The sequence below is a fragment of the Canis lupus genome, chromosome 15 (assembly GCF_048164855.1).
Source record: "Canis lupus baileyi chromosome 15, mCanLup2.hap1, whole genome shotgun sequence".
NCBI lineage: Eukaryota > Metazoa > Chordata > Mammalia > Carnivora > Canidae > Canis > Canis lupus.
In genome coordinates, this window is record NC_132852.1 from 45,145,955 (window position 1) to 45,290,133 (window position 144,179).

Consider the following 144,179-nt stretch of genomic DNA (forward strand, 5'->3'; position numbering starts at 1 on the left):
CAGGAATAACCCAACCAGAAAAATTTTTTATTGATGAAGGTTGGACAGAGAGATATCAAGTTCACTTATCACTTCTCACAGGGGAACGAGACAATGAAATCTTTATTGGAAAATTCTGTGTGTCAGGAATGCACTTCATCTTGTCAGGGGCAGCACGGCCAGGAAAATATACAGCCTGACGTGAGTAATCACCGAGGGAAGAAGCCGTCACCAAATGCCATCTCAGCAGTTTCCAGGGCCTTTGTGTCAAATGGCTTCTCCTCAGGGGAAAGTCTCTGATCCCAGCCCCTGTGGAAGCCCTAGGGCCCTCGGAGCGCTCCCCAGTCACAGGCCAGCTCCCTGGTCACAGAGGCTGCAGGGGTGGCGGAGCCGGTGGGGGGGACCTATGAGGCATGAACACCTGCACAGCTGAGTACTAGAAGGTTCAGCAGAACTTGTGGCTCTCTGCACAGGCCGCGCCCAACCCACAGGGCCCTGAATGCCCGCCATCCTGCAGGGTTGGCCCACAGTGGACCTAAAGCTCAGCCTCCATGTCCTGGTCATTGGAGATGGGCCATCCGGGAAGAGGGTGAGCCCTTGCAGCTGAGGCTACTCTGCCACAGGACGAGTCCTGACAGGCCTCCCAGCATCTGGGGCAGCCTGTCCCCTCCCTGAAGGGGACCAGGGTGGCCATCTCCACACCCCCTACAAGGTACACAGAACACACACCACCAGTGCCTCCAAGGAGGCTCTCTCTAGAAAGTTCTCCAGCAATCCCACTTCCTTGACCTTCACAATCTACATAGAACGCTGTGAATACTCTCCTGAGAGGGGGAGCAGATTTAGGTCAAGGTCAAGCAAACTCCTGGTGAGTGAGGCAGGTGTCAGCATCCCTAACCCCCTTCCTGAGCATTTTCCCATGATGCTATGTAGTTTTAGAATTATAATGTAGAATAGCTGAGCCATGGTAAGCCAGATGAGCTAGATTTTGCTGGAATTACAAACAATTCCAAACAATCTCAATGAGGTTTACCTTGTACTCAGTCAAATTCCACTGCAGGTCTGGAGTCTGTGCAGGCAGCTGTCCCCTATGGACAGCTCATTCATGCGCAGTAGGTCCCCCCCACAGCATGTGATGCCAGGGTCACTGCAGAGCAGGAAAAGCACATGGAGAGCCACACAGTGGCTTTTTCCTGCCCCTCCCCCAAGTGACACATGCCCCTTCTGCTCCCAGGCCAGCGGCAGGAGTCGGTTACTGCTGTGGGGCTGATAAACATTCTCCATGTATCCAGGAAGGGAAGAAGTGTAGGAAGCATCATGAGCCCCAACGGTAGGCAAACTACATTGAGTTTACCAAGTGAACTGTTCACTCTCATTGCTGACCTTTATCCTCAAGAGCCAGACTTCCATGAACCAAACCCCCCCAGTCCCTATAGGAGCTCTCAGTGACTTAAATCATTGGTCTCAAACACGGATGATCATCAGAGGCAGTGGGGGTGAAATTCAACAGGTATTGGGTGGAACCTAGGAATCAGCATCTGTGAAAGGTCCAGGTGATTCTGTTAACCAGCCAGGTTGGAATCTGTGACTTAAGTCACAGGTAATTTTCAAGGCAATGGTGGCTGAATTCCAATGATCTGTGACGGGTTCCCAGCTCAGGGCTGTGGGGAATAATTACAAGGGGCCCATAAATCTGTACGAACCAAGCACTGGTTAAACACCGAATCAACAGTACTGATGGTGCACCCAGTCTGGGGTAAATGCGATGATGTTGTGATTGATAAAATAGAGATGCGCTAACTACATTCCCAAAGACTGTTTATTTCTGGTTATGAGTTGCCTCAAGATAGACTGTGTCAGTCAGGGTCCCAGAAGGAAATGAACAGCACGCTCAGAGGGCGTGACTGAAGAGTTTCATGAAAAGACCATTCATTCAGGGAAATCAAGAGTGTAGATTGGAGTTATTTCTTCACTAAACATTTCATAGAATTCAATAGTGGTGCCACCTGGGTCTGCGGCTGTGCTGGAAAGTGCTAACATTAACTTTCACTGCTTTAATAGTAGGTGATGCATTGTTTTCTGTGACTCCTTTGGTCAGTTTTGGTGCATTGTCCTTCATTCCAGGAACTCATATGTGTCACACATCTATCCTCAAGCATGTTGGCATGAAGTTTCTTTCGCTGTTAAGTAGGACATTGGCTGCAGATAGTTTGGACATTCTCTTGGTCAGGTTGTAGAAGTACTTCTATTAATACTCACTGGGAGTTCCTGTCAGAAATAGAAGCTGGATTTTGCCAGATGCTCTTTCTGCACCTATTGAGATCATCATATGGTTTTGTTTTTGTAATGTGTCAATATGGTGAATTATGGCAATTTTTGAACATCAGGTCACCTCCCATTCCTGGGATAAATCCCTTTTGATCATTATGCATTATATACTTATACATACATACACATATATGTATGTATAAGTATTTTTTTAAGATTTATTTGAGAAAGAGAGAGTGGAGGAAGGGGCAGAGGGAGAAAATCTTCAAGTAGACTCCCTATTGGACACAGAGCCTGACACGGGGCTCAGTTTCAAGACTCATGAAATTATGACCCAAGCAGAAACTGAGAGTTGGACACTCAACCAACTGAGCCACCCAGGCACCCCAATTTGTATGTATTTTTTTAAGTAGGCTCCACACCCAGTGTAGAGTCCAGCTTGGGGCCTAAACTCAAAACCCCGGGATCAAGACCTGAGCTCAGATCAAGAGTTGAACACCTAACCCATTGAGCCACTCAGGCCCTTCTCTATTTATGGATTTCTAGATGCGAATCGCTAAGATTTTGTTAAGAGTATGTGCATCTAGGCTCATGGTGGATATTGGTCTGTAGTTTCATTTTCTTGTATTCTTTTTCTCTGGCCCAGGTATCAATGTAAGGCTGGCTTTAGAGAATGAACTGGAAAGTATTCTCTCCTCTTTAGTTTTCTGGAAGTTTGTGTAGAACTGGTATTATGTCTTTCTTAGATTTTGGTAGAATTCACCAGTAAAGCTCTAGTTTTCCTTATGAGAAGTTTTTTCATTACAAATTCGTGTTTGTCACTTAGGTGGTACACAAAGCCGATCTGCTCCTCCCTGCATGGGTTTGATTGCTTGTCCTTAAGGAATTTGCTCATTTTATCTAAGTTGTAGAATTTCTTGGCATAAGTTGTTCATAATATTCTCTTATCCCTTTAATGTGTGCTGAGCCTGTTGGATATTTCTGACTCATTCCTGATGTTGGTGTTCAGGGCCTCAGCTCCTCAAATCCTACCCAGTCTTTTATTTTTTTTTTAATTTTTAATTTTATTTATTTGTGATAGTCACAGAGAGAGAGAGAGAGAATGAGGCAGAGACACAGGCAGAGGGGGAAGCAGGCTCCATGCACCAGGAGCCTGACGTGGGATTCGATCCCGGGTCTCCAGGATCGCGCCCTGGGCCAAAGGCAGGCGCCAAACCGCTGCGCCACCCAGGGATCCCAATCCTACCCAGTCTTAAAGAGATTTATCAGTTTGGTTGATCTCCAAGAACCAACTTTTGGTGTCATTGATTTTTTTTTTTCTGTTGTTTATCTGCCATCCATTTCATTGATTTCTGTTCTTATTTTTATTGTCCTCTTTCTTCTGTTTAATTTGAGTTTCATTTGCTCCTTGTTTACTAGTTCTCATGCTAGGGAAAATCACTGATGAAAACGTGATTCTGCATTTTGCTGAAAACATTGCCCTGTTTGCCACTTGCACAGGTCTCCTTCATGTCACCCAATGAGCACTGCAGCAGAACAGAATCAACTCCCCCCAAGGGAACAAAGTCTCCTATGATCAAATGGAACATGCTGTGTGTGTCTGGTCACTACTATTGCATATTCTACCCCAAAAAGCCTACATCTTTAGGGAACTAGTCTTCATTACCCACCTGTAACCTTAAATCTAGATTAACTCCAGATTCCCTTAAATGCCTTCTATAAGAAATAATATGTTAGAATATGTTTGTTACAGAAAACCGTGCTTATTCTCTTAAAGTCATGAACAATGTTTGCCATAGATAGTTGAATTCACTTAGCAACTTGTTAGTAACTTTGGCCTGAGCAATCTCCTATGAGTAAAATTGCCTCTATACAAACTGAATAAATTATCTTGCTAGCTTATAAAATATCTCATAGATCTAGATCTTTCTTCTTGCCAACCAAATCTAACTAAAGTTAAAAATGGAAATTTGAGGGGGCACCTGGGTGGCTCAGTCCCACATCAGACTCCACATCACCATGGAGTCTGCTTGATATTTTCTCTCCTTCTCCCTCTGCCCCTCTTCTCATTCTCGAGTGCTCTCTCTCTCTCTCAAATAAATAAATAAATCTTTAAAAAAAAAAAAAAAAGAAGGAGGAGGAGGAGGAGGAGGGATGTCTGGGTGGCTCAGCAGTTGAGTGTCTGCCTTCGGCTCAGGTCGTGATTCCAGGGTCCAAGGATCGAGTCCCACATCAGGCTTCCTGCAAGAAACCTGCTTCCCTCTCTACCTATGTCTCTGCCTCTGTCTCTGTGTCTCTCATGAATAAATAAAATCTTTTTAAATAAATAAATAAACAAAAAAGAAAGAAGAAAAAGAAACTACATAGGGTATCCTCTTTGCCATTAAATCTAATGTTATCAAGAGCTGTGAGCAGGGGAATTCAGGCAGGCTTTGCAAACCCTAAGAGGGCAAGGGAGTCGCAGGAGGGGGAGACATGCCATCATCTTTGCTCTGGGGGCACATTTGAGCTTCAAGAAGGCACAACACCTCCTCCTTCTTCAACACCATTGTCTCGATGATGTCATTTTGATGTGTCCATGATGTCATGGTGGGCTTTCCCTCCTCTCTCTCCTTCCTTTCTCTGGGCCTTTGTCTTCCCACCCACCCACCACCAGTCACCACCCCATCTTCTCTATCAGGGTCACCTATGTCTTTCCAGCAAAGCTGACAGACCTAGAAAACTAAAGGAAGCTGCACATGTATTTCTTAGTGCCTTTCATTTCATAGGGAACATCTTAAACTAAAAGTCATTGGGCATTTACAATGAGCCAGGCATGTACAACAGGCAAACTCATTTAATTCTCAAACAACATTATGAAGTAGATACTATTCTTATCTGACTTGACAAGCAAAGGAAGAAAGGAATAGAGGAGGTGAAGTAAGTTGCCAAAAATCTCTTGACTAGTAAGAAAAGACCTGGAATCAGATCCTAGTCCTGTTCTGGAATCTGAACTCTTGGCCCCTACCCTGTGGATTCAGTCACTTAGTACATGTGATAATTATACATACTTGTGGAAAATACTATATTGAGGACCATCTTCTTTTACCAAATACAAAAATAAATTCAAAATGCATTGAGGACCTAAATGTGAGATCTGAAACCATAAAAATTCTACAAGAGAGCACAGGCAGTAATTTCTGACATTGGCTATAGCAACATTTTTCTAGATATGTCTCGGGAGGCAAAGGGAACAAAAGTGAAAATAAACTTTTGGGATTACATCAAAACAAAAAACTTCTGTATAATGAAGAAAACAATCAACAAAACTAAAAGGCAATCTACAGAATGGGAGAAGATATTTGCAAAAGATATATCTGGTAAAGGGTTAGTATCCAAAATGTATAAAGAACTTACACCACTCAACACCCAAAAATCAAATGATCCAATTAAAAAATGGGCAGAAGGTATGAACAAACACTTCTCCAAATAAGACATCCAGATGGCCAACAGACACATGAAAAGATGCTCAACATCACTCATCAGGGAAATGTGAATTGAAACCACAATGAGATATCCCCTCACACCTGTGAGAATGGCTAAAAGCAACACACAAGAAACAACAGGTGTCAGTGAGGATGTGGAGAAAAAGGACCCCTCATGCACTATTGTTGGGAATGCAAACTGGTGCAGCCACTGTGGAAAACAGTATGGAGTTTCCTCAAAAAATTAAAATTAGAACCACCCTACAAGCCATCAATCACACTACTGGGTATTTACCCAAAGAATACAAAAATACTAATTCAAAGGGATACTTGCACCCCTATGTTTATAGTAGCCCAAGTCTTCATCAGTTTATGAACAGATAAAGAAGATGTGGAATATTATATATTTTTTATATTTATATATTTCTATAAATATAAATATATTCATATCCTACTATATATATGATGGAATATATCCATATGTATAGTGGAATATTATTTAGCAATAAAAAATGAGACCTTGCCATTAGCAATAATGTGACTGGAGCTGGAGAGTGTAATGCTAAGTGAAATAAGTCAGTCAGAGAAAGGTAAATACCATATGATTTCACCCACACGTGGAATTTAAGAAACAAAACAAATGAACAAAGGGAAAAAGAGAGAAACCAAGAAACAGACTCTTACCTACAGAGAACACCCTGTTGATCACCAGAGGGGAGGAGGGGTGGAGGGATGGAGGAAACAGGTGGTGGGCATTAAGGAGTGCACCTGTCATGTCGAGCACCAAGTGATGAACGGACGTGCTGAATCACTACATGGTGCACCTGAGCTAATATGATAGATACTGTATGTTAACTATCCTGGAATTAAAACAGAAACTTATAAAAAAAGAAAATACTGTAGTAATAAAAAGATATAGGAAGACACAGCCACACAAGCTGCCTCATCCACCTAGACGGTTCAGGGGAACATCGGATGAAATGTGTGGGTCTCCAGGGCCACATCTGTCACATGAAGCAGGAACTGTCTACGCATTTCAATCCTACCGCCAACCTGCAGGACAGGACCAGCCAGAGGTGGCAGCAACCTCTGGTTTCTTGTTACAGGCCAGGTCGCAGCCACACGGGACCCTCAGAGGAGCCACGCGTTGGCTGGCGTAGCCCACGGTAATTGAAATAAAGGCAGGCTCCCACTCACGCTGATTTACAAAGGTCACCTGCCCTGTTTGTCACAATACCAACCTCCTAAGGTCAGCGCTGTTCACAGCTGTCGGACTGGCTAACTACCTACCTTGTGATGTCCTGGGGTGTCAGGTGACAGGCAGGTGTTGAAGAAAGAGCGGTGGAAAGGAACAGGAGACGGGCAGCCCTGGAGGTGGCGAGCCAGCGTGGGGCCTGAGGCGGGGAAGTCAAAGTTGCCAAGAGGCTCCTCAGCACGTTTTATGTCATTAGTGATGAGCCAGAAACTCACTTTTTGGGGTGTGATTGCTCCCCATCAGCATCCATGAGTTATATTATTGGATGGGGGTCCACTACTCACTTGAGCCAGACCCCCTGGATCATCTGAAGGCAGGCCTCGGAGGGAGGCCCCTGAGGAACCAGCCTGGCTGATGCCCTGACCCCTCGGACTATAGCCTGCAGACCGGTGAGACGATAAATCTCTGCTGCCACCCAGTCTGGCAGATTTTTATGGCAACCCTAGCAAACTAACACCCTGGCATATAGTAGGTCCTCGATAATATCTGAAGACTAAATAAATGACAGTAGCCACTTAGAAGTCCCCCTCCACGAGCAGAAGCCCGCAGACGTCTCTGCCATCCTTTGTCCCTCTCCCAGGAACAAGTCAGAGGTGATCAGTGTTCCTAAGCAAGGTGCCCCCAAAGGCCAAGCACAGGCCTGGAAGACGGGCCCTGCATCCCCCAACGAAGAACACATAACACCAGCTCATCTCCTGATTGCGGCACCTTTGGTAGGAAGCCCCATGCATTCTCTGTGATACCCAGAGATTATAGAGAAAGGATTTCTCCAAAATGGACAATTTCTGCCCTGAGAAAAGTAGCAGACAGAGCAGAAAGGCACATCGTGTCCCGAATGAGCAAAGGGGAGTCGGTCATTGGTTTTCACCTCAAGTGTCTGACTGCGTGAAACAACACAGAAACGGAGGGAAGCCCCATTTGCAATTGCTAGAAGGTGGCTGGGCTGTGAGACAGCCCCCCGCTCCTCCCCCTGTGTCTCTGTGTGCACCCCTGGGGCTCAGCACTGCTTCGGGAACTGTGGGGCCCCCTGCCTGGAGGCAGGCCCAAGAAGCAGACTCAGCCAGGGGCATCCAGGGTGCCCCAAACACCTTAACAAGTTTCTCCAGTCTCATCCTCACCACAATGAAAAGAACCAAAGTGTGATCTTGTTCAGAGAGCAGAGGTGTCCCAGTACAGCACACCCTGTGGCCAGGGGCACCCACATAACCAGTGGGTTTACAGGCCTGCACAAGAGTCCACGGGTCCCCGCAGAGTCATATGACACACACCAAGGGGCCCAGGGGCATGAAGGTATATCTCCGAATTGGCAGAGGGGATGATCTGGGATGCCCAGGGGTCAGTGAATACCTCGTTTTCCTGCCCCCCCACCCCACCCCCTGCCGGTTTCATGCACTGTGCTCACGATAATGGTCTTTCTTATATAAAAACACACTCGTGTTCCTCTGCTGCTGCAGATGCTCCCGCAGCCCCTCCACTGGCTACAGAGTAAAATCCCAACACCTGAGCACGGCAGTCAGGGCTGCACATGTCCAGCCCGGGCTCCCCACACCCCCTCGGGCTGAGCCATCCGCGGCTCTGGCTGCAGGTCCACCTCCCTTTGCACAGTCTCTGGGACTTTGCATCTTCACACAAAGCGATTCGGGAAACTGCTGCGTCCTTAGAGGTCCCTAAACTCTCAAGTCGATGTGCGCCACCCCCCCGCAAAAGACCCTTCCATGCCTGAGAAAATCCCCCCACCCTGGTCCTGGGAGCGCACACCACTGCGCCAGAGCCCCGGCCATCACCCCATGGCAGGTCTGACTCCGCTGTTTTGTCAGGACCGCTCCCGGGAAGCCAACTCTGAGATGGTGATTCGCATACACGGGGTTCTTGGGATTCATACGCGGGAAGGAGGGCACCAAGCCAAGGGAGAAGTTGGGCCGGGGTGCAATCTGAACCGAGACCTCAGCCATCGCTGGGGGAAGGTCTGAGGCAGGGACGAGTCACTGGAGGGGGAGCCAAGGGGCTAGGAGATAAGCATGGTCTTGGGGGGCCCTCTGTGGCACAGGCATTCCTGTGGGGGCTTCAGCCCAGAGCTGTCGGGGCAGGGGGGATGCAGGTGGCACAACCCTGCAGGCATGTTCCCTCATCCACTTGACATTCACAGTAGCAGTAAAAATGGCACCTAACACGTACATTCTCATTGCCTTAAATCAAATATCCTACAAGTGAGGATCTCTTCATCTCTCATTATCTTGAGGAAAATAGAGCTTCCCTCGGCCATGCTGGGTGTCCCCTGTGGCTGGCGATGGGCTCTGAGACCTCTTATCTCCAAATATGAGTGGCAAGGAGCAGTGGGGTTTCATCAGCTGCCTGTAGCCCCTGGTTCTGGACCTGCTGGTGACAGAGAACACCCAGATTTCTCCAAGTCTGCAAGGGTAGGACTGTGCCACCCGCAGGCATAAATCAAGCCATGCTGCATATATTTAAAAGCTATCGCCCTGTGCCTAAGACATGAGCTTGGCATACAGGCCCCCAAAATGTGTTCCACCAACTGTGCTGGGTTTGTACTTAAAACCTGATGCAGGGGCTTAGTCCATTGGGCATCTGCCTTTGGCTTGGGTCATGATCCCAGGGTCCTGGAATCGAGTCCCACATTGGACTCCCTGCAGGGAGCCTGCTTCTCCCTCTGCCTGTGTCTCTGCCTCTCTCTATTTCTCCTGAATAAATAAAATCTTTAAAAAAAAAAAATGAAAACAACCTGATGCAGGCTGCATGTGCTTTGAGACAGCTTCAGTCAGCGCTCCTGGTCACCCTCAGACTCCTGCAAAGGCAACACAACAGAGACATGGGGGGGTCAGAGGGCAATCCTTGGCCATCAGACCCTGCAGAGCGTAAATGCGCACACTGTGGATGCAATAATGGCCTCTGTGGGGTGAGGAGCTGAGCGCGGCCGCTGCTGGACAGACAGAACCTGACCACTGTCACTACTGGACACTCTGCTGCTTCATCTGCCACACCTGGTTTCCGGCGCGGGGTGCCTGTCATGTGGCCCGCAAGCGGTCTCCTCAGAGCCCCCAGCTATTGCCTCTCCAACCTCTGTTCTTGTGTGACACAGGTGTGTGTGTGTGCACGGAAACGCACCCAACAGAGCACACATCCATGAAGAGCCATAGTTCAACTCCTGCCAGGCCGTCAGACCCCTCCTCCGCCGTCTGGAACAACCAGGCTGCCACAAGAGGCTCCCAGGTGGCCCGGCTGCCTCTCCTCCCGGGGAATCTCAGCGGAGGGAGGTCCTGGCGGCGGCAGCGAGGGCTCTGAGACCTCCATTGCCACGTGCCCAGAAGTGTGAACGGTCACTGCTGTAGCCACACGCGCACACACACGGCAGCCTTCCCCATGGTGTTACCTCTCCATCCCCATCTCAACACTCACCAACAACCAGAAGGCCTTAGGGAAGTATTTTATAAGCATTACAAGCCCTGAAAGCCTACAAACCACAGAGGACCTTCATGCAACGCTTGTCATTACAAACCAACACAGCAAATTCTCAGGCTTCAGGGTGTCATCAATAAGTAAGATAGTGCGTTAAGTAACACTACCAGATGACTCATTTGGTCTTAGGGTAACCTAATTGCCTTCTTAAATTTACAGCCTTCACGCCTTCCTCCACAGTGAGCACCCAGCGCACTTCCTACTCAGCAGGGGACCGGCCCTGCGCACACCAGCTGCAGGGCCCAGCGGGTTTCTTCCTTCTCTACTGTCCAGGGTCCCCCCGCAGCTGAGGGCAGCCTTCGCTTCCCCTCCGAGGTGCTTGCTGGCCAGGGCTGGGCAGACCGTCAGAGGTGTGCATGAGAAATCAGGTCTGAGAGGGAGCTCAGGGACCTCCGGCCGCCTGCCAGTCCTCTTGGGTTAAGGACCCACTTCCCGGGTGGAGCCCACACAGCTGAGGCCTCAGGTACAGCAGCAGAGAGGAGTGGGGCCCTGGACCCTTTGACCTTGCCTCTGGGTTCTTGATTCCACAGAGCTGAGAGGTCTTCCAGGCACATTCGCTCTGAAGGGCGAGTTTCCTCTGCCACCTAAACCCCGTCTGGTTCATTAGCGCTCCAGGGGACCACACACTTCAAAGTGAAGGTAACCAGTTTTCCACTCAGAGCCGACCTCGACTGATAGTAGGTGCAGTGCCTCTGTCCAGCGTCCAGGGGCACCTGCCCCCCCCCGCCGCCCCGCCCCGCCGCCGCCCAGGGGCACCTGCCGCGCACGACCACCAGCCCCGAGCCTGGACGCGGGCGGCGGTGCGGGGCGCCCTCTGGCGTCCTCCTCTGGGATAGGCGGCCTGCAAATCGCTTCCAGAGCCAGACCCACCAGGAGCGCTGACCCGCCAGAAACCCCGCCCCGGGGCAGGGGCCCCCGCCTCCTGGAACCCAAGGAGAGAGAGAACCGAGGGAGGGACGGAGCGAAGGGCCCATACCCAGCGCTGGCCCAGCCCAGCCCTTCGCATCCCTGCCGCCTTTCCTCTCCCTGCTATCCTGACAGCTCAATACGCATCCTCTGACTGGGAGACCAGGTCAGTGAGGGTCAGAGAGGTGAAAAAATACACCGAGGTTCGCACAATTAATAAATAGGACCCAGGATTAAAACCCTGGCCTCCAGATTCTCAGGTCAGGGCTTCTAAACAGGATTATGAACTAACGAATGGAGGAGAGCAGATGGAAGGTGTGAAGCATTGAACCAAAACCACATTGTGCTGGTTTGGCAGAGCACCCACCGGACTTGCAGGGTGCTACTGAGGCACAGCACCCCCCACCCCCACCCCGAGCACTGCCCAAGGTATTAGATGATGCTGCGTGCAAGGCAGGCATTCTGTTCAGGGGAGTGACTGTTCATATGTCTGCCTTCACTCGTAATTAGGTGCTCTTACTGTTAAATTACAAAGATGAACCTACTCAATCAATCAGTAATTCATGCAATTCCACAACCCCTTACACACATACCACACACATTTGATCCAAGAAATGACCCAAAGCACTAATGAGTACGGTTGCCAAATTTAGCAAATAGAAGCACAGGACATCCAGGTACATTTGAATTTCAGATAAACAATGAATCACTTTTGAGACACCTGGGTGGCTCGGCGGCTGAGCAACTACCTTTGGCTCAGGTAGTGATCCTGGGGTCCTGGGATCAAGTCCTGCATCAGGTTCCCCACAAGGGGCCTGCTTCTCCCTCTGCCTGTGTCTCTGCCTCTCTCTGTGTTTCTCATGAATAAATAAAATCTTTTTTTAAAAATGAATCAATTTTTTAGCATAAGTATGTCCCATGTGATGTTTGGAATGTGCCATAAATATTACATGGGACATACATGTGCTAAAAAAAATATATTTACTATTTATCAGAAAGGTCTGCTTAACTGGGCATCCTGTATTTTATCCGGCAGCCCTATCTGAAAGCCAGCTGGGGCCATATGAGCACCTGTAGTGTGTGGGGATGTGAGGAAGAGATGGGTGTGAGGTGTGCAGAAACAGAGGTAGGAGGAAACATCAATGAACACATACCTCGGGGCCAGCACAGTTCACGGGTGAGACAGCTACATGGACAAATGAGGTTATGCCAGGAACATTAGTACTATGGTGCCCCTTCTGAGCAATAGTCTTTCATATCTGACTACTGTCTATTCAGTGGAGGTGGGAAGAAATTACTTTTCTGTTAATAAATATTTCATACCTCTTCATATTCAAAATAAGACGTTCATTAAGTGCCCTGAATGTAATACGATACTTTACCCTATTTGGAATTGATGGTCATGAATCTTGTATGGATCTACTTCTGCATAAATGGCATTAAAAATGTGCACTTTGTTGATTATGTCAGACGTGGGGAAACTGGTCTTGTGTCTCTGGGTTGTTCAAATATTGTCTAAATACATATTACACATCAGAGCCTCAGGCAGCTTCCTGGCAAACCCGTCTCTTAATCCAGACACGAACAGTATCTCATTCCAGAGACTGTTGCTTACGTCTTTGCTGGAGCAAGATGTTGAAGAACAAGAATATGGTGGACAGTTGGCACTGGCTTCCATCGATATGGCGGCTGGCTGGCACTGGCTTCACTGACTTGTCTCCACCCAGTTTCCTTTCTTTCACCATCCCCAACTTAAAAAACAAAGTGAATTTCCAACTTTCATGCATGGAAGAACATAATCATATGTCCCACTCCCCCACAAAATCATCAAAACACCAACGAGATGCCAATCCTCCCACCAATCGTGGAGATGAGGGCCAGAATTATTTTATTTGAATAGTGTAAAAAACACAACAGAAGCAAACGAAATGCTACTCCTTAGGGATTTTTTGGGTACACAATTAAAATCAACATTGTTTAAGTACCTGCCAGCCAGCAAGTACCAATTCTATGCCTCAGTTTCCAAGTCTAAAAACAGGGCATGACAATAGTAACTCACAGGGTTTTGGGGGAGAATCAGAGGAATTGATTCATGGAAAGCATTTAGAACGATGCCTGGCATTGTGTGCACTTAAACCAGCCAGGGACATCACTACCTGTGCACACGTGTCCAAGGGATGATACCTGTTCTAAGGTTAAGCACAGTTCCGGTCTGTCCCTGTCTTCCAGGCTGGCTGGGCAAAGGCCAAGAACCCTCCACTTCTGGCATCACTGGTCAATCCAGGGAGAAGGGTCACAGGAAGCATTCAGGACGTGGCCGAGCATTTGAAACGGCGCAGGTCACAGGCTGCTGTGGCAAAAGTCAGCGTGTTTGGTTTCAGTTTGGTCTGGCAGGTGCGGAGGTTCTTGAAGATTGCAAGCACGAATGGTGTATTAGGCTGCCAGGGCTGGTCGCTGAGCACCCCCAACGGAGCAGCCTCAAGACACAAATTCAGCATCTCGCAGTTCCAGTGGCTGAAAGAGTTCCAGGTGTGGACAAGGCTGGTCCCCCCTGAGGGCTGGGGGCCCTTCCCGCGCATGCCATCTGCCTTCACCCTCACCTGATGCTCCCCCTGTCCTGTGTGTGTCCCACCCCAGCTCCCTTTTCCTTATAGGGACAAATATTTGGAGTGCGGGGGGCCACCTGGCTCCAGCACAACCTCCCCCTAACTCACCATCTGCTGATTACATGTGGACCCTATTTCCAAACAAGGTCACTTCTGAGGTCCTGGTGGTAAGACCCGCACACACGAACTGGGGGGGGACATGATATAGGCCCTGACAAATGCCTCTATGGAGCATGTTTCTCAGCTCCCCACATCCTCTCTGCCCACACCCCACAGGTATTGGTGTTTGCAGCCCCTGCTATGTACACGGTGCAGGGTGTGGGTGGCTGTGCCTCTGCACACAGTGGGCTTGGGGTATTCAAATCCTCCTCCTCCTTGATGATGTGCCTGTTTCCCCATCTATAAAATGAGAAAAAGAATACCAGGCTCTGGGATGCCTGGGTGGCTCAGCAGTTGAGCGTCTGCCTTTGACTCAGGTTGTGATCCTGGGGTCCTGGGATCGAGTCCCACATTGGGCTTCCTGCAAGGAGCCTGCTTCTCCCTCTGCCTATGTCTCTGCTCTGTGTGTCCCTCATGAATAAATCAACACAATCTTTAAAAAAAAAAAAAAAAAAAAAACGACTTGTGGCAGCCCGGGCGCCTCAGCAGTTTAGCACCGCCTCCAGCCCAGGACCTGATCCTGGAGACCTGGGATTGAGTCCCACGTCGGGCTCCCTGCATGGAGCCTGCTTCTCCCTCTGCCTGTGTCTCTGCGCCTCTCTCTCTCTCTCTCTCTCTCTCATGAATGAATAAATAAATAAATAAATAAATAAATAAATAAATAAATAAATAAATAAAACTGTAGACACTAGCAGCCCACAACACAAAACGGTCCTGCTCTGTGAAGTATGTTGTATCCAAGACCCACCGCTACTCCCTCCAGTTCCCGGACCTGTCCCCATGTCCAGGCTCCTGGGCCGTGTCCAGGCTCCTGGGTCCTTTGCTGCTGGTGCAAGCTGGCAGTGGCCCCAGCGGCCACCACCCAGCCTCCAAGAGCCTGGCGCATCCAGGAGCATCAGGTGGGTGCAGAGCCAGCGTGGCGCCCCGTCAGCCGCAGCCACAGGGTGGGGGACGGGGATCCACTCACTGCGACTGCCTTTTTCTGCACGCTAAGATATTTCAGAGACGATCCATTGGGTTCAAAAAGCGGGCCAGCCAATCCCCATCATGCCTCGATGTGTGGGTCCGAGCCTGCTGACGTACATTTGCTTCAGACATACCTTGGATTCCCTTATCTGCCTTTGGCAATAAGCTGTTCTTGTGAAGTCTTCATTACTTTCAAATTGTCGGGATTTATTTGCTTCATTTTTCTTGTTAGGATACATTTTAAAAAATTAATCTCTGATCTTGGGCTGCTGTTAATTTAAAAGCTCCTCCTCGTTTATTAACAGCATCATTTGTAATTGGAGTCATAGCCCACAACTGCCGTAGCCCCCCACACGGCAGCGTGCACAAGTGCACAGCCGTGATTCCAAGTCTTTCTTCCACTGTCTCTCCTTTCTGGTTAAAAACTCAATTTTCCACCCACCCAGTGACCACTATCTCTGTCCTTTCTTGGTGACTGGACAGGGTTGCTCCACGAATGTTGGCATTAGAAACTGGTGGACTGGGGGGTGAACCCAGGCTGCCCTGGCTCCAAGCCCTCGGGGTGCCTATGACCCCCTCCCACTGCCCCATCGGCGATGCCACCCAGCTGCTGTCAACACCATAAGTGGCAGGGGTCACGGGAACTGGTGAAGTCATCGCTGCCCTGGCCCCTTCCCCAGCTCTGCACACAGGGAGCTCCCAGCCAGGTGTGTGCCAGGAAATGCTCCAAACTTTAGCATCAGAAACCCACAAATGTTAGCTGAAAAATTAATTGGGTGTACTTAATATGAGAACAATCACTGGTTTGATTAGCCAACGGCCACAAAGAGTATCCCCTAAAGTGAGAACAGTACACAGACTCCTCTCTAGTGCCAACTCTGAACAACTGCATTCATGGACTCTTCCAGAAGATTCTGGGGTTGGGAGGAAAGAGCATGGCAGCAGTTACCTAGAACCGCACTGTCCGGAGCAGGAGGGTTGGTAGATGGGGCGTGTCCAGGCTCTGCAGAGAACAGATCGAATAGGACATACACTTGTACGGGAGGCAGGGGCAGGGAGAGATTTATTTTAAGAAATTGGCTCATACAGGGGTTCCTGGGTGGGGTAAGCATCTGCCTTCAGCTCAGGTTATGATAGGGTGCTCAGCGGGGGGGTGTGCTTCTCCCTCTGCCCCCCCTGCTCATGCTCTATCACTTTCTCTCTCTCTCTCTCTCTCTCTCTCTCTCTCTCAAATAAATAAATAGGGGCAGCTCGGGTGGCCCAGTGGTTTAGCGCCGCCTTCAGCCCAGGGCCTGATCCTGGAGACCCAGGATCGTGTCCCATGTCGGGCTCCCTGTGTGGAGCCTGCTTCTCTCTCTGCCTGTGTGTCTGCCTCTCTCTCTGTGTGTGTCTCTCATGAGTAAATAAATAAAATCTTTAAAAAAAATAAAAATAAATAAATAAATAAAATATTTTTTTAAAAAGGAAGAAGATGACAAACTGGCTCCCACAGTTGTAGGACTTGAGAATCCTGAAACTTGAAGCATCAGCCAGCAGTCTGAAAACCCAGGTAAAAGCTGGCCTTGCAGGTTTGAGTCTGAAATATACAGGACCAGATGCAGGCTGAAAACTCGGGCAGGAGCTGCCTCTGCAGTCTTGAGGCAGGATTTATTCTTGAGGAAACCTTAGTCTTTGCTCTTAGAGCCAGCAGCTGACTAGATCTCCCCACCCCCCAAGGCAGCTCAGTGGGTGGAGCATCCAGTTGGGATCTTGGGGTCATGATCTCAGGGTCGTGGGAATGAGCCCTGTGTTGGGCCCACGCTGGGTGTGGAGCCTGCAGCCTGCTTGGGATTCTCTCTCTCCCTGTCCCTCCGCCTCTCCCCACACTCACTCTCTAAAAAAAAAAAGAAAAGGCCACCAGCTGATTAGATGAGGCTCACCCAATTATGGAGGGTAATCTCCTTCACTTGGACTGTACAGACCTATGAATACAGAGAACAAATTGCTGGAGGACAGAGGGGGGAATGAGGGAGGGGAGGAGAGGGGAGGGGAGGGGAGGGGAGGGGAAGGGAGGTTCTGGGCTCCCAGTTACAGAATGGATGAGTCATGGCAATGAAAGGCACAGCACAGGGAATGCAGTCGATGGCACTATGATAGTGCCATATGGGGACAGATGGGAGCTACATGCATGGGGAGCCTAGCATGACGTTGAGAGATGCCAAATCACTGTGTTGCACACCTGAAACCGATGTCACGTCATGTGTTAACTATACTCAAATGTTAAAATCTTAGAAATAGATGAGCAAAAAAATATAAAAACCAAAGTCAACTGATGCTGTAAATGTTGATCACACCTACCAAACACCTTCAAGATAGCATCTAGACTTGTCCTTGACCACGCAACTGGGCACCGCAGCCTAGACAAATGGACACGTAAGATCACCCTGACTCTTCCCCATTTTAGGAAGTGCCCCCTTGGGGCGCCTGGGTGGCACTGAAAAAAAGGGTTGAGCATCTACCTTCGGCTCAGGTCATGATCCTGGGGTCCTGGGATGGAGTCCCACGTCAGGCTCCCTGCTCAGCAGGGCGTCTACTTCTCCCTCTCCTCCTGCTCTCTCTCTCTCACTTGCTTGCTGTCAAATAAATAAAAAATCTTAGAAAAATAAAAAGGTGCCCCCCTCCTGTAACCTATACTGATCCAATACCACCTGCACCCTTGAAATGAGGCACCAGCCGTGCATCCCTGGCACCGTTTCCTCACGGGGACATGGAATTTTAAACCTGATGCTCAATATGGAATTTAGAAACCTCGAGAACTTTGCGATCCAACCACAAAGTTTCCTGAGCACCCGAGGAGGCTCTAGAGAGCACCTGGTTTGCTCCTCTGTCTCCTGCAGGATGGCCGCTGCCATTTCTGAAGTCAGAGTCTCCTTCCCGGTGCCCAGGAAAGGGAAGGGAGAGAGCGGTTTAAAGAAAAAGTGGAGTTAATATCCAATATGCACTAATAGTTTAATAAGCTGAAATAAATTGATTTTCCATTAAAAGCCAAGAGCCAACAGTCAGACTAAATAGGTCTCTTGCTTCGGCCTGTGCTCACGGTAACGAATGGATGCGGGAAGACTCAATTGGCTTCGAGACTCCACTGGAGGGAAAAAAAAAATCACAGAAACCCAATTGCTGCCACTAATTAGTATTTCAGGAAGCGCCATTGTGGAAACAGATGACCTGTGTCCTCAGTCATTTTCCAATCTTGATCGAATTGATGCGCCCAGCCTTCCAGGCAGCAGGTCATCGCCAGGAGGTCACCCAGAGCCCCCAGGGCTGGTGGTGGGGAGCCCCCGTGGGCAGCTCGGCTTGCTTAGCTCTGTGGCTCCAGCTTACCCAGGCTGCCTGGAGTCCCATCCTCCAGGGGCGCCTGGGGGGCAGCCGGTGAAGCATCCACCAGCCTTCAGCTCAGGTCATGATCCCGTCCCGCTTCGGGCTCCCCTGCACGGTGGGGTGTCTGCTTCTCCCTCTGCCTCTGCTGCTCCCACTGCTCATGATCTCTGTCTCTCTCTCCCTGTGTCTGTGTCTCTCTGAGCAGAGACACATGCAGACACACAGAGGGACCGTGTGGCCCTGCCGCCACCGGCTTTCAGGCCTCTGGCCTCCGGAGCCCCGCAGACCCCCGCCGACACGGCGTCTGTGACAGCGGCCGGGCACACACAACGGTGCTTTGTTGAACATGGTCTTGCTTGCCTTACACAGCGGGCGGAGGGAAAGGGGTAAGGAAGGAGGTGGGAACTGTGAGACTGAGGGACCAGAAAAGTAAACTAAGATGAAATCAGAGAGGGGCACAAACCATGAGGCTTTAATAACTCTCGGGAACAGACTGAGGGTCCCCAGAGGGGCGGGCAGGGGTGCCCAGGGACGGGGAACGAGGGAGGGAGCACTGGGGTGAGCGCTGGGGTTTATGCAACTAATACGACACCCATGTTAACTAATTGATTTTAAATAAAAAAAAAAAAAGTCTTGGGGGCCATCCTAGAACTCTGCCTACTACAGAAAAGATAAAGATCTTTGGCAAATGTTCAAAAAGAAAAAAAAGGGGGGGCAAGAAAGAAAGAAAAGAAGCTCTGAGGCAGAAATGGACCCTTGCTGGTGCTGCCGCTCTCGGTGGGGCCGCATCAGAAGCACTGTGTTCTCAGGCCTTTGGCTTTTCAGTCTTTCCTCAAGGTCGAAGAAAGGAGCCCAGGGACCCATCAGCGCACCTGCGGGCTGGCGTAGGGGCTCCCCGAGAGGGCAGGGGAGTGGGGCTGGGTGATGCCTCAGGCAGCCACTGGGAGGGAGGCTTAGCACCCCTGACCTTGGCATCCTACAAAATCTAGAAAAACTGAGCCTTCAACTCAGCAAAGGCCAGAGACCCCTCACTCCTGCCAACACCCACTCATCTGTTCCTTGGTAATAAATCGCTGACCCTTAGGTAGGCCCCTGGCCACCTCCCTAAATACACTTACCACCACCCCTTGTGGTCAGCTGTAGCCACATGGCCAAGTTCTCAAAAGTGTGGAATGATGTTTCCCTGAGGCATCCCGAAAAGGGAGAAGCCATGCTCCTTTTGTTGCTTCCTTCACCAGCTGGCTGTAACCCAGGCGTGTCAGCTGGAGCCCCAGCCACCACTTTGGGCTAGGAGGATGGGGCCCTCCTTCTAAGGGCTAGAAGGTGGGAACATTGCAAGGAGCAGTAGTCCCTGAGGTCATTACAGAAACTATGATGGTTGAAAACATCTGCAGCTGCATGAAAACAAACAACAACAAAAAAGTATGTATTGAAACTATTATTAATATGGTTTTCTGTCATGTGCAGTCAAAATAAGTCAATTCTTTTATTTGCAAATAAAAATTCCACTCCTATAAAAAAAAAACTTGGGATCCCTAGGTGGCGCAGTGGTTTGGCGCCTGCCTTTGGCCCAGGGCGTGATCCTGGAGACCAGGGATCGAATCCCACAACGGGCTCCCGGTGCATGGAGCCTGCTTCTCCCTCTGCCTGTGTCTCTGCCTCTCTCTCTCTCTCTCTCTCTCTCTCTCTCTGACTATCATAAATTAAAAATAAAATAAAATAAAAATTCCACTCCTATATCAGCCCAATAAATATGTGGAGGGGAAAAAATTTAGGCCAATTAACTAACCTCCTCTGTCTCTGGAAAGCTTGTTTGTAAATAATTAGATTCATGAAATGGGAATATTTTCTCACTTGCCTGGCAGGAATCATTACTCACCCTCGAGGAGAGGTCACAGAGCTTCTATAATAAGAACCATTTAAATTATTTCTTTTTGGTTTGTTAGTGCTCTCATCCTTGGATTCCTCTTATGCTTCAATCTAACAGCAAACTTGGGCCTCGGGCTTTGGCTGACCCGGGTACTCTCTGTTTCTCGTTCATCGTCGTTGGGTAATATTTTGATTTCTAAAGTGTCAAGAATTTGATCCTACAAAAAATACAATCTAACTAAAGTTAGAACTAGTGTCTATCTGTGTGTCCTGCCTGACAAAGGGGACGGGAGGGCAGCCACTTCCTCCCCAACAATCTTTCCTTCTCTCAGGCCTCTTGTCCCATCACAAAAGATTCCCAGGGTCCCTGCCTTCAGCCCCTGGCATCCCTGCCACCCCGGGGAGGAGCTCACAGGCTTTCCCTACTGAACAGACAGGGATATCAGGTCCCACTGCACAGGAACCAGGACTGTCCTCAAGGAGGATCTGAGGAAGCCCAGGGCCACTGGGCACTTCCATGGCCTTCCTCAAAGGCAATGGAATGAGCCACCTACCCAGGGGGGCCAGCTACCCGGGCGGGGCATCACCTACTCAGGAGGGACCACCAACCTAGGAGGGACAACCTACCCCGGGGGGGACCACCTACCCAGGAGGAACTACCTACCCAGGAGGGCATCACCTACCCAGGAGGGACCACCTACTTGGGGGACCACCTATCCAAGAGGAACCACCTACCCAGGAGGGCATCACCTACCCAGAAGGGACCACCTACCCGGGGGGACCACCTACTCAGGAGGAACCACCTACCCAGAAGGAACCACCTACCCAGAAGGACCACCTACTCAGGAGGACCAAAATATTTTTGGCAATAATAGAGATATATACAGGTGGGAATTTTTATTCCCCAGAATTCCAGGAAACTCCCCAGAAGAGAAAGCTCCCATGGGCACAAGACTGCCCCTGCCAGGCACCTGCAGCAGTGAGGGCCTCTGCTGAACACCCATGGGAATGGAGGGAGGGAGGTGAGGCAGCACGGGGGGTATGGAGACACAGAGGGGAGACTGTGGAGCCAAACTTGTGGAAATCCTTGCACAGGACGCACGCAACTCCCCACCAAGCACATCTGCGTGTGTCCTGCCCAATCAGGACAGGAAAGCGAAGGGCTGTTTCCCCGGTGGCCTTGAGCAGTGTCCTGGGTGAGACGAGGCTCTGTCAGGGCAGAAGTCAGCATAGGCAAGGCCCACACCCAAAAACCTGGTCACACGCAGCACTGGGGGCCAGGGGTAGCCCCAGGTTCTGTTCCAACTTCTGCAACAGGTAATCGGAGAGCTATGTGGGGGAGAGGGCTGGGCCCGGGGGTCTACATGTCTGTTTGGATCCCAGACATTTCTCCTGGCAATTGTGCTCCTGGCTCAGACACACATGTGGTGTCTCCGGCCCTCCCCGGGGATTGCAAAGCCCCCTAACACCTTTTCCTTCAGAAAGCTCACTGGAGCCCCTGATGCTTGGGGAACGTGGCCTGCAGGAGGCTGCGTCTTTTAAGCAAAGCCCTGCCCGTTCCTTCAGGAATTCCGGGCCAAACCTTTCTGCAGCCGGATATCACGTATATTTGAGAGTATCGGGACGCCTGGGTGGCTGAGCTGTTGGGCATCTGCCTTGGGCTCAGGGCGTGATCCTGGGGTCCCTGGATCGAGTCCCGCATCCAGCTCCCCGCAGAAGCCTGCTTCTCCCTCTGTGTCTGAGCCTGTGTCTCTGCCTCCCTCTCTCTCTCTGTCTCTCTCATGAATAAATAAATAAAATCTTCAAAAATAAATAAATTTTAAAGCATCAACAGATTCTACTCTTGCAAGATTCAGGGCAGATATTTCTTAAAACCCCCTTCCAACCTAACTCTGCTGAATGGACCCACTGCGTTTTCAGAGTATTCTTTCCGCAGCCAACCAACGTGCTGTGTCGGCGGCCAGTTAGGGTACTCGGCTCTGAAGGACAGCCCCAACGCGGCCCAGCCCCAACACTTACTAACAGATGGCTCTTTGGGGATCAAAAGACAACCCTGTAAAAGTAAAAGAGTACATAGAGGTTGTTTGAATGGATCAATGCTCATATAAACTCTCGCCTGAAATCTGTGGACACCAGGGTTGAAATCCTGTCCTGGCTTCACTTTATGAAGACAAGCCTCCCTGCGTAAATGATTGCTACGCTCCGTGACCACTCGGGATGCTGCCAATAAAATTTGTATATGTTCATCTTCACATATTTTTAAATTCTGCACCTTCCAACTTCTCTGATACAACCACGGAGTTTCAGCCAGATATCCGATTCGTACAAGACCCAAAGGAAAATGAAATCGAGTGGAGAAATGGGAGTAGGTCCACCGCTTGGGAGTGGCCCTGTGACCGACACTGTCTCTGTGCCATGGTTCAAAGCCACCGGCTTGGTCGATAAACTGCATGGCCTGCCCTCCCCTTCAATCTCCACCCTGGCTGAAAATTAGGATTCTAACAGTGAACTCTGAGAACACACTGCTGCTCACCTGCGGGGAGGTAGAGTGGGGGAGGAATAAGCAGGTGATGAGGATGAAGAGTGCACGTGCTGCAAGGAGCCACAGGTGTCTTAGGGAAGGGTTGAATCACCTGAAGCTAGTAACGCTGCTAGCGAGTTAACAGTAATGCTGTTAACTCATTGGAATTAAGATAAAAAGTTTGTTTTTTTTTTAAGATTTTATTTATTCATGAGAGACACAGAGAGAGAGGCAGAGACATAGGCAAAGGGAGAAGCAGGCTCCATGCAGGGAGCCCAGTATGGGACTTGACCCCAGGACCCCGGGATTATGACCTGAGCCAAAGGCAGACACTCAACCACTGAGCCACCCAAGCGCCCCTAAAAAGTTTTTTAAAATGATTGTGAGGGATCCCTGGGTGGCGCAGCGGTTTAGCGCCTGCCTTTGGCCCAGGGCGTTATCCTGGAGACCCGGGATCGAATCCCACGTCGGGCTCCCAGTGCATGGAGCCTGCTTCTCCTCTGCCTGTGTCTCTGCCTCTCTCTCTCTCTCTCTCTCTGGGACTATCGTAAATAAATAAATAAAAATTTAAAATGATTGCGATTCTAGGGGCATCTGAGTGGCTCAGTGGGCTAAGCATCTGCCTTGGTCTCAGGTCAGGATCCTGGGATCAAACCCCAAGTCGGGCTCCCTGCTCATCAGGGAATCGGCTTCTCCCTCTCCCTCTGACAAATCTTTAAAAAAAAATTTTTTTTTTATGATTATGGTTCTAGAGAACAGGGACTATGTACTCTACACCTCTCCAGATGCCATGGGAATTTGTACATCATGAACAAACACTAAATATGTTTTAATAAACGAGTGATTCCAGAAAGAGCCCCACGGGTGGTTATAGTTTTCACCTAAGGAAAAAAGAAAGCTGCAACATGCCTGTGGCCCAGTCAGTACCAAAAGCAAATCGTGGCAGAAGCCAAGTCACTGCTCAGGCTGACGATATGTGTACACACCGAGGCTGAAGCCCAGCTGGGGGCAAAACGTACCCCAGGATGTGCATGAAAAGTCAAGAGACAACTTTTTAACTGGTTCTATTTACATGTAGGAGCTGCTCACAGAGGCAGCAGCTTTATTTCCTTTAAAAGTCAAACTAAGGGGGCACCTCGGTGGCTCAGCAGTTGAGCATCTACCTTTGGCTCAGGTCATAATCCCAGGGTCCTGGGATGGAGCCTGCTTCTCCCTCTGCCTATGTCTCTGCCTCCCTCTGTGTCTCTCATGAATAAATAAATCTTTTTAAAAATGATTTTTAAAAAAGTCAAACTAAGCCCCGAGTTTCCAACACGACCAACATCCAGACTGCTTCCTTTCCCTTGGCCGGGCAGCTCAGAAGCCCACCCAACGGAGGGTGCCAGCCAGTGTCTGCCAGCCTGTGCTGCTGGGCTGGCCCTGGACCCCCCCACAGGGGCCTCCCATGCACCTCGCACCACTGCGGAGCTGGAGACCCACTTCCCAGGCCCACCCCACCGCTCCTCTACTTGTGCTCAGGGACTCGCCCACCTCATTCCAGAAATGTGTGAGATCAGACACCCCAAGGGACAAACTTTGCCAGCGGCGGGGGCAGTGGGGGGGCACAGAAGCAGTGGATAAACGCTTCATCCTCACCTGCCGGGGTGCGGGTGATTCTAAGACATGGCCAAATAGATTCCTGGGAACACCTGGAATTCTGACCCAACCATGCAGTCAACAGCGAGTGCTTACAGGGTTTGGGGTCCCCACGAGTACCCTTGGTTTTGACAGTTCACTGGAAGGACTCACTAAAATCTGTTATGTTCCCACCATGGCTTCACTAGAGCGAACAGACACAGCCTGACAGCAGCCACAGGAGGCCCAGGCAGGTGCAGAGCACGCGGGGGGGCGGGGGGGGCATCCTTTCCCCGGGGGCCATCCCCTCTCTCCTGGGGTGGGGGGGGTCCTCTCTTGGGCATGGGGGGTGGGGAGAGGGAGTCCTCTCCCAAGGGAGCCATGATGAGGAAGCACGGCTAGCTGAGGTCAAAGCACAGCTGACATCCCACAAACAACCCCCACCCAGGGTGGGAAATGTGGGACATTCTTCAGGAGGTTCCAGTTGTCTTAATGCCTTGCTAGAGGGAAAAACAATCTAACTTGACGATGGCAAAGCCTCCAGGATCTTGTAGGTCCTCCTTAGCATATGAAAATCATTTTGAAATCTCTATTTATGCTTGCTTCCCCCAACCCTTGGGTATATAATGAGCCACCCTTATGGGGCAGCCACTCTTCGGCCCACGGTCCTGTCCCTCTGCTTTAATAAAACCACTATTTTGCACCAAAGATGACTCAAGAATTCTTTCTTGGTCGCGGGCTCCGGACCTCACCTATATTCCAGAATTCATCAGGTGTGGACGGCGCTCACCCCTCCCGGCACCCACATGTGGCAGTTGCAGGGTACTGCCAACCCCAGCCGCCCCAAATCCTTGCGCTCAGGGATGCATCCTCAGGGTCCAGCCCCTCTGGAGGTCAAGCTCATGCCATGTGACCCAAGGCCCCCACCCCAAATCCCGCTGTCAGCAGAGACCATCTGGTGTGGCCCCAGGCCCCGGGGGCACAAGGACAGTCCACCCGGCGGGACATTCAGGTGGCTCAGAGACCAGGGCAGAGGCGGGACCTCTCTCTGTGGGGTCAATCCTCTGCAGTGCGAAAGCTCCCCAGGAACTGATACAGGCCCCTAGGCGCTTGGGGCGGGAGGTGCAACTGGGCACCAGCCCCGAACCTGGGGACACCTGAGCAGTGCAGGCAGGAAGAGCCCAGGACGGCTGCTCTCATTTATTATTCAGGTATAAAGTGTACTGGCTCCACTTAAGAAAATGTGTCTTCCAGCACATAATTGTTTCTCTTCTCCTCTGTGTTAGCAGCAGACTCGTGGAGCAATCACACCCCGGGGCATCTCCATGCCCAAGTTGCTCGTCCCTCTGGTGCTCCTCTGAGGGGACGCAGCACCGGTAATAACGGGCAGCATTAAGAACCGAAGGAGGAGATCCCCGGGTGGCTCAGCGGTTTAGTGCTGCCTTCAGCTCAGAGCCTGATCCTGGAGACCTGGGATCGGGTCCCACATCCGGCTCCCTGCATGGAGCCTGCTTCTCCCCCTGCCTGTGTCTCTCCCTCTCTCTCCCTCTCTCATGAATAAATAAATGGAATCTTACCAGAGCATTGAAGCAAAGTCACCTCCATCTGGGGAGGGATTCGCTTTCTGTGGCGGCCCCCCCGCCAGGTGACAGGTCAGGACACAGCACCATGCCTGTCCTTCCTGCAAGCTCTGCGTCCTGGGAGGCCACCAGTACTTTGCATTTTGTTTCTGGGGAATTCTGGCCTTAGGTGAGGGCATCCACGGCTGCATCGTGGGCCGTGCAATAATCACACAGGACCCTACACTGAGGCTCAATGATTGGCTTTCACTGTGTTGAAATTCTGGGGCACCTGGGTGGCTCAGCGGTTGAGCATCTGCCTTAGGCTTAAGTAATGATCCTGGGGTCCCGGGATCGAGTCCCACATTGGGCTCCCTACAGGGAGCCTGCTTCTCCCTCTGCCTGTGTCTCTGCCTCTCTCTGTGTGTTTCTCATGAATAAATAAAATCTTTTAAAAAAAGAAATTCTGAATAATTTCCATACAAGGGGCCCGTGACCGGTCACCAGTTGCCCAGGGGCCTGGCCAAAGGCACTGGTGTTGACTGTGTGCAGACAAGGCTGCGCCTGTAGGGGTGGACCCAGGGGATCCCCTGGAGGAGCAGAAGTGTGGAGAGGCAGCCCCAACACTGGTGCCCGGGGGCCGTAGAGAAGGGACAGAGGCTGCGACGCGGCCTGCACGGAGCCTCCCGTCCGCTGGCTTCAGAGAGGCCAGGACCTAAGGTCTGCACCCTCCAGAGACCAGAGGAGGAGGAAGAAGCAAGCGAGTGTGCCCCAAACCTACACACCCGACCCCAGAGTCAGACACGCGCACCTCCTGCGCCTCCCAGCCCTGCAGCCCAGGAGCTCGGGCTGCGTTCCTAACAGCTGTAGCCACAGAGCCTCTGCACCCCAGACACTGCACCAAGGCCCTCCGTGATCCCCACCCCCACGCGGTGTGCCTCTGGGCCCCCCCGCCCCCATTCACAGGACTGGGTAATGTGGCAAGGCCCATCCCGCTGCAGCCTCAGGCCCTCAGGGAATACGTGGTCACCGTCACCCAAGGAACCCAAAGGGCACTTGTGGTGGGTACTCACTACGAGCGTTCATGGATCCTGTGGGTCGAACTGCCTTCCCTAACACTCCTCGGATGAAGCCCAAACCCCCAGCACCTCTGAACGTGACCGTATTTGGAAACGAGGCCACTGCAGATGTGACCAGTTAGGTGAAGATGGAGTTACACTGGAGGAGGTGGCCCTAATCCAGGGTGACTGGTGTCCTCACAGGGGAGTGCAGATGCCGACAGGTGCAGGTGAGTGCCGTCAGGGAACGGGGCTTCTGCAGCCACGAGCCCAGGGACCACTGAGACCACACCATCCTTCCCTGGCGCCCACAGGCCAGCCGGCCCGGTCACATCTGGATCTGGGACTTCTGGCCCCAGACTGAGAGACCAAGCATTTCCCGTGACTCCGCCCCACGTGGCTTGCTTTGTCCCTACAGTCCCAGAAAACCAAGCCCAGGGCTGTGGCGATCTTCCAGGAAGAGTCACAGGGTGGCCCCCATCGTACCCATCTTAACAGGACTCGAGGAAGGGGTTCCCCAGGACCGTGCTGCGCGCCAGGAGCAGAGGGGGGCCAGAGGTCGGCACCCCGTTTTCTCTGAGGCCCTGTCACCGGCTCTTGAGGCCATGGTCAGGAATCCAAATTCTTTCTGGGGAAAGCGTGTTATAGAGTAGAAACGCCTCAACTGTTTGATTTAAACAAAGCAACAGAGGCCTTACAGCAGACTTGGGACTGGCACAGTCAACGTCTGAGTTTTGAGTGATGACGCATAGAGACTGGACCAACCCTCCTCCCCCCCCTTTTTCCAACGTTTCATCTCTCCAGTTCAGAGCACACACGTAGGAGCCGTCAAGAGCCAGACTGGATGTGACAACAGAGCCACCAGCCAGGAAGCCAGGCCACAGTCCGCAGCCCTCGACCCCAAACGGCCGGACTTGGTCAGTAACTGGCGGCTGCCCTGGCTCTTCCCCAACCTGTCCCCTTCCCCCAGAGCCACGCACACTCCCTGGACCCACCCACCCCATAGGGACCTGCTTCCAGTTGGCACCCCGTGTCCCTGTGCCCACAGCCCCCATCAGGGCACACCTGAGCCCTCCTAACCGGGGGGCCGTCCCAGCCCTGGGCCTGCCTCCGCGTCCCCCCCGCCCCGGGCACCTGCGATGACCGCTGACACCCTCTGAATAAAACAGCCGTGACTGTTCTCATACAGTTCTTCCTTGGTTTCCACCCCACAAAGCTCTGCCTTCTTTACCACAAATGATTTCTCCCAGAATTAAAAGGAGAGCAGTTTTCATTTTAAATTTTCCTCCACGTTCTCCAGATGCTGCCATAAATAAATAAATTTTCCTCCTTAAGAATATTCCCCAAATATTCGACAACTTAATGTAGAGAAAACCAGGGTTCTCACTCAGGGACCAAATATGACTCAGCACAGCATCACGTCATCCTTATCCTGCTCATGAAAGGGGGTTGTTTTCAGCAAAAAATAGAAATTAGACGTCACGGCGATTACCACCTGGCTGATACCATAGGAATCGCTGGCACCTCTAAATCCTGTCCCTTTGGGGCATTTTGTGTGTATTTGAAACAGAATTCCAACACTTCTTCTTTCTCACTCAACCATCCGCCAAGGGCAGGAACACAGCCAGCTCCCCCTCTGAAGGCAGCTGTCCCAGGGGGACCCCAGGGAGACAGGTCTCCCAAACGGTGGCCCCTGGAGCGGGGGTCAGCAGCCATCCCTGGCCTGGCACGAGGTGACAGACACGAAGGACTGGTGCCCCTCTACGGTGCTCCCGTGCAGGAGGACACGGTGCTTCTCAGCCCAAAGCTCTTGAGCACTTGAGTGTAGAGACACAAGGCTCCATAAACCTGTCTGGCCCTGGCACTACCCCTACCCCTACCCCTGCTGTACCCAGCACACTCGGGTCCCACCACAGCTCGCCAGGAGCAGGGCTGGTTCCCGTGCACCCCAGCAAACCTCGCACCCACGCACCCTGGGTCACAGCACAAGTCCTCAAGGGGACACAGTCTTCGGGAGGGCCGGGGGCGGCGAACAAGCTGGTGTAACGCTCTGTATTTTGTCATCCCACAAACCATTTCATCCCTGATACGGGGGTGAGAACACCCGGCCCATTTCCTGACCACATAGGCCGCGAGCATTGTCCCTGGGTAGGGACTGAGCACACAGAATTCCAGTACTCACAGCCCCAGGCTTTCCAGAGCAATCCATCACAAAGGCCGAGTTTAGGATTTAAGAAGAGAACTAGAAGCTCAAAAATGTGTATCTTTTAGTGTGAATGTATCGATGATTTCTATTTACTTTTTATTTATTTTTTATTTTGTTTTTAGGAAAAGCAAAAAATAAAACCCTGAAAAACTGTCCTAGGCTGTGGCAGTTAAGCCTTATCAAGACTGTTATTCCATATCACGTAGCTCACTTCCTCAGGTGTCACTGTGAGATCGGGCTCCTGCTCATACGGCGTCACGGACAGAGAGACTCCTCAGGGCACTGGCGCTGCAAACTCATCCCACACATCCCCGCGCTTGGTTTGGTGGCCGCACCTCAGCGCACACTCCCGCCTGGAAACAACGCTGTTGATAAAGTCTCTGGGCAGGTGCTGTTGGCTCTTTAAAAGCTGCTCAATTGTCGAAATAAGCCAATCGGAGAAAGACAAATACCAGGTGATTTCACGTGTGGAATTAAAGAAACAAATGGGGGGGGGCAAGCCGGGATCCCTGGGTGGCTCAGCGGTTTGGTGCCTGCCTTCGGCCCAGGGCATGGTCCTGCGGTCCTGGGGTCAAGTTCCACATCGGGCTCCCTGCATGGATGGAGCTTGCTTCTCCCTCTGCCTCTCTCTCTCTCTCATGAATAAATAAAAATAAAAATCTTAAAAAAAAAAAAAAAGACAAGCCAAGAAATGGGTCGCAAGGTGGGGGGGAGGTGAGAGCAGGGATTACAGAGCACACTCATCACGATAAGCATTGAGTACTGTGCAGAGTTGTTGAATCACTATATTGTACACCTGAAACTAATACAACCCTGTATGTTAACTACACGGGAATTAAAATTAAGACTTAATTAAAAAGGGGCTCCTGACTGGCTCAGTCTGAAGAGTGTGCAATGCCTGTTCTCGTGGTTGTGAGTTCAAGCCCTACTTTGGGTGTAGAAAAAATATAAAAAAATAATAAAACAATTTTTTGAGATTTTATTTATTCATGAGAGACAAAGAGAGGCAGAGACATAGGCAGAGGAAGAAACCGGCTCCCTGCGGGGAGTCCGATGAGGGACTTGATCCCAGGACCCCCGGATCACGACCTGAGCCAAAGGCAGATCCTCAACTGCTGAGCCACAAGCATCCCACAAAATGATAAAATCTTAAAAAAAAAAAAAAAAAAACCTTAATTTAAAAAAGTTACTCAACAGTCAGCCAGGACATGAGCTGCGTTTTTCTAGAAAGTTTATAATGCTGCTCATCTCCACCATTAGGAGCCATTTAAGTCATGTGTCCTACCGCAATACCATCCTCAACTCTCGGAGACCTGCAATTCTATCATGCAATTATGTTTCGATTACCTATAAAGTTTAATTTACTATGGACATAAGACCTAATGCATAAACGTCAAAATGTACTAATTCAGCTCAAGAAGACAACCACACAATCCAAAACCCAAGTTCATAAACTAGCCCAACTGAGACGAGACCCGTCAACGGAATATCACCAGTCACCTGCACCTTTCTAGCTTATTTCTCTAGCTAGCTTATTTTTTTTTTTAATATTTTATTTATTTATTCATGAGAGACACAGAGAGAGAGGCAGAGACACGGGCAGAAGGAGAAGCAGGTTCCCTGCAGGGAGCCCGATGCAGGACTCGATCCTGGACCCCGGGATCACGCCCTGAGCCAAAGGCAGATGCTCCACCACTGAGCCACCCAGGCATCCCACATCTCTTCTTTCCACCAAACTCCTCTTCTGGGAGCAGGAACCAGAGACCCCTCTGGCCAGGTCACCGTCAGCTCACCAGGTAAGGGGGAGGGTAGATGGAGACAGAAGTGACCTGGTGTCAATGGGACCAAGAGCCTGGGGCTGTGAACTCAGGATTTCAGGCGACCTGTTCTCTGCTCCATCCCCCCAGCAACACTGCACTAGTAACACAGAGCACCCCTCCTGAAACACTTCATCATCAGGGCGCAGGCACAGCTGCCAAGCACAAAGCAGAAGCAGGAAAAAAAGATTATATTTGAGACCAAAGTACACCTGGTGGTAAACTATTCAGCATTTATCTGCTGTAAGTGCTAATGTAGCCAAGGGTAAATTAAGTGGAGCTCTGATCAATTATTACAGCTGATCTGACCCCTTAATATTGAAAACATAGCCAGGGCCTATCATTTAGGTTTTTGACATCATAAACCCTTAGGTTTCTAATTATTAACTTTTTAACAATTTAAAATTATATTCCTTTTTATCAATTAAAAATTCTGAAACTTTTGGTAGCAAATCCTACTAAAGTAATATATATTTGTGCCCACGCACACATAATTAGAAGTCTTCCATAGAAGCCCAAGCTAAAAACCAAAAGGTAAACACCTGAGAAATCAACCAGGGGATAAAGAGCTTACTTTTGAGATGTAACACAGGGTAGAAAGAACTGGCATTTCAACATGAGAAAACTCCTTCCATGATACCAATATCAAGCTATAGTTTCTTCTCTCCTTTTTAAAAAGATTTATTTCCCTCTGACCATGTGAAATTGATGTAATTGCCAATTAGAGACCCCCACAATTATTTTGCCAATCAATTTATATTTCTACTTAACAAGCCTGACAGCAACTTTTAAAAGAAACATCATGAAATATTCTTCAATTAAGTTAAGAATTATTTAACAGATAAATATTCTTAATGGGGCTCTCTTGTGGTTTTAAATAAGCTGTGCACTTGATTAACCTCACAAGCTTGTTTGGCACAACCGTAATTTTTACAAATGAGATAGAATGGAGGGATCATAAAGAACGAATTAATCACAGAATGATCGGTACTTCAGTCACATGAGAGCTCTTTGTTCATATTAGTTAAGTTGGAGAATGAACTGGCTATTGCTACCATAAAATACACCCAGACCTTCCAGATTTCTGCAGGGCAGTTTCTTCCACTGGCTTCTTGGTGACGGCGCTGACAATGACTGCCGTGGAGGGGAGCCTGCACCCCGAGACCTGCTACAGCATCACACGTCCACCTTCTTGCTACACAGAACACCTACCAAAGCTACGTTTTAGACTGAGATTTTATTAGAAGTCTTGAGGTAATGATAGTGTCCCAGACACTCAAAAACCAGCTTTCATATAAAGTTACCCAAACACATAATGCTTCTCAGTAGAGAGTACACACAGCCTGGGAAAACCAGGGAGGGAGTGTCTGTGTGAACAGGAATCCAGTTCAGTATTTACTGTGCACTTACCATGTGCTAGGCAGTGGAAGGTTCCGGGGGCACAAAGGTCAGTCCCCCGATTTCAAGAACCTCAGTCTGGGCAGGGAGGTAGGGCATCTCTGGTGCATGGACAAGGAGAAGCTGGCTTGATAGGAGAGGTCAAAGGCAGCTTCGTCCAGAAGGGATGCTAGGGCCCTCCTGAGAAAGGGAACCCTTCTGGGAGCCAGTGGTTCCAGGACGCTGGCACCATCAGTGGCACCGAATCTCAGTGCATTCAACTAAAGCTCATCTGCAGAACATGCATGACCCAAACCAAAGACATCCTCGTGTTGGTTGTAAAAGGATGGCTCGCAGCACAGAGCTGGGTGGGAAGACAGCTGCTGACAGGCGGCACAGGGAGGCTTTTAGGTGGATAATAAAAGTGATTCAATTACATCAACAATGTGATCTTAAAAGGCCAGGTAATGTTTAGATCCTACGACTCCATACAGAGGGCTTTTTAAGAAATATTTTCGTACTGAAAGTTCTAAAGGCCATTTAGCACAGGAACCTAAAATTCTTTTCTCCCGCCAAAACTATTTTTTAATGCAGTTGTGATGAGTAGGGTTCTCAGGACACAATAATTGCTTTATAACAGAGTAACAATGGCTGAAATTTACTGAATACTTACTATGGGCCCATTGTGGCTCTAAGTGCTCCAACAACTCTTTTTATCTTACTTGCCTTGTGAAATACAACAAAGTCAATGCACATGACCAAACATACATTGGCAAAGCATTATGAACAAAAATGAAAATAACTCAACATCAAATGTCCTTTATGATAGCTTCCTAGAACACATTCCTCACCAAGGGGTTTGGATTAGACGGGGAATATTTGATAGCTCCCCGTGGCCATTTCCAATCTCTTTTTATTCCAGTATCTTATGGGAATCATTCGAGAGACCCATGCCACCGGGTCTGACTGCCCCGCCCCCACCTGGCTGGGGTTATCCTTGCACTTCTACTAGGATGGTTATGAAAGCACTTTAGAACAGATGGAGCAATGACTTCTCTGCTTCCTAGCTGGGCTCATGGGCATGTACTGAATTTTTCAGCCATGGTTTTCTACCTAGAAAATGGGGATCATATAATTCTGATGTCCTAGGCTGTTAAAACTGAATTAGGTCATGTGTAGTCTGCACTTAGCAAAGTCCAACCTCGCACAGCGCTCTTGCTACCATGTGTCACATGCACATGCGTGTCTGAAGGCAGAGAGCAGCCCGAACTCGGTGTGATCAAGACACTGAAGAAACCATGAGAAACCAAGACAGTCCGGTGATACTGAGAAGCAGCAAAGCTCAGGGGGAAACAGAGAAACAGTTCAGACAAAGTAAGAACCAAGGGGTCTGAGACTCTCCAGTGGGAAGACAGAGAGTCTGGGGTCACTGACCATCAATCAAGAATAAGCAGCAGGGACTGCCAACTGCATGGGAAACTCAGATCTCACCAGGCTGGGCAGAGAATTTACATTATTATTCTCACACTTGTTTCTAAACTTAAATAATAGAACTAAATGTTTCTTTATGAGGGCAAATTTTCAGAGAATAAAACCTACTTCATGACTTGGAAGAAATAGCATAAGTCATAGTTTGTAAAGTAACATCAGTATGACATGAAGAATGGAGCAAAACTAACTCTCAATTTAGCAAAGGATCTTTCAAGCCAGCGACCAACTCGGCAAATGTCGGAACAGCTACTAGCAGCTTAGCAATGACTGTGAATTCCCAGGAAGAGGCACTGGAAATCCGCAGGGGCGCCCATCATGTGGGCATCCGCAGTGCTACCGGGGACACGGTGGTGGCTGAGGATGGGCCGTCCTTGTCACTTTGGGAAACTTCCTTCCCCAAACTTGGTACCTATCACGAGATCCTCCTGTGAGGTGAGGTCATTCTTTAAAAGAAGTAAGGACACAAAAGGGAAAACCAAAAGACGGGCACGGCACAACAGGAAATCTTTATAAAGAGTCTAACCGCTTTTATTACAATGGTGCAAGGCAGCATTTCATCCAACAGTCACCAACAGCAAACTGGCATCTTCTATAAAACAGTTCCAGAAAGTTCAAACAGGAAGATGAAAAGATACATTATCTGTAATGATTCTCATACAACAGTGTTTAGTGTTGAAACTTCATGTCACTCCAATAAAGTATAGTCAGTGTCTAGCAAACATGTGGCAAAAAAAGTTCGCTGTTTTATTTTGTTTGCCTACACACATATCAGAACATGCCTCACAATTAAAAACGTTTTTTTTACGGCACTCCATGACACCAATATCTATTCGTGCTTAGGATCAGCCAGTTGTACCAAATACCAGAAAATACAAAATGATAGGAAATATAAACATCAATTTGTATTTCAAGTTTATAACATTTTATTTACAAAAATAGGCCGGGGGGGGAGGGTCTGCAGCCCCATATTCTCTCCTGGGGGGGGGGGGCTATTTTGCGTCATCTGAGTTTTTTTATTTCCTTACAATTTTGAAAGTTGAAGGTGAATTCCTTCAGAATTCAATTCACCAACTAGAAGCTGGGGAGGCGGGGAGGCGGGGAGGCGGGGAGGTGGGGAGGGGGGCGGGCAGAGGAGTGGCAGGAGGGGACAGCCGTCGGACAGCGGGCACACGGATGGCGTGCACTGAACTGCCTCATGCACTTGGCGACGCAAGCACGCTTCTCGACATCGACACCAGACGCCATTATTTACAGGAGCTGCGGTCTTGTCCGGGCTCTGACAGAACCTGCTCACCAGCACGACGGGACCGGGTGACCGTGTCGAGGTAATGCTAAGACATGACTCCAAAGACAGGATTGTGACGGCAGATGCTGGGGCCATACTCCTCGTAGTCCTTCTTGGTGTGGCACACCTGAAAGAACTCGGGCTGGGGGGGGGGGAGGGCGCAGTGATTAGCAAATACAGAGGCCTTCCAGGAACAGGTAAGACTCATAAACCATGCCACAAGCGAGGGACTCTCCTGACCTGACACCCCTGCTCCATGGCCAGAGCACTGCGGGAAGGCTTGTGCCCCTCTGAGGGCCTGGGCTACAGTGCTGGAGTTTATTTCATTTCTTTAAAATATATCCAACTTCCACTTGGGATCAACCACGTGCTCACCCTAATGAGCAATTTACTAGTTATTCACAAATTTGAGGAGAAAAAGGAATAATTGCTTTAAAAAGTCACTGGAATTAATGATTAATGCAAGACATCTGAGGTTATTTCTGGAATTCACTTATCCATATTACCTGTAACCCCTAATTAGCAAGGACGAATCCTGCTGTGCAGTGGGAATCACCACTATGTTTTATGTCTCTTAGAACTACAAGTGCCACGTTGAGAGCCATGCACAATTAGAACACACGCTATTTATTTAACCTTCACAGGACAATATTTATTCAAACTCAACAAAGAACGCAGAAATGAAAATACAGAATAATCTAGAAAAGGACTTACAGTTGAGGCCAGCATTGAGCCTCCAAACCACACTGCATAGCGCTGCATATGATGTGTTATCACCTGAACCTCCACAGGCTTGGGCTAGAAAGTAGAGTAACAAACAGTTACCTGCCAAGGCAGATGACAGGTCCCCTAATAGCCTCTCAGCAGAAAGAGGACGCTGTGCTCAAGTGCTGACCAATGTGAGGCCTCTGCCCAACCCATGGCACGAGGCTCATCCCTTATGTTCAGCCACATGTGGCCTCTGAGGAAGGCTCTGAGCAGCTCCTGCTGTGACTCTGCCCAGCCCCCAGGCCCCCAGCCCACCCCCAACCCTGGCCCCAGCTCCCTACAGCTGCCCAACCCCCAGCCCCCAACCCCCAGCCCAGGTGCTGCAGAGAACATAGCACAAAAGTCAAAGAGGGCTTATCTTTCACCATGCTGAAGGCATTTTAAACAGCAAAAAATCCAAGCCATTAACCTGATTTTTTTTTTTACTAAACAAACAAGATATGTTAGCATCACAGCAAATCCCAAATACCATCAAGTGTCCCAAAACTATTGTGAGAAATACCCCTTTGTCAAGAGTGTGTATTTGCTCTCCTGACTCCATACCAAAGCCCAATCCAGCTCACTAAGGGTGATTATCTTAGAGGAACACACATGCTATGGCCCTGCTACTGTCAGTTATCTCTGTTTAATGAGAACATTTCTGAAGCACATCAAAGACCCTCCCTGTAAACTGATCCCCTCTCCCTAGATGCCCCTCATCACACAACAGGCCTGATCCCCTGCAATACAAAGAAACTCTGCAGGCAAGACAGTGGCACACGGGGGTCAGCTTGGCCAGGAGGTGGCTGCAGCCAGCCCAGCAGGTCCACCAGCCTTAGCGCTTACACTCCTGGTAGGCTACACTCCTGGTAGCCGTTCAGGTAACAAATCTCTGACTGTAATTCATAGTGCCGCTGAAAGACTGATGAACCTGTGCCTACTTTAGGCCATAGACAGGGGGCCCTGCTGGTACTCTGTGAGAGAGAGAGCTAGTGGCCTGGGGGGGAAGGAAGGAGGGAGGGAAAGCCTGGGAGGAAGAAGGGAGGCAGGGAGGGCCTGGGAGGGAAGGAAGGAAAGCCTGAGAGGGAGAGGAGGAGGGGTGGTGAGGGGAGGCCCAGGAGGGAAGGAAGGAGGGAGAGAGGGAGGGAGAAGAGCCTGGGAGAGAGGGAGAGAGAGGGAGGGAGGGAGGGAGAAGAGCCTGGGAGAGAGGGAGAGAGAGGGAGGGAGGGAGGGAGGGAGGGAGGGAGGGAGGGAGGGAGGGAGGGAAGGAGGAAGAGTCTGGGAGGCAGGGAGGGTGATCAGGCCCAGGAGAAAAGGAGGCAGGGAGGGAGGAGGGAGGGTGAGCAGGCCTAAGAGGAAGAAAGGGAGGGAGGGCCCTGGGAGAGAGGCCAGTCAGGTCTCAGGCCCCGTCCCCCTCCTACCTTGATTCGGCCCCCGCTCAGCTCCTCACTGAGTCTCAGCCTGGCATCCACCACCCGCTTCAGATCTCTCTGCAGCCGCCGACCAAAGTCCCTGAACATCGTGGAACCTCCTGAAAGAACGACATTCTAAAAGACACAAGCAGAAGGGTTTCCTTTGATGACATCACCCCCACTCTGGCCTGGCACCCGCCCCACTGCTCCCACCTCCACACCGCAACCATGCTAAGGTGGCGGTCAGAGCAAAGCCTAGGCAAGCAGGGTGCAGGTACTCTTGGCACCCATCACCCAGCAGTGGCCTAGGGTGGTTCTCCACACACTCCCTGGACAAGAGCGTCACCAGCACTGGGCCAAACTGTGACTAACACACCGACTTGCTATGATGACCTAAGGCCACATTAGCAGTCTCTTTAGTTATTTTGCCTTAATAATTACTGGGGGGGAGGGTGGGCTTTCATTTACTATATGAACTGGCTTAGAGCCGGGGACAAAAGTGCCTTGGGGGCTGCCCACTGGCCTCCCCCCACAGGCTGCTCAGTGGCCAAACAGTAGCCTGGGCAGGAGGAAAAGGGGGGCTTGTGACATCCCCTATCAGATTTCCAGGACATAAACGTCATGTGCTCTTGGGCTACAGGATATTGTTTAGGACACGAAAGCAAAAGTGAGTATATCTGACAACCTTTTTTTTTTTTTTTTAAACAGAAAACATCACTTGAGAAAGCTGTATACATGGAAAATGAAGCGACCCTTCCTGGAGCCAGGAAGCCCTAGCTGAAGATCCTGCATGCCCACTGAACACAGGAGAGCTGCCCGGCTCCCCCCAAGGTCATGCCCTGAGCACTGGGGTGACAGGCAGACCTCCTCAGGGAGCTCGCCTCCCCAGCTGTCATGGAACAGGAAGGGGGAGCCTCCCCTCCCATCCCTGCTGACCCAGTCACAGGTGACAGGACAACACCGAGCTCCTGAGCCAGTGCTGAGGGGACCAAGACTGCCCCGTGTTGCTGACTCACAAGTGGGCCACCCTAGACCCTGTGGAGGCTCAGGGCTGCGTCTCCTGCCTGGGGGTCTGCGCCACAGAGGTGGCACCATCATGACCCCTCAGCGGCCTGCCCGTCCACCAGCACACGCCCGGCAGTCACCAGGCCAAGGCTGCCAGCCGCCTTAGCTGGGGACAGGCCAGGGAAACTCAAGGAGCAGCCACAAAACTGAACCAACATGTTCTCACACCTTCAAAGCCTCACGTACGCCTACTTTTAAGAGAGGATCCATGGGCGCCTGGGCAGCTCAGGGGGGTGAGGGTCCAACTCTTGATTTCAGCTCAGGTCAGGGTCTCAGGGTCATGAGATCCAGCTCTGCTTCGGGCTCTGCACTGCGCAGTGGAGTCAGCTCAAGAGTCTCTCTCTCTCTGCCCCACCCCCTGTTCACGTGCCCCCGCGCTCGCTCTCTCTCTCTTTTCTCTGTCAAGTAAATAAATCTTAAGAAGAGAAAGAGAACCTGAGCGTGGCCTTTACGGCCAGGAATGAGGGGTGATTCTGAGCTAAGGTGTGCACGGCCCTCCCCAAGAGCAGCCCAATAGGAGCCCAGGCCCTAAGCAACACCAGGGTGTGGCCCTTGCACCCCCTCCTTCCAACCTCCTACTGAAAGGAAAATGACGCTGCCCTCGGCAGACCCCTGAGCTGGGGGGCCCTCCCCAAAGAACACCCAGTAATAAACACACCACATGAAGCACCAGTAAGGGCTCCTTGCCCCCCAGAATTGTGCGCACACAGCCAGCCTTCACCCGTGCACATTAGTGTGCGTAAACTTGTTTGCTCTCAGAAAACCATGGGCTCCACGCCCAGGGAGCCCAGCCTGCTGCCTCTTCCGTATCGTGAGGGGCACTCGTCCACTGACACCACTGCCACCGCCCCCCACAGACACACAGACTCAGGCACCTGTCTGTTCCCCACAAGTTGCAAACCCTGATGTCTCGAGCAACATCCTGCCCCACGATCCACGTCATGAAGAATCACTGTCACACTCCATCTCCTTGGGGAAAACTGTGTCAGGAACAACAGGAGACTGTCTGGTTCCTGTCAGAGTCCAGGGGCAGCCACCACAGCCGCAGCTATGGATACACAGACTTGGGGTCACCCAGGTGCTGACGCTCATGTCCTACACCCCAAGAGGTGAGGTCCGCAGGACCAAGTCCCTGACAGGGCAATCCCAAATAAAGCAGAATGACGGTCTTCTGACCCTATCTCCTGTCAGAGAGGTGTTGTCACCTGGTGACACAAACCACTTATCTGTTTGCCGTAAACAATCACAACTTGAAAGCACTCTTAATATTTTGGTCATCAGACGCCAGAACAAGCCTCAACTGGCAATGGTCCTGCTTTCTGAACACTGGTCAGTCCGGCTGGCCACCTTCTGGAAGGAAAGCCCTCAGCTGACATCAAGGAAGAATTAAGCAAGAACTGGGGGAGGGGCAGGGACAGCATATGCCCGACAAGTGACAATTCTAAGTGTGCCTTTAGCGATTAGTTTTTTGCTATTGTTTTCCAGTTACTTTTATTTTTAAATCCCACCACAGACAACTCCTCTAAAACCTTTCCAGGCTACGACTCCTACAGGCCTGCTCTGCGGCAGAGAGCTCAAAGCAACCACGAGGCATGCGATGGCCCAAGGGTTCCTGAGGTCGCCCAGGCTGTCTGTGAGCACCCCACCGACCCGCCTCGGTGTGGGCAAGAGGCCACAGTGGCCCCTCTGTGAGTTTATCCAGCCCTTGAATGACTATCAAAGATACGGAACTGCTTTTAACCAAACACCCAATAGTATTGGCCAAGAAGGTTGATATGAGTTGATATCAACCCAATCTCTAAATCAGTGGCTGTTCTTCTAGGGGGAACCTGAAGGACATGTAGGGCCTTCCCACTTCTGTCCGCCCAGACGACTGTCAGTCAGGTTCCCCACCTTCAGAATGGGCCAGGGACAGGGCCTCACATGGACACGGCGCATAAGGTAGTCCGTGAAGGCCTAAGGCAGCTTCTCTTGGGTCTCAGGCTCAGGAAAACTTACTGGCTTTGACCACATGCCTCAGAGGCCCTGTGCTCCAGTGACAGGCCTTCCCTGATGTGTGGACAGAAGCATGCAGTGTCCACTCTGTCCTTGTCCCACCCTGCTGTGCTACTCAGTGAGCCCCATCTTCCCTCACCCTACTGCTCTTCCACTGGATACATCTGCCCTCAAACTCTGCTGGCTGAGGGGTGGGCGGGTGGCAAGCTGCTGGGGGGCAGACAAACACAGGGAAGCTGAAGCACAGAGAATGGGGCAAATAGCCAGACAAGATGAGGTTACAAAAGAATGCCTCATCTTACTTTGAATTCCTTCTTTTCCTCCTCCCTTCCTGGCACAACCAACCTCGACAGCCTGGAGTCGGCTGTAAGCATCAGGGGCCTCCTACGCTCTTCCATGCACACCTACCTGTTCTCACAGGGGCCAACAAGAATACCTTGTGGAGCAGAAACTGTAACTGGGTGGAGGTTCATTCACAAGCTGGAAGAAGGTGTCCGAACCTCTGGAATCTAGAGATTCTCAAAGGGGCCTGAGATCTCAAAAAAGCGAGAAGATGTAAAAGATGAAATTTTAAAATGCAACTTCCTATCGCTGTGGAGATTTACATTTTAAAAAGTTAATATTTTACATCTCTTGAAAGCATCTTAAAGTTGTTCATTTCAGATTTTTCTCTGAAACGGAACTGTTTGTTTCTTACATAAGAAACTGCTCTGTGACTGAATCTTTGTTATTGCCTGAGGTGCCCAGGAAGGTCCCCGCAAGGTCAAGCTGTGGATGCACTCAACCGGCAGTGATGTGGCCCCAGGAGCAGGGTCCCTGCACCTAGCAGCACTCCCCCCAAGCACCCGCCCACCACCTCTAACGGGAGCTACATATGTGCACCTACCCAACAGGCCCCTGAAAGAGAGATGAGACATTTTGGGAGCAGGCGTCCATCTCAAGAGGATCCGTAAGGCTAGGTCACACCCAATGACAGGTAAAAGACAAACAAGCCCCTTTTCCACAGCTCTGCTTGTTATCTGGAATTATTTCATCCTCATTTCATAATGGGCTGGAGCTCCATCCACACCATTATTATACTCTGTCACAGTTACTATGGTCAAAGTCGGTGAACTCAGACACCACACAACACAGGGAAACCTGAAGAGAATACCAGCGTGAATGCCGACAAGATCAGGATAGCCCTATCCATCAGGAAGATTCGGGAGAAGCCAGAAAATTCAGAAAATAATGTTATAAGCACAGAAAGTACTCAGCAAATGATAGGAATGTGGAATAGGACACATAGCAAAGGAGCAGAACTAAAAAGACTGAATTAGGGGTGGTCTGAACTCAGGTTGTACTGAGATTTACTTACATAGAACGCTCTGTGTCAATGTATATTTAAAGTTCACCGTACGACCAGAGATGAAGAAAAGCAAGTCCCTAAACTAAGTCAGTTAAGACACTCAAAGGGACAAGTGGTAAGACAAAACACCAATAGGTCCCCCTTGTGGACAGGATGACTCTCACTGACCATGGGAAGTGGGCAGGATGGCTCTCGCTGACCATAAGTGGACAGGATATCTCTTGGTTTTTTTGTTTTTTAAGATTTTAGTTATTTATTCATGAGAGACACAGAGAGAGAGAGGCAGAGACACAGGCAGAGGGAGAAGCAGGCTCCATGCAGAGACCCCGATGTGGGACTCGATCCCAAGGACCCCAGGATCATGACCTGAGACAAAGGCAGACACTCAACACTGAGCCACCCACGTGTCCCCCCAGGGTGGCTCTTGTTGATCAATGGACAAGATGAATCCCACAGATCATGGTAAGTGGACAAGATGGCTCTCATTGACCATGGTAAATGGACAGGATAGCTCTCATTGACTATAGTAAATGGACAGGATGACCCTCACTGACCATGGTAAGTGGACAGGGTGGATCCCACTGACTATAGTAAATGGACAACATGGCTCTCATTGACCATGGTAAATGGACAGGATGGCTCTCAGTGACCAGAGTAAACAGACAAGATGGTTTTCATTGACCAGGACAGGTGGACAATATAGTTCTCATCGACCATTGTAAGTGGACAAGCTGGCTTTCACTGACCACAGTAATGACTGAGGATGGCTCTCATTCACCAGGTCAACTAAGTATCACTTTATGAGACCTTACTGGCTATTGTGATTTCACTCTAAATCTTTCCCCATTTCTGCCCTAGAATAGGTCATCTGTATCTAGCAGATTATAAGGCTTCTTCTGTTGATTTTGTTGTGGCAGAAAATAGATTAAATACAAAATACAGTACTTGGTAAAACACAGCTAGGTTGACATTAAGTCTCAGGAGTGATGCCTGAACTTAACAATGATTCTATCTTCTTGACTAAGGTATACACAGGAATCTGTGCACAGGGCTCTTAATAATTTTAAATCATCACATCAATCAAACTTCATCTAGAATGACCATTTATTTTTCAAGTAAATTTCTACTTACATTTCAAACAAGATAAGCACAGTAAACTAGCTTTAAAAAAAATCACTGTTAATGGTTATTTTAATATATTTGATCCTACTTTTTTGGAAAAGACAAACAAGTTGATATAATGGATTTTTTTTTTTTTGCTTTTTATTTGAAAAGAAAAAACTTCATTTGGAAATAAATAATTTCAAGGTAGCAAAAGTGGTACACACTCTTTATTCAGATTTACCTGCTACTAATAACACTTTACCACATCTGCTCCATCATTTGTACTCTCTTTTTCTACACACACACACACACACACCACACACACTCTTTTTTAATCGTTTGAGAGTAAGTTATATGCATTATGGTCCTTTATTCCTGAATACTTCGGTGTGTATCTATTAAAAATAGGGACATTCTCAGGGAGACTGGGTGGCTCAGTTGGTTAAGTGTCTGCCTTTGGCTCAGGTCACAATCCTAGGGTCCTGGGATGGAGTCTCGTATCACGCTACCGGCTCAGCAAGGAATCTGCTTCTCCCTTTCCCTCTGCCCCTCACCTCTGCTTGTGCTTTTTTCTCTCTTTCTCTCAAATAAGTAAATAAAATCTTTAAAAATAAAAATAAAAATATGAGGCCAGCATCACCTTAATTCCAAAACCAACAAAGACCCCACCAAAAAGGAGAATTACAGACCAATATCCCTGATGAACATGGATGCAAAAATTCTCAACAAGATACTAGCCAATAGGATCCAACAGTACATTAAGAAAATTATTCACCATGACCAAGTAGGATTAATCCCCGGGACACAAGGCTGGTTCAACACTCGTAAAACAATCAGTGTGATTCATCATAACAGCAAGAGAAAAACCAAGAACCATATGATCCTCTCATTAGATGCAGAGAATGCATTTGACAAAATACAGCATCCATTCCTGATCAAACTCTTCAGAGTGTAGGGATAGAGGGAACATTCCTCAACATCTTAAAAGCCATCTACGAAAAACCCACAGCAAACATCATTCTCAATGGGGAAGCACTGGGAGCCTTTCCCCTAAGATCAGGAACAAGAAAGGGATGTCCACTCTCACCACTGCTATTCAACATAGTACTGGAAGTCCTAGCCTCAGCAATCAGACAACAAAAAGACATTAAAGGCATTCAAATTGGCAAAGAAGAAGTCAAACTCTCCCTCTTCGCCGATGACATGATACTCTACATAGAAAACCCAAAAGTCTCCACCCCAAGATTGCTAGAACTCATACAGCAATTCGGTAGCGTGGCAGGATACAAAATCAATGCCCAGAAGTCAGTGGCATTTCTATACACTAACAATGAGGCTGAAGAAAGAGAAATTAAGGAGTCAATCCCATTTACAATTGCACCCAAAAGCATAAGATACCTAGGAATAAACCTAACCAAAGAGGTAAAGGATCTATACCCTAAAAACTATAGAACACTTCTGAAAGAAATTGAGGAAGACGCAAAGAGATGGAAAAATATTCCATGCTCATGGGTTGGCAGAATTAATATTGTGAAAATGTCAATGTTACCCAGGGCAATTTACACGTTTAATGCAATCCCTATCAAAATACCATGGACTTTCTTCAGAGAGTTAGAACACATTATTTTAAGATTTGTGTGGAATCAGAAAAGACCCCGAATAGCCAGGGGAATTTTAAAAAAGAAAACCATAGCTGGGGGCATCACAATGCCAGATTTCAGGTTGTACTACAAAGCTGTGGTCATCAAGACAGTGTGGTACTGGCACAAAAACAGACACATAGATCAATGGAACAGAATACAGAACCCAGAAGTGGACCCTCAACTTTATGGTCAACTAATATTCGATAAAGGAGGAAAGACTATCCACTGGAAGAAAGACAGTCTCTTCAATAAATGGTGCTGGGAAAATTGGACATCCACATGCAGAAGAACGAAACTAGACCACTCTCTTTCACCATACACAAAGATAAACTCAAAATGGATGAAAGATCTAAATGTGAGACAAAAGTCCATCAAAATCCTAGAGGAGAACACAGGCAACACCCTTTTTGAACTCAGCCACAGTAACTTCTTGCAAGATACATCCACGAAGGCAAAAGAAACAAAAGCAAAAATGAACTATTGGGACTTCATCAAGATAAGAAGCTTTTGCACAGCAAAGGATACAGTCAACAAAACTCAAAGACAACCTACAGAATGGGAGAAGATATTTGCAAATGACGTATCAGATAAAGGGCTAGTTTCCAAGATCTATAAAGAACTTAATAAACTCAACAGCAAAGAAACAAACAATCCAATCATGAAATGGGCAAAAGACATGAACAGAAATCTCACAGAGGAAGACATAGACACGGCCAACATGCATATGAGAAAATGCTCTGCATCACTTGCCATCAGGGAAATACAAATCAAAACCACAATGAGATACCACCTCACACCAGTGAGAATGGGGCAAATTAACAAGGCAGGAAACCACAAATGTTGGAGAGGATGCGGAGAAAAGGGAACCCTCTTACATTGTTGGTGGGAATGTGAACTGGTGCAGCCACTCTGGAAAACTGTGTGGAGGTTCCTCAAAGAGTTAAAAATAGACCTGCCCTACGACCCAGCAATTGCACTGTTGGGGATTTACCCCAAAGATACAGATGCAATGAAACACCGGGACACCTGCACCCCGATGCTTCTAGCAGCAATGTCCACAATAGCCAAACTGTGGAAGGAGCCTCAGTGTCCATCGAAAGATGATGGATAAAGAAGATGTGGTCTATGTATACAATGGAATGTTACTCAGCCATTAGAAATGACAAATACCCACCATTTGCTTCAACGTGGATGGACCTGGAGGGTATTATGCTGAGTGAAGTAAGTCAATCGGAGAAGGACAAACAGTGTATGTTCTCATTCATTTGGGGAATATAAATAATAGTGAAAGGGAATATAAGGGAAGGGAGAAGAAATGTGTGGGAAATATCAGAAAGGGAGACAGAACATAAAGACTCCTAACTCTGGGAAACGAACTAGGGGTGGTGGAAGGGGAGGAAGGCAGGGGGTGGGGGTGAGTGGGTGACGGGCACTGAGGGGGACACTTGACGGGATGAGCACTGCGTGTTATTCTGTATGTTGGCAAATTGAACACCAATAAAAAATAAATTTATAAAAAAAAAATAAAAAATAAAGTAAAATAAAATAAAAATAGAGGGACACCTGGGTGGCGCAGCGATTGAACATCTACCTTCAGCTCAGGGTGTGATCCCGGGTCCAGGGATCGAGTCCCACATCGAGCTCCCTGTGAGAAATTTGCTTCTGCCTCTGCCTATGTCTCTGCCTCTATGTGTCTCTCATGAACAAATAAATAAAATCTTAAAAATAAAAACTAAATAAAATAAAAATAGAGACATTCTTACGTTACCACAGCACAACTATTAACTTTGTAAACTTATATGAACACAAAACTTGTGTCCAATCTATTATCCTTATTCCGGTTTTGTCACTTGACCTAATTAATAGTCTTTATAGCATTTTTATTTCTCCAGTCCAGGATCCGGTCTAGGGTTATTGCAATTATTTGTCATATCTCTGTAATGCAATTATTTGCCATATCTCTGTAACAGATTTTTTTTTTGTAACAGATTTTTTAATTAAGAAATAATTCACCAGAGTATGAACATGGATGTTCATTATGATACTTTAGAAACACTGCAAGATCTTGAGTTGCCTTCAGAGAAAGAATATGTAAGATCTATTTTTCCACTCATGCAATAAAAGTGGTACTGTATACATGCAGCCAAATGATTTTAGACAAAGTTGCCAAAGTACTTCAATAGAGAAGGAACCCTCTTTTTCAACAAATGAGGCTAGAATAACTGATACCCATGGGAGGATGTGAACACTCATTCAACAGGTACTTCATGTACACAATGTAATTCAGAATGGATTAGACTTGAATGAAAAAGCTAGAACTATAGAATCTCTAGAAGAAAGGGTTTTCTAATCTTGATATAGATTAAATGTTAAATGTTAAATATTTTCTACTTTGATGTAGGCAAAAAATTTCCTTGATGGCACATTAAAAAAGCATTAACCATAAAAGATAAAAATAAAGTCTGATAAATCAGACTTCATAAAATGAAAATTTTCTGTTCTTCAAAAGATATCACCACAAAACTGGGGTCCTGACTCGCTCAGTTAGTGGAGTAAGCGATTCCTGATCTCAGGCCATGAGTTCAAGCCCCACGTTGAGGGTAGAGATTACAAGTAAATAAATAAATACACAAACAAATGAACAAAAGATATCACTAAGAAAATGAAGAGACAAGCCAGAGACTAGGAAAAAAATATTTGCAATACACGTATCTGGCAAAGGACTTCTATCCAGAATAAAACAATAACTATCGCGCAGCCCGAGTGGCTCAGTGGTTTAGTGCCATCTTCAGCCCAGGGCGCAATCCTGGAGTCCCGGGATTGAGTCCCACGTCGGGCTCCCTGCATGGAGCCTGCTTCTCCCTCGGCCTGTGCCTCTGCCTCTCTCTCTGTGTCTCTCATGATTAAGTAAATAAAATCTTTTTAAAAATAACTCTTATAACTCAATAAAACAAATAATAAAATAGGCAAAAAGGTTAAACATTTCCTAAAAGAAGGTATACAAATGACCAATAAGGACATGAAAAGACAGTCAACAGACTCTGGAATCAGGATCATACTAATCAAATCCACTACACACCAAGTTCAGGTTAAGATAGGAACAAACAAAACTCTTACACGTTGTCAGTGGAAGCGTAAAGTGCACAGCCACTTGGGGGAAAATCTGCTGGTCTTTACAAAGTTAGACATACACTTACCGTATGACAAAGCAATTGCAGTCCTGGGTATTTGCCCAAGGAAAACAAAACATATATCCACACAGACTTGAACCCAAATGTTCAGAGCAGATTTTTTTGTGGTAGCCAAAAACTGGAAACAAGCCAAATAACATACCAGTGGGGAAGATACATTGTGAGGTATCATACAGCAGGTGCTAAGTGGTATGTTTATGGCCCAAAGCACTGAGTACCAGAAACTGAGGACACCTGTATGATTCTACTGGCATGCAACCCCAGAAAGTCAAATCTGACCTGCAGTGACAAGGAGCAGGTCAGGGCTCTGCAGCACTAGGCTGAGGGTGGGGACGGGGACCTCGTCCAGGTGAATCCAAAGTTGAATTTTTACAAACAGGGCAATGTAATAGAAAGTGATGGAGGAAGGATTGTGGTGAATGGAGGACTCACCCAAGGGGTGAGGCTCCCTGGTCTCCGGCTCCTCCCTGCATTACTATCTGCTATGTGAGGAACGAAGCACATGGTCCAATCCAAGTGTACTAAACACTGACTCCCATGTGCTGCTGTGCACAATGGAAAAACAGGCCTTGGGATCCCTGGGTGGCGCAGCGGTTTAGCGCCTGCCTTTGGCCCAGGGCGTGATCCTGGAGACCCGGGATCGAATCCCACGTCGGGCTCCCGGTGCATGGAGCCTGCTTCTCCCTCTGCCTGTGTCTCTGCCTCTCTCTCTCTCTCTCACTGTGTGCCTATCATAAATAAATAAAAATTAAAAAAAAAAAAGAAAAAGAGAAAAAGAAAAAGAAAAAGAAAAAGAAAAAGAAAAACAGGCCTTGTGGCTCAGGCCCACCCAGGAGCAAGCTCCAGGCCTCACCCCAGTTCCAAGCCTTGCTCTGAGCTGAGAAATTCTAACAGGACCCAGTAACCTCAATGGACTTATGGTGAACCAACCCTTGATCCCAGCCCACTCTCCCATAATCGTGGACCCAGCTCGGGTTCCTCCACTCAGCGACTGCTGCTAAATTCTCTCCTTGCCATCATGCTGCACTTCTATCTAAAATGCAGGCTTTCCCTTGGACTTAAGTTCTATTTTGCATAAGAACTCAAGCCTCCAAGCCAGAGAGGTCCCCATGTGGGCACAGACTAGGGTGACCAGTCCCATGGAAGGCTGATAAGAACAGAGCTGCCTGGCAGGAGCATCCCACTGATAAAGGCTTCACTGCCCCTGGGCGGCCAGGGCGCAACACCCACCCACAGCACCCTTCTTGCTGACCCTGAGACAACTGCTTCCCTGGCCCTGCGGCCTGGCAGCGGTTCTCAGGGCACAGGAAGCCCACCACACAGAATGGAGGGGGACAGAGTCTAAAGGAAGATATGCTTACTGTTGATACTGCATACAGCAGAAAGCTAGGCTATGAAATCCTTTTGCCTGAAAGGAATATGTGGCAAGAGCAAGGAAACGACTAGAGAACTGCATTCTACAAAATGAGCAAACACGGATCTGAGTGATGCTGTGTTCCCAACAGGCATTCCAAGCTCTTCCCAGCCTGAACCCCAACCCCTGTCCCACTCCACAAGCGCCAAGAATGACACTCCTGTCTATATGGGGCTCACCCTCTCCTCCACTGGTTCTGAGACCAAAGGGCTCACCTCTCCAGACTTCAATTTCCTCATCTGCAAAATAACATGACCATGTAGCCCACAGGGTTTTTAAGAAAACTGCAGGAGGGATCCCTGGGTGGCGCAGCGGTTTGGCGCCTGCCTTTGGCCCAGGGCGCGATCCTGGAGACCCGGGATCGAATCCCATGTCGGGCTCCCGGTGCATGGAGCCTGCTTCTCCTTCTGCCTATGTCTCTGCCTCTCTCTCTCTCTCTCTCTCTCTGTGACTATCATAAATAAATAAAAATTAAAAAAAAAAAAAACTGCAGGAGGTGATGTGTGAGCAGCACCTGGCACGGGGCTGGTCCAGAGCAGGGGCACTCATGCCTCCCAACACTGGTGGGACTGTCACCCACCCTGGGCCACACTCAGGACTGAGCAGTACACATCTGTCCAGCCCCCGAGATCCATCTACACTCTCTGCACTCCATCACTCAAAACAGGGCACAGCAGGCAGTCGGTCCTGAACAAAACATTTGTGGGTGAGTGGAGGGGCCCAAGGGTGAGGGGTGTTTGCTTTACTGAACTCTGGAATAAAGTGAGAAAGGGAAGAGAATGGACTCCAGCAAGTAATTCAGGAGCCACAGATAAGAATAACTGATGGTCTCTACTGCGTTGTTGAACCTCAGTAATCTCATGCTCCTCCCCAAGGCACAGGATGAGATTGCCCCCAGGGGGCATTAAGGACTGTCCAGAGACATCTGTGATAGGGCGGAAGCTGCGATGCTCCTGGCACCCAGCAGGTACACACCAGGCAGGCTGTGGACCCTCTCAGCGTAACACAGGGCAGACCACAGGAGAGGATCTGGCCCAAATGTCCAGAGCACCAAGGCTAGGAAACTCTGCTCCGGTGCTAAGCAACAAAACCAAAGAGACCTGCATAGCAGCAAACCCAGGGGGCATCAGGGAAGGGGTGCCCACTCTGCAGCTAATCCCAGCTGAACAACCATCCCCAAAACAGCAGCTGCTGCAAAGAGAGAGCCAAGGAAACTAGGAAAATCCCTGGGAATTTGAAAAATAGAAAAGTCCATTAGCTGGAGCCCTGCATGGACACTGAAGACCCATCCACCTGGCCCGGGTGCAGGGGCATCTGGAACATTGCCGGTGGTCATTCAACAGAACACGGCAACGGTGCTGACGGCCTGGTGCTGGCGAAAGCACTTCCACATCCCAACTCGCACACCTTCCCAACAGCGGCACAAGGTGGGGACCGGCCTGACAGACCTGCTGGTGAGGACACCAAGGCCCGGAGAGGTCAAGCAGTTGCCAAGGTCACCTAACTGAACAAACCCTGAGGCCCAGACCCCAGTGCTCGCGGCGTCCCTCCAATGACAGGGCACGTGGACCTGCTGCACCAGAGGGACCAGGAGCTGAGGCCCGCCTGCCACTGCACTGGGTCTGGCCGCCTACACCACCGCCCACCCCATTCAACCAAACTGCCCTCAGGGCTCCTCACCACCTTCCTTCTCAAGTCCCACAGGACCCTCAACCTCTCTGCAAGAGCAGCTCCACAGAACCGGTCCAAAACCGGATGCCCCCGGCACACGCTATGAAGCCGGGCAGCAAGCCTCCTGCACAGCGCCCCCACCCCCACCCGCGCACAGCACAGCATAGCATAATGGGGCGGGCGCAGCCACAAAAATTACAACTGTAGAGGGGAAAGCAAGTCCGGCCTGGGGCAGCCAAAGCCAACTGACCTACCACCTTCTAAGAGCAAAACGCTCACCGTGGATACACAGCCACCACAGCCGAAGCAGCAGGGATTAGAGGACACAGTAACTCAGGTCCGTCCGGAGGAAAGAGGACGGATGAATTCTCACAATCATCGACCAGCTGGACATTACAAACAGGAAATCAAAAATTGATTTTTTTCCTCTACTAACCAAGAAAAAGCTTTTTCATCTCAACATTCAACTATAAAAATGTACCTTTGCCCCCACCCCAACCAAACTTTGAGTGGAAGAGTTCTTTTCTACAAAGACAAGAAGGCAGACCTCACCTCGCCAGCCAGCCTTTAGGCCAGCCAGCTGTCACCTGTCATCGTGCTGCTCCTGTGCATGATGACGCCAGAAACAAATCACATAAGGAGCCCAAGGAGCCCATCCTGAGCCCCTCGGCCACACTGGCCCCGGGCCACTCCGCAGTGTGAACCGCGTCGTTCTCACCAATGGACCACCCACTCCGCCAAGAAATGGCACGGCTAAGAGTTGGCCCTTCGCGCTTGACACATATCCCGGGGGTTCCTAAGAATGGGACAGACAGGACAGACGGAAGCCTTTCCCAGGAGAAGCAGGCAGCCACAAGGAGGCAGCGCCCTCTGCCTGGATACCCCCAGCACTTCCCACCTGCCACCTGCGGCCTGCGAGCAAACAAGCTGATTTCCTAAGTAGTGCCTCAGGAGCAGTAAAAGATTACCTGAACTTGCTATTTTCAACCCAAGTGAGTGTTCAGAGAGCTATCCCGACATTTCAGTTTTGCTTTTAGGCAGCACCTGTTCAGTTTACTGCCTGTTTCACTTTCAGAGCGAGGCGGGGGGGTAGAGGCAGCAGGAACAGAGAGGAATCGGTGGAAGGACCAATAAACGCATCCTCGCCATCTCACTGCAGAGGCCACAGTGACAGTACTCACAGAGATGGTTCTGTGCTCAGAGTACGAGCAACGCCGCATGGTGTTCCCGATCCATTCCCACACGGAGGAGTAAGTAAACATCCTCCATTCTGTCCACAGGTTACCACAAATAATGAAATTTTCATATTCTCAAATCAACCCCCTTACTTACAGAAAAAAAAAACAGACCCATGAAGGAGACAGAGAGCTCACAGCAAGCACCCAGCACAGAGAAAGCACTTAACATGCCCAACTTATCTAACATCACTTGCAAAGTTACAGGTAAAAAACAGTGTCTATCACTACTTTCACTGTCTGCAAAGCACAGGTCAACATGACCCCTTAAGGTAAGATGTTGAACTCAACGTTTATTTTAACAGCTTAACACATCTTTACTGGGCCTGGTTTTCGAAACATGTTTTTCACCAAGATTCTAGATTTGGTCTTAATTAAGCCCAAACTCCATAGGAGCACATATAAAGCCCCCCCCCTTTTTTTTAAGATTTACTTGAAAGAGAGCACCTGAGCAGATGGGGAGGCGGCAGAGGGAGAGGGAGAAGCCAGCTCCCCATTGAGCAGGAGCCCGACACGGGGCTCGATGCCAGGACATTGGGACCATGACCCTGAGCCCCCCAGGCGCCCCTACAAAGGCCGTCCTGACCTCGCTGGAGTCTAGAGCCCAGCTGTCTCATGGCCATGCCCACCTGGCCTCCGTGGCTGTGCAGCACCTGTCCCAGAAAGCCAGTGCTCATCACCTCTTCAGGACTCACAATACCTCCCTCCCACCTTCTGCCCAAGCAGCAAAGGTGGCCGTCTCTGAGCTCACAAAGCTCTCCGTACTCCATGCATTTGTCCAGCAATACCTACTGAGAGCCTACTGTGCACCAGAAACTGTTGGTCAGGGCTGAAGCTAACAGGTCAAAACGGGGAAGACACCAGAGATAAGGGCTGTGCAGGGCAAGGGAGGGTGAAATAGGTGTAGGAGCAGGGCAGACATGCTACTTTCAACATGGTCAGAAGCCTCGTTAGAAGATGACATTTGAACAAGGAGTGGAAGGTATTGAGGAAGTCAGGTAGATACCTGGAAGAATTTCCCAGACAAAAGGAGCAGCAGGTACAAAGGCCCTGTGGTGGAAGCATGTTTGGTGTGTTTGTGAAACAGCAAGAAGGGAACAGAGGAGTCCAGACAGAGTGAAGTGAGGCAGACAAGAAGAGCATGACGTGGGCTTCTAAATTAACAGACCAGGTCACAGGGAGCTGTGTAGCCCTTACAGGACCAGCCTGGGCTCTGAGAGAGCCAAGAAGGCTCTGGAAGGTCTTTGTCACAGGGCCTGATCTGACTGAGATGTTAACAGTACCTGTCTGGCCCTGCACTGAGGCTGAGTCAGAAGGGAGCCCAGTAAAGGACGCTAATCTAGCTGGCCAGAGATGACAGTGGCTGGCACCGGGGTAGCAGCACACTTGGCAGTGAGAGATGCTTAGTTTGCACATGGCCTGAGAACATAACAGAACCTGATGAGGGGTAATGTGCAGTATGAGAGATAAAAGGAGTCAAGAAGACAATTTCCAAAGTTTCTGGCCTAAAACCTCACTGGAAGGGTGGAGCTACCACTAACCACAGGTGGAAGGGGTTTGAGGGGAAGATGGAGAACTCAGCTCAGGGTCTGCCAGACGCCCGTGGGGGTGGAAGAGACAGCTGGTAGACAAGCTTGCAGTCTAGGCTGCGGGCCCCGAGTCTGGAGTCATCAGAGGACGAACAGTACAGCACAACAAGGGAGTGGACAGAGCCACAAAGAGAAGGGCCCAGGAGTCCCGTGTGGGGAGCAGCAGGGCAGGAAGGTGTGCGGGGGGTGGGGGGTGCTCCCAGGTGCCCTTGCTAACACATGGAGGTCACAGTGCCCATGCAGGAGCAGCGCAGGGAGAGCCATGAGGGTGAAGTCACGTCTGGAATATGCCGAGGAGAGAAATGTGAGGACAAGTGCACAGAAAAGCTTCCCAGGGCTTCTGCTGCAGAAGCGTGGGGGGGGGGGGGGGGGGGCGGGCAGGTGCAGAGGGGGCGGGCAGGTGCAGAGGGCTAAGACAGCTTCAAGAAGTTATGGCCTATTCCAAGCTGACTGGAAGGAGCCCCAGGGCAAGGGGCGACCACAGGAGTGACGTTCAGGGGGAAGCATCCTCAAGTTTCTAGAGGGGTGGGGCCACAGGTGAGAATGGGAGGGGCTGCTAAGGCAGAAGGTGTGGATCTTCGGGGGCCATAGACCCCTCCCCACAATAATGCTCTTAAATGCATAAAACAAAATATGTAGGATCACCAAGGAAAACAATTATGCTGAAAAACAATTATCAAAAATCAAAAATATCAAGAGAACTTTCTAACGCGTGACTGTGATTTATGCGCTTCTCACTGAGCAACAAGAGCTAGCAGCAGGTTTCCTGAAGACGTGATGTGCTCAAAACAACAGGTGACAGTATTAGCCACCACAGCTGGAATGTGGCATGACACCACAGGCACGACATCTAGCTAGTGATGATGATTCCTTCTGCTTCTCACGCTGCACATCTACTTCTGAAAATCCTGTTGGTTCTAACCCCAAAACAGGACTCAAATCTGACCATTCCACAAGACCTCCATGACTATGTCTTCTGGGCAGTGGGGGTAACCTACCAGCTTGTTTGCGCCTTCAGTCCTGAGCCTACATTCTACTTCCAACATGGCAGCCACGACTGTTGTGTCAGAACATGTCGTATCAGGTCACTGCCATACTTAAACCCCTCCAGGGCCTTCTCAGCTCTCTTGGGGCTTAAGACAAAGCCCTTCCAACAGTTTACAAGACCCATGGGCACTATGCAGATTGTGCACTGCATAATTCCAGGACTGCCATTCACTTAGACCAAGGGTTGGCAACTCCACTCATGAACCCAAACTGGGCCAGTGACTATTCTAGTACAGCTTAGGAGCTCAGAATGGCTTTTGCATTTCTAAAGGGGGGGAGCACAAGAATAATACTTCATGACACATGGAAATTGCAAGTCCATGTCACCCACTACTTGGAGACTAACTTGGCCATGCCCCAAGCCCGCCACCCCCATCCTCTGCTGCTCCAGCTTCCTGAGCACTTCCGTATTTTACACACGTACTGATTTGTGTTGAATGCCCCCACAAGAGTGTAACCATCACAATGGCAGGGATTTTTTTTTCCCTGTTTTGGTCACAGCTGACCCCACAGGACCCAGAACAATGACCAGCACACAGCGGGTTCCCCACAAGTACTGCTCAATGAGTATGTGAACTGAGGGACCATGTAGGGCCCATGCAGCCACCAGGCATCCCCCTGCCGAGGGGTGATCACTCAGAGCCTCCCCTTGCCTCAGCCACCCCTTCTCCCACTGGTGAAAGGCTCTCCTGCCCTGGACTCAATCACTCGGCTTCAGCTGAGGAGAAATCTCTCCCCCTTGTATTTTCTTACTGCATAGTCTTTACTAAGGCCAAGAAGAAAAACTCAAAATGCACTAATCTGCTGAAAGTCCTATCAAGTCTGACTGCTGATTTACTAAGTCACAGAATCCCTCCCTTCCCTCGTAACTCAGTCAATTCAAATAGAAAAATGCATATTTCATACAACTACTTTACTGGAATAAAACAGAACTGCAGCATTTCCTCTGAACTAAACCCACATCAATAACCTGTCATATCCAATTCCCGGTCTGCCCCACTATGAACAGTAATCAACATTCATGCACTCAGCAGAGGGCAGTTACCATGCTACAGCAGGAACTGCCCCATCCAAGCCTCATAACAACATTAAGTACATATCAGTTTATTATTTATTTACCCTTACAGATTAAAGTAGTCAAATAACTGGCCCAAAGCCACACAGCTAGTAAGTTGCACATCTGACTCCAAAGCCCATAGAATAACAGAATATGATAAAATAATAATATTTACTTAGTATTAACTGTAGTATGTACTGTGCTTTATCATCTGTCAGGATTATCTCAGCGCATCCTCATGGTAATTCCATGAGACAGTCACATTAATTATGCCCATCCTACAGCAGAGGAAGCAGAGGCTGGGAGAGCCAGAATAATCGCTGCCCTGTCATGATGCTCCCAAGTGGCTCAAGCAAAATGGTAACACGGCAGTTTGGCTCTGGAGCCTACACTCTTTCTTTTTTTTTTTTAGTATTTTCTTTCTTTATTTGAGAGAAAGATAGAAAGAGCACAAGCTTAGGGAAGGGGCAGAGGGAGAGGGAGAAGCAAGCTTCCTGCTGAGCAGGGAGCTGGATCTGAGGACCCCAGGATCATGACCTGAGCCAAAGGCAGCTGCTTAACAGACTGAGCCACCCAGGCGTCCCTGGAGCCTACACTCTTAAGCATACTTTTCCAGAAATGTCATACAAAAGCCAACATTCGATGTGATTCATTCTAAAGGCAGTTTAATTTAGAAAACAGACCAGGTGATTCTCCATTGCAGAGAAAGCAACAGTCAATTTCCTGGGTGCCAGCAGTCAGGACACTCTAGACAGTCACCTTCCCAATCAGTACCCGACAGTATACCTCCTGCAAGCCCACTGGGATTTTGACTAGAAATCCACCAGTGATCAAAGACCCGCTGACCCAGACAAGCACCTATTGGGCTCCTGTCCACAAATTCTCCCATCAGAACCAGCCAGCTCAGAAAGCATCACTAATAACATGCCGCTGTAAATGTCACATTACATCCTGGAAAGAAAGAGATCTTGACCCAAGCTACAAAATATCAAAACCCTAAAACCCTTAATGTAAGAAAAGAGTTGGATACAGAAACTGACACAGGACAGAGCCTTAGATCCCACTAAAATAATGTTTTTGAAGAATGCTGAGTACTTAAGAAAATGTTCACAACATAGTGCTAAGTTAATATACAGGATACAAAATATACATGTAGCATGATATATCTACCTATTATTCATGTTTCACAAACATGAATAAGGAAGGTAGTCAAAGTAATGATAAGCAATGAGAAGTGATTCTGCTTTCTTTATGGAAGATTTCAGTATTTCTCAAATTTTCTAAATGCATTTTAAGTTGGAAATAATAATCTTTGCTCATCTAAAGAGTCTAAGCTTTCTAGACTAAAGTTGTATCTTACCGTGCAGTCCTCTGACTTGCTAGATGACTCAAATCCTCACACTTCACATGACTGTACCATCTGTTTATTCAGGTCGCTGTGGTGGCTGGATTTTTCAGTAGCCCTCAGCAATCATAATAATACCTTACTTGGCTGCACAAGTGTTTGTTTCATGTCAAATAAAAGTCTCAATTATAAAACACCTCCACATGAGGCACCTGGGTGGCTCAGTCAGTTAAGCATCTGCCTTCAGCTTGAGTTGTGGTCCTGGGGTCCAAGGATGGAGCCTTGCATCATGTTCCCCACTTGGCAGGGAATCTGCTTCTCCCTCTGCCCCTCACCCTGCTTGTTCTCTCTCACTCTCTCTCCCAAATGAATAAATAAAATCCTTAAAAAAATAAAATAACACACCTCCAGAAACAGAAGGGTCCTTCCTCTCTGCTGGTAAAGACCATGGCAGCAGATGCCATTATAAACACTACACATGGGCAGCCCCTGTGGCGTAGTGGTTTGGCGCCGCCTGCAGCCCAGGGCCTGATCCTGGAGACCTGGGATCCAGTCCCGCGTCAGGCTCCCTGCATGGAGCCTGCTTCTCCCTCTGCCTGTGTTTCTGCACCTCTCTCTGTCTCTCTCATGAATGAATAAATAAAATCTTTTTTAAAAAATAAAAAATAAATAAACACTACACATAACCTGCTTGCCACCTGAAGCCTAAGTCAGAAAGACTTGAAATCAAGTATGTATTACCAGGAAATTCATTTAACACCTAATATGGCATTAAAAATGACAAAAACTCACATTCCTGTAATGCTAAGCAGATTCTAGGCTGGAGACTCTTCTTATTTTCACCCAGTTTGACAGACAGACACTGCCACCTACCCACCATGCTGTGTAAGTCTAACCCGCTCGCTGCACTGCAGTGCACAGCAGAATGCTGGCAGAGGAGTGTTCACAGCTGCTCACTGCAGGTGAGGCAGAAGCACCGTCAGGAGCCCCTGGTAACCAACCTGCACTGTATTCTTGAAAGAATGTCCCTCCTTAGGGACAAGAGCTTCTCGACTCTCAGGCGGAACCTGCAATTCCAGCAAAGTCTGAACGAGCCTATTTCCAAACCGTGGGCCACAGGATGCCATCCAGTGTCCTACAGAAAATCCAAGTGAATTTCCAGGGTTGGCTGTGAACAGCCGCCTGACCCGGGGGATGAAACAACTCCAAACAAGGTCTCCCAAGAATGTCTGCACACCTTCTCTCTCCCTTGTGACCCCTTTCCTGCCTGTGACTGCTGTAATCTGACTCCTGCCCAACTCCTTCCAGGCTGCTCGCCTCTCCACCCTCATCTTGCCACACGTGGCTAGTGGCAACTATATTAAACCACACAGACATAGACCGTGTCCACCATCGCAGAAAAGTGCATCAAGAGTGTGTGGGTTCAGATGCCACTCACCAGGAGCTCTCCCTCACCCTCTGTCGGAGTGAGTGAGCATCCCCTTCCGCGCCCTCACAGCTCATCTGGCCTTTTCCAGGTGCTCAGTGCACATCTACTCAGATGTCAGAACAGTGGACACATCACTGATTCCTTCACCACTCGGGTAAAATGAGCTTCCGAAAGTCCTCAGCTTGGCAAGTCAATATCCAGTGGTGGGTTTCACTGCTCCTCCCCAGACACATGAGAACTGTGCAGCTCTGGCCACATCAGCAGGATGTACCACAGAGAGATACGGGGTACACAGGCATAATGCCAGGGCTGAACCAACAGAGCTCTGGAACCTTCTCTGCCCACTTCCTTTCCCCAAACAGAGAAGCTTCCCTCATATCCGTTCACATGTCAGACTTGAATCAGGATCTCATCTATTTTGAGAGGCCTATTTTGAAAAGGGATGGAAAAAATAATACCTTAAAATATATTTTTTTCTCTCTTAAATACTAAAGATATTTGAACTTCTTCAACATTAAGAATGAAAATAATAGGGCAGCCCAGGTGGCTCAGTGGTTTAGCGCAGCCTTCAGCCCAGGGTGTGATCCTGGAGACCCAGGATCCAGTCCTGCGTCGCGTGGAGCCTGCTTCTCCCTCTGCCTGTGTCTCTGCCTCTCTCTCTCTCTCTCTCTCTCTCTCTTTCTCATGAATAAATAAAATCTTAAAAAAAAAAGAATGAAAATAATAAATATAATTCACTTACTTTGCAACATGCTTCTCTGATTTAAAAGACATTACCATAATTAAAATACATATACCCAATTCAAGGTATTTGTTACAGAAAAATTGTTCCTTGATCTATATCAAGATATATTCACATCTGCTTGACAAACATACTGAATAAGACTTTTTAACAACTCCCAACCCACTGCTAAAGCACATTTACCAGTATTTTATCGCTGGCCTTGCCTTGTTTCTGACTAGATCTGTTTCTGACTACCATCAGTGCCTCCTTAGAATCCACCCAAAACAGGTTTCTGAAACACCTGCCCTGCTTTCCCTCCCACTGCTACCTGTGAAGTTCTGTCTCCTGACTCACCCCCACCACCCCCCAGGCTGAGCCCTCAGACACTGCTCAACTGCCACCTCTGCAGCCTTTCAGGATTCCCTCTAATTAAATGCAATCGGTCCCTTCTCTCAATTACCATAATTTGCATGACTCATTTTAATGACATTTAGCTTGTAGTGGTTCCATTAGAATCATTTCAGTATTATTTGTAGCTTTTTTATAAGCTCTTGAAGACAAGAACCACCTCTCAGACACACTCACATCTTCTAATTTAGCAACAGTAGGGTCTTGTATTGAGTGGTGCACTCAGCTGACAAACAGAGCAGAAATAGAAGACATCCAGTTACACTACAAAGAACTCAAGCTTGGCTTTGCCCTCAAGTAAAGCATAAAAGTCACTAAACGCTGACGAATCCAGGAGTGAACAAGTCACTAACAGTGGTTCTCAATTCAGCTGTACATTAGAATCATCTGGGAAGATTTTAAATTCCCAATGCCCAGGCCCAGCCTAGTTCTATCAGAATCTCCAGGGTGGGACCCGGGCAAGTGGATATGTTAGCACTCCAGGTGCTGGCCACAGGCAGCCAGGGATGAGCACTTCTGGTTTCCAGAAGCACCCGCTCCTTGTAATGACTTGGCCTTTTGGGGAAACCACAGGCCCAAGCAAGCCTGGGCCCTCACGGGAGACCCCACCGCCAGGCCCCCACCTCCATAATATAGCAGCTGAATACAGAATGGGGGGCGTGTGAACACCTATCCTTTTACTCTACAGGCCAGGACGAAAAAAAATTAGATTATGATTACTTTTGTCAAAAAATTATGGGGCTTCTGACTGGCTCAGTCAGTGGAACATGCAACTCTTGATCTGGGGGTTTTGAGTTCAAGCCCCACGTTGGGTGTAGAGATTACTTAAGAATAAAAATATTTTAAAAGGCAAATAAAGGTAAAAATGAAAATCTGTTTTGTTTCTATAGACTCTAAATTTTTACAGCCACCTCTTATTCTGACTCATCCACCACCTCTTTCTTGTCTACGGGCCTGCATGAGGTGCCGATGCAAGGACCAGGAATGTCTCAGGTGTCTCCACAGAGCCTAAAGAAGGCCTCCCCCACTCCCTTCCTCCAAGAAACCCCCTGTGGTCACCAAGACTGCATCTGGTAAACAACAGAAGTCTTGGCCCGGCTGGACTGGACAGCAGCACCAGGACCAAGCTGGCCAAAGGGAAGGCCACTTCCCCTAAAGCCGAGGGCTGGCTCAGTACTCCTTTCTGCTAGGTCTCTAGGGCCCTACTGCCACTGTGTTGGCCACCACAGAGGCCCGAGTGAGGCTGTGGGAACGGTGGGGACGGCGCACAGTGGCTGTGAGGTCAGGAGCCCACACCTACACCTGGGGGGTACCCACCTAGGCAGCTTGTCCCTCAGGGCTCAGCACATGGGATACTTCCTCTTTCCAGTCATGAGCTTCTGTAGGTGAGGACCAGGTCTCCCCAACACCGCTGGAGCTCGTGGCAGGTGCTGAAGCCACTAACAAGGAGGCCCAGCAGGTGGGAAGCAGCAGCGGTGATGGGAAGAGAGTGGCAGAGCAGGAAGACTGAGCTGGAAGGACGCCGCCTCATGGCACTTGAGCAAGGCCACTGCCTGTTCTGCTCCAGTGTCTACAGTGCATCTTCCAACTAACAGTATCTTAGATCTAGTTGTTCAAACCCACAAATGCACACATCTGTGCGTTTCACGAACACAGAAGCTTAGCTGAAAGGCTCCGTGACAAAGCCAAGTCCACACTTAGCAGGAGGGGAGGGAGGAAAGCGGGACCAAAAGAACAGAAGGAGTCAAAACCATGAAGCCCCAGGAGAACCCCTTCATGACACCATGCAGGGGCAGCTCAGGAAACTGAGTCCACTCTGTCCTTTGCAGGTGGGAGACCCGAGTGCCTGGAAGCGAAAGGAGCCTGCTAGGAACTGTTTACGACATCCTTCCTCAGGGTGGCCCACCGAGGCCACACCTGACATCCAGCCTGTGAGACCTCGTCGGGAAGGCGTCCTGATGCTGGGCTTTCAAAAGCAATTCTCTCTCCAACAGGCTGACCATTTCCATCAAGTTCCTGGGAACAGCACCTCCGGCCAGCCGCACATCATCCCAGCAGCCTTAGCAGAGCTGAGTAAACGCAGCAGAATGGATGGTCTGGAAGCTGGAAACCTCTACCATCTGGCCTTTTGCAGGAAAATCACCCTGAGGAGAATGTGCTGTGACAGCCACTACCTGGCAGGTATCTGGAGGCTTCTCTATTAAACTTCGACGCACCCAGCAAGCCCCGTGTTCTGGAAACAAGTCTCTTCTGTGGTGGCCAGGTAGAGCTGGGGTGCCCAGCAGACATTCAGTCACCCCTCCCCACCGCCCAAGCCCAGGGATGCCATGGAGAACAGCCGAAGTGGCCTGCCAGCACTGCGCAGGTGCCCAGTAAGGCGATGCTCTAGGTGGTGCCGCCCCACACGATGTGTCCCTTGAGCAAACACAGAAACCTTCACTGCTGAGCATAGGGATCTCAGGGGCAGGGTTCCCTGTGATGCATTCTAATCTACTCTGGTATCTCATGAAAGCAGCAAAGGGGTGCGGTGCTCTCTGTGTCCCCCTCTCCCCACGGGGCACAGAGCCTGGCCACATGACAAAGGAGAAAAGCACGGTCAGTGCCTCCTGCCCCCAATCAACCCTACTTGAATTCTAGGCCACCTGCAAGGCTGCGATAACCCTGCAGAGGCCACCACAGAAAAACTTGGGTGGCTGAGGGTGCACAAGTCTGACTCAGCACCAACACAATAACTGCGGCCCCTCCCAAGCCACGGGGAGATGGCAGTCCTAAGGGTGGTCAGGGACAGGGCTTCTGTCTTTGGAGACTCATTCCCCTCCCACATTTGACATAATTTTCAGTGTCACGTGGTGAAACACAGATGAGTTTTCAAAGATGTGGGATGCAGCCTGGTCTCAAAATCCAGCTGCACCACTAAGTGGCTACATGACTCTCCTGCACTTAACTCCTCTCAAAGCTCAATCTTCTGATCTGTAAACAAGATCATCGTCCTCAACACGTATGTGAGGAATAAAAGACCAAGTCCCTGCACGTGACAGGCCTCTGGGACACAGCAGGGCTGCCAGGCACAGCGGCCACCTCACAGGAGGAGAAACCACAGCTACCTCACAACAAGGCTGTGAGGAACATGTTTCATCCAGTTCTCAGCTCGTATCACTATTTACCAAATGCAAATGATGTAATTTCTTCAAGAGAAATCTGTTCACAGATGGAGATGCTCAAGGTTGTTTCTGAACAAGGTAAGGGGCACCCAGATACCAATTAGGCACAAAACAAATCTGAAATTTCCAATCATTTAAAAAATTACACTTAGCAGCTCAAGCACTTTCTCCAACTTCCTGAGCACAGCACTGATAGAAATCTGAAACTTTAAATATATGTTGGTATGGGGTCCCTGGGGGGCTCGGTCAGTTAAGCAACCGGCTCTTGGTTTTGGCTCAGGACATGATCTTAGGGTCATGAGATCCAACCCCACAGCCAGCTCCACGCTCAGCATGGTATCTGCTGGAGATTCTCTCTCTGTATGCCCTTCCCTCAACTCATTCGCTCTCTGTAAATAAATACATAAACAAAATCTTAAAAAATAATAATAAATTGAGAAATATTAATAGGGTTAATGTCCTTGCATTAGTGTCACTGCCGGTCCTGACTGTCCCCCAACCACACTGCACAGCGGCCTCTGCATCCCATTGCCCGACCCTCGACACAGGCTCTATGCTCACCACCTCCAGCCCCCAGCCCAGCCATGGGCACAGCCACCAGCACCAAGGGAAGGTCTCCCCACACTTCTCACCCACCTTCACCCCACACCCCCTGGGCGGATGACCATGAAGTGAAGTGACTAGCTGGTATTTCCTCACTTTCACTCCATGAGAGTCACCAGGTCTCACCAGCCTGGGGCTGCTGGTGATACAGCCCAACCTTTCTGTCAGGTGATGACAGGGAGGTCAACTTAGCAATTTAGGAGACAAAATGTAAGCAGGGACTACACATGTGTAGCTTCTGTGGCAGCTATGGGGAAGTCACCTGGAAATGTCTAAAAAGCAAACAGAATTGGAAGCTAGATCCCCTGAGTGGTGAGGAGACAAAGTATCCGGATCTGAACAGCCTCTGCAGAAGACTTTCTCACTCCCAACCCCCAAAACTCCTTTTCCCTCCTCCACTTTATAAGTCATACTCTCTCCCACTTGTAATCCTTCTCTCTGATGACTCTGTTATTAGCACACTGTTGTTAGCAACTTAAAGATTCTGCACCTGGAAACGGCGTCCCAGTGTAATTACTGGTCACAGGAAGCAGCAGGCGCCCCACAAGGAAAGAGACGAGAGGCCGGCCGACTCCTCCAGGTGACCCCAGGGAAAAGGAAAGATGGTCGCGTCTTTTCTAAGCAGCAGAGACTGTCCCACTGCCCAACCTTACAGTCCCAGTCACTGGGGATACCGCACCTGTCCTATGACAGGAGATGGCAAGTGGAGCCAAAGAAAGCCTGAGCACCATCTGCTCCACTTGGCCCACCTCTGGGGCCCGGTCCACACAGTCTCCGAGGCCATCTCTTCTTCAAGAAGCCTAGAAATCCACTGCTCATGAACTAAACTGTCCTGAGAAATGTAACCCCATGAGGAGCAATCCACAGCAACTGGCAGAAGCTGCGCACACTTGCACATGGTGCACACGTGCTCCTCGCCTTCGGGGAGGAGATGGCACAGCCGGCAGCATCTAGTGGGAGTTAAGGAGGGGGATCAGCCTGGGTGATGCTCACAGTAAAAACGGGAAGCCTTAATCCCCTGGTCTGCCTTCAGTTCCCCTTCCTTGCACTTTTCACTGGAGGAGAAAGATGTTAAGAATATGCAACAAATAAAAAAAGAATTATACTTTGTTTTCACCTATAAAAAGTTCTCTACATAGTGAATTTTTTCCAATCATAAAAATACAGCTTGTCTAGCTATAAAATTTCTAATAATTTTAAAATACAAAAGGTAGAAAGTAAAAGCTATCCATTCCTCACCCCCAAAGATCCTGCACAATCATTCAAATCATTTTCTTATGAGCACACACAAACTCTATACCACATGGTAATACCACGTGTAAATTTTGTAACGTGCTTTCTCACTGAACAATACACACTGTAGACATCACTCCATTTGAAGTTAGCCTGATTTACCTCACTCTCCTCAAAAACCACTGTAAACATGAAACAAGAATCACTGAGCCGGATTCTCTGTCCTGTCACATGCCACGCCTGGAGCATGGGTAAGGTAGGCCGGAGCCGGGGCCCCTGGCGGACAGTGGGACACTCTCAGGCAGAAGTCAGTTCACGACAAAAGCCAACAGACCTCCACGTTCTGCTCTCAATATGTGGCTCAGCAATATTTCCTTTTATCCTATAATTACATGGGCTTTTTCTCATTTCAAGTTCCAAAATTCCTTGTAATCAAAGAATTCTGGAACAAATATTACATGAGCATTTTCTCTTTGACTGTTTCATCTCAGGCTCTAACTTCTTCTGGCAACACCACACTTGGCACCAAACCTAAATATGCAAGAAACAGGACCAGTGGATTTCACAGAAAGCATGAGAGGGAAGTATCACTCTTATCTTTCAATTAACACACATGGTCAAGTGTCCAAGGGAAAATACAGCTTGCCAGGTAAGAGTAGAAAATACTAGAATATTTAAATATTTCCAGTTAACTGAGTCATACATCCAAATATTTAGGTCATCCTCACTCTAAGAAAAATATCTTACCTTCACACTGGCCTTTAACAAAGCCTATCAAACAAGAGTGCAATAGGAATGTCTGCATAAATGTCTGATAGTCTTTAATGCTAAAGTGAATCAAAGCACCTTACCCAGGCAGCTTATACCTTATAGAGCGGACGCCGCACATCGATGGGGCAGTTCTGTATTACTTCATCAACGACATCTGAGATGGACTCCATAAAATCTGGGTTGGCAAACTAAATTTTATATAAATACAAAAGAAACATTATACATTTCTCTCAATAGGACAAAAGAAAAATTCTTTGAAAAAGTAACTTTAACAGACACAGAATCTACCATACCCCTAAAAACTTCACACTGGAATGTATAATATGTCAAATGAATTAAATGTGACTGTGTCTAAGGATGAAGACATCCCCTCGAGAGAGGAGATGGGTGGGTTTAGTGAAGGGAAATCATCAAACTGAACAAAGAGACCAGTCCTGCATTAGGAATACATGGTGTATCATGCTGATAAGAGACTATAAAAGCCTGTGCATGGTGTGCATATATAAGGAGAAACACCATGAGTACATAATGAGAATAATGCTTATGAATATACACATTATGAAAAAAAAATTAGGATAGCCCGGGTGGCTCAGTGGTTTAGGGCCGCCTTCAGCCCAGGGTGTGATCCTGGAGACCCGGGATCGAGTCCCGCATTGGGCTCCCTGTATGGAGCCTGCTTCTCCCTCTGCCTGTGTCTCTGCCTCTCTCTCTCTCTCTGTTTCTCACGAATGAATAAATGAATGAATGAATGAATGAATAAATAAATAAATAAATAAATAAATAAATAAATAAATAAATAAATAAAATCTTTAAAAAAAAATTAGCCAAGATATAACAACAACAAAAACAAAAACCACAGTCAACGAAAGATCAGTGTGGTGGGCTAGGAGATCAGAGGAGGGGTGTCATATCTGATGATGGTGGCTTTTTTTTTAAAAAAAAAGCAGGCTCCACACCCAGCTCACGACCTGACCTCAGAACTTATGACCCTGAGATCAAGACCTAAGCTGAGATCAAGAGTTAGACACAACCAACTGAGCCACCCAGGTGCCCCCGACCTGATGACAAAAGCTTTAAAATGAGGCAATGGACATGGTCATAATCAAGCTACTGAGTGAACAGCCTTATACTTAATTCTATAAGCTGAATATGCTAAAGTATAAACAATTCAATTACATTTTAAGCACATGTTAAAAATCAAGAAAAGCTTTAAAGTACTTTAGTCTCAAGGAAGGAAGGTAACATTTAGTTACTCTCTGGCTGTTCACCAGACACCGTCAGTTTTATGTCTGTTTTAAGTCAGTATCACCAAAGGCACGGGTGAACGAGCATGTTATTAGATTACAGTAACTCAGACATTTGTGCCACTTCCACCAGAATACAAATAAAACTTAAAATGTTGCCTCATTACTGCTCCTGCAAAAGTAATCATTCTTCGTGACTAATAGTCAAAATGATGACATCTGTAATTCTTGGAAATAATGTAACTAGTGGAAAGGCTGGTCCTCCTCCGACAGAAGCTCTAACTGCCCTGCAGGACAAACTGTCCTGGGTTAGAAACTGGCATTAGAAAGGATGGTCACAAAAGAGGGAAAGATTCTATGTGACCCCACTTTTTAAGAATGACGCAACTTTCATTTGGTCCCTGAGACCAACTAATTTTCATATTCATGTGAGACTGATTGTAATTCCATTACAATCCCATTACTCTTCCCAACCACCCATGGTATGTATGATGGATCACTATTTAACTATCAGGTGTGTCTGTGCAGATGCAAACTGTAACAGCCAGACAGACAAACCACACGAGGGCGCCATGTTGCTCGCACAGCACCCACGCGCACGCCAGTCTTCCTCAGGACAGGCCTGCACCCAGCGCTGATGTCAACGCACATGAGGTGGCAGTATTGCTCTACGCATGCCTTACTTTGGCAAACTCAAAAGGCAAACCTCTTACCTCTGGGTGAAAGAAAATTTCAGGCCCCAGGAATCTTTCATAGCCAACATCTATAATGAATTTCTTCTGGTTGATCGCATTGATACCCGTGTATTGCTTGATCCACTTCCGGGGATCCACATCATACTTGGCAAATTCCTTGACTATGTCAGGGCAAATATAACAGTATTTCTCCTGCAGCCAGGAACACAAAGACGTCACCAAGGATTAATGAGGCAGAGTGCCTTCCCTCCAACAAATACCCAGTGACCCGAAGCATTAAACACAGCAGAACTCCAGTGTGGACACGTTATCAGGCCTCCCACTCTGTTGTCTTTCACAGCAGACAGGACTGGGCTTTGATTCTGAACATGCAAGTCTGTTTTCTTTGCAACTCAGCTAGAAATCTCAGCCTTCCTCTATTAGATTTTGTTGCCATTTCATCTGAAACAATGTCTAAACATGTCTACCAAGTGTCCTGTCTCCTGTCATCTTTCCTTACTCCTCTGGGGTCCCCCATGGTGCTGACCCAGGCACTCACTGCTGTCCTCCTCTGGACCAGCAGACCCTCACTGAGTGCAGTAGACTAATCCTGATGCCCACCACCATCAATGATGCGGCTGTTAACCTGCCATGCAGTCTGACATGGCACAGCCATGGGCTCTGTGACAAGTATTTACTGGGTGCCTAGGCACACGGGAGGTTCAAAGGGACAAGCATACACACAAATTCCTGACCCCAGGAGCACACACTCTGAGAGCTGAACAATAAGCAACAGCCATAATAAATAAGTAAATGACACAGTATAAGGTGATAGATGCCACTGAAAAAATAGTAAAGTCAGATGTAGCCAGGAGGACTGGGGGTCCTATATGCTGCTGCTGCAAGAGAGAGAGAGAACCTGTGGATAATCTTCATCCTGGCATTAGCGGCCAACCTGAAACGTACACAACATTCCCTCAGCATCTGGTAATGCTCAATTGGGAATCTCCGGGTGTGCCATTTGTCCTCACAGCTAACCTCAGCAAACCAACAGGTGGCACTTGGGTACCAGCTTCTGAAAGTAAGCTTCTTGTGGGCAGAGCCACGTGGGCTGTTCAACACCTGGCACGGTGTCAGGCACACAGCTGGTGCTCATTACACATTTTGGAAGTTCCTCAGGTGTTTTCCTGAGCAGGTGTTTTCCTGATATTAAGTTCAAAGTGTTTTAGAATCCCCGAAACATATTCTAATACCATCCTTAATATACTCTAGCAGAATTAGACGACCAGAAGGCAAGGTGTGTTACCACGTTGGGTTCCCTGATGCTAGAGACGGTGAATCAGTCAATACAACGTTAAATCTACCAAGCTGGAAACAAGGACGTTCAGCTGTCAGAGGCCTGATCGGTTCCTCATGGCATCTCAACTGCTCAACCGATGGCACGAAATGCCGTAGGAAAGCCAGGTGCAGTGTAGCAGTGTGAGTCTTAAATTCTGGACTCATGCTACAAGGATGGTGTGCCATGAGCTCCACGGCCTCAGGCCTGCCCATGAGCATGGGAGATGGCCACAGTAGCCACACGGCACTGGGGTACCATCCTCTTTCCAGGATCTCTTCCTTTACAGGAAGCTGAGAGGCGACAACAAACACTGGGCTAATCCACACAACCGGGCCAGCATAGCACATCTGGAGAGTATGGGAAGACTCCCAGCCTTCACACCTGAGCAGGACACATGGTCATAACCTAAATGGCAATTTCAGAATCACAACTGGACCCCAGACAGCCTGTGAGTAAAGTAAATATTTTCACAGGGACCAGGATGCACAAGTCATTTCACTCAGAAATCTTGACTAAAAATGGAACTCTCATGCTCACCAGACTGGCCCCTGAATGTCAGGGAAAGAAGTCTGATCCTGATTCACATCAGTAATAGATACAGGTGACGAAGGAACATGGGTCAAATATCCAAATCTCTTTCATTGAAGAAAGGCATGGAAAAAGGGAAAATCTTGGGAAATATTTTGGTCTCAAAACAAAGTCTTATAATACTTCTGTTAAACTCTGCCCTCGGGTTTGCTCAGGGCAAACTGTTCTAGCCCTGGAAGTACTCAATCCTGGACACTCCAGTCCCAGGGACACTGGGGCAGCTGGCCACCCTACTAGCAGGAGCCCTGGCCTATCCCAGTGACCTTGTCCTAAAAGTACCACTGTTTTTACCAAGAGTGGCATGCAAAACGTGGGAGTCCTCTCTGGTGACTTTCTTCCAACTTGCCTATTACTGGTACTTCAATGGGAGGGAAGGGGGTTCAGGCTGGCCTCCCCTTAAATTCCACTGTGCTCAGCAAGCATGTCTTCATGACATGGGAGATGCTCATGATCACATGTCACACCTCACAATTACATTTCTCTCTAAAAACAAACAAGACCCTCTCCTCTTCATGCCCATGGTAATTATTCTTGCATTACTAAAAATCTCTTGCATTTTGGCTAAAAAAATAATTTGTCCTTTTTTTGAAACCTAGAAAGAGAAGTTACTTCAAAAAGGGTCCATCAGGGGATACCTGGATGGCATCGGTTAAGCACCTGCCTTTGGCTCAGGTCATGACCTCAGAGTCCTGGAACCAAGCCCCATATCCAGCTCCCTGCTCAGCAAGGAGTCTGCTTCTCCCTCTTACCCCTGCTTGTGCTCTCTCTCTCTCTCAAAAATAAAAATTAAAAAAAAAAAAAAAAAAAAAAGACTAAACTGATGGGTCAAGTCAAATAGACCTTTTAAATAAGAACCAATGAGCCATTTTTCTTCTAATCGTACGGATTTAAATTCTAAAACTTCCTGTAACTTCTCCAGCTGAATAACCAGAGTCTAGGAAATACAGATGGTTTTTGTTTAACAACTTCAGATTTAAGAACAGTATCACTCTCCCCTGTAATTCTCAGGGCACAGAACCTCACACAACAGGTGCTAGACCACAGCCTGGGTACTGCCTGACTCTGCAGAACTCCCAATACTGCTGGTGCTGGCTCCTTAATCCAGACGTGAAGCCCAGAGGGAAGGTGCCCTCCACTACCTGAAGGTTCCATCCAATTAAATGATGCCCTACTCCGTGCACCTGTGCTCAACGCCAGCTACCAAGCTGTCCTCACTTACAGCTGGAACTTCCACAGTGTTTACATTTACAGGAAAAGGCTAAGCTTTGAGGCTTTCAGCCCCTTAACTCAAGTGGTAAACAGAGTACGACCCACATTCTCTGGAGGGAAGGGGAGGGGAGGGAAGGGGAGGGCAGGTGGGAGCAGGGGTGACAGTAGCAAGGGGAAGTGTCCAAACAACATTTCTCTCTCACCCCCAAACAGGCCCATTTCCCATCTGTTTTTACCTTAATGGCTTTTGCGGTCTCCAGTGATTGCTCAGGAGGGATTCCCACCTCCCTCTCCCTTAGCAGCTGCTGAATGAAATACGTAATATCTCTACCTGCAATCGGGATGTGTTTGATGCAGCTTCCAATGACATAACCTTCTGCCTGGGGAGGAAGGAAGGCAGAACAATGGGAATGAGTAACTCCAGCAGGGAAGAGCTCCCAGGGCTCTGGTTCCCGGCCCTCATGGTACAACAAGCATCTACGGAATCCCACTCTGGGCCTCTGGGCAGCAGCGCTCAGGGCCAGAGGTTGTTTCAAATAACTGCCCACACCATTCTGTGAACACAACCTGAGACTCTCCGTAAGGCCTGAAATGGTTACATCAGGAACGAAAAGAGGAAAAACCAGTTCATTTCCAAAAAGTCATGTTGTCAGAGCAGGAGACTTTTATGTTCCTCTAACAAAAAGGAAAAAGCTTTACCTATAAACTATTAAACCAACTATAAACCTACTTCTGTTTAACAGTCAACAATTTGGTTAAGTTCATAGGGATGAGACTCAGACAACCGAGTTCAAATCCTTGTCCCATGACTGAGTGACCACGGACAAGTGGGTCAGCCAGGTCACCCAAGGCCTTCACCACAATATGGGCAAATAGTCCTGCACGTGCTTTACAAGGGGGATGTAATGAAAGAGTAAGGCAGGCACGTAGCACCATCCGGGAGCATGTACTCGGTACTTGCTATGCGGTCCCATTTAGTGCACTCGTGAGACATAACTCTGCTAAGTTACCCTAAGCCCTGTGCTGTCTGAGGCCAGTGTTGGTCAGGGGTTGGGACCCTCTGGCTCGGCTGCACGTCTAGGGTGCCAGCAGGGGAACTGCAGCCAGGAGTTCATGCACAGGCTGCCCCAGCCCAGCCCTCATCAGCCCTGAGGGCACAGCTTGGAAGCCAAGGCTTGGGCCCACACCCTACTCGCTCTCCGGGGGCTGGTAGCCAGAGTGGAGGGCTTCCTCCCACGGGTCCAGCAGAAAGAGGGGACACCCCAGGTTCCACATCACAGCACTGGCTTCTGTGCTGCCAGCTCACCTCACCTCACAGGCAAATCGGAGCTAATGATGCCAGCACTAGACACAACACAGTCAGCAGTTAAGCTGTCAGGACAGGTGCCTGAAATCCTCTCATGTGTTTTCTGATGTACCTGAACTCTAGAAGTAAAAGATTGGGCCTCTCCACAGAGTCCAAGATATTTGTGAAATATTTTAAGATGGAAATAGAAGATATGCACAAATTATTAAAATAAAATGATCAACTTAAACTCACAAGAATACTAGCTAACACAAACTACTCACAATTATTATTTTCTATGCATTACATGTAACAGTTTCTAAAATGAAGCCGACCAGTATTAAGTATTGGTTTCATCACAGCATTAAAAACATTAAAAAAAAAAAAAACAACCCTACACGTCCAACAATAAGAAAACAAATGAGTGAATTACACCCCATACCTATATGATGGGCTATCATGCAATTATTAAATATTTCTTTACAGAATATTTAACCATAAGAAGAAACATTAGGGATAAGTCAATAAGCAAAATATGATTTCAAGATCATATTACACAATTAAGATACAAAAGTAGACTTAGAATATTCCAATTTTGCCTAAAATGTGCATATGTGTGCACCTAAGAAATAGAATCAGGAAAGCTCTCCAAACAAAAGCATAGTATGGTTCTCTGGGCAGGTTTATGGATCATATCATTTTCTTCTCCACATTTCTCTGTTTTATACAAATTTTGTACAACAAATGTAATTTTTATAATCAGAAAAAAACTGATAAAAAGACAACAGATAAAATTTTAGGACCACTTCCTCTGTGGGCCTGTACACGGTGTGAAAACTGTTTTGTTTTCTTCTCCTCATTTAAGACATGGGATGGGCCAAGCAACAGGCCCTCCAGCATGTACCCCCAGGGCTTGGTCTGCACTAAGCTTTGAGGGCACAACCTCAGAGCAAAGGCCGATGCCAGGATTTTCCAGTCAGCATCACACATCAAGTGGCACTAACACTTCACAATGACCCAGAAAAGGAGGAAGTGTGCTGAGAGGGGACTGAAGGTGCTCCCAGCTCAGATTTGCAGATGTCATCGGCTCCTGCCCCTTCTCACCCTAACCCTCTCCCTCAGGGGCCCCAGGAGGGAGCATGGGACAATGTGGTTTTTCTTCTTCCTGACTACAAATGTCTCTTGAAGCCTGAATTAGGAATCACTTCTATAATGTTTTGAAAATTAAAACCAAAAAGTGACACTGCAGAGCATTCTGCAAGTCAAAATGTACAGTCAGTCTCTCCTTCTTCGTTCTTGAATACATTTTTAAAAAAACAAGAAGTAATTCCTCTAAAGCATAAGGTGGTCAAAACCATACATATCCTGTCACAGAACACAGCGAGAATCCTTCACATGATCGTGCATCACACCAACAAGCTTAGATCCGAGATGATGTTGACCCCAGCAGTGCGGCATATAAGCCGGGAAAATTCCACGGGTGACGCTACCCCTGGAGAGGCAAGCAGAGGCCACGGAGTCCAAACCACGGCCGGCATCCTGCCTGCAGACATTTGCCACCACAAATTTAAAACTGCCAATGCCACAGTTAAAGGGCATCTGTCTTTTCTCATCTACCTGGGTTTAAAACTTATCACCTTTTCTGAGTACAGCCATGACATTTAAAGCATTTAATTACAGGAATTTTTTTCTTTAATTTCTTCCCTTACCTCAAAATTAGGTGAGGCCTACCAGAGAGTGAAGCATTGAATATCCTGCTTACCACTGGGATAGCGTGAGTGACCCCATCCCCACTGTCAATGACGATCCCGGTTAATGTACGTTCACCAACTTGTCGAGATGTCCATGATGCAGCCAAGGCCAGCACTGCCTGGATTGAAGACCCAGAAACCATTAGCACACAGAGAAATTTCCCAAGTCTGCTGCTGCTTCTCAGGCTCATCCATAGTTCTTCCTTACTCAGTCCAAGTAACCCTCAACCATCCCAACCCTCCATCTCTGCCCTCCCCAAATTCAAATTCCAAATTGCACAACACACAAATTAGTCTACCGAAACTGGACGGGTCAAGTTTCCAATAAAATAAATCAAATTTTTACAAAGGAAAGCCCATGAAAAAGGAACTTTCACTACAGAGTAAGAAGATTTTAATGTGTAAACCACCAGGAACATTCCCAGTGTGGGTCCACAGATGGGCTGCAGTAAGAAGATCACTTGTGGAATTTATTAAAAAACAAACAAACAAAACAGATTACAAGGCCTCACACCCAGAAACTCTAATTTGGTAGGACTAGGGCAGCGGTTCTCAGCCAGGGGCAATGTCATCCCCCAGGGAATCTTTGGTGATGTCTCGAACCAGTCTGGATTGTCACTTAGGGAAGGGGAGGCTTGTGGTAGTGCTTCTTCTAGGGGGTAGAGGCCAGAAATGTTAAACATCTTGCAACACACAGGACAGCCTCCATCACAGAGAACTGCCCGTTCCGGAAACCCTGGTCTGAGATGAAGCCTGAGAATCCGTACTTATATAAAACACTCTCCAGGCAGCCTTGATGCACTTGGCTGTGGTTCAGTGTTTTCTAAAGTATCTCCCTACTCCTTGCAATGTAAATAACCTAGGGGAAGAGGAGATTTCTGGTTAAATAAATTTGGAAGTGTTGGAATAAACAGATTTCTTCAATGCAGGCATTCTCAGGGCCTTTACTAATGCTACTCACTAAGAATCACCACGTGCAGGCTACCATGCATGGGATCTCCCAAATTATTTTCCTATGCAACTCCTCTTCCTTTTCTTTAAAAGGAATTAGTATGATGCAGAACACATTTTGGGAAGCACCTATCTCATTATTGCCCCAAATTTCGGCCAATTCCTTTATATAGGATCACAGGCAAATAACCACGGCCAAAACCAACAAAAACCCCCACACTGTGAACAAGTAACTTCAAAGGAAGTTCTCTAAGTTCGCGGAACCATAGGAGCCCAAAATCCATTGGGGGGGGGGGACCCCTACAAGTATAAACCCCTAAAGGCATTTATTTTCTTTTTAAATAGACTCCTTAGTATCTTTCCTCTATTATGATCAGGAGTGAAAGAAGCAAAAAAAAAAAAAAAAAAAAAAAACCACACATCTACATCCCATTCTTGTCACCTAAAGGGAAACACATTAGGTTTTAATGCATGTGAAAGCAGCCAGGTAAGTCCTGTATGGACAGTGTAAACATAAAAACATAAACCACAGAACATGTTCTCTACAGCGTTTGAGTTCAAACCCAAATGGGGTGGGGTGTGGGTGGAGGGAGAGGGAGAAGAAGGCACACACAGCCCAACTCTCCCATGGAGAGCCCTTGGAATCACCGTTTGTTTCTTCCACTATAAGACAGCTAAGGTGTGCTGGGAATTGTAAAAATAACGTTGTTTTTACCTGAACCGCAATGTAGAGTCCTGGTACATTAAATGATTCAAACATAATTTCAGCAAGATATTCTCTGTTTTCTGGCGTGTTCAGTGGAGGCTCTGTCTGTAAGAAAACATTTGCTATATTTAGTGTTCACCCAAATTTCCTGTAATTACATCAGAGACATAAAAAAATTAACCTAAAAGCATGTTAATTAGGATGCTGTACAACTCCCTAATTTTACAGATAGAGTACATTTACAGTGATTAATTAAAGAAATCTGGCTGCAGGTCTTAAAAGCTTTAAGATGGCAAAGACCTCTCTAAACATTTCTGCTCTTATTAACCACCCCAAAACAAGAACAAGTCACAGAAAAGGAAATTCCTTCTTCAATAACATAACACCTACGACACCCTGAAATGGAAAAGACCAGCAGTAAGCTGCCAATGGCAGAAAAAAACTCAACCGAGACAAGCGAAGACAGACACTAAAAGGGAACACGAGTGACTCTTGAGTCCCAGGCGAAGAATAGAGCTCTCCACAGAGGAGCAAAAGCAGCCAGCCCTGGCTTGGAACAAGAAGGTCAGTTTGAACAGAAGAGCCTGAGGAGCCTCCCAAACCCCACCTGCCCTCAGGGCAGGAGGCAGGAAAGTGCAGGCAAGGGAGCTTTACCCAGAAGTCTCCCGGTCCCCAAACCAGCCTGAACTCATACACACAGTGAGTCCAGGAAGAATTGTTCCCCTTCAGAGGTGAGGAAAGGGTGCGCAGAAACCAGCCAGACATCGTATGGAAATGCTAAAAGGAAATGAGAGGGGAAAGAGAAAATAGGAAAAACGAACGGCAGACAAAACACACATGCCCAGAAAGACATAAAGACAAAGCAAAGCAGATACAAATCAAGACCAAGAACAGCTCGAAAACTTCAAATATCTATTTTGAAATCATCATCCCCATAATCAAATAGGAGGATTATAGAAAGATAAAAAGAATAAATAAACCTGCTTTTTGTCATTCAGCAATACGGTGTGAACATTTTTCCATGTCAATAAATACGGACATACATCACATACTTAATGCTGCAAAAAGAAAAAAAGAAGAATAAATGAAAATTCTCTGGGCCTTTTGGCAAAAAAGTCCACATTACCCTTTATTATAGACTAAACTGTGTCCCCAAAATTCATATGTTGAAGCCAACCCCCAAAGTGACCATATTTGGAGACATGGCCTCTCAGGAGGTGACCATGGTTTCATGAGGGCGTAAGAGTAGAGCACCAATGCCTTCCTGAGACAAGGAAGAGATACCTGAGAGCTCTGTTTCTGCATATCAACACAGAGGAAAGACCTCATGTGCATAGCAAGAAGGTGGCCACCTGCAAGCCAGGAAGAGAGCCCTCACCAGACACAACCCTGACAACGCTGGGATCTTGGACCTAAAGCCTTCAGAACCGTGAGAACACAAATGCCTGTTAAGACACCCACCCTGTGGTATTTTGTTACAGCAGTCTGCACAGACTTTGATACCTTTCAAATGAGGAAAGTACAGCTGGCCCCAGCTATTGGCATGACTTCATGTAACACTTGGGGTCATACTTACAGTCTTCTGATCCAAGAATTCTACAACTGGCCACACTGCCAATCAAGCACATTACAAAAAGAAAACCATCCGTAAACATACAAGAACTTGGAGAAGCCCTTGGTGATTTAACTCTATTAGATGATAAAGTTCGGCCAAACAAGAAAAATGCACAAACTACAGCCAAAGACTTACAGTGAGCAATTAGTCCATTTAGGATGTAGACCTAAAGACTGCTCTTTTCTGGGATTTATAGAACAGAATGTAAATGTTATAAATTAAAACAGCAGAAATAATATCAAGCTGAAAGGTGTAACAGGAGAGAATATAAAAACAATGATACCCTCTTATCATGGAATCAAACATACTGTTTTAGACTGATTAGGTATCAGAGGCATTAGTACACCTAACATTATAAATGTCGATATCAAAACAAGCTCCAACCAAAAGCAGAAGGTAGAAGAAAGGAATATGGACTATGTACCAAATATGGAAATTTGGCACATTTCCAAAATATGGAAATTCATATTTCCATATGTCCATATTTTGGAAATGTACCAAACTGCTCATTAATCACAGCAGGAATAGTTAATCACCCCTAAACAAATACAGGGTAAGTATATACAATCATAGTTACACTGAAAAATGTTTTAAAAAATACCAAATTATTATAAAGCATACATACTCACTACAAAGCAAAGAGAAAACCAAACCAGAGTTTTAAAAAATTAATACATAAATAAAACACTTTAAACACAGAAAGTATAACATAGTGTATAATAGCTCATCAAAGAGCAAACATGTCTGTCACAGAGCAGCATGCCAGATCTATGGAGTTCAAACAAGAGCTCTGAAGTCCTGGCAGTTAGGTTAAACCCCAGCCCTAGATTTTACTGTTTGGAAAGTGATTTTCTCTTTCTGTGCGAAATTAGCACCTACCTCACAGAGGTGGAAAGATGGAGTCAAAGCAAACTGCTTATATCAACTCCTGGCATGTGGACTGTGCTCAATGAAAGTGAGTTATTATTACTAAAATAAAATCTTCAGCACACACAAGTGAGAAACTCACCTACTAAAAAGAAAAAAAGTCTCTCAGCTAAGACCATGAAACAAAATCAAATTACATTCCGCAGGTAAGAGAGCCACCTAAAGCAAGATGCTCCAGAGAGGTCAAAGGTCAGCACTGTGCATATTAGGGGATGAGAAACAACCTAAATGCCGTTGTGAAGGAAACAATTAAGTAACTTATGCCATGTCCATAATGTAGAACACTGCAGCAATTAGGAAGAATGAGCTCTATCTGCACTGTTACAAAACAATCCATGATAAACTGCTACAGAAAAGACAAAGGCGTCTCCATGTAGTCTACATTCTTAAGTGTTCTTCAGTGTCCGTGATTTTCTAACGAAAACTTCAGAAAACAGAGTTTGGGGAGTGAAACAGGGAATTCCACAGGCTCAGAGGATGCTCTGCAAAAGCAGACAAGGGCCAGAGTTCTGCTTCACAACAATGTGAACAGTTAACACTATCGAAAGACAGGTTTAAAAATGATAGGGGGAGGGGTGCCTGGGTGGCTCAGTCAGTTAAGCATCTGCCTTCCGCTCATGCTGTGATCTCAAGGGATCCCTGGGTGGCTCAGCAGTTTAGCGCCTGCCTTCAGCCCAGGGTATGATCCTGGAGTCCCAGGATCGAATCCCACGTCAGGCTCCCTGCATGGAGCCTGCTTCTTCCTCTGCCTGTGTCTCTGCCCCTCTTTCTCTGTGTCTCTCATGAATAAATAAAATCTAAAAAAAATAAAATAAAATAAAAAGGTTGTGACCTCAGGGTTCTGGGATGGAGCACCCCCCCCAATCGGGCTCCCTGCTCAGCCGGGGGTCTGCTTCCCCCTCTGCCCCTCCCCTGTTCATGCTCTCTCTCACTCACTCTCTCTCTCAAATAAATAAAATTAAATGAAAAAAAATCAGGAGAGTAAATTTCACATTAAAAACATTTTTGTCACATATTTATTTTCTTAAATAAATAAAAAAAAAAAAAAAAAAAAAAAAAAACAAGGGACGCCTGGGTGGCTCAGTGATTGAGCGTCTGCCTTTGGCTCAGGGCATGATCCCAGAGTCCCAGGATCGAGTCCCACATCGAGCTCCCAGTATGGAGCCTGCTTCTCCCTCTGCCTATGTCTCTGCCTCTCTCTCTCTCTGTCTCTCATGAATAAATAAATACAAATCTTGGAAGGAAGGAAGGAAGGAAGGAAGGAAGGAAGGAAGGAAGGAAGGAAGGAAGGAAGGAAGGAGAGAAAGAAAAGAAAAGAAAAGAAAAGAAAAGAAAAGAAAAGAAAAAAGAAAAGAAAAGAAAAGAAAAGAAAAGAAAAGAAAAGAAAAGAAAAGAAAAGAAAAGAAAAAGAAAAGAAAAGAAAGAAAGAAAGAGAAAGAAAGAAAAAACAAGGTGTACAAGTTGTATATTTTGTTACCATTCGTATAAAACAAGAGTTTGTGTGTAATCCATATGCGTGCACACAACTACCTCTGGAAAGATAAACAACTGATTAATGGAAAAAGGTGGTTTCCTCTTGGAAGAGGGTCTGGGAACCAGAACAGAGGTGAGACGGGGACATAATTTACACTGGAAATCCTTCTGCATCTTTTGAATTCTATGCTCTATGCATGTATTACCTCATCAAACAAATCTAGCAACCCACCAGCTGCCTGCTCTGGTGTAGACTCCTGCACAGCAACTGGTACAAAGCTCAAACACACTGCCACAAAGAAGTTTTAATCACTGTAATTAGAATCAATGTATTCCCTGGAAGGGAAAGAGAAAGCAATCTTAAAGCACAGGAGAGAAATAATGAAATCATACGCAGAAGCAGGTTGTAAATAAGGAATCTGAAAATCACTCAGCAATCACTTCTGGGCCTTTTGGCTAAGATCAAGTGAAAGTCACTCAACACTGTACTACTTATGTGAAGTACCCACCTCAAAGGGTGGAGAGTAAGTTTGTTAATACCTGTAAAGTATCCAGCACATGGTTAATGCTATAAATGTTAGTGTTTATTGTTAGAGATTTCTTTCATTTAAAGCACATGATCAATGGCAGCAGTCCAACAATATTGGCTACAATATCTCTTGCTTAAGGAACTTCCTATCCACCTGAAAAATGGGCCTAATATGTATCTACCTCAAGGTTGTTGGTGGAATTAAATAAACGAGTTAATATGTGTAAACACTGGAGGGTGAAGCCTGGGCACTCAGCACATACTCAAGAAATTCACCTATAAGTGTCAAAAAATGCTATTCATACTAGCAGAAATAACATACATTGACTAGAGAGATCTATCTTTTTTTCTATACTTTTTTTCTCACCTGGAACAGGAATCTAAGCACTTGTAATAATAAATTGTTTAAAAAAAAGGGGGGGGGGGTGGCGGCATTTAATGGAAGAGAGACAGCATTGGGAGAGAAAAGGTTTAAAAGGTCTGAAGAGCATGAGCGCAGGTCACATAGGTCAGGGAGTGCTTCCTGCCCACCAGGTAAGAGCTCCCTATGTGGTCTGGAGCAAAAGGTGAGCCTACAGATTAACTCTGGCTCCCAAGATCTTTCCTGGGTTTTAAGTCCAGTGTCAAATCATGTTCCAAATAAACCCCAAATGGATAAAGATTTGTGTTTAATATATGTTAAAGTGATAGATGTTCAAAAAAACATAGCCTACAAAGGCAAGAAAAAAAATCAACTGAGAAAAACACATCTGGTGCTGACAAAACCTTCCTACTATATGCAAGAGCTCAGAGGACAGACAAAACATGCATACAGTGGGATCTTAGTCCTAAAAAGGAAGAATATGCAGATACCAGCTATAACATGGAGGACATCAGGCTGAGAGGCAGAAGCCAGTGACAGAAGGACAAACCCTATGTGATTCCATGTATGTGAGGGCCCTGGAGCGGTCAGATTTCACAGATACGGAGGGTAGCAGGGTGAGGGCCAGGGGCTGGCAGATGGCGACTGGGATGAGTGTTTAATGGGACCGTTTCAGTTTGGGACGATGAGAAGTTCTGGATGAGATGGTAATGATGGTTGCACAACAGTGTGAATGTACTTAATGCCCCAAACTGTACATTACAAAATGGTTACAATGATAAAATTTACAGTGTGTACCTTCTATCACAAAAAAAGAATTCTAAGAAAAAAGTTCATTGGAATCAGCTGTGAGAGAAGCAACAGCGATGCTGAAATGCACAAGAGCACAGAACATGAATGGCAACTCATGGGAGGAAATAAAACTAATACATGCATGAAAAAATGTTTATGGTCCAAGTTCTCAAAAAATGCAAATTAAAAACAAATCGAATCTTTATCACATCAAATAATGAAAAATGGTATCAACCAACACTGACAGGTGCGCACAGTGGCCTCTGTACACTGCAGATAGAGCATGAGATGGTAAGCTGAAGACTCATACGGTATTAATACTTCTAGACCCCAAAATCAAACACAGAGTTATAGAAAAAAAATGTTATAAATGTAGAAACTGTATGTGCCAAGATAGTTTCTAGTAAAAATCAAGAAACTGGAAACATAGTAAACATCTACAAAGAGCAGAACCGCTCACCAGACTCAGACAAGAAGCCTCCCCTAAACAGATGGAAGCCCTGCAGGGAGGGGGAGAGATGGGGCATGTGCTGCGTGTGCATCATCTGCACATGGGAGCGCAAGGGTTACATGGAAAGATGGCAGGTGTTAAGAATTCCAAGCAGCGTCCCAGAGAGCACCTCTGAACATTGTCCTGCCCACAAATCTGTAAAGGAAGAAAATCTTGCCACAGCAGGTGAAGCTGGGGGGGGGGGGGGGGGGGGGTGGAGTTTCAGTGAAACTCCCAAGACAACCTCCTGACTGCTGCTAGATCTACACCCGGGAGAGACGCAACAGGGGCAGGACAGCACACCGCACAGGAGGAAGCACACTGTGGCCTGTGGGCTCCCCAGGGCAGGTGGCGCTCTCTGTACAGGCAGCATCCAGCCAAGATTTCAGAAACAGCTAGATTCTTGTTTTGCCACCTTTGCCACCGTGCTCACACCTGTGGTCACGTTTATCTCCATTCTCCCCACCGCCACACTGACGAAACAGCAATCACTCATAGATAGGAGGTGGCCACGAGCCCACAGGAAAAGCATTTCCTACATGTCCTTGTGGACAGGGGCGACCAAGTGAGCAAGTTCAGGCCAATAAGAAGCAATAGCTGATAGTTAGTGCATGGCTTCTAGGAAAGCTCCTTATAAAGTTAGGACTTGAGGAGTAGACTCCTCCTTACCCTTAACCCCTCCTTCTCTCCTGGAATACAGATGTGATGACTGGAGCTGCAGTAGCCAACTTGTGATCAAGAGGCATCCTTAGAATAGAAGCCATATGCTCAAGATACTGAAGCCCAGAGATCTCCAATAATACCAGAGAACTACCATACCAGCACTGGCCTCCCTACTATTTCTATCAAAGAAAAATAAAACCCCTAACTTGTTTAAATGACTGTTTTTTACACTTCTATTACTTGCTGCCAAACAATTCACCACCTGTGAAGAATTTACACTAAAATCTATGTATTTCCATTTAAGGGAATGTTTATGGTATAATTAGGTTCACCTGGTTCTTGAATCAAATTCAGCATTAAGGGCAACATCCTCAAGGGTTCTGAGAAACATAATCACAAATTCATTTCTTCCTCAATCCTCCATTTCTCCTATGCTTCCTACCAGTAGCTGTTCCTTTAAGAGATCAATTTATTTATTTTAAATAGGAACACTTCACGAATTTGCATGTCATCCCTCCACAGGGGCCATGCTAATCTTCTCTGTATCATTACCACATTAGTGTACACTCTGCCAAAGCTAGCACAGATCAATTTAAATACAACTTTCCCAACATTATGTAGAACAAGATCTAAAATACAAGTATTGTTTTTATTATCTTTAAATACTGAAGCATATGATTAAAACATCACACGAATAAATGTTTTTATCCATAACAATGGTAAAATATAATCTGGTATTGATTTAGAAATGAATAATTAATCAGTACCATAAAAATTAACCCATATTTCTAGATAAAGATAGCAAAATAAACACATGTACATAATATTGCTCCACTCCCATATGCCTCTATAACGGCAATAAAGAAACCTTTCTAAAAATATAAATCCTCAAGAAAGGCAGAGTGGGAGAGGAAAATACGCTGGAATCTGGAAAGCACATGGCCAGTGGTGACTAACTCAGCAAACCCAATTAAGTCAAGCTCTGCACTGGCTGGTGGCTACTGTACTGGACGAGCAGGTCCAAATCATCCTGAGAACCAGGAAGGAGACTATTATAACAAGTCAGGAGTACCATGTGTGACCATTACTTTTATGTCTCAACTTCACTGGTCTTAAGGATGCACAGAGAGCTGGTTTAAACAGTATCTCTGGGCGTGCTATGAGGCTGTTTCTGCAGGAGATTAGCATTCAGCCGACTAAGAACTGTCCTCAATAATGTGTATGCAACCAGAATAGAACAAAAAGACAGAAGATGGGTGATTCTCTCTCTCTCCCTCCTCCTTCCCACCTTACCTCTCTCCCCCTGCCTCTCCCTCCCTCTCCCCACCCTCTCAGTTGGGATGTCCATCCTCCCTGCTCTTGGACACTGGAGCTCCTTTTTCTCAGGCTTCTTGAGCAGCATGTGCTGCTTGCTCATTCTTGCTTGATTCATATTCAAAAAGTTTGCAAATCTCTTCTGAAGTTATAACTCAATTTCTACTCAAAAGCACTGCAATTCTTTAAAATACACGATTCTATTTTGAACTCTGGGCAACTCAGTATTGAAAAGAGTACAGTTCCCATTTGCTATCTGCTCATTCCACATGACCAATTTGACTTGAGTCTCTGAAACTTCTTGAAAAATATAAGCTGTAATGAGCTCATCCTCACCCTGTATGTTCAGATGTCTGCTCACTGCAGTCAGAAAGAACAATTCTGTGAGCTACTGAGGGACCTATAATCTATACCTCTGAGACTCCCTAACACCAAAAACCTCTCATCTGATGCAGCGGTTCAGTAAATGTCTTCAATTAACTTCTGTGACTTGGCCATAAATCTCTATTCTTGCTTTACTTCCCTTTAACTGTCCCATTAACTGATGATTAAGGGTATAAACCTGAAAGAAATTTACCATTCTCACCACTTCCTCAAGCACCTCCTGCAACAAATGGACTTACAGAATTGAAAGCACAATGAACAGAGTATAATATTTTCTTATCTTCAATTTAATAAACTTGATTTTTTTTTAACATTCATTACAGATACTCATTTTTGGCAAAAGTTTGCTTTTCCATATGCAAACACCTCCATTTCCTGTGTTTTTTTTTTTTTACCTTACTGGCCTATATCTATGCCAGCTAAATCAGAAAAAAATTTCTTTTAGGAGAAACTTCCTGTGTGGCTACTTCCTGGTGGTACATGTTTGCTCCACAGGCCTGCTCTGCCTAGAGTGAGAAGGATGGCTCCTAGCATAGCAAGCCAGGGCAGACAGAAGGAAGCAGCTGGGCACAATGCCTGGCCCTAAAATCCTATCCAACAGGTAGTTATGTGATGTGCAGGAGAAGGAAAAATGCCAAATATGACAGGTTGGGAACCTGTGATTTGTTTTGGCTATAAAGACAAAGCCACTCAGACACTGTCAGTTTCCTGGCTCCAATATCTTACATAAACCACTATATACACAGAATGTAGAAAATGTACAATGGCCTGTAAAACACAGGACCCATAGTTGGCAATTCCCAGTTGTGAAGGTACAACCAGAAAAAAGATCAGAGCACTTTCTACTTTCAAGAACTTGCTTTAAAATAGATATTAAATATATGGATTCCACTAACTACCATAATAGCCTTATAGCTACCACATTTTAAGTCTGATGATTCTAAAGAACACTCCATATTTAACATTAGGAAGAATTACGTAATTGGATCTAGGACCATTTGACGACAATATACTTGCATGGAAAAAATCCAAAGCTAAATTACATATGTTTTAATATGCAGCTTCTGTTACATGCAACTGCTCTTTATATATATTAAAGTATTATGAACATGTAATTAATTTTAACTTAAAAAGAACATTTCATGGGAGGAAACACATAATGTTGAGTAGAACTAGAAAAGATTCTATAACCAAGAGACATTTCTCATTTCTCTGCAATGTTTTATTTGCACAAGACCAATTAAGTACCGTAATCAGGGCCCATAACTCAGCTCAACTTTATTTTATAGTAAGATTTAAACCCTGAGGCACCTGGCTGGTTCAGTCAGAAGAGCATGAGCCTCTTGATCTCAAAAGTCATGAGTTCAAGCTCCACAGAGTGTAGAGATTACTTAAGAATAAACAAATTAAATAAACTAAAAGGGACTCCTAATTCTTACGAAGTGCTTCAACCTCTGAAAGTATATAAACCAAGAGGTGGCACAAAGGGGCTTGGGTGGTCACCCTGGGGGCCTGCAGAAAACCAACACAAGAAGCCCCACTGGAGCCCTAGGGTACCCAGCCTGGGAACCACCCCACTCTGGCCTTCCTGTGCTGAGAGACAATGAGCCCCCTCAGATTTTAGACGCTTCTGTTGAGCCTTCTGTTACTTGCCAAAAAAGCACCCAATTCATACAAATAGATTTAACAAGAATTAAAAACTCTCCAGAGAAGAATATCTTGAGTTTAAAATCTAAGATAGCTCAGTGGTTGAGCGTCTGCCTTTGCCTCAGGTCATGATCCCGGGGTCCTGGGATCCAGTCCTGCATGGGGCTCCCTACTCAACGGGAGCCTGCTTCTCCCTCTGCTCCTCTCCCCTGCTCATGCTCGCTCTCACTATCCTTCTCACTCTCTCAAATAATAAAATCTTTAAAATCTTTAAAAATTTTTAAAATAAATAAGAATAAAAAATACAATCTAAGTAATCTGAAAAAATAAAATCTAAGTAACTTGGAATATTGAGGGATATAGTCCTCTTAGCTGCAGTTACTCACCATTAAAAAGTAATGATCCTCAGGCTCAGCTCGAAGATACTTAAAAATCACTTGTTCCATGAACCTTTCCATAAGATCCCAGTCCTCAATAATTCCATGTCTTATTGGCCACTATGGCAAGAGAGAGCAGAACACATCAAGCTTGAGCTCACAGCAGTAAGAGCAGGAGCCCAACAACGCTGGCCCAGGACAGGCTGGCCTGGTAGGCAGCACGGCCTGGTGCACAGGCACTGATGCTCATTCATGGGAAGAAATAAGAGGCACATTAGCAGAAACATTCACTATACTACAGTTGATACTCTACTGTGCCCACCTCTAAGCATGAAGAACCATCTTTACTGTGGGTAACAGATGGAAAAGTGCACACCATCCACTGCGCACTTCAATCTGGAGCTTTTTTTTTTCTAGAACAAATGTCTACTTAATTTTTGTCCTTTTTTTTCCCCTAAATTAATCAATCTGTAACTTCCCATATCTGACAGGTTAATTAATCAACCTGAAATTTTCCACAGGAGCAGATCTTGTTTTTGCGTGTAACCCAGCACTGCCTGTGTCAGTTCTACCTTCCAGAGTTCTGTAAGTTCACTGGATTCCCTGCATCAAAAATACCCCATTCAAAAACAACAAACCTTCTTTTAAAACATAAGAATAAAAAATATAGGGCAGCCTGGGTGGCTCAGCGGTTTAGCGCTGCCTTCAGCCCAGAGTGTGATCCTGGAGACCTGGGATCAAGTCCCACATCAGGCCCCCTACTTGGAGACTGCTTCTCCCTCTGCCTGTGTCTCTGCCTCTCTCTCTCTCTGTGTGTCTCTCTCATGAATAAATAGTCTTTAAAAAAATAAAAAATAAAAATATGCCCATAGCCCATAAAGTACAATTTCTAAAAAAAAAATAAAATAAATAAAATAAATAAAATAAATAAAATAAATAAAAAAAACAATTTCTAGATAATCTGCCATTCTGCACTATTCATTCCACTGCTCTGCTCTTGGCTACACAGTTAAAGAAGTAAATTCCTCTGAGGAGCTCACCTTCGTGGCATACGTGGGCTTATCTATGGCCTCATCCCCTATGAAAAAGTCCAGGTCGTCGACTCCCCTCAACACCCTCCTCTGGGCTTGATCAACTACCTTTGCCGACTCTCTGATGGCAATACCTTAAAAAAAAAAAAAAAGCACAAAGACTTCCATCACTATTCACATTAAAGGATAATATAATCCCCATGTATGTACAAGCACATTTTCAATGTTAGGGTTTTATTGGGGGTGGAGGCAGTTCACAGAAAAGACAATATCAATGAGTACATAAAATACAGGAACGAGTTTTATGTTGCAGTGTTATTTTTAAAATGGTACAAAGGAACTTAGCTGATCTGCCTTTAATCAGACAGAAATGACATCACTAAATCTCTTACTTTCACCTAAAGAAATCCTTCAAGATAGTAAATGAAATGCCCATGGACTGTATTATAGGCTCCAAATTTTAAAATACAATACAGAAGTAGACAAAGTTAAAGATATGATAAAAAGAGAAAACTGAAAAATAATACCTATACACTCTAAGTCATTTTACCAAAACTCTGTATCAGACAGATTTAAAATACGTATTTTTAATCTTATTATAGAAAGATAACTGATTACATTAGGAGGAAAATAAAGAGATTGGTGGTGAATATCCACTGTGAAAAGTACAATAATCAAACAGCTGTATTAGGTAAACGTATCAATGCTTTTATGATACATTATTGTAATAAGAGTTTAACCTTGACATTTGGGAATATACTTAGTAAATAAACACACAGGACTCCACTCTAGAATTTAACATCTAATGAAATGTGGAAGCTTCACAAAGATTCAATTCTCCATTTAAATTCCTAACCCCTGGACACCTGGGTGGCTCAATTGGTTAAGCGTCTATTTTCGGCTCAGGTCATGATCCCAGCGTCCTGGGATTGAGCTTCCTGCTCAGCATGGAGTCTGCGTCCCTTTTCCTCTGCCCCTCTCCCTGTTTATGCTCACTCTCACTATCTCAAATAAATAAATTCCTAACCTCTGGTCTAACCGCTGAGCTCCCATTAACTCATCTTCACCAAATTTATTCCAAATTATTTTTAAAGCAGACTATCTGAAATCCCCAATTTATTACAAATGAAGAATCACAATAAAGATATACAAGTGAATTTGAATTCTTTTCCTCAGAAAGGCATTGTTTGCAGTAACAGGTGGAAGAGGTGAAAAGGAAAAGGTCCAGGAAAGAAACCACTCTTCCCACCTCCTTTCCTCACTCCAACTCACTGCCACGTTTGGACTCAAAGCTTCTGAGTTACAAAAGGGGGCACAAATGTAAGGGACAGGATTTCTGCAAGACTGAAGAAGCAGGTGTGGTGTGAAAATGCCAGGGGCAGAGCCTAGTGAGTGTGTTCATGCCAAAGCCGGTAAGCATGTCCAGAGCCCTGAGGCTGGCAACAGGGCAGAAAAGTCTGATGGGCCCTACCTGACTGAGGCGATCTGTAGAAACAAACAAAACGACCTCCAAAAACTGACCACGCCACTCAATGGCACAGGGACAGACCTCACACAGAACCATCTGATGCCCCCCCCCCAAAAAAAGAACCATCTGATGCACACATCATGTATTACAAAGGGCCCCTAGCAAGATGGCTTGAAGCAGACCTCAAAGTCTTCATGCAGTGTGCCAGTACAAGTGACAGATTCTATCCTCTGGGCAAGATCAAACTTAATTATGCATGAATTTAGAATTAAACTGCCAAGTCAAAATAAAAAATTGTGAAGAGACAAGGGCAAAAAGATTCCGCAATTCATGACATCATTCAAATTTACCAAGAATTTGGGGGCAATATATTAACCACAAAAAAAAAATCACCACCTTGAGGGAAAAAATGCCAAACTTTGTGAGGTGACACTACCACACTCAAAAACCTAAATGAAAACAAGGTAAATCTTATCCCTCCGAAAAAGGCAAAGTACTCTGGCCCTTGGGATGCCTAAGTGGCTCAGCAGTTGAGCATCTGCCATCAGCTCAGGTGGTGATCCCAGGGTCCTGGGATTGAGTCCCACACTGGGCTCCCCACGGGGAGCCTGCTTCTCCCTCTGCCTATGTCTCTACCTCTGTGTGTCTCTCATGAATAAATAAATAAAATCTTTAAAAACAACAACAACAACAACAACAAAGTACTCTGGCCCCAAATCATAGCAGATCTATGTTTTAGTGGCCATCAGAAATAAGAAAAATTTTAAAAACCATAAAGTATACTTCTTTTAAACATTATTAACTATTATACATGAAGCAACTGAATCCATGAAACAGAATAAAGGTATATAGAGCTTATATTCAACATCTTTTGTTTATGCCCATGAAAAGCAAGATGTGGTCCAAACAGTCCTTATGAACATGACAGAGAACTGTGTCTAAGAGAGTAGCTATCAAAGACTTATCTATGAGTATTCAGATTGTGTGACTCATTGCAGAGTAAGGCCACGTCACCCCAGCAGCAATCTCCAGCCTTCCGCAACATATGGTAATAGACCCTGACTCAGGTGTGAGTAGGGAAGACTCTGAGATCGGAAGACAATGAATATAACAAATAATGGAGTCAACTGGTTACACATAGGTGGCCTCTCCACACAATGGAATATAATATAGCCATGGAAAAAAATGAAGCAGGTCTTCATATATTTATTTTAAAAGGATCACTAAGGTGTGGTGTTATGTGAAAAAACACAAGGTGCAAAACAGTGGATATGCATGAAAGATGTCTGTGAATACCTGCTGGTATGTGCAGATTATCTCAGGAAGAACACACAAGAAACCAGAAATGACCATTGTTATCTAAGAGGGGAAGTTAGTAGGAGACGTTAATTTTCTGTGTGTATCCTTTATACCATTTAACTTTCATGGTATATGAATATATTATCTACAAAATTAATTAAACTTGGACTTCTGCTTCTGCAAGGATAGAGTTAACATATTTTTCTGCTGCTCTCACTAAATACAGCCGGAATCCCTGGACTTTATGTACAAAAGAAACATAAAGGCTGAAGAGTGAAGAGCAGGCTGACTGGCTGGGGACTGCAGGACCCCAGGACCAACACAGTGGTGAGTTTCCTGGGTCTTTTTTTCATCTCATATGGTCCATACTGGGTGCTGGGGAAGCTGGCAACCCAGGACCACCAATGAGTTCAAAACAAAAAAGGAAAAAAAAAATAAAAATAAAAATAAAAAAAATAAAAATAAACAAAAAAGGTACCTCCAAAAAATCCTGCTATCTCCAGCCAAAGAAGATAAAAGGGGCAATCTAAAAAGATTTAAAAAAATAATAATAATAAACTTCTAAACAATATCTGCTTGACTCTAGTCAAACACCATAGCACAGATGCTCCATAGGGAAGCTGGCCTTCCATCCTACTCAGCAGAATCAACCCATCCCTCTGCTTCCATGCTTGAGTTTCTTCAGAGAAGGCCTAGTAGAAAGTCAAGACTTCCATCACCATGTGCCCCCGTCCCTCCTGGCCAGGATACTACCTGCTGAGGCCGAGTGTGGAGGCTGAGCTCCCATCTTAGTGAGCAGTAACAAGGAGCCCTCTCCCACAGTGTGTCAACAGAGGCCAAGAGAAGATCCTGAGCTTCAACCCCAAACTGGCAACCACATGGGGCATCCCCCTTTCCTTGCTGGAGCAGTATCAGAAATGACCTGCTAAAATGTCAGATTTAAACAAGACCCAGAATCTCAGAATATATCTTAAATGTCCATGTTTCAATAAAAATAATCCTCACCATAGCTAGAACAAGAAACACCTCAGCTGAAATGAAAAAAGACAATCAACAAATACCAACACCAAGATGACACAGATAAAGGAATTATTAAACAAGATTTCAGGAGCCATCTTACAACACCTCAATGAGCAATTACAAACACATTCGAAACAATGGAAATACAAGGAAGTCTCAGCAAAGAAACACAACATGAAAAGCAAAGATAGAAGACAGAGACAAAACTGCACAGAAATCTTGGAACTAAAAAAACACAATACCTGTAATAAATATCTCAGTGGATGAATTCAATAGCAGAAAAGGATAGAGGAGGGGATCCCTGGGTGGCTCAGCGGTTTAGCGCCTGCCATTGGCTCAGGGTGTGATCCTGGAGTCCTGGGATCAAGTCCCGCATCAGACTCCCTGCATGGAGCCTGCTTCTTCCTCTGCCTGTGTCTCTGCCTCTCTTTCTCTCTCTCTCTCTCTCTCTGTCTCTCATGAATAAATAAATAAAATCTTTAAAAAAAGAAGAAAAGAAAAGGATAGAGAAAAGAATCACTGATCTCAAAGATATAATAGAAATTATCCAATCTGAACAACAAAGAAAACAGACTAAAAAGCAAATGAACTGGGCCTCAGGAACATGTAAGATATATAATAAAGCATGAGCATTCGTGCATTCCAAGTCCCAAAAGGAGAAGAAAAAGGAGGTGGGGCTGGAAACGTACTCAAAGAAATAATGGCTAAAAATCTGCCAAATTTGACTAAAAAAAGACATAAGCCTACAGATTCAACACTGAACAAACCCCAAACAGAATAAACCCAAAGAAACCCATGCCAAGACATATTACAGCCAAACTTCTAAAAACTGAAGACTGAAGAAAAAATTCTGAAAGCCTCCAACAAATTTCACATCAGAAATTGGGGCACCCAGAAAAAAATGGCGTATTTTTCACTTGCTGAGAGAACTGTCCACTCAGAATTCTATATTCAGCCAAAATATCCCTCAAAAATGCAGGGCAAATCAAGACATTCTCAGATAAACAAAAGCCAACAGAATTTGTCGTCAGCATACCTACTTGGAAAGAATGGCTCAAGAAAGTTCTCTAAACAGAGAGGAAATGAGAATCTTGGAACATCAGGAGGAAAGAAAAATGGAAAGAGCAAAAATAAGCATTACTTTTCTTCTCCTCTCGAGTTTTTCTAAATTATGTTTGGCAGTTAAAGCAAAAATCATAACATTGATGTCCTTCTCAATGTATGAAGAATTATTTGAGACAATTATATTAGAAATATGGGAAGATAAAGGGCCTTTCACTCAGGTAAGGTGTTGACACCAGTAGAATTAGGAAAGTTATGTATAAATAATGTAATAGACCAGCCACTTAAAAAGCTATACAAACAGATGCACTCAAAAAACCAATACATAGGGACGCCTGGGTGGCTCAGCGGTTTAGTGCCCACATTCAGCCCAGGGCATGATCCTGGAGTCCTGGGATTGAATCCCACATCGGGCTCCCTGCATGGAGCTTGCTTCTCCCTCTGCCTATGTCTCTGCTTCTCTCTCTCCGTGTCTTTCATGAATAAATAAATAAAATCTTTTTTAAAAATACATAAATCAAGATAAAATTCTAAAAATGTTCAAATAATCTCCAGAAACTTAGGTAAAACAAAACAAAGAAACAAAAAACAGAAAGAACAAACAGGAAAAGCACTAATCAATAATTACAATAAATGTAAGTGGTCTAACTACATCAATTAAAAGATATTGGCAGAGGTAATTTAAAAAAACCTGACTGTATTTTATGCTGTCTACGAGAAACTCTCTTCAATTGTAAGGCTATATGTAGGATGAAAGTAGAAGGACAGGAAAAGATATTACACAAACGTTAATCAAAGGAAGCATGAGTGGCTATATTGCTTCAGAAAAAGTAAACTTTATAGCAAAGAAAGAGAAGATAGAGAAGAACATTAAAAAAAAAAGGGTCAGTCCATGGGAGAAATTATTTGGAAACCACATATCTGACAAAGGACTTATATCTAGCATATATAAAGAACTCTCAAAACCTCACAGTAAAAATATAAGCAAGCCAGTTAGAAAATGACCAAAAGATATGAAGTGACATTTAATGGAAGAGGATACTCAGATGGAAAATAAGCACATGAGATATTCACCATCACCAGTCATTAGAGAAATGAAGATTAAGACCATGATAATATATCACTACACATTTATGAGAACAGCTAAAATAAAAAACTGTAATAATACCAAATGCTGGCAAGGATGCAGTGAAGCTGGCTCTCATACACAGCTGGCAGAAATGCAAAATGGTATAGCCACTATGGGAAAGACTTTGGCAGTTTCTTAATAATACTAAACATAAACTTGTCATACAATGCAGCAATTACACTACACAGCATTTATCTAGGGAAATGAAAAATTATGTCCACACAAAAACCTGTATACAATATTCTTTTTTTTTAAACGATTTGTATAGCAGCTTTATTTTTAATAGCTGAAAATTGGAAATAACAAGATATCCCTTAGTAGATGGATGTTTAAACATTGTGGTACATTCATACACTGAAGCACTACTCAGATAAAAAAAAAAGTACCATCTACTGATACATACAACAATTTGGATGGATCTCAAGGGCATTATGCCAAGTGAAAAAGTCAGTCTCAAAAGGACACATACTGCATGATTCCAGTTATAAAACATTCTCAAAAAACAAAATTATAGAAAGAAATTAGTAGATGTCAAAGTTTAGGAATGGTGGAGGGGAAGACAAGTGTAATTATGAAGAAATAGCACTATCATGTGATAGTTCTACATCTTGACTGTAGTAGTGATTATAGGAATCTACATGGGATAAAATGACAGAATTGCATACACATTGGATTCATGTCTGGTCCCTGGTGTTAATGCTGTGTTATAGCAGTCGGAAGGAAAAAAAAAAAAATGCTGTACTATAATCATGTAAGATGTAGCCAGGGATGAAACAGGGAGAAGGTACATGAGACCTCTCCAAACTGTTTTTTACACTACCTGTGAGCCTGTAATTATTTCAAAATAACATATCTGAAGACAAATAAAATATAATTTGTAAACTATTTAAAGAAATTAAAAAATAAAACCCCTAGTTAGTGTCATTAGTGTCATGATGAACCAAAACTCATAAAATTAAACTTAATAAAGAAAAATGTAAATGTTATGCAGGTTTTTAAAAATTGTATGAGTACAGAATGAGGGTAACCAGAAGAGATGGATTATTTTCCCAATGCCAAAAAGTCATCTGAGGGTAATTTAAGAAAGATTATCAGAAAAGTGTGTTTAAGGCAGAGTGCATCTAAAGACATAGATATAAATTCCGTATCTTAGAAACACTTGCTACATAATTACCAGACAACAGTAATTAATATATACAGTACATTTCCGAAAAGAATGTCATATATTTGACTAAGCCTTCAAGGAATAAATAATTCCTATCTTACATAAATTATTCCAAAGAACAGAAAAGAAAGCTGAAAAACTCATTTTTTAAGGCCAGTATAATTTTGATTTTCAAACCAAATCAAAAAAGTACAGGAAAGGAAAATCATACACCAACCTCACTTTTGAACATTGATGCAAAAACCCAAATAAATATTGGCAAATACAATCCAGCATGTAGTGGTATTTCATAACCAAGTAGAACTTATCTCAAGAATGAAATAAAAGACTGTTTAATGTATGAAAATATATTAATGTAATTCATATATATATATTCATATATAATTCATATTAGGAGCTTAAATGTCCAAAACCATATGATCATCTCAATAGATACACAAAAAGCCTTAAATGTTAATATCCATCCACAATTTTTTTTTTAATTTTAACTCTTAGTAAACTAGGAATAGAAAGGGTACTGAAAAGAACATTTCCACAAACCCAAGAGTAATCACTAGTGTCCCACTAATATCATTGCTTTTAGAATCAGAAAGACAGGCATGTGGGTGGTTCAGTCTGCTGAGCATCCAATTCTTGATTTGGGCTCAGGTCATGATCTCAGGGTCATAAGATCCAGCTCCACAATGGGCTCCGCATTCAGCCTAGCAGGGAGTCTGCTTGAGATTCTCTCCTCCTCCCTCTCCCACTCCTAACCCCCTACTTCACACTCGCACACACACATGCACTCTCTCTCTCAAATAAATAAACCTTTGAAAACAAAAGTTTTTTAAAAATTAAAAATTAAATCAGAAAGACAAAAACACCCACTAGAACCTCCAGTTCTAGTCACTATGGCAGAAAAGTTCTAGCCAGTACAAAAGACCAAGAAAAAAAATATGAAATACTAGAATTGAAACAAATAACCATAATTTGCAATTAACAGTCTGCATAGAAAACTTACAAGAATCTGCAAGCTAATAGAATAAGAGAAGTTGTTGGATTGAAACACACACACACACAAAAAACCTCAATAGCATTCTTATATGCTAGCAATAACTAAATAGAAAATGTATTTTTAGAAAATTCACAACAGGAACAAACGCATAAAGGTACCTAAAATTAAATCTAGCAAAAAGTATATGAGTTGGGGCGCCTAGGTGCTCAGTTGGTTAAGCAGCTGACTCTTGGTTTTGGCTCAGGTCATGATCTCAAGGGAATGGGGCTGCCTCACTGGGCTCTCTGCTCAGTGGGGAGTATGAGAATGCCTGGGGATTCTCTCTCTCCCTCTCTGACCCTCCTTCTGCTGGCACACTCTGAAACAAATAAATAAACAAATAAACAAATAAATAAATAAATCTTTTTCAAAAAAAAAAGGTTTAAGCTTTATGAAGATTATAAAACATTACTGAAAAACATGAATAAACAATACAACATATATACCACATTCATAGATAGAAAAACTCAACTTATAAAGATGTCAAAATTTTTCCCAAATTAATCTATGAACTGAATGTGTTTCTAATCAAAACTCCATTACAATTTTTCAGGGAGCTTAAACTGATTTTAAAATCTATTATATAGAGTAAGGGTCTAAGAATAGCCAAGGTTATTCTGAGAAAGAAAAAGAAGAACCACACCTACCAGATATCGAGACACTTGCTAAAATAATAGTATTTAAGATAGCATGAATTTGGAGCAGAGATAAACAAATGTATGCATGAAACAAAATAAAAGACCAGAAATATTCCCAAGCATATACGGTACCTATGATTGAAAAGGAATGACAAATTAAAATTCACTCTTTAATAAATGGTGCTGGGACAAGTGTCCTTCCATTTGGAAAATAAGTAAAATAAGTATCCCACACTATATTCAACAAATAAACTCAAAATTTTATCAGAAGAAAATTTAGAAAATCTTTATGACTTTGGAACAGAAATGTATTTTTAAAATGGAAATTATAAATAGAAAATACTGAATATTTTAACTATATCAAAATTTTAAATTTCTACATTTAAAAAATCATTTAAAAAGATGTCATAAAGTAGGAGACAATATTTGCAACAAATTAATATTCAAAGTATACAAATACGGCCCCATAAAACTCCATAAAAAAGACCGAAAAATGCAACAGAAAAATGGGCAAAGATGTGAACAGGCAATGAAAGGTGTTCAACCTTACTAGTCATTAGAGAAGTGGATATTATAAATGCAAATTTATAAAACCTAGTCATCAGAGAAATGCACATTCATGAGACTGGTGAAAATTTAAGTCTACCAACATCAACTATTGTCAAAGCTGTGCAGAAACAGAAACCTTCTGCCACCGGTGATGGGAGTTTAAATCAACACAACAAGCACAGCCTGGCAACAGCTGAGAAGGCTGAAGAGGTGCACACCCGGACAACATGTGCATTATTTTCTCTTGGGAAACTAGCACATGTGGATAAAGAGAGGTTTATTGCACCATTTTGTATAATAGAGAAAACTAGAAAATGCCCAAGTGAAAAAAAAAAAATTGTTGAGATTCAAATGCTAGAACTCTGATGGAGAACTGAGGATATTAACACTGATAAATCTTAAAAACACATTATTGAGGGATTTCTTTTTAAAGGACAATGCAGAAAGTGGTTTACAGTACGGTATCATTTGTAAATATTTAAACGACAGACCAATGCTATGTACAGCTAAGAAGCTCTGCACCTAGAAGATCAGGGTAGAACATACCGGCCACAGGAAGTACCTGGCAGAGCAGGGATTGAAAGGAAGGGGATGGGCTGGAGGCAGAGGAAGAGGACCACACCCACGCTGATGCGTGTGTTTAATACATATGTACAGGATGAAATCAGGTCAGCATTTGTTCATTCAGGATGATGGGTATATGGGTCTATGCAATATCATCTTCTGCAAAACTTTTTGGCTGAAATAAAAATTTTAAAGAACTCTTTAATTAAAAAAAAAAAAATGAAAACATCTCTGGGCTCAGTCTCCATCTTTGGTCTAGACCTTCCCCTGAGCATGACACCTTTCACCTGACGCCTATAGTACCTTTACAACTGAACTCTTCAAACACAGAATGTCTAAAATGTACTTACTTTCCCTTGATCCCTCCTTGCACCTCCCACGTGCTCCTTCTATGGATGTGATCACCACATATACTTATCCCTCTGCAGAAAACTTTTCAACGACTCTCAATATACTCCAACAATGTAAAGACAAAAAAAGGTAGGGAAAACCTTTCAAACAATCAAGAAAATCCTGCACACAAGTGCAAACAAATCAGGTACAAGACAAAACGGGGCTCAGTACCTCTCCAGTCCAGGGGCCAGGCCCAGGGGAGCCCCTCAAGGAACAATCTGAAAATTCCCAGAGGCAAAATAAAACTAAAACTCCTTAAGAGAACAAAGTCTTTCATGATCTGGCCCTCCTCCACATTTCCAACCACGTTTCCTGCCACTGTCTGTTCAGAGCTGGGACTTCCAACACCAGCGGAACACTATTCTTCACATGCCCCATGTGTATCGCCTCCAAGTCCAGCAGCATCAGAGAGCCTTACCACACATCCACACAAGCTCCACCTTTACTCTGTGGGTGCCACCTCAGCATGTGTGACTTGAACTTCACCTTGTAAACAGAGCCTGTAGAGCCAGAAACATGATTCAGCTCCCAGAACTAAGGCAAGCGGTGAAGCCAACAGCCTGCAGTAACCAAGCCCTCTACCTAGTCCAACATCTTCACTTCTGCCCAAACATCTTCTCACCTCGCCTCCTGGGGCTTCTCCATCTCTTGCAACAAATGTAGCCAACAATATAACTGTTCTTTTACTCCTACCTCTGACATTTTTATGCTCTTTCTAGCTTCTGCTACTGTGAAGGTTGACAGCACCAATCTGAGAGCTGCCTTGCTGTCTGACAGTGAATGAAATCCTGCTAATAAGTGACTTCAGTTCTCCTCCCTGTTAATGATGACAGGTTAAATGGGCCAGCCAGCTGAATGCTGCTGGCAGTTTTAAATGGCAGCACATTAAAGCAAAAGGTGCAAGGTCAGCCTTTTCGCGCTGTGGCATTTAACAAGGTTAAAATCCAATGTGCTCTGAGAAGTCAGAAAGTCCAATTTATCAATCCAGCATGGAATGATCAAGTTCCAGGGCATTCGTGATAATAAAATTCACAGAAGACCGATCTAGCCTACAAAGTGCCAACTGTGACTTCACTGTATCCCCTCAAACTCCTATGTTGAAGCCCTTACCCTCAGTGTGACTGCATTTGGAGATGGAGACTATAAGATGGAGACTATGGTAATCAAAGCTAACTGAGGTCATAAAGTGGGGCCTTAATCTAAATGAACTGTTGCCTTATAAGAAGAGGAAGAAACAACAGAGATCTCTCTTTGGCTTTTTTTTTTTTTAAAGGCCTTTTAACAATTTTTTTTTTTTTAAGATTTTATTTATTTATTCATGAGAGACACACAGAGAGAGGCAGAGACACAGGCAGAGGGAAGCAGGCTCCATTCAGGGAGCCCAACATGGGACTCGATCCTAGGACCCCAGGATCACACCCTAGACTGAAGGCAGCACTTAACTGCTGAGCCACCAGGGCTGCCCTCTCTTTGGCTTTGATTATGATCACAGTCATCCTATTCGAGTGTGGCTTTTTTAAAAGAAAACACCAACACCTGAACTTGGACAGCACCAGGAAGGCCCAGCTGAAATCAGAGAATCTGCTAACAGAAGAAAATTAGGACCAGCTTCCTCATCTGTTGGGCGAGGACGTCAACAACCAGTCTTTGAACTTCTAGAGACTTCGTGTTGTTCCCCTTTTTTTTTTTTTTAAGATGATCTAGAGTAGAATCTAACAAATTGTGGAATATTATTTTTTAGCCATTCATTGTCCCAAAAGTGGTGGTGTACAGAAAGTAAACTTGGGGAACATATAATATTAAATTAAATTAAACTCTTCTTTTAAAAAAAAAGGGGGGGGGGAGGCCATGTGAGGACACAGTGAGAAGGTGTCATCTGCCTCACCAGAAGCCAATCCTGACCATACCTTGATCTCAGACTTTAAGCCTCCATTCTGTGATCAAATATATTTCTGTAATGGTATTTTGTAATGGCAGCCCTAGCGAATGATTACACTAAATTATGAATTGTGAATAAAGATACAGCAGACAAATCATGCCTCTTATTGAGGACACCCCATCATGGTACCAAAGTATTCAAACCTAGAAATCAAATTCATGATTAACTTCATCCAGCAAGGAAGGATGTAGAATGAGGTAAATGAAATGTGCTCAAGGAACCCGACAGAGGCTTTAGTCTTCCCTTGAATAAATGCTAAGATCCTTGTCTTCAGCTCTCCAAAGCTTTCCATGGTCCATACTGCTCACAAGAGCCTGTCATTACAACGTCACTGACCCTGTAACAACTCAATTTCTAAGATCACAACTCATCTCACAAGAGTTACATTTAGGAGACAGAGTTTCCCTTCACTCTGGATGGATATACGTTACTCTGGTCAACTGCCTCCAAATAATAATTCGGAATTTAAATAGTTTCAGGAAAAAATTCTGCCCTATAAACAACCTGACCCTGGAAGCTGCCATGGGAAACAAAGAGTGGGTAGGGGGCACTCCTGCCAAAATGTGAGCACATTTCTTCTTTTAAGTTTATCATTCTTTAGCGACTAAAATTTGAACAAAAGCAGACACTCTGAACACAATAAAACAGTCATCAGCCCTCTCATTTCAAAAAAAAAAAAAAAAAGATCTTTCAATAAAGTGAATAGTGCAGTACAATGGATATTCAGTCCATGGAGTTGGTAATAAAACTGCACTTAGGGCAGCCCCAGTGGCTCAGCAGTTTAGCGCCATCTTCAGCCCAGGGCGTGATCCTAGAGACCCGGGATTGAGTCCCCCATCAGGCTCCCTACATGGAGCCTACTTCTCCCTCTGCCTCTGGCTCTGTCTCTGTGTGTGAGTGTGTGTCCCTCATGAATAAATAAAATCTTTAAAAAAAAAAAAAAAACTGCACTTACTTAAAATTACAAATTAACCTTAAAGGACTAGATATACCTCTTCAAAGTAGCTCAGACATTTATGGCTGAATGAAAAGTCCCTGCCAACCACCAAAGTGGAAACTCTAATGACAGGGACAAGGGGCTTAACAGAAGACAATCAAAGTGTCAGAAAGTTGGGGGGACGGGGAGGGTAGGGTACAGCTACAGTCCACAGCATATTCAGCAACCAGGTGTCAACATTAATAACCCTCCCCAGTCACCACAACAGTCTTCTAAAAGCAGATGGCAAGTCAGTTAATATGCCTGGAAAAACAATCAGAATGTTGAGAACCCCAATCCTTTAGAAATGCGAGGGTGGAGCTGTACTTACATGAAGGAATAATGAACTGTGGCTCAGTGTTGCCTGCGTAGCCAAGCTTGGTATACCTAAAAGCACAAAGTCATCAACACAGGTTTAGATAATAATACTCTCCCCTGTATCCCATTAGCGTCTTTAATTATAAGCTTTCCAAGTCCTAAAATATCAAGCCTCAGAATATCCAATTGAAATTTAATTAATTAATAAATAAATAAATAAATAAATAAATAAATAAAGCTTATGATGACTGTGAATCACTCATTTCAGACAAGCAAGCTGTTATCAAAACATAAAATGTTATGCTTGTATCTATTGGGAAAAATCTTGCACACATGCATTAACACATGTTATATTGTGTATTCCTAACTTTACAAGTGCTTTTACACTCTTACTTTTTTGACAAAAATCCTGTCAAGAAAGTAAATATTATCCCTATTTTGCAGATGAGAACACTGAGGTACTGGGAAGTTAATTCGGCTGCCAAAAGCCAAGCAGCTGGTGGAAAAAAAAAAAAAAAAAAGCAATCTAAATATGCAGGCTAAATCCCAGAGTTGGCTCTCAAAGAAGTGTACTTCTCAAACTTCATGAACTTTTGGGGGGAGGGGGGCTTAAAAATGATTATATAATTTTCTTAAAATGTCATGGCATATGTCTAGAAACAGCTACTGCCACCTCCTGAGAATATCTGACAGGAGCATCTCTTATCATCTCATTTCAGAAGGAGCCCATTTTCTGTCAAGATACTCTGTGTGATGGATTCCAAAAGTCTTAACTAAAACAAATGCCAAAATACTACTATCTGTTCCAAAAGCATTTGCTAATCTCTTAAATATATATATATATATAAAAAAAAGAAAAAGAAAGAAAAGTAGCAGGGGGAGACCGCCACTGAGAACCATCTGCTGGAAATAAAAAATTGAAAACTGAAAAGACTCATCAGCTCCTCCTTTATTAGGCTACTGTAATGAATAGTAAAGTCTGGACAACTGAGCCATCGTCCTGCAGTAATGCCTGTAATGAAGAAAAACACTGCTCAGCGGTGTGGAAAGTAGCTCTATTAACTCATTCTAGTTTATAAATTCTTTCAAGATGCTCAATACTAAAAATTTTTGATGCAGTATTGCATTCCGAATTTAATAAATCATTTTTATGATTTTTCTATGTATTTTGCCATATGCTAATTTTACTAATTTTGAACACATAGTGAATGAATGAGCTTTGGTGAGCCAAAAATGGCAAGTCAGTTCCATTTAAATTACGCCCTACTGTTCAGTCTCCAAGGATCCGACGTCTTGGTGCCATAAGAATCTAGGCAGGGCAGAGCTCTGAAACCCACTGGACCCTACAAGAAGTTTCTGAGACCCACCTGAGGGCCCCCAAGTCCCACAAGTTACCTAACACACAAACCAAGTGGACCCCACTCCAGGGCTCACCAGACCCAAAGGGAGGTTTCAAAGTTGACCCAGGCCCAGGGACTTTCCAGGAGGAAGGCAATATACACTCAATTTTTTAAAATTCCCAATTCAATCACCATTCTGGAAGTATATTCCAGACAATGTATATAAATAAACTGAACTGCTGACCCAAGGCTAAAGAAACAAGTAGGTCAGAAATCACTAAACTCCTCAAATTGAAGACTGTATTTTGGGAGGTGGGCGGGGGGTGGGGGTGACTGGGTGATGGGCACTGAGGTGGGCACTTGACGGGATGAGCACTGGGTGTTATTCTATATGTTGGCAAATTGAACACCAATAAAAAATAAATTTATAAAAATAACAAAAAAAATTAACTACTCATCAATAAAAATAAATAAATAAATAATAAAGACTGTATTTTTTAAAAAGCCATATCACTCCCCTCTAAAAAATATGCAATTTGGACTTAAAAAAATCTGTCTTCCCACGTTAGATTACAAGTTGTATGATGTACCTCCACCCTTGGCATGGTGCCAGGCACTCCATAAATATCTGCTGAATGAGTTCTTACCAATGTAAGGAAAGATATTTGCTGTCTAACTGCTGGGGAAAGGAATGGACTGGGAGGGGGGATGCTGAAAGTCAGAAACAAGGGGAGGGAACCACAAAAGGCCAGACCCATCATCTAGCACAATCTTTCATTTATAGATGACAAAATATTTGTTTGTGTGATGAGATTATTTCCAAAAAAGAAAAAAACCTGGAATACAGTAAAATATTAACATTTATTAATATCAGGTACTAAGTATCATTTCTATATTTTTTTTATATTTCTCAAAGTCAAGAATGTATTGTATTGGCTAAGACCAGGCATGCACTCTGGCACCAGACTGCTCGGGTTCAAGTCCAGCTCTGTTATTTACCAAATGTGTGACTTTGGGCAAGTTACTTTACCTATCTGTATCTCAGTTTCTCCATCTGTAAAACGGAGATAATAATACAACCTATTTCACAGGGTGAGTTTGATAAATAAATAGGGAAACAGAGAAAGCACTAGAACAGTGCTATATCTACATAAGTTTTTGTTTTTTACTATTATTACTTTTCTGTACATTTGAAATATTTCCTAATTTAAAATTTTGAAAAGCTCAGAAAACACACACGTAGTATCCTCTGTGGCCACGTTCCATCTTTCTGGTGTACACAACTCTACACACCACAGACACACTACCTTAAGTTGTGGTGGAAATAAAATGCACAAAGGTAAACCCTGCAGATCCCCAGATATCCTTCCCCAACTGTCCCCCGAAATCATGAACTATGGCCCAGAGCAGCAAAGGTCAGACCACAGAAACAGGCTGGTGCACATTTAGACCCACAGCTCCAAAATTCAACTGGATACTGATGTCACCATCACCAGGTGCCACTTGCCAGCAGGTGCTGGAATGTTGAGACCCTGAAGGCACAGTGCTCTCAGACAGCCCTCAAGGGATGCCTCTGTCACAGAGTCACACAGATAACGGAGCATTGACAACAATAAGCAAACAACGATTTTCATGAGTGAGGGAAACTAACATTAAGATATATTAATGTTTTTATGTATAAACAAATTACTATGAAATCCTCCCCTATCGCCCTATCAAAACTGAAACCATTAAAAATAGTGGCAAAAGCATAAGCTATTCGATCACTTATGGTAACTTCATATCTTTAGATTTTTCTGTGCAACTCCTTACAGAGGATCAAATATACTTAAGGTTGTTAGTTTGAATAATCACAATGTAATGAATGTCTAACAAGATTTTTTTTTAAAAGACATTCAAGGGAAGAAAAAAAAAAAAAAAAAAGACATTCAAGGGGATCCCTGGATGGCGCAGCGGTTTGGCGCCTGCCTGCCTTTGGCCCAGGGCGCGATCCTGGAGACCCGGGATCAAGTCCCACATCGGGCTCCCTGTGCATGGAGCCTGCTTCTCCCTCTGCCTGTGTCTCTGCCTCTCTCTCTCTCTGTGACTATCATAAAAAAAATAAAAATAAAAAAATAAAAAAAATAAAAGACATTCAAAATTTTAATAAAATGCTCATCAACCCAGGCTCATACCAAACTTCAATGAGAACACATTAAATATAACACTGTCAATGTAATCTAACAAATGCTCATCCTGGGCAGCCCGGGTGGCTCAGCAGTTTAGCGCCGCCTTTGGCCCAGGGCGTGGTCCTGGAGACCTGGGATCGAGTCCCACGTTGGGCTCACTGCATGGAGCCTGCTTCTCCCTCTGCCTGTGTCCCTCTGCCTCTCTCTCTCTCTGTCTCTCATGAGTGAATGAATAAATAAAATCTTAAAAAAAAAAAAAAAAGTGCTCATCCTAAAATCCTCTCCTAGGAGGACAATCCAATGCTAACTAGCATGCCCCCTTAGAGACAATCTAAGAGGCAATCTTAGAGGCTCAACCATTCAGGGGCAGAACCAAAAAAAAATCAACAAGCAAAACATAATTATTAAATATGGACTGTGTTCAAGACATCATTTATGAAAACGAAGCATTTTTTTAACCCAAGTAGTTTACTAGCTAGAAACAGATAGCAGGCATACTATGTGGATACTAAGAAAGAGGGCCCCAATCCTCAAAGTACTCATCAAAATGTTTACCTATTAGAAAGAGGATTTCAAATTGATTTTTTTTTTTTTTTTATTGCAGTATGGTCTACTTTTTCTGGCAGGCAAGTAAGTTTAAGATCACCTGGGTAGGCTTCCAGAAAAAATGTACCAAACCTGAACAGATCACCAGGGAAACTTCTAAAATACCTATTTCTAGTACCTGTCCTAGAATCACTGATGGGAAATCTCCAGACAAGGAACCTGGGCACTTGCATGTTTTACATCTCTTGTCCCAACCCCATGATTCTGACGGTCAACGTGCTTAGAAATCACTAGATAATATGAATCACAAAGAATAAAAGGAGTCACACTGGGAAGGAGGAGACAAAAATTTATTTGTACATGATCATTGCAGACCTGGACAGTCTGAGGAAATTCAGTAGAATATTTAAAGGAAACAGGAAATCCAGTAAGATGGCCAGTTGCTAAATAAAAGACAAAAATTAACAACTTTCCTGACAAGAAGTGAGAATACACATGGGATAGAAGGATCCCATTCACAATGGCAACAACACGGAATCATGCTACCTTCAAGACTAAACTACACAGACAGAGAGAGATATGGACATGGGTAGAGAGATGTGTGCCAAGAACAATCGATATACGTGTGGGCAAATAAATTGAGACAGGCCTTACTCTCACATAAGAAGAATATTTTTTTAAGAAACATCAAATATCATTAAATTCACCCATAAATTTGGGCCAATACTCAAGATCTGGGCCAATACTCAAGAAGGTGGTAGTAAATTATACGTGGGTGGTAGTAAAAGGCTGAAGAGTCATTTTACAGGGAAGCTTCACATTATCTATGAGAATTTTAAATACATATACCCCATTGTCCAAATGGCACATTTCTGGGACTTTACCCGCAGAAGCACTCTCAGATGTAGGCAAAGATAGGAAGAGAAACCATCCACTGCTGCAGTACAACAGCAAAACAACAACAAAACACTGGAAACACCCAAATGCGTCAACAGAGGACATAGTAGGTAAATGATTATAATTCCATAAAATGCTATATAGCCATCAAAAATGAGGCAGATTGATGGCCATACACAGGCATTCTATACTGCTTGAAATAGCATATATTTATGATATGAGTTTAATGGGGCTTGCAGTGTTGAGTTCAAAACACAGCACTATGTGACTTTAGGAAAGTAAATTAATCCCTCCATACTTCAGTTTCTTCAACCATAAAAGGTTAATCACAATAATCCCTATCTAATATTAAATACTACCATTTCCAGAAAATATTTCAAAATAATTCAAAAAGTAAAAGGATCCATTATTTGATAATTCTCTTTACTGTTAAATGTTTTTTGAGAGGCACCTGGGTTGCTTAGTGGGTTCAGCATCCAACTCTTGATTTCAGTTCAGGTCATGATCTCAGGGTCGTGAGATTGAGCCCCAACACGGGCTCCACAGTCCTGGCAGAGTCTGCTTGAGTTTCTCTCCCTCTGCCCCTCCCCCTGCTCACACATGTGTGCACACACAAACATATTCTCTCTAAATAAATAATTTTTTAAATGTTATTTGAGGTATATGAGCCATCTATATTTTTCCACATACTATCTTTAGATAATTTTCTACTAGGACCTTAGTATCTTACCAATTTGCGCAAACCCTCATGTACCAAGGATACAAATCCTTGCTCTTACACATTACCAATTTTTCCCAGTTACACATTTCCTGGAATATAACTGTTGACAGTTTAGATGAACAAATCTACCAATTATCTTCCCGAATAACTTCCTGTGTAGTTTTCACTGTGAAAGCCTCTTGCTATACTAAAATTTCATATTGTTTCTCTTCCAGTTCTATGTATATCTTTTCATCCAAAAGGGAAGAGCCATGTCAATCAAATTCTCCCAAATGTGTACATAAGGAATCAAAACCAACAATTTTTATGGTAAAAGCCTTTGATTTTTGTTTGTTTGAACACTATCTTCCAAAAGGATAGCCAGCACAGTAAAGGTAGGCAATCATTCTCAAAAACACACATTCTCAAACTCAGTGCCTCTGTGAGACCCTGGCCTGAGACCCTTTCCCACGTGGCAACAGAGTGAATAGCTGCATAAAGCAATACCAAGTTACAATTCTGCCTTTTAAACGAGTATGTTCTCATAGTTCAAACTTCAAAACACCCTAAAAAGGTACCCATTCAGAAGTCCCACTCCCAATCCTATACCGTCCACCCCACTCCTGCCTTACACCACCTCCTATTCTTATGTATCCTTCCAAAGTCTCTTTCTGTAAATAAAATATATCCTCATTTGCCCCAACCGTTTTAAACAGCCCTTGTGCAAAGCTTCTTTCACTCTTCTGTTAAACGCCACTATTTTTCCACAGCAGTAACACACAGACTTTTCAATTCTGCCGTCAAGAGAATTAATCTGACTACTGTCAACTCAACATATTTATATATAGTTAAAATTCCTCCTACAACCATGTGTCTAGAGCAGAAGGTGACAACTTAAGCTCAATTAATCTATGTTTAAAAGTGGAAATGTCACATCCTAGAACAGTGTTTTTCAAACTGTATCCTGTAGGGAGGTTCTTTTGACTGAGACCCCTTATGAAGTCCAGTCTCAAACCCCAAACTTCAGCCAAAACAGCTCTACTCCTTCCTAAGGTTTTCAGTTAAAAAAAGTGACTATAACTGCCTTGAATATGGTTCTGATAAAACTAAAAATATCCCCAGATCTCAATTATAGTTTCTAAAGAACATATACCCTCTCTACACTGTACACTGTAAATTAATATACGATCAAACTCAAAATGATTTTTTTGATATATGAAGCCATAACAATAAGAAGAAAAGAAGAGGAGGCAAAACCAAAGGTATGGTCCTGGAGAGCCAAGGATCAGTGTTAACTGGCTTTGGGAGAAGAAAACAGAGGCAAAAGCTGCAAACCAGCCCAACACATGCACCTGCATCTGAAAAGGCTCCAAAACTGGTAGCTGCACGGCAGCCTGTGGAAGTGAAAATGAAGGGTCCACACACGGGACCCAGTGAGCGTCCCTCCCCTGCTGGGGGCCATGGCTCCTCCCTGACTCCAGCACTCTCTGGATGTTGACTCTCTGGAGAAGGGTCTCTGGACTCAAAATCACTGGGCATGGGTGAAACCATCAGCATCCTGACAACAAAGGTTTTCCCAACTGCATCCATAATAAACAGTGATGGCTCAGACACCCTGTCCCATCTCCTCCTCTCTCCCCCTTTCAGCTCTCAGAACACCAGCACCCAGACCCAGCCCTCCAGGCAAAGGAGCCCAAGTACAGTCTCTGGAGAAATGAGCAGTTCAAAAGAAAAAACTGGAAGACCCTAAAAGCCAGGAGACCCCCGTAAACGACCTGCCTATATCACCCATGGTGAAGCTCAAAATCAGTAAGTCAACCTACACATTCAGAGAGTCCAATGAGCTTTTTTTTTTTTTAATTTTTTTTTTTTTTACCAATGAGCTTTTTAATTTTCTGACTTTTCATCATGAGCAGACAGCCAGAAACTACCAACATCTGAGGAAAGCCTCTACCACAAAGTAGATGAAAACACACAAATCAAAAACCAACTTAAAAGGGCAGCCTCGGTGGCGCAGCGGTTTAGCGCCGCCTGCAGCCCAGGGCATGATCCTGGAGACCCTGGATTGAGTCCCACGTCAGGCTTCCGGCATGGAGTCTGCTTCTCCCTCTGCCTGTGTCTCTGCCTCTCTCTCTTTCTCTCTCTCTGTGACTATCATAAATAAATTTTTAAAAAAAAATTTTTTTAAGTGTCTTTAAAAAAAAAAAAAAAAAAACTTAAAAGAAAACTTACAGGGATCCCTGGGTGGCGCAGCGGTTTAGCGCCTGCCTTTGGCCCAGGGCGTGATCCTGGAGACCCAGGATCAAATCCCACGTCAGGCTCCCGGTGCATGGAGCCTGCTTCTCCCTCTGCCTGTGTCTCTGCCTCTCTCTCTCTCTCACTGTGTGCCTATCATAAATAAATAAAAATTTAAAAAAAAATTTAAAAAAAAAAAAAAAAGAAAACTTACATAGGGAAAGACCTCACCAGCACAACCACCAAAAAAAATCACCATCCTCAAACCTCTAAGATTAGATACCATAACCGAGAAACAAAACAAGAGGATACTAGTAAAAGAACATTTAGAAAACAAAAAGAATTCTTGGAAATTGAAAATAAGAGCATAAATGGAAGAGAAGGGCTAGAAGACAAGGCGAGGCATATCCTAGAAACAAAGAACTGAGACCAGACGATGGAAAATGAGAGAAAAGACAAGAAAATCAGAGAAACAGCCCAAGAATTCAACACGGGAACCAGAGGTTACACAGCATGCCCACAAGCACATGCAGACACACACACTTGGCGGAGGAAGAAATAATCTGGAAGTATTACCCATAATTCAGAGGGGCTAGTCTCCAGACTAGAGGAGCTCACAAAACACCCAGCACAATGAAGACAAACCCACTTCAAGGCACATCGTTGTGAAATTCTAAAAGCTCCCAGAAAGGAGAACGGGATAATCAAAGTCATTTACAAAGTCTTCTAACTTCTCAGCAGCAAAACCAGAAGCAAGAAAACAAAGAATCAGTGTCTTAAAAATTCTGAAGGAAAATTATTTCCAACACTGAATACTACACCCAACAATTCAACCAAGTAAGGGATTAGAGATAAAACATTTCAGAAAAGCAAGACATTTTAAAAATTTACCTCCCACACATCATTTCTCAGAGGATGCTACTGGAGGATGCTCTCTACCAAAATGAAGGAGAAAACCAAAAAAGAAGACCTGGAAGAGAACGCCCAAGAGAGAGGTTTGTGAACGCCTGGAATGATGGTAGAAGATGCCAGGACGACAAATGTGCACCAGTCAGATGGGCAGAGGCAAGACTCAGGACACAGGCACGTCAAAGGCAGCCACCAAGAACCACTGCCCCACTGGGTTACCTTCCCAGCCTCACAAAGTTGGCTACTGAAGGACCACCAGCAGGGACCAAAGCAGACAGCAGGAAGGAATGGACGTGAGAAACAGATTCAATCCAAGAGAAAGGTAAAGGAAAGGCCTACAAGGTTGTAAGCAAAGTCCCAGACTGGCAGCCCTGGGAAGCAACCACCCAAGAGACAAAGACAGAGGGCTGCAAAAGACGGATGTCCGCAAAAACCAACTGGATCTGCAATGTGATTAACCTTATGGAAAACAGCACTGAGACACAGGCTACCTGAAAACGTGGAAAAATAGTGGGCAGTGGATATAAGGAAAATAAAACAAGGAAGGCAATCATTAACTTCCATAAAAACAAAATTGAAGAGAAAAAACACAGTACACTTTCATGAATGAGGACAGGTTTGCATAGGCATAGTAATGTAAACTCTGATCACAAATCAACTGGAAAATGCAATAATACATTTCTACTGGGAGGACAGGGAAGGAGAAACAGAAGGCAAATGCAGGATGAGAGAATTAAACCATCATCTAACAACATTAGATCAACAGATGATGTAAAAAATTGATAATCGATAGATTGAAGTGCACTCTATTTAGAAACATGGAAATCCATAAAGGCTGGAAGATACAGAATTAAAAGCTGAAAGCAGCTGTTTCTGGGCAAAGACAGAGAATAGTAGGCAGAACAACACTCCATGTGTTTTCACATTAGCTTCCGAGCACCTTTTGAGTTTCTTAATTAATGTGCATACTATGATAAAATCAAAATTTTATTATGTGAACCCCAAAATAAATAAATGAACTACTTGCTTCATCTAAAACTTTTTACATTGTGTTTATATAATACACCTGCATTCTGTTAGTTTGCGTTTGGTATGTTTTCAACCATCCTTTACAAAGTAGATCTCAGACTTTCAGGGCACTGAGAGACCCCCCCGGAAACAGGATACCACACTAGAGCAACAGCTCAGGGAGACACAAATATTAACACACAGGCACTCAACGAGGCAACAGTCCCTTTCATAAAACAAGGGGAAGTAATAATGGAAGACCTAACACACCCTGCTCAGTCCAACACAGAGGAAGATGGGGAAAAAAAACAGAAGACCTAAATAAAATCATTAATAAGGTAGCTCACGTACATAGATAGACGTCAACCTCTGGACATACTAATACAGAACAGATTTTCACGTAGTGCAGAACATGCACAAAACTGATCAGGCCTTAGCCGCCATGAAGTCCAAAGAATAGAAATAAAGCTAACAGCATTCTCTGAACATAACACAGTAACACTAGAGATTAAAACCAAAATTTAAAAAAGAAAAGAAACAGGCCCTTATACCTGAACATTTTAAAACATGCTACCATAGAAATACTGAGTTATGGGGGAAACTCAAAACAAAAATATAGAAATCTCTTGAAATTTATAATGAAAAAATGTATCTAAATCTAAAGGAAAGATACAGCTTAAGATGTAACAGCCAAAATTCTGTAGTAATAAGTACCTTCAATTAAAGAAAAAATAAAAATTAACATCCAACTCACAAACACAAAGACAAAAACAAAGGAAAGTAGAAAAAAAAGAAATAAAGATAAAAGCAGGATAAATGAGTCAAAAAAACAGAAAAAAAAAAAACAGAATAAGTAAACCCCAAAGCTCATTCCTTGAAAAAAGATACACAGGACAAATTAGGTAAATCAAGAAAAAGGATGAAACAAAACACATAAATGTGAGTGACAAAAGGGAAAATAAGCATAAATGTAGAGGATATTTTTAGAATCATGAGACTACTATATACAATACACTTGAAAAATCTAGATTTAATGAAAAATTTTTAGACAAATGCAACACAACAAAATTGGTTCCACTAGAGATGGAAAGTCCAACAGACTTCAAAGAAATAGAGTAGAAGTCTCCCCACAAGCAAGCACCAAGTCTAGACAGTTTCATGGGGAAATTCTAGCAAGACCTTAAAAACGTCATCCCAATACTACAACAGACTATTCCAGAGAACAGAAGAGGAAAGGAAACTTCTTAATTTCTTTATAAAGAGAGTGTAACACTGATCTCAAAATCTGACAGGCAGTGAACCAAAAAACTAAATTATAAATCACTCTCACTTCTATTTCATGCAAAAATCTAAATAAAATATTAACAATTTACCTACACACCAAAAAATAATACATCAGGGGATCCCTAGGTGGCTCAGTGGTTTAGCGCCTGCCTTCGGCTCAGGGCATGATCCTGGAGTCCTGAGATCGAGTCCCACATTGGGCTCCCTGCATGGAGCCTGCTTCTCCCTCTGCCTGTGTCTCTACCCCTCTCTCTCTGTGTGTGTCTCTCATGAATAAATAAAATCTTTTTTAAAAATTTTTAAAAATACATCATAATCAAATGAGGATTATGCCAGAATACAGTATTGGTTCACTATGAGGAAATCCATTAACATAACCCATCATCATAACTGGCTTAGGAAAAAAACTACACATTCCATTTATGATAAAGGTTTCTGACAATGTCCAACACCCATACGAACATTCCAAAAAATAGAAACAGACTAACATGATATATATGTGTGTGCATGCAGACATACACACACACTAGCCCAAAAGCCAGCATCTTATTTTTTTTAATTCAATTTAATTAACATATAGCTTACCATCTAGTTTCAGGGGTATAATTCAGTGATTCATCCATTGCATAGAACACCCAGTGCTCATCACATCCCGTGCCTCCTTCATGCCCATCACTCAGTTACCCCATCCATCTCCCCTCCAGGGACCCTGTTTGCTCCCCAGAGTTAAGAGTCTATTCTGGGGATGCCTGGGTGTGGCTCAGTGGTTGAGCCTTTGCCTTTGGTTCAGGGCATGAGTCTCAGGATCGAGTCCCACATCACGCTCCCCGCATGGAGTCTGCTTCTCCCTCTGCCTATATCTCTACCTCTCTCTCTATCTCTCATGAATAAATAAATAAAATCTTTTTTTTAAAAAAGAGTCTATTCTGGTTTGTCTCCCTCTCTGATTTTGTCTTATTTTTCCTTTCCTTCTCCTATGTTCATCTGTTTTGTTTCTTAACTCCCACATATGAGTAAACTCATATGGTTATTTATCTTTCCCTGATTGACTTATTTCACTGAGCATAATACCCTCTAGTCCCATCTGTCATTGCAAATGGCAAGATTTCATTTTTGATGGCTGGATAATATTCCATTATATATATTTTGTATCCCTTGAATAAATACCTAGAAGTGTAATTGTAGGGTTGTAGGGTAGCTCTATTTTCAACTTTTTGAGGAACCTCCACACTGTCTTCCACAGTGGCTGCACCAATTTACATTCCTACCAAGAGTGTACAAGGGTTCCCCTTACTCTGCATCCTCGCCAACATCTGTCATTTCCTGACTTGTTCATTTTAGCCATTCTGACTGGTGTGAGGTGGTATCTCATTGTGGTTTTGATTTGTATTTCCCTGATGCTGAGTGATGTGGAGGCATTTTTTTCATGTGTCTGTTGGCCATTTGTAGATCTTCTTTGGAGAAATGTCTATTCATGACTTCTAACCATTTCTTGACTGGATTTTTGGGCGCTGAGTTTGATAAATTCTTTGTAGATATTTGCAACATGTCATTTGCAAATATCTTCTCCCATTCCATAGGTCAGTATCTTATTTTAGAAACACCAGAAGCTGCTCCACTAAAATAAACTAACTAACTCCATTCCTATTTAATATTATTTTGGAAGTAATGGTCACTATAGTGTGTCAAAAAAAAAAAAAAAATAGAGTCCCTACCAAGGGGGTAAAACCTTCTCTGTTTGCCAAAGATTTCATATCTGGAAAACCCTAAAGATCAAGGGAAAAATCATACAACCCAACAGTATTTTGTAAAATAGCAGTTTACAAAATTAACACACAAAAAAAACTAAAACCCTTTATTCAAGAAAAACAGAAAACATAATGAAAAAGAAGACATCATTTATGATAGCAAAGCAGAAATCAAATACCTAGGCATAAACTTAACAAGAAATCTACCTGAGGGAAACACAGTATCCTAAAAGACACAAAAGAGACTGATCTAGTGGACAGAGATGCATGTTCTTCCACGGGAGGAGTCACTCATCACAGAGACGATGGCCCTCACTAAATTAAATTAAATAGAATCCAAATAAAAATGCCATCAGGCATTCTCCCTCTGGAACTAGAGAAGCTGACTATAAGCCCATTTGGAGGAACAAGCAAAAATTTACTGGAAAGCCGTAAATAAAGAAAGAGATGTGTAGGAGAGGCCAGCCCCACCAGGTATAAAATCATTCTAAAGCCTCAGTAATTAAAACTCTGTGGTGGTGGTGGCATGTGAATAGATTAATGCAACTCAAAACAAAATCTAGAAATAAACACAACTGCATAGACAAATTTAGTATATAATAAAGGCAGCATCTTCAAGCACAGAGGTTGTTTTTTTTTTTTTTTCATAAATGATGTTGAGATAAATGGGATAGCCAGAAGGAAAAAAAGACAGAAATAGTTCCAACTGGGTCCTTCCCTCCTATCATATCCCAGAAAACATTCCAAATGTATTAAAGATTTAAATACAGAGGGCAAAATGAAACCATTAGAAAAAAACACCATATAGCTTGGGAATGGAGGGGGACAGGACTTTCTTAACTATGACTCAAAATCTAGAACAAAAAGGAAAAAACAAATGAATTTGGTTCTTCAAAAAAAAAAAAAAAAAAATCCTTGCATGGCAAAAGACAAATAATACACAGAGAAAATGCATTTGTGACTTACATCATAAAGAGCTAATGCCCCAACATGCAGAAAAGAGTTAACAGGCCCAAGACTGCTCTCTTTAGAAAGTCCTGCTTGCAAGCTTGGCCTTCCGACTGGCACCTGGAAACCCCGGTTTCAGGAGGGTTCCTACCATTCCTATCGCTGTGCCTAAACCATGCAAACAATAGTTTAAGTTGAACAACTGCTTTCCTTCTGGGGCTCTAAAATTTTGGTTTGTGCCCGACAGGGGTGCCATGGCCAGCCTGATAACTCGGCACCAGGTCTTCACTGAGCTTCTGTGGTGTGTTGTCAGAACCGAATGCTGATTAAACGCGTCTACGTGGCTCCAGTGCGAGAGGACTCTGGAAGCTTGCTCCTGGTTTCCTCCTTACTCGGCCTCATGCGCCTTTTCCCTTGGCTGATTTTCACTACAGTCCTGGAACCGATCCTAGCAAATCACTGAAGCGGTCTGCGGAATCTCCAACACACCCTAATACATGAAGAGCTTCCAAAATCAAAGCACAAGGCAAAAAACACACAGGAAAATGGGCTAGAGAAATGACGAGACAGAACACAGAAATGTAAATGCCTCTTAACCAAAAGAAAAGATGCCCATCTTTCCACATAAGAAGAAATTCAAATTAAAACTATAGTATCATTTCTTACTCTCTAGATGGATAAAAATAAAAATAAATTTTGACAATATACTGTTAGTCTGTAAGAAGACACAAGTACTTTTCATACATTGCTGGTGAGGATACACACTGCTGAGTGGGATTTCACGGACTAGCAAAATTATATATGCAATTGCTCTTTGACCCAGAAATCCCACTTCTAGAACACATTCCCAGAGACACCCAGCAAAAAATACAAAAAAGTGTACACATGCACAAGACTATCATTGCAGTCTACTAATAATAACAACATGCTCAAAAAATATAGGGACATGCCCAAGGAATGCCAGAAAACAGTTTGAATGGGCTCTTATTGGTCAAATCTCAAACAATTTAAGCATTCAAAACAAATAATGGCAATAACTGATAATAACCCATTGAATATAGTAAGAATGACATAATGGATTATAACCTTTTGAGTAAAGTAATAACCCACACAAATGATAAATAAATAGATGAGAAGAATGTAAAAGTATCCCCTTATAGTAAAACATTAACTAAGAAATGTAGATACATCACTGGAGTTAAATAATCACAATTTGGCAACCATCATGGCAATTATCAATTACAGCAAAAATCACCAATCAATACTAAACTACTGGGTGAAAGTTTACGGAAGAACAGGTATTTTACATAAGCTCAAAACAATTCTCCGTAAATGACATTATTAGGGAAAAACTATGCAGTGGAGAAATCTAATGGCCATCACCCTATCCAAATAATTCAAGTGAACATCAAAAAGGAGGCATGCCATTATTTTAAGCCTTTCAACTAGAGGGATCTCATGTACAGTACAGTGACTACAGTCAATAATACTGTATTATAAACCTTAAAGTTCCTAAGAGAATAGAACTTAGGTGTTCTCACCACAAAAAAGAAATGGCAACTATGCGATGTGAGGGAGGTGTGAGCTAAAGCTATACATTTATATATTTTGTAATATATAAATATATCAAATCAAAATGTATACCTTAAACTCACACAATGTTAGATGTCAATTAAATCTCAGTCATGCTGGGGGTGGGAAGATTCTGGTGGGATGCACTAAGAAATACTGGTGTCACTTCTGTGGTATTCCTGACAAAATGCATACCCTGTATCTATCATGAGGAAACACCAGACAAGCTGATACTGAGGGACAATATACATAGCAACTGGCTCCCAATAATGTCAGCATCCTGAAAACTAGAGAAAGGCTAAGGGACCAGTCCAGTCGGATGAGACCTAAAAGACTGGCTGACAACCAAACAAGAGGCAGTGCTGGACAAGGAAGGGGAAGAAGAGTCCACAAGACATAAATGAGACCACTCATGGGAGTCTTAGATAGCATATTAGAGAACACCACCACATAAATGTCACTGGCCTGTGATTGGATAAAAGGAAACCCCTCTTCTCAGTATGCCCTAAAGTATTTTGATACAAAAGGGCACAATACCTGCAACTTATTCTCAAACAGTGCAGAAAAATAATATGCATAGACTATCCAGAGAATGATAAAGCAAATGTTAATAGCTGGTGAAACAGGATGAAGGATATATAGTAGAGGGGGGGCCTGGGTGGCTCAGTTGGGTAAGCATTCGACTCTTGATTTCAGCTCACTTCATGATCTCAGGGGTGTGAGATCCAGCCCCACGTCAGGCTCCACACTCAGTGTGGAACCTATTTAAGATTCTCTCTCTGCCCATCCTACTGCACCTGCCTCTCTCTCTCCACTCCCCAACCCCCCCAAAAAGAAAAAATATATATACATATATAGTAGGTTTTTTGGTACTGTTCTTGAAGTTTTTCAGTAGATCTGAAATTTTTTCAAAATAAGTTTAAAAATGCAAGAAAAGGGGCACCTGGCCAGCTTAGTCAGTGGAGCATTCAGCTCTTGATGTCAGGATTATGGGTTCAAGCCCTGTAATGGATGTAGAGATTGCGTAAAAAAATAAAAAAATAAAAAATAAATTTTTTTTTAAAAAAATGCAAAAAAAAGACAAGAGAAGTGAAACTAGAATTTGTGGAAAATTCTCTGAAAACTATGCAGCCCATAGTAATCCTTTTAAATAAACAAAGCTTTATCTTTGGATCAAACAGGTACCTTGGTCCACACTATCCTGGCCCCTGGCACACTTGCAGTCACTGAATTGGTTTCAGCGACTATCAGAGGAGTATGCATGGCTACAAGGATGAAATAAATTTATTTACTATTAAAAAAATACCATTTGGTACATGGTCTACTAAATAACTACTTATAGTTCCACGTGAATTTTCTGTTAGAATTTAGTGCTAGACAAAAAGCCTTTTCACCCAAGAAGGCTATTTCTCTTTCTCCTTGATGACAAGAACTGCATAACCGACAATGACGCCAACAATTTTGTCAGACAGGCAGACAAAGGCCAAATGTGAGACCCATCTACAGCAACCAGTGGTCTACAGTTTAGGATGACTACCTAGATCTGTTTCTTGGTCCTAGTTATTTTTACATCTATTTTACCCTTTTTGAATCCTATTTTGACATAAAAGTTAATCCAAAAACAATTTCCACTGTCTGAGAAATATAAGAACTAAGAAGTATTGATATGGCCTCCCAGGCTGCTCCTTCTGACCAAATATTGGACCCTGGATATTCATGGTAAATCACAGTCGCTTCCACAACAGAACACATCCGCGTGAAACATAGTGGGAAGATTCCCTGCCACTGTCTACCAGACTGCCAAAGCCCACACCAGACAAAAAAAAAAAAAAAAAAAAAAACTGCATTGATTTGGGGGTCATAAAACATTGATATAATGAAGTTGTATCTCCACGTAAGCAAAGTTACATTCCCACTTACCTCAAAAGGTCAAAACAGCACCACATTTTAGAGCAAGAACAAGGAGTGAAGCCTCCAGCTTACTAATATTAAAGGTACTGACAAACTCTGCGGGCATTACCTAGTGCTACTACCAAAAATGCTTTAGATTTCAATAGGTTTACAAGACTGAAAATACAAAAGCAAAAATTTCACATGCACATGTGGAAAAAACAGGTTCACCTGCTGCCTTCACTGTAGATACAACCAGACATCAGGAGGGCATGGGATGAAGACCCCTACCAGGGGATGAGGGAATGCATAAGGAGCCAAAAACTCAGGGGGCAGGGGGCAGGTTCCCACATCAATTTTGATTTTGGCTTGTGTTCTCTGCAGCAAAACAACTTCTAAAATAAAGAGCCACAAAACTTCTGATACAACACTTATCTCAAAAAACATTAGCACAAGCCAAGAGGCAGCTTTTTCCAGCCTGGAACCAATAGTACAGGCTTCAGCAGCAAAAGGAAAGCATGATCAGTAGGAGATGGACTGTAACAAATTAAAGACACCCCCACAAGGTTGTCAAGGAAACCAAACCAAGTGCATTTTTCTACAGAAAAGAATCAAGGCTAAGGTGAACATGCCATGGAAGATTTTCTGACAAAAATTTGTAAAAATCCCGTGTAGGAAAATCTTCAGTAGACTAAATCTGCTTCTGGGTTATTTCATTGAGTACTTAATCTACAAAGCAAGGAGGCATGCCTGAATTTCCCAACTACCAGCTAGACGGATTCACGTTCCTACAATCAGCTGAGCTTGGACCACTGAACCGGAGATTTCCTAAGGTAGCTAGAGCTAGCTCTTCTGCACGTTGTAACATCAAAAGACACCATCTCAACCAAAAAGTAAAGAAGAAAAAGAAAAAAAAACTACACCACAAAGAGGCTTTCCCAAATTTAGCCTTTGTTTTTCAAAATGGAGCCTTTTTAACGTGTTTTTTAAGCGAGAAGGCAAGTGCACGCAAACTGAAGCAAGAGCTCAGCCGAGCGAGGCATTCAACACTCGGAGGCAGCAAAGCATGCTGCACACGAGGTGTCAAGTCGGGAGAGCGACGTGAAAACCTCCACAAGTGGTCAAGAAGGACGAGCAAGAAAGGCCATGCACTGGGGGACACAGGTCGGGGCACGGCCCGGCAGGTGGAAGGTCCGCCTGGGCCCGCGCGCGGGAGCAAGGCCAGGCCAGGTGCGCGCGCCGTTGCCGAGCGCCGCGCCCAGCCAGGTGAGCGGCGGCGGCGCGCGGCCGGGGCCCGAGAGGAGGGGGCGGGGCGCACAGGTGGCCAGCGCAGAGCCCGGCCGGGTCCCGCCCCGCCAGGGGCGCTCTGCGGTAAATCCCCGCCAGGTGAGCCGGGGCGGGCCGCGGAGCAGGTGCTCGGCGCCGGGGCGGGGGCGGGCCGCGCGGAAGCGGGGCGGGCGCCGGCGGCTCTTACCCGGTGCCGCAGTCGACCACGCAGGGAGGCAGGGAGCCCGCCATGCTCGGCACGCGTGCCGCTTGGCCCACGCGGGCGGCCCGGGAGGCGCCGCCGCCGTCCGCTCGCCGCGCCGCCCGCTCCCGGGAGCCTCCGCAGCGCCGCCGCCGGGAGCCCGGATGCTCGGCGGCCGCCCACGTGACGCTGCCCGGCCGGCCAATCAGGCCGCGGGCACGCCCCGCCCCGCCCCGCCGCCCGCCCGCCATCTTTACTGCTGGCGGCGACGCCGCCTAGCGCGGTCGTCCAATAAGGCTGCCGGAGCGGTAGGGGGCTATTTTTAACTGCCTTAGGGTAAACTTGACACCGTTTCCGGGGCCTGGCGCCTTCTCATCCTTTAAATCTCGGCTAGAACGTCACCTTCTCCGGAAGTCGTCCCTAACCACCCCAACTGGGTCCCCTCCCCTCTATCTTGCTCTCATTGACAGCGCTTGGAATAGATTTTAATACTAATTGGCGCACCTGGGTGGCTCCGCGGTTGAGCGTCTGCCTTTGGCTCAAGTCGTGATCCTGGAGACCCGGGATGGAGCCCCACATCGGGCTCCCTGCATGGAGCCTGCTTCTCCCTCTGCCTGTGTCTCTCTGCCTCTCTCTGTGTGTGTCTTTCATGAATAAATAAATAAAATATTTTTTTAAATTATTATCTCCAGAGTAAAGAAGGTTAAAATCAGGTGTTGGCAACCCTGTACCCTCTCTGAAGACTCTAGGGGAGAATCTGTTCCATGCATTTCTCTGTTTCTGGTGTTGCCAGAAATCCTTGGTGTTCCTTGGCTTATTAGATGCATCACTCCAATCTCTGCCTCTACCTTTCACATAGTGTTCTCCCCCTGTGTCTGCATCATCACATGGCACTCTCCTCTTCTTAGAAGGATACCAGTCATATTGGATTAAGGCCCACTATTGACATCATCTTAACTTGATGACATCTACCAAGGCCCTCTTCCCAAATAAGATCACATTCACAGGTACTAGGAGTTAGGACTCCAGCATGTCTTTTTAGGGACACAGTTCAACTCATAACAGCAGCCTACACTGAAAGCAGATCATCCGTAAGGGGAACTGATGTACTGCAATGGGCTTACACTGTTAAAGGGACCTTGCATCTCTGAAGCTTGTGGCTGCCAATACCTAGCTGGAATTGGGTTTGAACAACAAGAAGGGGAATGGCAATCAATAATCGCTGCCTTGCTCATAATTTTCCCAGTTAAACCATATATTCTCAACTCATTCTATGCCTTTTCACCCTCTAGCCTCTGCTTGGAACTGTCACTGAAACAAGTTATCTGTGTTGACCAAGCTCAAGCTGTGCCACCTCCGTGAAGCTTTCCCTCTGCTCATCGCTCTCTTCTCTGTGCTCCCAAAGAGCCTAGTGTACCCTTCCACCTTTGCCTTATTTGGTGGCATCGTGATGTGATAGCTACACTTCCATCACTCCCATACGCTGGAGCTCCCTGGTAGTTGATGTCTTTTATATACTTCTTTTTTTAATAAATTTATTTTTTATTGGTGTTCAATTTACCAACATACAGAATAACACCCAGTGCTCATCCCGTCAAGTGCCCCCCTCAGTGCGTGTCACCCATTCACCCCCACCCCCCACCCTCCTCCCCTTCCATCACCCCTAGTTCGTTTCCCAGAGTTGGGAGTCTTTATGTTCTGTTTCCTTTTCTGATATTTCCCACACATTTCTTCTCCCTTCCCTTCTGTTCCCTTTCACTATTATTTATATTCCCCAAATGAATGAGAACATATAATGTTTGTCCTCCGATTGACTTACTTCACTCAGCATAATACCCTCCAGTTCCATCCACGTTGAAGCAAATGGTGGGTATTTGTCGTTTCTAATGGCTGAGGAATATTCCATTGTATACATAGACCACATCTTCTTTATCCATTCATCTTTCGATGGACACTGAGGCTCCTTCCACAGTTTGGCTATTGTGGACATTGCTGCTAGAAACATCGGGGTGCAGGTGTCCCAGCGTTTCATTGCATCTGTATCTTTGGGGTAAATCCCCAACAGTGCAATTGCTGGGTCGTAGGGCAGGTCTATTTTTAACTCTTTGAGGAACCTCCACACAGTTTTCCAGAGTGGCTGCACCAGTTCACATTCCCACCAACAGTGTAAGAGGGTTCCCTTTTCTCCGCATCCTCTCAACATTTGTGGTTTCCTGCCTTGTTAATTTTCCCCATTCTCACTGGTGTGAGGTGGTATCTCATTGTGGTTTTGATTTGTATTTCCCTGATGGCAAGTGATGCAAAGCATTTTCTCATGTGCATGTTGGCCATGTCTATATACTTCTATCTCCAATTCGTTAGACACTACCTAGCATCCTATAGCCACTATCAATGAATGATTATTGAATAAATAAAAGCCATCAGGAAATGTTTAAAGCTCAATTACACATTATATTTGCTTTTATTTACTTTTTTGTTGTCATCAAAAGCAACAGGGACATCTGGGTGACTTAGCAGTTGAGCGTCTTCCTTTGGCTCAGGGCGTGATCCTGGCGTTCCGGGATTGAGTCCCATGTCAGGCTTCCTACATGGAGCTTGCTTCTCCCTCTGCCTATGTCTCTGCCTCTCTCTGTGTGTGTCTTTCATAAATAAATAATTTTTTTAAAAAAAGGCAACATTGATTAAAAATGAAAGCAAACATTAGACGTAATTTCTATGTTTGTACTTTTGCTGTTTTCCCCATATATTATAACATGTCCTTCTGTGTTATTCTTCTTAGGCTATAAACTATACATCAGAGACCAATAGCATCACTTTTGACAGTGGTAGGACAAAATACCCACAGAGAAACAAACCTCATGTTCTGCAAGGAATGCTTCGAGTACAATATCTACTAATTATATTGCTAAAGAGGTTTATTCCTTCCAACATACTTTGCAAAATTATACTCATTCTATTTGTAGTTGGCTTTCTTAAGCAGAAAGAGACATCTCTTTCTCCCCAACGAGGGCTCCTGCTCCACTTTCTCCCAACAGGCAGAAATGGGGAAGCCAGGACGCTTCCTGTATAGAGTTCAGCATCTCTTTCACGGCACATAATGTGACTATTTTTACAACTGCTACTCTGAATCCTGAATAACTCAGGACTACTTTCTTTTTTTTTTTTTTTAAGTGTATTCATTTGAGAGAGAGAGAGAGAGCACGAGCAGGAGCAGCAGGGGGAGAGGGAAAAAGAATCATAAGCAGCAAACTCCACGCAGAGCGCAGAGTCCAATGTGGGGGTTGATCTTAGGATCCTGAGATCACGACCTGAGCCAAAACCAAGAGTTGGTGGCTCAACTGACTGTGTCACACAGGCGCCCCAGGACTACTTTCAAAAGAATTTTTAACAAACACCTTTTGAGGCTAGGAATGATGCATATTTATGCACATGAAGATGACTTTAAAACAAAATAGGGATCCCTGGGTGGCGCAGCGGTTTGGCGCCTGCCTTTGGCCCAGGGCGCGATCCTGGAGACCCGGGATCGAATCCCACGTCGGGCTCCCGGTGCATGGAGCCTGCTTCTCCCTCTGCCTGTGTCTCTGCCTCTCTCTCTCTCTCTCTGTGACTATCATAAATAAATAAAAAATTAAAAAAAATAAAATAAAAAATAAAACAAAATAATCAGGGCTTAAAGATTGTCAATCTAATGCAGTTTAATCAGTGAGCAACCAGACAATGTGATCTTAATTTCCTGTATTCAACTAGTTGTGCTGGGCCAAGAAGGAAAAAGAAAACAAAAACCAAAGGCTGTCTTCAAAAACTGCCCACCCAACTGCTCTGTGAATCTTAAATCGCAGAGCTCTAAGCAGGAGTGATCTGTGTGTTCTCTGTTGCCATGAGATCACAAAAAGAGAAGAGTACCAAAAAATCAGTACCCATTCCTTTGAAAGTAGCTGGCATTCTCCTTTAAGAGGAAGGGCCTGTCACTGCACTCAATGGGCTTCCTGGAGGTCTTGGCAACAGCTGGAGAAAATGGGCCAAACCAGAGCTGACTGGCCACAGCATGCGTTGAGTGTGTCAGAGAGTTGATAACAGACCCCAGCCATGGGACGGGTAAGGAAATCACCTAGAACGTGGGTGTATTTGGACCAACTCTGCTGTGTTCCCACCTCCAGACTGGAAGTCCTCCTCTGCTTCTGGTTTTTTTTTTTTTTTTTTTCAAACTATTCTTGCTTAGAATTCATCTTGCAGCACTATTCAGTGGCTTCCCATGAGCCACCCTGTCTCCATGCTTTTCCTGTCCAAGACATCTCTTGGGCAAGTTATTTTGACATGAGAGGCATCATGGCAAAATACAGAAGACTTGTACATTTCTCCACAGCCTTCGGTGAATCCCTATGAATTACCAGGGAATTTGACACAAATCCTGACTGTGGCATTCAAGGTCCTCCACCATCTGCTCCTGGGTTACCTTTCTAATTTCATCTCAGATTATGCCCTTAACACATTAGGGCACACCAGATCACACACCAAACACTCTGTATCATCAGGTCCATCTAGAACATTCTTCTTCCCCTACCTAGCCTCTTCATCTGCCAAGACTCCATTTAAAGTTCACCCATCCTTCAATTTCAATTAGAAACTACTTCATTTGTCAAATAGGGCAAGTACGTCTTTACGTCTCTAATCAGATCAATCACTAGTTCTATGATGCCAGTCAGACTCTAGAAACCATCTATAGAGGTGCATATTAATAAGGCCCTCTGTTCTACCAAATACTATTATAATTTCATTTGTGACAATGTCATATTCAACTCCTATGGTGAACTGAATAACGATAATATATTGGTTTACAAAGCATTTTCAGTACAACATCCCATGAATACCTCTTTTAATCAAATAAGAAAACTGAGGCTCATACTTTTCAAATTAGGATATATCAAAGATTCAGTTTTGTTCTGGGCACCTTCTTTCGGCCTTCTTGAGAAAAAAGGGAAATGCTAACACGTCACAATGCCAGCATCTGGGAAGCACAGAGAGAATATGTGTATGGGAGCCAGGAAGGATCCCAACAGCCTGCCCTTCAGACTGACCTGGTCCTTTGAACATTCCAAACACATTTTGAAAATTTTGAGCTCTTCACCTTGAATATTTTCTATTTCCAATAACAATTGCCCACGGGTTTCCATTAGGCAATCACTATATGTTTAAAGACTGAGTAGCATCCAATAAAAACCTAATTCTTTTACCAATAGGAATAAAACTGCTGAGCAGTGTAATTGGACACCAAGCACTCTGGACAGAGCGTACCGCCAACAGCAAAGTCCAAATGTCTCTTGCAGTTGTGCAACCTCGCAAGCAACAGGTTTTGGAGGAGTTGGTTGCCCAGGGGCCTCTCTTCTTATTGATGCTCATTCTAGAACATTGTTTTAGAAGCAACACAGCAGGGTCTCTTATGTGACTAGAGTGAACGAAGCAAGACTGTGCCACTTCAAAATATCTTCACCACAGGTTAACTTGGTCCTTTTGGGCCGGAGATGTTGTGCAGGAAAACTCAAAGAGGTCATAGTGAATGATGTGGAGCACCGAGCAGTGGCAGGTGGGAGAGTAGGGAGTGAGACCCCGGCGAGCTAAGTCTTTCCATCAGCCAAAATTCTGGTTACAATAATGCATATCTGAATTCTGTCTTATCTTACTATTCCTTGTGCTGGCCTTAGGTGCAAGATGAATTCTAAGCAAGAACAGTTTGCAAAAAAAGAGTCACCGTGTTCCTGGTACATGTAACTGATAACAAATAGCCATCAGTTAACATAAAAATCATGCTGTATTCTTAATCCAGACATTTTCAGTTATATTACTTTATAACAATAAAAAATGTATAAAATTAGCTTTAACTTCTTAGAGTATGGACAGAGCCCAGATTTTGAAGTCTTTGTGGGTGTGTTCAAATGCCATCTCAGAAACTTAAATATGTTTTCTGCATGAGTTATTTACTATCTCCGAGCTTTAGTTTCCTTATTGGTAAGGAAGGGTTTTTCTGAGCCACATGGTGAGTTTACAAAAATGCCAAGCACCATTACACTGTCGTCACGGTCCTGGTTCCCCTCTGATCAGTGATTCTCATATTCTTAGATTTATGTGCCCACAATCTATGGCCTCTATTCTGGCTATTTGGATGATAACTAAGGTATTAAAAATCATTGAAATGAACTGATCCTCACTATTAAGATTTGGGACATTTTGCCATTCATAAGACATGAGCTGTGTTGAGTCATTTGTGTCCTCTCACTAGCTCTCCCTATGACCGAGGTCATCTAATTCTCATGATGCTAAAGCTTGTCTAATTCAGAGCTAAATAGTTTATAATGGTAAAAGGTATAGGCTCTGAAGTCAAATGGCCTGAGTTTGAATTTCAGCACTGATTTTACAAATCTGTGACCTTAGGCAAGTTATTTAATCTCTCTGTGCCTCAATTTCCATCTTGGTAAAATTAAGGAAATAATATCACCTGCTTCCTGAGGGCTGGTGCGAAGAATAAAGAGATAATTTATGTAAAACACTTACAATGGTGCCTGGTACCTGACAGGTATTAAATAAATGATAATTATTATCATTATAATGCTATAATTACTATTGCTATATGGGAATCAAGTATTTCAGGTTGACCTCATTAGTACTTGGAGTTTTTTGTTGTTGTTTTTGTTTAAGATTTTATTTATTCATTCATGAGAGACAGAGAGAGAGAGAGAGGCAGAGACACAGGCAGAGGGAGAAGCAGGCTCCATGCAGGGAGGCCTATGCAAGACTCGATTCCAAGGCCTGGGGATCACAACCTGAACCGAAAACAGATGCTCAATCACTGAGCCACCCAGGTGCCCCTGGGTTTGTTTTTGAGAATGTGCACACGCATGCAGGCACAGGGGTGGGGGTGGGGAGCTGGAGATGGAGAGGGAGAGAGAGGATATTAAGCAGCCTATGTGCCAAGGATGGAGCATGTTTCAAGAGGCTGGATCTCACAACCCTGAGATCATGACTTGAACCAGAATCAAGAGTTGGACACTTAACCAACTGAACCACCCAGGCGCCCCAGTACTTAGTTTTCAACCCATCCAGTGGAAAATTTCTCAGTCATTCCAAGCTGAATACCTCATCTCTGCTTTGAAAAGGAAAGTAAACTCTACTTAAAAGCACTTAGCACCCATGGAAAGCTGTGTGTTGCTCTACACTCGTAACATGCAAAAGGCTGTGGGGCTTACTTGTGCTCACCTAGGAAGCAGTCCCGTCCAGAGGAGCCTTGGTCAGGCATCTAAATCACTTAGAGCCTAAAGCAAGTGGCCACCTCCTAAGCAAACAGGAAAGAGGGGGATGGGCGTGAGTGCCTCCAGGACCCCACCCTGCAGACTGGCCCAAAGCCCCTCCCACCAGCTCATTCTCAGTCTGCCACCCCACAGCTCCAGTTCAGCCCACACAGACCTACCACTACTCATTTCTCCCATCAGTAAATTTGTCCTTGCAAAATTCACCCATCTAGTTCTTGAGTTTTGTCTTTTCTCCCTAAAACAAATAATAAAATGGCAATAAATACATATCTATCAATAACTTTGAACTTAAATGGACTAAATGCTCCATCAAAAGCCATAGGGTGACAGCATTGATTTAAAAAAAAAAAAAAAAAAACAGGGATCCCTGGGTGGCGCAGCGGTTTGGCGCCTGCCTTTGGCCCGGGGCGTGATCCTGGAGACCCGGGATCCCACGTTGGGCTCCTGGTGCATGGAGCCTGCTTCTCCCTCTGCCTGTGTCTCTGCCTCTCTCTCTGTGTGTGACTATCATAAAAAAATACAAATTAAAAAACAAAAAACAAAAAAACAAAACAAGACCCATCTATATGGTACCTGCAAAAGACTCATTTTAGACCTAAAGACACCTGCAGATTGAAAGTGAGAGGATGGAGAAATATTTATCATGTCTGTCAAAAGAAAGCTGGAGTCGCCATACTTATATCAGACAAAATAGTTTTAACTCTTTTTGTTATTAGTAGGCCCTAAGCCCAACGTGGGCCTTGAATTCAAGACCCTGTGATCAAGAGTTGGATGCTCTACCAGCTGAGCCAGCTGGGCACCCCACATAAAATTAACTTTAGAACAGAGACTGTAGTAAGTTTCATCTTTTCCGTTCCCGTCTGTAGGTCTTGCTTCCAGAAGAAAATGGTTATTAACAGCAGTAGCTCAGACTAGTCTTAGCTGAAATCCTCCCCAACACTCTCCTTATTGGGCAAAGAGGAGGTTGCTCATGTTCTCTCTCTCCCACAGTTCATATATAAATATGAATATTGATGCCATCATGATACAGATTTCTCTATCACTCAGGAGTTAGTACAACTGCAGTTTTACACTTCTGAAGTGTCTGGATATTCAAGTTCACAAAATCAGATCGTGGTTCCCACAAACCTGCCTACCACAGGAGCTGGTCACCTCTGGTCTATTAACAGTGAACCCTGTCACCCGTGTAGGGACATCCATCTCACAGCTGAATACACAGCTCCATTCAGCACTCAGTCAACTAACAGAACTGCTGCCAATCAAATTCTTGCTGGCCAGTTTTGGAAGATGTCATCTTCAGTCAAGTATCAGAACTTTCTCCCCTTCCTCACACCCCTCCCCACGCGCTCCCTTCTCCTGACCCAGCTTTGGTGCATAGAAATCAGAAGACAGTGTCTTCCCCTATATGAAATGATAAAAAACTGGAAGGATGACAACAGAAGGCCCTGTGGAGATGTGATTCTGCAAATAACCAAGGGATCAGGACACTTACTGTAAGAAAAAAGACAATGGGCCTTTTGTGGGTGGTTAGTGTGGATGGAAGCTGAGGAGGGTTTCAGCTACCTTCTTCTCCCCCTCCTTTTGTTACAGCCTCTCTCTTGCCTCCCCACTCCCTTTTGCCCCTGGGGTCACTGGGCAGGAACACAGTGCACAGCAGGGCTGGCTGTGTTGGCCACCCTCTGAAGGGCCCCATGCTCTTAAGCAGCAGTTTAAGACTCCACTTCTGCAACTGTCCCAAAATTCTTTTTTTTTTTTTTAAGATTTTATTTATTTATTCATAGAGACACACAGAGAGAAAGAAAGAGGCAGAGACACAGGCAGAGGGAGAAGCAGGCTCCATGCAGGGAGCCCTATGTGGGACTTGATCCAGGGTCCCCAGGATCATGCCCTGGGCTGCAGGCAGCGCCAAACCGCTGCACCACCGGGGCTGCCCCCAACCCAAAATTCTTAATAATCTTTTTAACAAAGGGCCTGGCTCTTCCATTCTGCTGGCTGGTCCTAGCACCTGGTGTCACAGTGGTGACCTTCCAGGACAGTCACCCTGATTTCCATCCCTAGCTGGCATGGTAGAAATGGAGGTCAGGCTGCTGGACACAGGGATCCTACCCTGCCTGGCTCTGAATCAATCCCCAGCACCCAGCAGAGACCTGGCACATGATGCAAACCAACAACTCTTTGTGGAGGGAAAGAGGTGGGGGAGTGGGAGAGAATAGAAGGAAAGGACTATAGGATTCACTCAAGCACCATTTTTTTTTTTTTTTAAATGATAGTCACAGAGAGAGAGAGAGGCAGAGACACAGGCAGAGGGAGAAGCAGGCTCCATGCACCGGGAGCCCGACGTGGGATTCGATCCTGGGTCTCCAGGATTGCGCCCTGGGCCGAAGGCAGGCGCCAAACCGCTGCGCCACCCAGGGATCCCAGATTTTATTTATTTAGTTAGCTTAGAGAGAGCTTGAGCAGAGGGAGAGGGACGGGAGAGCAGAGGGGGAGAGAGGGGGGAGGGGAAAAGAATCCCAAGTAGACTCCGCACTGTGCTCAGAGCTTGATCCCACATCATGATCTGAGCCAAAACTGAGATCACACACTTAAGTGACTGAGCCACCCAGCCACCCTTCACTCAAGCACCATTTTCATTAAACACTCCCCAAAAGAAAAATAACTCACTTTTTGTTACATGAAGTAAAGGAGGGGCAGGGGTCTTCTGCCTGAGAACCATAACCAAACCTGACAGTGTCTACTCAAATGAGAGTCACCTCCTCATGGATACGGAGTGAATTTCCCCTTAACAAGCCCATTTAACTGGCCAGTATTTGGCCACTTCATGGATTTGTGTACCGACTGGCCTGAAGGCAGCCACCCACTTGGAGAACAGATGCACCCCGCACCCCCTTCTACCATGCACCATCCGCAAAGATCCGACATACTCGGCCCAATAGGACATACTCTCTCCCACTACAGATGGTTTCCTGAGCTTCTGCTTCAAGAGTCCCTCCCCAGTTTCCACCTTCAAGACTCACTTGGCAAAGCTTCCAGGCTGGACTCCCCGCAGCTCACCTTTGTGGTTGCTGCTTGACTTGCCTGAGCCTCCCTGAGAACCACCACTCTGTCCCTCACCTCTCTTGCCCCTGAACTCACCCTTATCTCTCCCCTCCCAAATGCAGACCATCTGGTCCTCTAGCCTGGCCATAGCGCTCCAGCGTCACCATTCTTTGCAGGTTTTAGTCAAGAAATGAGTTCTCCAAGAGCCCACCATGGCAATGCGGTTATCTTGAGATCAACCTATTATCCATAATTGCTGAGTAGGAATCAGCACGAAGTGAATCATCTTTGAGAGACAATGGTCAGAACACAGTGAAGGGCAAGTGAGAGGACATGGGGCCCACACTGGGGAGTTTGGAGCCCCAAGGAGCTGCCCCCCAACCAGGCATTAAAAAGGGCCACATGGCTAGAAGGGAGGATTGTACCCTGAGGCAGGAAGTAAGGGACAAGAGAACCGTGTATGTCAATATTTTTTTGCCCGGCTGGAAGTGTAGGGGAGAGAAAAAAATGGTTCCTCCACCCTCTTAGGTTTGTGACTGAGACACATGAATTAAATGGACAGAAGACGATGAACAGGAGAAAGGTTTGTTTCATATACACACAAGGAGCCTCACCAAAAAAAGAAGTGAAAACCCTAAAAACCAATTAGGTCTGAGAGCTTATATACCATGTTAACAGAAGGCAATAAATGGGGGAAAGTGACAAGATGAATAAAAGAGGTTTGGGCCTCTCTGGGCAGTCAATTATGGGAAGGTAAATATACCGAGAAACTAATGGAAAACAAGGATTATTTAGTAAGGTTTGTTTAGGCAGACTCATCTCAGTGCTGACTTTCTGTCTCCTGGGATTGGGTTGCTCCATTCCTCTTGAGTCAGGAGAGGGGTGGGGGGCAGGCAGGGGGGACACCTGCACAGAAGGAAATTTATGTCCTGCTTTTAAGCAGAAAGGGAGATAGCAAAGAGTTCCTCCTGCAGCTGCTGCTACCTAATCACCTTCAGCTCAAAATAATTGTAAGCCAACGTGGCATATTTTGGGGGTGGCAGATTCTGGCCCAAACTTCACAGATATGAAAGAAGGTGTCCCCAAGATGCAGTTGTTCTCTGCCAAAGTAAAAGATTTTCAACACATTTTATAGACATTTATTAAGTCCCTTTTAAATGCTGGGATTGGGGTCTAAAGATGAACAGCCACAAGGGTGCATAGAGGATGATGTGTGCACAAGTGGGTCTGTTAACATGAGAGAACAGAGGGGGGACATTTTAGGGAGCAACAGGGACAGAACAATTCTTTTTTTAAAAAAGATTTATTTATTCACAAGAGACACACAGAGAGAGGAAGAGACACAGGTAAAGGGAGAAACAGGCTCTCTGCAGGGAGCCCAATGCAGGACTTGATCCCAGACCCTGGGACGATGCCCTGAGCTCAAGGGAGACATGTGCTCAACCACTGAGCCACCCAGGTGCCCTGAGAACAGTTAATACTGCTTAGAAGAACTAGGATGAGCTCCACTGAGGGAGAAATAATTAAAAATAAAATAACGAAACTGGGAAGAGAAGAGTAGCATTTGCAGAGGCAGAGAAGCTTATTTCAGGAAATGGCTAGTAGTCCAGGGTGAGGGATCACAGGATGCATTGACTGAGATGAAATTGGAAAGAAGGTTTGAAACCATGTTGGGAAAAATCTTCGATGCTATCCTGTGACACATGTACTTTATTCTAGACAATGAACAGGCAAAGGTTTTTTAGGAGGGAGGGATATGTGTGTGGCTCAAAGAGGTGGGGAAAAGAGGAAATTATTTATGAAACCACGGAGGGGGATGCCTGGGTGGCTCAGTTGGTTAAGCATCTGCCTTCAGCTCAAGTCATGATCTTAGGGTCCTGGGATTGAGCCCCATGTCCAGCTCCCTGCTCAGTAGGGAGCCTGCTTATCCCTCTCTTCCTCACTTGTGCTCTCACTATCTCTTTCTCTCTCTCTCTCTCAAATAAATAAATAAATAAATCTTTAAAAAAAAGAAAAAAAGGAAACCACCAAGGTAGTCTCAATAGAGGATCTTTATGGCACTAGGGGATAAACGAGATATTTCTGAGGTAGAAACAAAAGGTCTCAGGGAATAATAATTAGGTTAAAAATAATATAATAATAATGAGGAGGAGGAAGATGAAATTCATTGCTATTTTTAGCTCAGATGGCTCTGCGCATGGTGAAGCCATGACCTGAACCCAGAGAAGGATGAGCAGGATCATGTTGAGGCACTTCTAGGACGTCCGGGGAAACATGCTCAAGAAGCAGTTAGAAAGATTGGCCAGGAGCTAATCAGAGAGGACCACGAACCGGTCACAGCTCCACCACCATTAAAAAGACGAACTAGGGATCCCTGGGTGGCGCAGCGGTTTGGCGCCTGCCTTTGGCCCAGGGCGCGATCCTGGAGACCCGGGATCGAGTCCCGCGTCGGGCTCCCGGTGCATGGAGCCTGCTTCTCCCTCTGCCTGTGTCTCTGCCTCTCTCTCTCCCTCTCTTTGTGTGACTATCATAAATAAATAAAAATTAAAAAAAAAAAGACGAACTAATTCTCTGTTATGTTTGGAAGGGGCACGAGGCACGACTGGGTCGCCCATCCCTGTGTCTGTCTAGACGTGGGATCAGAAATGTCAGAGTCCTGCCCACTGCGCTGCCACCCGCCCTTGCCAGCCATCGCCCAGCTCTTTCAGCTGCCATCTCTTTGGCCCGTATCCCAGTTTCAATGATTCGGCCCCATTGTCCCCGTAAATTTATTTGTTCTTGTCAGATTGCGTGTCCCAATTCGGGGCTTAGACAATACAAGTACCCAAGTCATCAGTTATCCATAACCCACACATTCTGTCACTGGCTTGAATGTATTCCTGTGTCCCACAGATAATGGGCAATCCCGGGCTCAGCCACTGACGATGCACAGACCCCGTCAAGGGTCCCAGGGTCTGCCAGAGTCTTTCTACCTTGCAGCAATCTGAAAAACTGCAGGGGCTCTGGGAAAACTGCTTTAAGGAATAGGAGAGGGGCACCTGGGTGGCTCAGCGGCTGAGCATCTGCCTTCAGGTCAGGGTGTGATCCCAGGGTCCTGGGTTCGAGTCCCACATCGGGGTCCCCGCAAGGACCCTACTTCTCCCTCTGCTGCGTCTTTGCCTCTCTCTGAGTATGTCTCTCATGGATAAATAAATAAATAAATATCTTTTTTAAAAAAGGGGGGGGTAATGGGAGAAAGAAAGAGGTGAAGAGGACAGTGAGGCCTGCTCAGGGGAGAGGATCCCCAGGGGCCAGCTGGTCAGCTTCCAGGTACCATCGGCCAAGGTGTTATGAAGGAAACGGAGGTGAGGATCAAGTTGATCCTGTCAGAGGGGCCGCAAAACAATGTTGTAGGAAGGGCATGCTAAGTGTCCCAGTGACACAGATTCTGGGCTCGCTCTCTGTGTCACCACCTGAAATTCTAGATTCCATTTCTTTAAAAATATCAACAACTTTGGGAAGGGGAAGGGATTGGGGGCATTCACCTATCACCATAAATTAGTGGTTGCCTCCCTAGGCCAGCTACCAAGGAAATGGGATCCCCACCCATGGGGAGCAGAGGGGAAAGGTGATGGGAAGGAGAGGGGTGTTTATTTTTTAAGGTCTGGCCAACTGCCAGAGGCCCTGAATATTTCATTACCCCGGCAGGAAGGAAATCATATTGAGGCAGAAAACCTGCAGGAGAGCAGGAGCTGGAGGCGGCGTGAGGGCTCTTGCACTCAGTACCCTGAGGAGGACATCCCTGGGGTACGTACCTTCCCACACTGCAGCAGCCCCACCCACCCCCACCCCCTCTTCTGGATGCAAATCCAGGCTGATGCTCCATCAGCCACACTAGGTAGTATTCATGGGTCATCACATCAAATGCTCAATATTCTTTACGTGGGCAAATACATTCTGAGTTCAAAGAGCTGAATGGAAAATGAGCCTTTGGAGCTCAATCCATGTGTCAGTTGGCAGCTGTCTAATAATAAAAACAGCGAACGCTTTTAAACACGTCACTGCACTAAATGCTTTCCGTGGGTGATTCCATTCCATCCCCACCGCGGCTCTGTGAGATCGATGCTTCATTGTGATGTTCACTTTATAGACGCGGAAGCTGTGGTGGATCTGAGGTTCAAATAAAGTGATCAGACTCCAAACAGCACGCTCCCTCGGCAGGATACTTGTATTCACTTGTTTCCATTCCTGGATGGAGAGGAGATGGTCAATCCACAAGGCATTTCTGGGTGCTGTCTTCACAGGTGGTGGTATGAGGCATGATTAAGGATAGGGGTGTGGGTTTGAGTTCTGACTCTGCCACTTACAATCTAAGTTACCCTGGGCAAGCTTCTCGTTGTCTCTGAAATGTAATACCTTCACCTGTAAAATGGGGAAATAATGGGAAGTCAGGGCACCTGGGTGGCTCAGCAGTTGAGCATCTGCCTTCGGCTCAGGTCGTGATCCCAGGGTCCTGGGATAGAGTTCCACATCGGGCTCCCCGCAGGGAACCTGCTTCTCCTTCTGCCTGTGTCTCTGCCTCTCTTTCTGTGTCTCTCATGAATAAATAAATAACATCCTTTTTAAAAAATGGGAAGTTAAGGAGAACATACGTGTGCCTGCATTGGCTACGCATTCAATAAATAGCAATAACCCCTCTGCCCGCCACCCCTACTCTGGTGGCACAAGTCTCAGCTCAGCAGTAAGGACCAAGGATTCTGCCAGAATTGTCAAGTCAGATAATGCCTTCTTGTTCTTCTCTCCATTCTTAGGAAGTTTATCATGACAGGTTACCTAGAATTTCCCCACAAGCAGCACGCAGGCAGACAGGTCACCAGAAGCATTTACACCCCGCCAACAGCAGTAGCCTTCTTCACAATAATTCAGTTGCATCTGCAGCCTTCACTGGGATTACCCACAGTTGGCAAAAGGCAAACACAGTCCATGTTCTCAGGCTAAATCGGTTGGGTCAGAGAAATGAGTTGCTAGGTGGAAAAACAGCTACCCCTTGTATTTGGCTTTGCTATTTGGGGAATAGAAGGTACAGGACTATAAAGGCAAAAATATAAAAGAGTATGAAATGTTCTAGAAACTGGTATTCAGTCTTACGAAGAATAGAGATTTCTGCAGGTGCCCAAACCAGCTGGCAAAGCTGGGTTTCCAGGCCCCACTCTGCCCCCCTGGCAAACTTTTTGGCTGTAAAACGTGACCTGTTTTTAAGCCTTTATCCTACTTAGTGTAAAAAAATACATGTTCTGCTGCAGAAATATTAGTGTAAATGATTACCGGGTCTGCTCCAGACCCTGCTGCTGTTACATAATGGCCAATATGTGCACCATTTTTATGTCCAAACAGTTCTGAATTCTGAGATACAGCTCCTATGACAGGGTATGGATAAAGGATTGTAGAAAGTTATTAGATATTTTCTCTTTGCAGTGTTTGAAATAAAGGATTAAGAAGGGACAGATAGCATTTATGAATGGAACTAAATTTGCAGAAGTAGTTAACATAGACTATCTTTTCATTTTGTAGAATTAAGGGATTTCTTTGAGCAGGATTGCCTCTTCTAACCCCTTCACTTTGCAAATGAGGAAGCTGAGACCTAAGGAGGCTATGTGCTTTGCTTAACATCTCATATTTTGAAACTGATAAAGGACATTCAAAATTATTTTCTCTTGACTTATTATTATTAGCTTTGTCCAAGTGAAGAACTGAACGTCTCATCAATAGCTTTGTCCAAGTGCAGAATTGAATGTCTGTGACCATTAAATTTGGTCCTGCCTAATCCCTAAATTCATGAGAAAAAAACTAAAAACTATTAGAGTTCCATTCATCCCAGGTGGGTGGGTGAGGAATTTGTTCACTTGCCCTCCCTCCTGGGACCTGGTGCACATTGCATTATGGCTTGGGGCTTGGCAGCCTGCCGAACTACCATCATCATGCTGGGTTACAAAGCCCGAAGCTTGGTGCATGGACCAGCTTGGTGCATGGACCCTTTACAACCTATTGAGTGTTTGACCACCTCCCTTTTACTGGAGCATTGGTCTGATTGTCCCTATTTTTATATAAACAGAAACAAACACAATTTTGCTAATATCTAATAGCTTGGTGGATACAGGCCGATGCCTTAGCTGGCCGTGTGTCCCGGATAGAAAGTGGAAGAAGAGTGGGTATTCGCAGGAGCTGACAGCAGCCCTTGTGAAGTCCCCTGTTTGCATTCATGGGGTCTATGGATGGCACTATTTTAAATTGTGTGATTCGCCACAGAAGTTTTGTGATGAGATGCAGAACGGCCCTGAAAATATTTTGTACTGCACATAGGCCCAGTGGATATTTCATTGTAGAGTACTTCAAAGAATCTTTGAGCTTAAAGACAAGCCATTCATTTCTCCATTTTTGTGAAAAATATCTTTTTCAGCAATGCAGACAAGTTTCAGTAATGAAAACAAGCACAGAAGGAAACCAAATTTGATGCCAGACTTTGAATAATTAGCATAGTGTTAAATAAAGATCTTGTGAAATAGTGAAGCATAATCGATCACAAAGTAAAATGCTTTTTGTTCATTAATAGATGAATGTAAATAGATGAAAATAAATATGAATTATTTAAAGATATTATTTCAGGGGTACCTGGGTGACTCAGTCAGTTAAGCATCTGCCTTCAGCTCAGGTCATGATCTCAGGGTCCTGGAATCAAGCCCCATATCCGGCTCCCTGCTCCGAGGGGAATCTGCTTCTCCCTCTGCCTCTGCCTGCCACTCCCCCTGCTTGTGTTCTATCTCTCTGTCAAATAAATAAATAAAATATTTTTAAAAATTATTTCATTCTTTTATATTTCTGTTTTTTGTGAATGTTTTACAATAATATTAACACAGTAGCATATATGTGCATGTGTGTATAGGGCAATATATGTGTGTATAGGGCATATACACAAAATAAATCTATAGTACAAGTTCAAAAAATTATTTTTATTTAAATTCAAGTTAGTTAACACATATAATGTACTATTAGTTTCAGGAGTAGAATTTAGTGATTCATCACTTACATGTAACACCCAGTCTCATCCAAATAACTGCCCTCTTTAATGCCCATCTCCTGTTTAACACATCCCCCACCCTCATTCCCTCCAGCAACCCTCAGTTTGTTCTCTAGAGTTAAGTCTCTTATGATTTGCCTCCCTCTCTGTTTTTATCTTATTTTTCCTTCCCTCCATGTTCATCTGTTTTGTTTCTTAAATTCTACATATAAGTGAAATCATATGACATTTGTCTTTCTCTGACAGACTTGTTTCACTTGGCATAATACCATAATAGTTCCATCCACATTGTTGCAATAGCAAGATTTCATTCCTTTTGATGGCTGAGTAACATTCCATTGTCTATATACACCACCTCTTCTTCCTCTATTCATTAATCGGACACTTGGGTTCTTTCTGTAATTTGTCTATTGTTTATAATGCTGCTATAAACACTGGAGCAGGCACCCCTTCAAATCAGCATTTCTGTATCCTTTAGGTAACTAGTAGTGCAATTGCTGGGTCATAGGGTAGTTCTATTTTTAACTTTTTGTTGAACCTCCATACTGTTTCTAGAGTGGCTGCATCAGTTTCCAGTCGCACCAACAGTGCAAAAGGGTTTCCCCTCTCTCCTCATGCTCACCAACACTTATTGTTTCTCAACATTTGAGATTTTTGCAAGTGGCTTTCTGAACATTTTTGGAATTGCAATTCAGTGGACTGGACTGGAATCTGTAATTGTATTCTTTATCCTCACTTTCTAAATCCAGGCGCTGAATTTGTCTATCAGCACCAACTCTTCCTGCTTTGGACTCCTAATAACTGACACCGAGTTAAACCAGAGCTGCCACAGACACTTGCCATATCAATAGCAAGTATGGTCATCTCACTCCAAAGGAATAAAAACAGTCTGGAAAAAATGTGGACAAAGATATTCAAGAAACATCCTATTCTCTTCTCCTGAAGGAAACCTTCCCGTAGTTTCTGATTTCATTACTACCTGTAAACAGTAGACAAGAAATTGCAAGTCTTTGCTCAAATATTCCCTTTTACTCAGAACATGTTCATGTGTATTACAGTTTGCTTTCCATTGTTGACATGAAATGGGGGAGAAACATGTATTTTCACTGACTATTATAACCATCTGTTCTCAGAAATACTAAAAAGCAGCAATGTTAATTTTCGGTTACTTTTATTGTCTATTCTCAGCCCACCTTCAAGTGGAAATCCTAATAACTTTAAACTCTCATCCCACTGGCTCTTAAGAGGAAGAGAAACAAGAAGCCTGAATTAGTCTCAAAATCAAGACATGTAACTAGCAAGAAACCATTTGCTCCTCTTACTTTATGACTTACTATCATATCTAGAACAATAGCATGGATCCAAAAGCATTTAAATTTAATATCTGTTTTTTTAATTTATAGTTGCTACTGTGTTATTCAAAATATGGAACTTAAATGCTCCATCAAAATCAAATATTGTGTATCTTTTGCTCATGATACCTAGCAATCAAAACAGTCACTCCATTGGAGAAGAGAATTAAAATCCACTGACAAGCCTTGTTCTCATAATTGTGCTTTATAATTGATTGATTGCTGTCAGCCATTGATATCATTCTACTGTCGGTCAATGTCTTTGATGGATAAATTGAAAATTAGAACATTGAATTAGTTCATATGATTACTTACAAGGAGATAAGTAAAATTCAAGTGAAATAGTACAATATTTCCTTAATCACAAGGTACACCCTCAATTTACAAGAGCTTTTTGTGGGGGAAAAACTGGTTTAAATAACATTTAGAAAATTTATTTTTTTAAATTTTTATTTATTTATGATAGTCACAGAGAGAGAGAGAGAGAGAGAGAGAGAGGCAGAGACACAGGCAGAGGGAGAAGCAGGCTCCATGCACCGGAAGCCCGACGTGGGATTCGATCCCGGGTCTCCAGGATCGCGCCCTGGGCCAAAGGCAGGCGCCAAACCGCTGAGCCACCCAGGGATCCCACATTTAGAAAATTTAATGAGTGAAGAAAAAAACCCTTATAACTGAAGAAAAATTTACAATGCATATTCCTGCAAAGTGCCAAGCACTTACGCTAGAGCCTTATTCTAGAGTACTGAGAAGTAAAGCCTGAGCCAGAGTGCATAGCCCTGGATAAACCCTGGGTGAGCTCTCACACCTTTATGCCTTTGAAAGGACATGCCACTCACTTTTGGATGCTATTTTCAAGTTTTGGATAATTTTTAAATTTTTTAAAAGATTTTTATTTATTTATTCATGAGAGAGAGAGAGAGAGAGAGGCAGAGACACAGGCAGAGGGAGAAGCAGGATCCATGTGGGGAGCCCGATGTGGGACTCAGTCCAGGGTCTCCAGGATCACGCCCTGGGCTGAAGGCAGGGCCAAACCGCTGAGCCACCGGGGCTGCCCAATTTTTAATTTTTTAAAAATATTTATTTATTTATTTACTTATTTGAGAGAGATAGAGCGTGTAAGCAGGTGGAGGAGGGGCAGAGGGAGAGCAAGAACCTCCAGCAGACTCCCGACTGAGGGTAGAGCCCACTGAGGTCGGGTCCTGAGATCATGACCTGAGCCGAAACCAAGAGTGACACTGAGCCACCCACGCACCCCAGAAAAAATTTTAAATAGTCTCCTCCCCCCTGACAAATAATACTGGCAGATTAGTGTTCTGTTATTTATTTTGGTGACAAGAAAAGGCTGGTCTCCTTATGTTTAGTCTGATTATTACACAGTTGCAGCAGAGGGTTATATTAATCTGTCAAGTGCAACTCCCCAAATATCCATAGGTAGAAAGTAATTATTCTGCTGTTTAAGTTGATTTTAAAATTACTTGGAAGATTCTCCCAGTTATACGAAGCTTGAGGAGCACTCTATTCCAGGGCAGGAAAAATTTCCAATTAGTGCTTGCTTTGTCCTGCCTCTGTGTGCTGCTCATCATGCTCAGTCACTTGTTTAGAGCTTCCAAGTCCAAAATTGCCACTGCCTCACCCCTACTTCTTTCCTCTCCTGTCTGGGTGTCCCAAGGGCAGCTCCAGTTCAAGCACATCCAGAGAGATAAATGATTATCTTTGCCAACAACTCAGTCTTCCCTCTGTGGGAAATTACTACTGTCCGGCTTGCCACTGGAGTCAGAAACCCAAAGTCATGCATCTAGTTCAACTAGTGAACAATTTTCAAAAAAATAAAATCACAACTTGCATGTAACTGTAAAAGGAATCCTTGTCAAACATTTCATTCAACTCACTACCACACATCAACATAAATGACTCTCACAGACACGCTGAGCAAAAGAAGCCAATCATAAAAAAGTACGGTTCCATTCATATGAAGATTAAGAATAGGCAAAGTGATGGTTATAGAATTCTGAACAGCTCCTAACTACAGCTAGAGGAGGTGGGTATGGACTGGGAAGGAACATGAGACAACATTCTCAAGTGCTGGAAATAGTCTAGATCTTGTTCTGGAGGGTGATTACATCACAGTACATATGAACAAATTCACTGAACTGTGTATACTGAATGGATGTCATATCTCAGTAATATAGGATAGATTTAAAAGTGATAAATTTAAACACCACATTTCCAATCCTTAGTTACCATGCTAAGGTACTCTTACTCATTTCTCTTTTAAAAAATTTTTAATTTAAAAAATTTAAAAATTTTTAATTTTTTTCAAGATTTTATTTTTAAGTAAAAATACACCTCTACACCTACAGGGGGTTTGAACTCGCAACCCCAGTATCAAGAGTCACATGCTCCAACTGAGCCAGTCAGATGCCCCTACTCATTTTTTTATTAGCATTTCATATTTACCCTACAAACTTGACTACAAATTGGGTTAAAGTTTGGTTGCAATTTGTCTTATCTTTCACTCTAAACAAGTCTGTAGCTTCTTCCCTACCTTAAAGAGTCCATGATTAACAAATCAAAACAAAAACAAAAATCACCTTTCACAGTGACACACCCAGACAATGGAAGTCAGTAAAAATAGTCACATCCTGGCATATCTTCATCATTAACTGGCAAATGGAGACATTAGCCAAGTCCCTTCATTCACATGCCAAAAAGAATAATACCTATGATGTCGGCCTATGTCAGTGGTTATGCAATGAAGTTAGAAATAATTATGAACAAGCTTTAGAAATGAGTGATGCACTTGCCACATGTAAGCTTTTACTACTGGTGCCACTAAATAAATGTTCATTGAACAGTTGAATGACTGATCAGTATTCACCAGCCAGCCAGGCTGCTTCAGAAATCCCCAAAAAGATGCATATTCAGCATAAATCTTTTTTTTTTTTTAAGTAGTTTCCACAACCAATGTGGGGCTTGAACTCACAACCCTGAGATCAAGAGTTGCATGCTCTACCAACTGAGCCAGCCAGGCACCCCCAGTGCAAGTTATTTTAAAACACATGATTAATGGGCAGCCTGGTAGCTCAGCGGTTTAGCACTGCCTTCGGCCCAGGGCATGATCCTGGAGACCTGGGATCGAGTCCCATGTCCAGCTCCCTGCATGGAGCCTGCTTCTCCCTCTGCCTGTGTCTCTGCCTCTCTGTCTCTGTTTCTCATGAGTAAATAAATAAAATCTTTAAAAAACAAAAACATGTGATTGTCAACACCAATGCCAAATTGTCAATCTTGCTAGGTTTCCAACTCAACCTTACAGTTTTTACGTGAGAGTAACTGGGTAATGGGCCAGCATGGGCAGGGGGAAGTCAGAGGAATAACGAACAGCTATGTGTGGGTGCTCACCACCCGACAGCCAGTTGATAACCTGGAGAAGGAGATGGGAGCCACTGGGGGTACTGCAGTGTGTTCTGCTGGGGCCTTACAGAGTAGAACCCCTCTTCTTCCTTAAAGTCAGCTGGACTCTGGCTGCTGCACAGAAATACTCTCTCCCCATGTTGCATGCTTTTTTCTCATTGAGCTCACAGTTCTTAATTTTTAAAATATCCCCACCATTTAAACTCTAGCTGTTCTCTATGGTAATATTTAAAAAATTCAGAAATTGAGGGGTACCTGCTGGCTCAGTTGGTAGAGCATGCAACATTTGATCTTAGGGTTGTGAGTTCGAGCCCCATGTTGGATGCAGCAATTATACAAGTCTCAAAAAAAAATAAAGTTAAAAAAATCTAGAACTTTACTGTAACAAGAGGAGGTTGTGAATTTGAAACCACTGATGCTCATTAATTTTGTAAAGCTAATATATTTCTCCACAGGTTTGCACAGTTAAGATTTGATGTCCGTTGACATTCTCCCACGTTACTCTCTCTCCTTCCCTCATCTGTCCTCCTCTTATCTCTTCTAATTTCTGAGGTCACCAGTCCACTGAAAAAAGTTTTAAGGTGTTACTTTATTAATAATTAGAAAAACTTAGTATCCACTTCTTTCTTACATGGACCATAAGACTGAAATTTCTGCCATTACTAGCTAATTGACCCTGGTCAACTCACTCATCCTTGCTGTCAACAAGGGTAGCTAATGATGCCTTCCCCATATACCAGAAAGGACTATGGGAAGGTCAGGTGAGATAATAAATGTGAAAGTGCTCTGATGAATCGAGAAGAGTGATACAAATGTCAGGTGTTATTATTAATAATTCATAAACTGAAATGCTGACTTACACTCCCTAACCAGAGGAAATTGGTTCTTGGAGTTTTTTTTATTCCATTTACTCTTATGGGACCATAGTTTTTACTAAAACTGGATGAGTAAGGGTGGCTCATTCTCAACAAGTTGTTTGTACGTAAGACACCATAAATTAAAGACTTGATATGTCAACAGAGACAATTAACTCAATGCTAAAGCCTATTATACAACATCCAAAAAAAAAGAGTTGGAGAAGCAGGCTTTTAAGAATCTTCTCCAATAAAGCTTTTGGGAAGGTGCTGATTGCCGTGGGGAAGCAGTAACAGTCATTTAGCGGGATTATATGACATCAGGCTGAGTCATGCTAGTATGTAAAACTAGTATGAGGTCATTTTAAGCTAATCAAATGGGTGGCTGGAGAAAGGTGCCATTCACTCTTTATTACCTCAACCAGAAACAAAAGGACTGGATTCAGTTAATGGAAACCAAGGGCTTAATGAATCAGAGGAAACAAGGAGGGTGGTGGTAATTGTGTCATTAAGGCCTTAATACTGAGAATCTGTCTACTTCTTATATTGGCCCTAGGGCAACTTTTCCAAAGGTGGTTCTTTGGTCATTAAAAAAGCTTTCTGCTTTCAACGAGTAGAGCTTTTCTTTTTGAAAGTCACTGAAAAGTGGTTTCTGGGTTACTGAGAGTTTGTTCTGGGTCATTGGGAATGTTCGTTATTGGTCTGCAAAAATGTTGGTAATGCCCATCAAGTTCTCTTCCAATAGCAGATGTCTAATCAGTCAGTTGATGTGACTAAAAGAAAAAAAAAAAAAAGCACTAAAGCTGATTATATTGAATGGCTTCTGGAAACCAGTCTCATTTTCTTACTGTGCCATCACATCAGACAGGGACACAAATTATTACGATTCAAAGAAGAGGCCATAAAAGGAGCATAAAGAGCCGGGGGTGGGGGGAGGGGAAGACCAAAGGTCTGACATTTTTTATATCTAATTGGTGGGCTCAGCTCTTTAGAAAGATGACTCTTACAGCCATTCACAGGACAGAGGGGCAGAGGTAGAGGCCTGGAAGTGGTGAGAATCTGCGAGAACTGGGTTAGAGCCAGAAGAGCAGGAGTGGATGAAAGAGAGCTTCTGCACAGCAAAGGGTCTCAGACAACTTTGGCTTCCAGTCTGAGTACACAGGAAAGACTGGAAACAATTCACCCAAACGAAGAAGGGGAACGGCATGGTTGAGGTAGGAAAGGATGATTTGGGTTTGGGATGTGCCAACCTGGAGCAGCACAGATTCTTAGGTAGAGAGAAGACCAGAAGGCAGGGACCTGGAGCCAGGTCAATCCTCCCTCTGTGTGGACACCTGCTGATGGAGCAGGAGGAAAGAGGCCATGATTCAAGGAGGGACCACAAGATGGCCCAAAATCTGGATCACCAGCTCGAGGATGGAGAGAGAGGGGAAGGCAGACTGAGAGGGGGTGCATTGTGGTGTAGGACAGCAGGTCCCACCGGCCTGCGTGAGCACGTCCCCTAAGGACTCTGCCTCAGAGTCCCTGATTCAGCAGGTTTGGACAGGGAGCCTAGAATTCGCATTTCTAATCAGTTCTGACGTGCTGGCCTGCGTCCCACCCTTTGTAAACTGCTGGTGTACAGAAAGCAGTACAGATGGGCTTTGGATTCAGAAAAACATGATGTCAGGTTCCAGCTCGGTTGCCTCACCTAGCTTCTCTGGAAGCTTCCATTTTCTCAGGTGGAAAATGAAGAAATAACCTATTTACCTCAAAGAGTAAAGGGTATGAGTATATAGAGCCTCCTAGGAGAGCCTGGCATATAGTTGGAGCTCCGAGTGTGATCCTCAAGTTGGGTAGGCAGGAAGAGGACAGGATGGCGGGTAGGTAAGATGACAGGTGGCTGGATAGACAGTCACAGAGGCAGACACAAACCCACTAGTCGTGGGCAGGGAGACAAGAGATGACAAGAAGCACAAGGAAATCTGTGATGTAAAGAAGATGGAGCATAATAGCTCCCTGGTCCAAAGAGCAATCAGCCTAAGGTGCTTTTGTACCTGGCAACTGGCTTTGCCAGCAGAGTAACTGTTTAAAGACGTAGCTGGGGAGGGGCACCTGGGTGGCTAAGTGGGTTAAGGGTCTGACTCTTG

General features: G+C 45.0%; 1 protein-coding gene and 1 non-coding gene across 7 annotated transcripts; both read right to left on the reverse strand.

The window, feature by feature from the left end:
* Window positions 1–34,450: 34,450 nt before the first annotated feature.
* ACTR3B (actin related protein 3B) lies at window positions 34,451–119,195 on the reverse strand. Of its 6 annotated transcripts, XM_072776863.1 has the most exons (12): window positions 119,046–119,195; window positions 100,340–100,395; window positions 86,783–86,907; window positions 85,752–85,862; window positions 75,180–75,275; window positions 73,525–73,632; window positions 70,714–70,857; window positions 67,381–67,554; window positions 65,519–65,611; window positions 37,400–37,525; window positions 35,946–36,029; window positions 34,451–35,373 (listed from the first exon to the last, which is right to left on the reverse strand). In XM_072776863.1, the coding sequence occupies exons 1-12, from the start codon at window positions 119,087–119,089 to the stop codon at window positions 35,278–35,280; spliced, it is 1,257 nt and encodes a 418-aa protein (XP_072632964.1). In that variant the 5' UTR covers window positions 119,090–119,195; the 3' UTR covers window positions 34,451–35,277. The 6 variants fall into 6 exon arrangements, with proteins under 6 accessions (XP_072632964.1, XP_072632970.1, XP_072632968.1 ...); XM_072776869.1 differs by lacking the exon at window positions 100,340–100,395 and having other exon boundaries at window positions 119,046–119,181; XM_072776867.1 differs by lacking the exons at window positions 86,783–86,907; window positions 100,340–100,395; window positions 119,046–119,195 and adding an exon at window positions 76,151–76,228 and having other exon boundaries at window positions 75,180–75,271; window positions 85,752–85,799.
* Window positions 82,498–82,602, reverse strand: LOC140605566 (U6 spliceosomal RNA). The gene has a single exon (XR_012008206.1). It is a non-coding gene; the product is annotated as a U6 spliceosomal RNA (small nuclear RNA).
* Window positions 119,196–144,179: the final 24,984 nt, after the last annotated feature.

Bases quoted from the DNA above. Each gene is read 5' to 3' on its own strand.
- ACTR3B (XM_072776863.1), bottom strand. From the start codon at position 119,089: ATGGCGGGCTCCCTGCCTCCCTGCGTGGTCGACTGCGGCACCGG. The intron at 85,863-86,782 runs GTGAGCTCCTCA...CTCTTGCCATAG, and splicing joins AGCCCACGTATGCCACGAAG to TGGCCAATAAGACATGGAAT. The intron at 75,276-85,751 runs GTGAGTAACTGC...GTTTTCTTACAG, and splicing joins AGGATCATTACTTTTTAATG to ACAGAGCCTCCACTGAACAC.